This window comes from Corvus kubaryi, unplaced genomic scaffold, assembly GCF_017639235.1.
Source record: "Corvus kubaryi isolate FWS band 111438036 unplaced genomic scaffold, C.kubaryi_AGA036_p1.0 37341, whole genome shotgun sequence".
In the NCBI taxonomy this organism is placed as follows: Eukaryota; Metazoa; Chordata; class Aves; order Passeriformes; family Corvidae; genus Corvus; species Corvus kubaryi.
In genome coordinates this window covers 12,448,127-12,549,576 of record NW_024581112.1, presented here as the reverse complement: position 1 = coordinate 12,549,576, position 101,450 = coordinate 12,448,127, and the positions used below count along the sequence as shown (strand labels likewise).

The 101,450-nt window shown below is 42.3% G+C and overlaps 3 protein-coding genes across 28 annotated transcripts; 2 read left to right on the top strand and 1 right to left on the bottom strand.

Annotated features, from left to right (window-relative positions):
* The first annotated feature begins 13,138 nt into the window (after window positions 1-13,138).
* On the top strand, window positions 13,139-29,398 carry LOC121666194 (antigen WC1.1-like). Its single transcript, XM_042031403.1, has 16 exons — window positions 13,139-13,208; window positions 17,436-17,750; window positions 19,241-19,549; window positions 21,130-21,444; window positions 22,281-22,592; window positions 22,889-23,206; window positions 23,908-24,222; window positions 24,893-25,207; window positions 25,944-26,006; window positions 26,093-26,407; window positions 26,598-26,633; window positions 26,933-27,070; window positions 27,371-27,472; window positions 27,764-27,776; window positions 28,041-28,099; window positions 29,172-29,398. The coding sequence occupies exons 1-16, from the start codon at window positions 13,139-13,141 to the stop codon at window positions 29,396-29,398; spliced, it is 3,222 nt and encodes a 1,073-aa protein (XP_041887337.1).
* Window positions 28,497-85,884, bottom strand: LOC121666172 (rap1 GTPase-activating protein 1-like). Of its 26 annotated transcripts, none has more exons than XM_042031375.1 (24): window positions 85,586-85,716; window positions 77,406-77,499; window positions 76,916-76,951; window positions 71,695-71,742; window positions 70,982-71,131; window positions 70,547-70,585; window positions 70,236-70,427; window positions 65,178-65,281; window positions 63,017-63,095; window positions 62,675-62,728; window positions 62,501-62,584; window positions 61,853-61,953; window positions 61,060-61,189; window positions 60,649-60,804; window positions 58,355-58,426; window positions 58,079-58,165; window positions 57,290-57,424; window positions 55,764-55,910; window positions 54,445-54,548; window positions 52,047-52,163; window positions 47,224-47,350; window positions 47,033-47,135; window positions 43,993-44,078; window positions 28,497-30,059 (listed from the first exon to the last, which is right to left on the bottom strand). In XM_042031375.1, exons 8-24 carry the CDS (start codon window positions 65,252-65,254, stop codon window positions 30,012-30,014), a joined length of 1,707 nt encoding a protein of 568 aa, XP_041887309.1. In that variant the 5' UTR covers window positions 65,255-65,281; window positions 70,236-70,427; window positions 70,547-70,585; window positions 70,982-71,131; window positions 71,695-71,742; window positions 76,916-76,951; window positions 77,406-77,499; window positions 85,586-85,716; the 3' UTR covers window positions 28,497-30,011. The 26 variants fall into 26 exon arrangements, 20 of the variants coding, with proteins under 20 accessions (XP_041887309.1, XP_041887293.1, XP_041887303.1 ...); XM_042031359.1 differs by lacking the exon at window positions 70,982-71,131 and adding an exon at window positions 79,655-79,764 and having other exon boundaries at window positions 85,586-85,682; XM_042031363.1 differs by lacking the exons at window positions 70,982-71,131; window positions 85,586-85,716 and adding exons at window positions 43,769-43,839; window positions 82,402-82,667 and having other exon boundaries at window positions 29,974-30,059.
* Window positions 33,443-41,009, top strand: GSTK1 (glutathione S-transferase kappa 1). Its single transcript, XM_042031378.1, has 8 exons — window positions 33,443-33,581; window positions 34,139-34,220; window positions 34,969-35,097; window positions 35,449-35,549; window positions 35,966-36,001; window positions 38,676-38,792; window positions 39,309-39,402; window positions 40,703-41,009. The coding sequence occupies exons 1-8, from the start codon at window positions 33,516-33,518 to the stop codon at window positions 40,741-40,743; spliced, it is 666 nt and encodes a 221-aa protein (XP_041887312.1). The 5' UTR covers window positions 33,443-33,515; the 3' UTR covers window positions 40,744-41,009.
* Window positions 85,885-101,450: the final 15,566 nt, after the last annotated feature.

Sequence of the window (101,450 nt, the reverse complement as noted above, 5' to 3'; positions counted from 1 at the left end):
CCCAGCTTAGAGGCCCATACCAGTGCCATCAAGTCAGTCTGTTCCTTACTTATCTTCTACATTACATATTTTGCTTGTTTGCTTCTTCTCTTAAGCAATACTTTTTCATTTTTAAGTGATGCGCAATCAGTGTGTGAAGCTGTAATGGCTGCCTGTCCCACAGGACACACATTGGTCTTAATTTGGAGCAATCCAAGATTTCGAGAGCTGACAGCTAGGATTTGGCACCACACTAAATGTCCACTCAGAACCACATCCACGTAAAAGACACGGGCTTAGCCTGGGCTTTCTAGTTTAGATCCAAATGAATTAAATTGAAGTCATCAAATAAATAAAGTAATAGACACTGGGATGAGTAGATTAGAGCCCTGATCTGGAATCATGAAGAAGGTGGAAATTTGCTTGACTTGGATGTGAGTCTTGTTACAAAGTGTGAGTTGTCTCCTATTTGTTGGGATCCCTCCCCTGCCATGGAGCCCTGGGAGAGGGGCCCTGAGGGCACAGACACGGGGTTTCCCTGCCCCTGCTCAGCCTCGTTCCCATTGGTTGGTTTGTGTTCCCTGCGCGGGCAGAAGGACCCTTGGTCCCGTGACTGGAACAGTTCCTGGGCAGAGCTCCGGCCATGCGGCTGGAGAAATAAACATCTCTGAAACAGCTAGCAAGAATCTGTCTGTCCATATATATTTCCTTTCCACGGGACTCCTGGTCTGGTATATGCATGTTGCAGGATCCCCACTGCAACATAATGGTTGAGAATTGTGAGCAGAACGATCCCCGATCCCTAAGCAACTGATTTGTGTGAGTAAACTCTGGAAACTTGGGATTCCTCTTCTTGGTTTTGCTTTGCTATTCTGTATCTAAACTATGGAGGAACAGTGGGAAGACTCTTGGCTCTCAGAGCCGCATATGGACATTTATCTTAAACTTAAAATGATTCTTGAACAACGATTTGTGAATTTTAGCTTGATTCAAGCTCAAAAAGAACTGAAACACTTCCTGGCATGGTTGTTCAAGAACTTTTTCTATGTTTCTTGGGATTTAATTCTTACCAAGGGCTTTTGGAAAACCGTTTGGACACAGTTAATACTGGAGTCAAAATATATGCCAATGGAAGAATATTTTCGTGAATATTATTTAGCTACCGAGACTGTTGAGCAATGTCAGCTGCGTCCTGGCGAAGGGAAGCCTGGCGCAGGGACCGTGCGGCCCAGGCCACGTGCACTGAGCACTCTGCGAGCAGCAGCGAGGCAGTTCCCGCGTGCGGGCAGAGCCACGCGAACCGCAGTGTTGGTGGCGGAGCGAGGCGCGGCGGGAGCGGCGGGACCCGGCGGTGCCCGCCCGGCCCCGCACAGCGCGTGGTGGAGCGAGCCCCGGGAACGCCCGACCGAGAGGGGCGGCGCACGGGCGGCGGCGGGCGGCAGTAGAACGGAGCCGCGCCCAGCCGAAACGCGTGCTGGAGCAGGGCGCGGGGGGGTCGTCGCTCGGGAGCCCGGCCGAGACGTGGGTGCAGCGCCCGGCAGCGGCAGTGAAACTGTGACCAGAGGAGGCGACGTGCGGAGAACTGAGTGGCGCGGCCCGGCCCGGCACACGCAGCCCCGAACGCGACCCCGGGAAGAGCGCGCAGGCACCGGCAGCCCCGACAATTCCAACACGGGAGCGACCAAAGGAGAGAGCAAAGACGCAGCGAGACAGAAAACAGCAGCCACTCGGAAAAAGGAAAAGATCATAGTAACTAAGATCTTAGGGATAGTAAAATGGTATAATGTTAAGCAAAATTATGGTTTTATAACAAGGTGTGACAACCAGCAAGACATATGCGTGCATAGAACTGCTATTAAAAAGAATAACCCTGAAAAATGCATCCCAAGCTTGGGAGATGGAGAAGTCGTGCAATTCAAAATTATACGAGGTAGAAAAGGGTTACAAGCATCGCAGGTCACTGGGCCTGATGGTGTTTCTGTAAAAGGCAGTATATATGCAAAAAATCGTAGTCATGTTAGACAGTATCTCCATTGTAAGCCCCCCCTACAGTCTCCCTTTCCTAATCCCACCTTTCCCTTTTACCCTATGTCCTATTACCCCCAGTGTATTCCCAATCAGTTTTTTCATCCATGGTTTCCCTCACAAAACCATGCTTTTGCCAACTGTTTCCCCAAAAATCCCTTTCCAATGCCGAGTGGGGGATGAAAAGGGGAAGGGAAGAAGTTAAACCCTCTCCTGCCTCAGTTTCCCCACAAAGCATGCTCAGAGAGTTCTGTCGCCCTTCTGTCAGCCCTAAGATGTTCCACAGAATCTGTTTGGACATTTATAGACTCAGGAGGGTGGCTTGTTTTGTTTTGAAACTGTTCTTGTTATGTTTATCCAGTTGTTTTCATTCTCCTTTTATTAAAATAAAACGGGTGAGGTGTTGGGGTCCCTCCCCTGCCATGGAGCCCTGGGAGAGGGGCCCTGAGGGCACAGACACGGGGTTTCCCTGCCCCTGCTCAGCCTCGTTCCCGTTGGTTGGTTTGTGTTCCCTGCGCGGGCAGAAGGACCCTTGGTCCCGTGACTGGAACAGTTCCTGGGCAGAGCTCCGGCCATGCGGCTGGAGAAATAAACATCTCTGAAACAGCTAGCAAGAATCTGTCTGTCCATATATATTTCCTTTCCACGGGACTCCTGGTTTGGTATATGCATGTTGCAGGATCCCCACTGCAACACCTATTTGCTGTTATTTCCTTGGAAATAATCATGGTTTCTCTAAGACAACAGGAAAACAAGGCCATGAATCAGATTCCAGCATTATTCAGGAAAGAACAAGAAGGCCTTTTGATCTTCCTGCTCTTGCTGAAATAGTGATCAGTGCCAGTGCATTATTGTTACATCAGGACTGGAGCTTTGGGACCCTTTCCAGCTGCAGTGGGAGTTTATTTACTTTTAAACTGACTGTCCCTGAAGCATACATCACTTGAGCCTTGTGTTCACTAAGCCCATCCTGATGTAAAACAGCTGGCTTGGATGTTGTCAATCTGTTTGAAGCAATTTGACCTGAGTTTGTGACAGAATTGCTTAACTTTAAAAATTAAAAAATACCAAGTCAAAGGATGTCTTGTGTTGGAGTCTTCCTTCCCCTCATGACAGAAATGTTTCACAGGTGACAGAAATGGCTTGCAGGAACGTTTTTTATGCCATTTAACAGACCTGCTGAAAATTCAGAACTTGGCAATGACACCCCAGCATGCCATTGTCAGCACCACTGAAACGTGCTGGCTCCCAGCTCAGCACCGTGCAACACCCATGTTGGGAGGGTTGGTCCATCCTCTGCCCTTCCCTGCTGTCCCCTCACCGGCCTTCAGGAACAACCCTCAGACCTCTCCAACCCCACCAACAGGTAAAACACGTGGGCTGTGCCCAGCCCACAAACCGTGTGTGCTGTCCTGCTCCTGGCTGAGCTCTGAGGCACACGGCTGCTCAGCAGGGACACCCTGAACAGCTGCTCTCACACAGTTTAGTTTACCTTCCATTATTCCACATTCCTCATGCCCATGAGAATTGAAAGCGCTCCCTGTGCTACTTTCCTGCCTCTTTCAGTACATCTTCCCTCCAAAGCTTTCTTTGCATAGAATTAAGTTAAACACTTACCAGTTCATTAACCTGCATTTGGGAATCTAGGAGGGAAAGCTGACCGAAATACTGGAAGGCACCTTATAGGGTCAATCTCCTGGTAGACCTTTCTGTCTGTACCTGACCAGCTAACTAACTATTGGCATATGAATAAAAATATCTTCAACGTGCATTTTATCGACTGTATACTAAATCCCTGTGTTCTGTTGGGTAAATTATAACTTTGGTCAGGATTTGTTCTGGGAAAGAAAATAACAACCCCTGTACTAGTAGGAAAATGACAGTTACGAGGATTATGATCCTTTGATGTCATGCATCTTGTCTCAGAGGAAGCATTCTTCTTTTTTCTCTCTTCTGTCTGGAAGCTGAAGGTTGGTTTGGTTCCCCCACCTTAAACCTACCAGTTTGCAACCTGAAGAAAGTTTCAAAGTCATGGACTCAGACCCTTCCAAAACATCCAAACTATGTCCACACACACCAGTGCCACATAACTGCAATGGCAGCTCGATTCAAGCCTGGAACAGGAAATCAAATCAGTAAACAAACAAAATTCAGAGCTCATCCTGCTCTAACACTGCAAGAAGGACATCAGGCAAATCATGTTCTCTTGTACCTCTTTCCAGTGAACATCCAGGAAAAAAAACCCACAAAATTTTCTAGGAAACTGCTCACATGTAACATAAAACAATGAGGTCAGCATTTGAAACAAATCTCTTTCCCATTAAAGATACTCTTCTGGATTTCTATAATTTAATGATAAAAATAATCATCAGTGAGTAATTCAAAGAAAGACAGCAGTCCCCATTTATTTTCTAAAGCACAGGCTTTTCCAAGCAGCGAAACAATAATTTGATTAGAGTCGTTAGCTCAAGGCAAGAAATGCAAATAACTATAGGAGAAGTCATTACAGGATCCTTCTCTGATTTGCATTCCCAGAAGCACAGCTGGAATTTTCATAATGGAAATTCTGGAAGACATCTGATGGACTCTGCTTTCAACACCCATCAGAACACGATTTAAGAATAGATAGCACATGTACATGTTGGCAACTGGGCACATTATATGATGGTCCTTTACCAGCTCTGCATGCACATATTGAAATGAAAGGCAGGAATGGAACATTTAACTGGATAGTGCCTTAAACCAAAATACACAGCTATTCAAGGGACACCGTTTCTTCATCAAAATTCCTTTTCTTCCATCTCAGTGGAGTTTAGTTTGTTGAGATATGGAAGTGCAAGAGTTACTTTTGCCTACAAGTTGCAAGAGTCTTACACAAATTTTGTTGTTTATTCAGGCAAATTTACTGAGCTCTTTTTGTACCTTTTACTTATGCAGTGAAATCTCTTAGAACAGCATCTTTTTTTTTATGAAGGGAAGTTAAATGATGCTACCTGCACTTAGCCTTTGAATTATTTTTATTTATGCTTTGAAATAGAATTACTTTCCTTTTTTTGACACCTGGAACACTGTAGTAGTGTTGAAAGTGCTCAGTAAATTGAATAAATTTCACATGTTAAGCTCAGAGTTGAAAAAATAAAATTCTATTATCTTCAAGCAATTGCACACATATGTAAATACGTGCGTATTGAATTAATTTAAAATGCAGGACTGGCAGAAATTTCAGTTCAGCTATGACAGCATATATGTGTTTGTGAAAGCCCAGGAGCAGTTAACATCAGTTGCTTGAAAAATGAAGGAAATTTCTGCTTAAGGTCGTTGTCAGCAAATCACTGTTTTTACCACAGTCACAGAAAGGGTGTATCTACAAGTACATCTTACACTCATGGATTCCCAGATCACTTATTTTACAGGGAAAAAAAGAGACCCGAATAGAAAACCTCATCATTCGGTGTTACGGAAGTTGAGCTCGCTAAAGAGTCACCAGCAAGAGTATCAGTAAAAATCAGATTTAATACTAAGCAACAGCATGACAAAGTTCATTGGCAAGGTTCACTCACTAGCCAGTTAAGGCACAACAAGGGTAAAAAAGCAATAAACGAAATGCACTCAAAACAGAAATGAACCAAGAACTATCTATGTGTGTGTGTATGTTTAAGTGTGTGTGACAAAAGGATAGAAAGGGCAAAAATAAAAAGGAATACAGTCTAAAAGCTTAACAGTACTCAATTTTAACAGTACTTAACTTGTACCTTAAATGTAACAATTTAGCAAAGGAAAAATACTTAACAGCATTTAACGTAATTTAGCTTATACCTTAAACTAAACAATTTTGCAAAGGAATAATGTGCAACAGCATTTAACTCAGCTTATAACTTAAATGAAACTTGCTTACAGGCCTAAATTACTTAGATATCTTAGATGCTTAAACACCTAAGAGAGCAGCATTTCTCCCCTTTTGCCATAGCATAAGCACACTTGTATGCACACAGACATAAAGAGTCAGTGCAAGGTACCTGTGAAAAAATTCCCCTTGAAGGTAGTGAAATACTCACTTCAGATGCCTTTGCATCTCCTCCATGGGCAAAGGGTTAAGCCTTGAGGAGTGGGGGTACCAGCCCAGGATCCATCGTTCTTTGGTGATCTCCGAGTGCAGCAAACGAGAGTTCGCTGGCTCTGAGAGGCCCCGCTCAGAGGGAGGTCGCTGCTCACAGCCACTGAGGTCCAGGAGAGCTCCAAGGGTCTCAATTTGGACTGCTGTTTATAGGCCACAAGCGAGTGGGCCTCAGTCATAACAATGTTCCATCCTGGCCGCACTTGCAGTTGGCAACTTTCTTTCAAAGTGTGGGAACAAGGATGTTATGCCATTAAGGCAAAAAAAATAGTTTCCAGGGCTGTTCATAAAAAAGCCAGGAGCTCGTTAGGCAGTACAAGCTCCTGGGAGCACTCAGTGCTTCTGATAAGCTCAAGAGAAGCGGGGCCCAAGTGCTGCTCATCAAGGCAGAGGCCTAACGAGCATTTCTCACATCACAGTGCAGCCTGAAAAGGCAGGGGGCTGGGGAGATGAACCACCACACCCAATAAAAAGCTGAAGGGACAGACATCAGCCTAAACAATCTAAGAGGAAAGAGCTACCAAATCCTTTTCCCACATTGTCTGAACAAAAGCTAAGAAGATCCCATTGCATAAGAATAAGGCATGAAATAACTTGCACTCTCAAAAGTGGGAAGAGAGTTGCAAGGGAAGATAAACATGACACACAGTCTTGGTACAGGACCAAGAGAACAAAAGGGTCAGAGAAAAGCTGAAGGGAACTAGGTAGACTATTGTATAACAGGGTGCAAGAGACCAGTAGTACAAAGGGAATTAATTAATTAATTAATTGGTGGAGCTTTCCTTAATTATCTGTTGCTTTACCTCAGCATCCAATTACATGTTTCTTCATCATTTATGTTGGACACCACCACAGTTTTCAACTCCTGGACAGGCAGGATCATCAGTCTTCAGTGTTTGACACACTCCTTCCGACCAGAGGCAGAAGCAGAAGGACACATTATGTATCCCTAAGGGGATCCAATCACTTTGCTTTACCGAATCAATTTTATACAACCTTCAGAGCCTTGGTTATTAATACTACTCAGGTTGACTCTATTCTATGTGTATGATGCTCAATTTTTCTTTTGTAGTCTCTTCAGACAGCAGTCACAAAGCAGATGCAGTTTAATTAATACAGCTTGCACTGAATTCATGGGGTTTTTATTGCCTGTTCTTTCTGGGCACAGTATGGAATTTTAAAGGAAGATGATCCACAGGTTAAACATAGAAAGAGTTAAATGAATATGCAGGCAACCAACAGAATATACAAAGAACTGTTTACTGTAGTTTGCATCCTTGTGATTACTGGTTGGGCTTTTACAATCAAAGCATTCTATCCTCAGCTAAGTGAAATGGAAAAAGCTATTGGATTTTTGAGGCTTTCCTGGACATCCACAACTTTGTCTTTTTCTGAGTATATACCTTAAGAGCAATGCTATTATCCTGATTTTAGTTTGATGACTGCCTATACACAGATGATACATGTGAAATGTGACAAATAACACAGCATCTTGAAAATATGCCTGATACATTTGTATATAATAAAAAAATTATAAAACCCTCCAAATATTAGTAAAAAGTGACTAATCATATGTGATGCCTAAATTTTCAGTGCTGAAATTATTGCCTTCTAAAGATATAGTCATTCTTCTATTTTTCAAATATGAAAATTTAAGGATTCAATCAGCCATACGTAATAGCAGAATTTGCAAATCTTGAACGGATTTTCTCTTTCTATATATCAAGATATGTGACGTAAGGTTTACTGCAAATTCCATTTTCCTTGACAGAAGATTATGCCATGGGGAAAGAGCACAAAAAATATTGACTTCAACATCTTTTATTACTTAAGAGGCTATTTTATTACAATACATTTTTAATTAATAAATAGCTATTCACAAAGCAAATACACTTAGCTTGCATAGTTCCCTCTCTCTTTCTTTCTGTCTCACATGCACATGCACACACACTCATAGCAACCTGTAATGGAATTCCAAAAGGAAAACAGATTTAAATTATTAGCAATAATCTCTCACCAGTGCTGAAGGAAGAAAACATGCAAAGATTGCAAGCAGCAGTAGAATGTTGATTAATGAGCGATTTGCATCCCTCAGAGCACATCTGAAATCCCTTTATTAAGCTAGAACTGCGGTGTTGTGATGGTTTAGGCTGGAGAAACTGTGGGTCTGGAGACCTGCTCCCAGAGAGACCTGGTCCACTGTTTTTAATTTGTGCCTTCATATTCAGGGATGAAAGATTTAAATATTCAGAGGAAAAGTTTAGAAACCTTATCTTACAAAAAGGGATAAATACAGACATAGATGTCACCTGGTTCCTATTGAAACTTGATTTTGCTCTTGAGAACTGAGATGCTGGCATTTAATTAAAAACTAGATGCGACCTCACTATTCTTTAAAGCAAAGGTCAGAGCATAATCTGCCATAATTTATGCAAATTTTCAGTGGCCATTGGATCAGTTGTTCCATTGTCAGCTGACTGCATACTTACCATGAAATCCTAGACAGTTACCTCAAGTTAATTTTAATACACATGGTTTGAATAAATATTGATCTCATGAGTACTTAGAATTAACAAAACTTGAGGGGGAAAAAAAAGTAACAGAGAATACAAAAAGATTTTTTTAATTATTGTTTTAAGAAAAATAATACAGAAAGCAACAACAGTCACAAAAAACCCCTATGTATAAATTAAAATGTTTCAGGAAGTGTGCTGAAAACACCTGCCTTAGACCACAATTCAAAGAAGTCATTAAAACTTTGCTTTCAAATTGTTTAACTCTTCATTCAAGGGATCGTAAGATCAAAATACAGTTTATTCTGAAACTGAATAACATGTTATCTTTTTTTACAATAAAAATCGTATTGGCTTGCACTTGAAGTCTCCCTGAAATCAAATTTTGTCAAATATTAATATTTCTTCAGAGTATACTTTCTTCAAGTCATACTTTCACTGAAAAACTGACTGACACTTGTCCAAAAGCATTTGGGCTCACAAGACAGTAAATATACAACTAGCTTTTGGAAGGTTTTGACAAATACCTTCGTAAAGATAACACAAAGGTAAATACCACTCCAGATAACTTCATTTCAGATGTCTGTGTAAACCATTGTCAGTTTGAGATACAGAGATTAATCCTTCTTGAAGCTCAGGTTTATCTTAACCACAGGATGCATCTCATTTCTCTGAAACCCAAAATCCCTCCACACAGCCTGAGTAAGGAAGAAAGTGGTTTCCTTCCTAACTGCTTGTTTTCCTTCAGACAGCCCCATCTTTGCCTTAGTACTTAGTGTATTACCTTCATCTCTTAGCTCCATCTGTGTTTTGTTTAAAGATAATGGCTGTTCAAAGGCACATGTACTTACACAGCCCCAAAACAAGTTTTGAAGCAGCCTGTACTGACTCTGGACCACAAGACATGCATTTGGATGTGCTTATCTTTCTCACTTTCGCAGGCGTATGGGACTGACAGTCATAGAGACCTGGAGGAAGCCTTCAGAGATGTGTACAGCCTTCTGTACAAAAGGGTTCATACTCTGAACAGAAACAATCAGGCAAGAGTGGTTTGCCTCTTAGTTATCTTGCAGTGAGTGATGTCTTTTGAAATTCTATGTTATAATGTAACAATAAAGGTATAAATTTCACATAGATACAAGAGAACTACGTTCAGAGGGATTGAAGGTAAAGATTATTGCTGCAAGCTGAAATCATGGGACAGGACAGTGTTCTGTGGGAAACATGATGGCTTTTGGATCAACTCTGGCTCTGCATTTCTGTCATAAAAGCCCACATGGGGTGAATTTGCATGAATGAGCAGGGCCTGTGTGTGTGTGTGATACCAGAAACCAGATCAAAGAAAGAATAGGTAGGTGCTGAGAGGCAGCAAGTAAAACTCTCCTAAGAATACATAAGGTCTGGAGACTCAGTCCTGTGGATTCACAAGAACAGAAAAACTCAGAACATCAAGATTCTCAAGTCTCTCAAGGCCACAAGCACGTCATGACACCAGGTAATTGTCAGTGAGTGTCTGAGTGTGAGGCAATAACTGAGCATAATGTGTGAATTGTTATCTGCTATTAATAGTAACAGCTTGATTCTACTAACAGTCTAACTAGTAAGAAGTGATCTAATAGACATTGATTGTGATCTTTTTCTCTCCTGACTTGAACACCCACCAGGAAAATTCGCAAATTTACTCATGAAATCACCCTATCCTTTCTTGACTCCCTAGGACTAGCACAGGCTAATTAGTGGTTGCCTGCCTGAGCCCCATCTGTACCTCACTTGACCAGTAAATATTCCACTAATCCTGCTCATTGTCCCTTCACTGACCTGCCTACTTTGCATCATGTGCATCAGGAAAGTCTGAGATTTTGCATATCCTCAGGGCAGAGTTGGTTGTCAAGTACCAGATAAAAATCCTATATGGTCACTATGGAGGAGGCATTTTTTGTGTGCTCTATGGCAATCTTCTCTTGTATCTGCAGCAGAAGTAAGATTTATTCTGAAGGTCTGTTGTGGTAATTCCTGAACAATGGAGAAGGGGTTTAATGGGACTGTTGCAGTCATCAAATCTACATTTGTGTTAATCGAATGAAATGTGCTTTCAGTGATTATGACCTTGGTCATTACTGCAAAAGCTCTTTCTGTCACAATTTTGACTGGGAACTTATTCCGGGGCCTTATTTTTCTGATTGTTAGAAACCTCCTTGTGACATCCAGTCTTACATGTCTTCATAGCAACTTTATCCTTTTCTTTACATTACATAGTCCTTGTTCCAGTTAGTGTTAACCTGTCTCAAAATACTTAGAAGCAAAAGTTTGTTTTGTTAGGCTGACAACTTTTTGAAATCTCTTCATTACCCTTTGACTGTAAGATGGATTTTGTATTCATCTGATCATCCCTGAAGACCCTGTTCGTATTGTTCCAACTCTAGCACATCATTTTGCTGAGCAAAGTATTGTGTTCAGTTTCTAAACAAAATATCTCAGAGTAGTTCTGCTATTTTCTGCTTGATTTTCCCAGAATCATAGAACCATTTTAGTTGGAAAAGATATTTAATATCATCAAGTCCAACCATTAACCTAGCACTAAACCTAATGGCCTGTGGCCCTAAGTGCCTCATCTACATATCCTGGAAATAAATCAAAGGATGGCGACTCAACCACTTCCCTGGGGAGCCTGTCCCAGTGCTTGACAACCCTTTCAGGGAAGAAAATTTTCCCAGTATCTCACCTGGGCCTTCTCCAGCACAATGTGAGGTAATTTCCTTTCATGCTGTCTCTTCTAATATCCACGGGCACTGGCACGTACCTGGTTACATGGACATAGGGCCCATAAAAGAGGCTCTGGTCATCAAGGGCCTGTATGCTGAGACACAGATCTTACTCTTAGGCTTCCTGGGTTGGGTTTAAAATGTCAGTGAGAATTCAGTTGGTGGACATCAATCAGCAAAGATTAGTGCTAAGTGAAATCACTGAACCTCAGTACAGGAACAGACATAATAATGGATACCTTACCTGTCTCTCATTAGCACGATCTGTAGTGGGGTTTTCCCTACCCTGACCACATTTCCAATGGAGTGGCAGTGACTTTCTGTTTTTCAGAGGTCTGTATCAGCTGGCAGAAGCAGGATGCTCTGCAAGGGAAGGCCAGCCAGGAACTGAATCTGATAGCAAACCAGGCATGAAGCAAGATCCTCACAAGAGGTGCAGTCCCATAGTACCTGAACTAAAACAACCCTCCAGAATAGGTCAGCAACTGCAGCAAGGTTAAGCCAGTAGTCCAGACAATCCAGACAAAACTGTAGTAAAATGGTAGTCCAAGATCAAGCCAGAAAGTCAAGTCAGCAGATTAGGGTCAGTAGCAGCAAAGTTCATGGCCAGACCCCAGCCTGGCTGCCCTGTAGCTCTACCAGAGACCATAGGCAGATATCTGACCTCCTGAGCAAAGAACAGGCAGCCCCTGGCCAGATTCTCTGTTCTTGCTCATGCAGCTCTTTCTGCAGCACTCTGACCCAAGGCTACCCTGCTGCAAGGTTACAAAGACCTTGAACAAGCAAAGCCCAGTGAGAAGGGGAAGAGGTTGCAGAACTTGGTGTTCTAAGGACCTAATAGCATGGATGTTACTGAACTTGGGATTCTGGATAAGGAACAGATAGATGCCATCAGACAAAAGGGGGATCCTGTCAGTGTCATAAAAAGGAACATGTGTTTAGACTGGTGTAAACAGCACTCTTGTTCCAGTTGTCAGAATGAGTCAAGCAGCCACTGTTTAATTAACAGCAGCTTTTATTTCCCTAAAGTTGCCATTCTAGAGTGAATGAGAGAGGGGGTAGAACTACCAGCAGTGGTCACCTGAAACAAAAAGAAATTCAGCAGAAGAAACAGGAAGGCCTGTAATTCAAATCCTAAGGAAGATGGTCTTTTAAGAGCTTCTGCCCACAAAGCTTTGACAAAATAAGGAAGCCCTGAGCCTGCCCCAAAGACAGAGAGGGTATCGTTTTCTACTCACCGAACCACCTCTAGTGATAAACACCATTTCTGTTGATTGGAGTACAATTTCTCCCAATAAGATGGACAACCTTCAAATTTAGGGGTAATCTTTGCCTGTTTCTCTTCTGAAGTGATTCATAAATGACCAGTGTTCTGCACTTTCAAATTCCTTTGTCTGGTGAGAAATAACCACATTGCGAGCTGCTCTGCCTGTGCCACCAATGTTGGTCCCATAGTAAAACAATTCTGATGAAGACATCAGATACGCAATCATCCTTCATATAAGGTCACAAGCACACTTTTTGAATTTTATTGGAGGCTTTGGCTCCTTCAGATTGGAGATTAATCTGCTGATAACGTCTAAAAAGGTGAACAATATTTCTATTGGTTCCTTCACGTAGTTCGTGCTAGCACGTGAATCTATATATTTCCTCCTTTGTAGTCGTTTGCGAAATACAGGAATGCCCTTGCAGAGTTTGATCTAGGGAATACCTGGAGAGTGAAGTTTCATCTGTCTGTGGTTAGGATGGCAATAAAAGAACATCTTTCTACTCCAGTGTTGTGGTTGCTTCTCCTCTCCATTCAAGTCTCTCTGGGTAAGTACATACTTTATTTCACTTAAGGCAGTGAGATAAGAAAAGTATGCAAATTTAATATAAATAGGTTGTTATTCTATGAACCTGTAAAGCAAAGTGACAAAAAGGTGTTCAAGTATGTTTCTGTCTTTGATTTAATCTCCTTGGTAATCCTGAGATAAAGAAGGGTAAGCCATTTGTAAAAATTTTGTATTTTACTCAGATATCAGTGACTGGCTATTCTCATAAGAATTCAAGTCCAAATTTTGTAAACTGTTGAGTTGTACTAAAACATGGTTGGGTATTCTTATTACTGTCTTATCTCTCCTGCTGAGCTCTTTGTAGACAGAATTAATAATTCCAGGTCTTTGTTCAACACCAGTTAAAATGATGTGTCTCTGCCCTGTGTGTCCAGTGGAGTTTGGATAACACAACATCCCCTCAGTTGTGCCTGCATATCTGAAGCTTATCACTATTTGCCTCTCTGCTCTTCTAGACCTATGTGTACATGCTTGATGTTGGTGATGAGAGACAGATTTTGTAAACCTCATTTTTTTCTCTCTATACATGGAGGTGACATTATGGCATTGTGGTGGTGGTTCATCCCCATATGAGGAGAAAAAGACTTCACAGTTGATGCTTTGCTATGGCATGGCCCTAGTCTTGAAGGTTCTCTCCAGTTGTGTGGATGCAGTCAGAGTTCACATGGCAGAGAACAGAAAGCATTCTTGACATACATTTTCATAATACGAAACATTTTTATCTGGACACCTTTGTAGTGATGTTTTCATGTCACCTGAGCTGTACTGTAGAAATGAGAGTGAGTTTTCTGCCAACTCCTTGCTAACATCAGGGAACAGTAACAGATGACTGGAAGATGCAGACAAGAGTAGCTTTACCTTGACAACATCATCAGCACCTACAACCCTCATCTCTGCTCCAGTAGCACTTGCACTCTCCATGCTACTACAGGAGTTCTGATGTTCCCCAGGCATGGAGCACTGTGCAGAGCAGTGCAGGAGCCACTACCCTCAGGGAGTGAGCTGGCAATCTGCCCCTGAGGCAGCAGGCCTTGGCTGAAAACCTCCTCTTAGGGCTTGGGGACAGGAATGCATGCTGCATTCTCATCCTTTGCCTACAAGAAGAACTGGGTCTTCAGCTGGAGCAAGCAGAAATCTCATGCCTTCTCAGCCAAGCCAAACACCCAGCCACTGAATTCAATGAAGGTATTTGTGGGACATGCTGTGGTGTGTGAGGAAATACAAAATTGTCCCTGTATGTATTATAAAAAATTCAGAGAAGACTGATTACAGCAAATATTTGCTTTTTTAAGGAAATATTTAAATCTGTCAGTTGGGTTATGCCTACCTCTGCATGCAGTCTTGCATGCTGTTACATGTTGAAAATGACAGATATACAATTACTTAAAAATTCAAGTGCAGAGAGGTTATATGGTTGAGTGAAGAGCTGTTGGTTTTGCTCCTGGATATGGCTAATAGAAATAGGTTATCTGGTTCCTTTAAAAATGTATGATGAATTCAACTTTTCTTAGAATTCATTTCTCTTTTAAATGTATAAATGTTTTAACTGAGAAAACTCTTTTTTTGGACTATGTTCTTCAAATAGCCTGGGGGTTGTTCTCCAGAATGTCTTTCAAGAAACTTACAAGACTTATTACAGAAAGATTACGCTCCCTCTGAGACAACATGTTGCAGGCAAAAAGTGGTTTCATAGTTATCTGAGGGTTGTGCTATGTATGTGACTTTCTAACTCAGGAAACTTGAGGAGAGAGAATACTTTACAGAAAAAAAAAGGGGTTGGAAGTTACCAATTGTCACTTGAATAACCACCTTTCTTCTTTTTCGTTTCCAAATCTAAATGATAGGCCGGAAATTGCAAGGAAATTCAGCAGTGTTAGGAAAGAGGTAAAGCCTTTGCTGTGTATAAGAGGCTATCCTGTGTCAAAGCCACATTGTCTGTGTCTGATGAAGCAGTTAAAAACCACATGAAGATGGAGGCAAAACTGCCTTCCAATTGACTACTGCTAGCAGTTTACTCTGCAATAAGAAATGAAACAATGGTTAGTTTTGGAAAGAAGTGGCTGCATTACCACCAGCTCATGGGCTGACTAACACACTTGCACTGAGCAGAGAGAGGAATTAGATTTGTTTCCAAATGCAAAGAAAAATTATATATTGTCATTTCACAATGTCAGACCACAGCAAGATGTGTGATACGTAGAAACACCTCTCTCTTTGGAGGAAGAGAGGGAAGGTGATATTTTACATAACGGATTGTCTTGAAAAAATCTTACAGGAAAACCCAAGGCTCTTAGTGCAAATTATCTTTTGTCACTTATCAAATGCCATCATTGATAGATGATCTTCCCAGACCATTTTCAGGATTTGCACAGCTGCATTGCTTTCCATTCACATCAGTGACCAGTGCTGGGTCTGCAGGAGTACTGCAGGTTTCTCTTGGCACCTGGTCACTGTGGTTGTGAGTGCAGATCAACAGGGCCCATAGCCAGGCATGGCTGTGCCAGAGTGGACCACAGATGCACCTGCCACATGGCACAGGCAATGGGAGAAGGTCCATATCTGTGCTTAAATGGGCCCACGGGCAGAGGATGTGGGTGGAAAACCCAGGTAAATGTTTGCTTTAATATTCCATTGTGTGTCAGGTGTTGAAACAGTGAAAATTTGTGCCCAAAGTTATTAGGCTTCTTATGTGACTGTCCTGTAAACCTCCTTTAGCGATGTGGTGAATCTGAGTAATCCTCCAGGCCCAAAAGAAGTTGCCAGGCCTCTTCAGGGATTTACCTGTTTCATAACATGCTGAAATGCAAATCTGACCAAACTGAGGACAAAACTCAGATGTAGTGGCCAACTTCTTCCTGTTTCCTTTGCACATTTAGCTTGTAGTTTGTCCTTAACCTGGGAATACAGCAGACCTGCATGTGATTTTCTACCATTTGATTTTCCACCTATTTCATGGGTATCCCCTTTCATGCTCTAAACACCACCGACTTTGACTCCAACTGGTAGTGAGGCTAACTTTTAGTCCAAACAGCCACACGTATGTAATACTCATATACAAATGTATACCCACACACACCACAGCTGTACATGGCTGCCCACACAGACAGAAACATGCGACATGTGACACATGTGACACAAACATACACAGAGCCAGTGGCCTTATAATGATCTATCAGCTTCTGTAAAGGCTTAGACATGGTCCCACACAACAGTCTTGTCATTAAATTGGACATATGTGAGTTTGATGGATGGACTATTCAATGGATAAGAAATTGGCTGGATGGATGCGTCCAAAGAGTTGCAGTCAATGGCTCAATGTCCAAATGGAGATCAGTGACAAGTGGTGTCCCTCAGGGGATGGGAACTGCTCAAAATCCTTATTACTGACATTAGTAGTGGGATTGAGTTCACCCTTGGCAAGTTTCCAGAGGACACCAATCTCAGTGGTGCAGCCACTGAGGGAAGGAATGCTATCCAGAGGAATCTTGACAGGTTTGAAAAATGAGCCTCACCCCATGAAGTTCAACAAGGCCAAGTGCAAGGTCCTGTACCTGGCTCAGGATGCATGGCTTGAGAGCAGCCCCGTGGAGAAGAACTTGGGGATACTGGTGGGGACAAATTGGACATGAGCCGGCAGTGTGCCCTTGAAGCCCAGAAAGCCAACTTTGAGTTGGGTCTTTCAGCTGACCCCCTCACCTTACCACCTCTGCAGTAGCTGGCCTGGCCCCTCTGGTCCCTGTAGTAGCCAGCTCCTCCAGTTATCCCACTCCCAAAGACACACACACAGACTTGGCTTCCAGGCCAATTAACTCACAGGAAAATGAAGCTTCATCTACCGTAGCAACCACACACTGACGTGTGGTCCCCTCACCCACTCCAGTTGGCAGTGTCTATTGTGGCAGGCTTTGTGAATCACAAAGCAGGGACATTACTTGGCATTTCACAGCCCTGATAAGTCAGTATAAGAGAAAGGTTGCCTGTCATTAGAAATAACTTACATTTTAGCAGTGCAGTTAGCTCATGCTTGTAAATACACACATAATTCCTTGCAAAAAGCCCCCAAACCTTTAACGTTGGACTATTTAGAAAAGTGAACCAAATAAATCCGATGTAAGAGTAAATTAAGAGTAATAATAATCTCATTAACATCTGCAATAGATAATCATGATTGGGCTCTGTCCTTTCTATAACCTTGTTCTATCTAAAGGTGCTGATGAACTGAGGCTGTCAAACGGAACGGGCCCCTGCTCTGGGAGAGTGGAAGTAAAACATGAGGAGCAGTGGGGAACCGTGTGTGATGGTGACTGGACCATAAAAGATGCTGAGGTTGTTTGTAAGCAACTACGTTGTGGATATGCTGTTAAGGCCCTTAATCGAGCTCCTTTTGGAGAAGGAACTGGACCGACGTGGTTGTACCGAGTTGATTGCCGTGGTGATGAATCTGCTCTCTGGAACTGCACACATACAGGATGGGGTTCTTTTACCTGCCCCCATTACTTTGATATTGGAGTGATCTGCTCAGGTAAGAAGTGATCCAAATTTGTATAACGGAAGAAAGATACGAGCCTGGGATCAAACTTTGTCCAGGTTGGATAAAGCCAAGTACTCCCTCTAGTCATCCAAAGCAAGTTGCTTCAGCATTGAGTCTTCTGCTGACTGCAAGTACAAGTCTACTTTGCCTGGACACAGCAATGACATAGAATGGGCATATTAAGTGACATAGAACAGGGAAAAAATAAAGCATTATTTGTTTCTACCACAGCTCTCCCAGGCAACAGGAGAGCAGTACTGAACTTGTCTATGACCAGGAATGGGGGCTAAAAAAGCAGTCGTAGGTGGAGAAGCAAGCAAATGCAGTGTTATGTCCTACAACTGCCCTTCTTCGCCAGATCTTCACGTTAGCTAAGACAGGACAGTCTGCAATGGCAAAAAAAGTCCAATATCTGTCTGGCTGCTCCCTATGCAAGATTTTACTCTTTGGAGAAAAACCATTGTAAGAGGTTTTTCCTTCCCAGCTTCAGGACTTTACATTTGTCCTGTTTTGATTTTTGAAAGGTTCCCGTCAGCCCATTAGTCTAGCCTGTCTAGATCTCCCTGAATGGCAGCTCTGCCCTTGTGGTTATCTCCCTCCCCCCCCAAAATCATAAGAGTGTACTCCATCACCTTGTCCATGAAGAGAACACACTGAGGAGAACAGGCCCCTGGAAAGACACAACAAGTGATATTCCACTTGCTGACCATCTTCAGGTAGAGATTAATTCACTAATGACTGAGCCTGACTGTTCAATTAGCTTAACCATGTTGTCCTTCCACCCAGACTGTAACATCCTACTTTTTGGACATAAGAATATTGTGCAAGACAATGTTAATGGCAGTGCTAAATGTGAGGTAAATGACATGTGCTGCTGTCCCCTCATCCATAAATCCATTATTATCAGAGAAGGCAATACAGTCTAACAGGCATAATACACACTTGATAAAATCATGCTGACTCTTCCCATTCATCTCCTTGTGCCCACAAATGTGTTCCCGGAAGATTCACTCCATATTTTTCCCAAGTACCAAAGTGAGGCTGGTCAGCCTGTAGATCTCCAGACTGTCTTCTTAGCCTTTTCTGAAAATGGGTAGAACATTTCCTGTTTCCTCTTCCTAGGGTGCTTTAGCTTCCTACTCACTGAAATAATGAAGTCTCAAGGACACACACTAGTAAATGACTATTTGTCTATTTATCTACTTGGGGATTGCTACTTCTCAGTCATTGGCAGATGTTCAAAGCTTCCCTCCTTCTTTCCCAAAGATTTAGTGTTTTCACATACTGAGAAATGAGCAATCTCATACACCATTTTCTTTCTTATCAGTGGTATACAGGAATTGCCCCAGTCACAATTTAAAAGTATCAGTGATCCTCAGAGAAGTGACATGTGTCTTGCCCACTGAGGTACAGGAGTTATGAAAATAGGTTAGTACAACCAACCCTTGATGCTGGATTTCTTGGTTTTTGGTTTTTTCCAGGCTTCTCTGATCTGCGTCTGACTGGAGGGGACACTGCCTGCTCAGGACATTTGGAAGTAAAGCAAGAAGAATCTTGGGTGACTGTCTGTTTTTCACACATTGATTTCAAAACTGCCTCAGTTGTATGTAATGAGTTAGAGTGTGGCCACGCTGTGGATACCTTGAGAGGAACTCACTTTGGAGACAGACATGAACTGATCTGGCAAGAAGAGTTTCACTGTGTAGGGAATGAGATTCACCTTGCAGACTGTCCCAGGAACATACACCACACTAACATGTGCTCTCATGATGCCACTGTTGTGTGTTCAGGTGAGACTTTGGGCTGATGGATGTAATTCACCGGTGTCCTCTATGCCTTCTTCCTGTTAAACCACAGTTCAGAGCCTTTGCACACTTCTTTGGTCCTCAGGATCCCTGGATGCTTCCCCCATCATGCCTTGAGCCATTCAAGGGGGACCAGGAAATAACAGAGAGTAGTCCCACTCACTCATTCACTCTACTCAGAGTCTGCATCTAACATGGGTTGTTCTAACCACTTCACTACTGCACCAGAGGCAGACTCCAAAAGGGCTGTCATTTCTTTTATGCTATTAGAGATAAGCACTCAACAGTGCTAAGAATGCTTTACATGTCTTTCTCTTATGAATAAAAGGAAAAAGGGCCAGAGCAGACAAGCAGGAATATTCAGACATTAATTTCTTTCCTGTGGTGCCAGTGTGTATGTTAATCCCTGGCTCTTCAGTTAATTATAAAACTGGGAGAGGTACCCTATCGCCAAAAGGTTGAAGGAGGCACAAGCTACAACTGTAAGTTATTAAAAAAATAAATAAAAAGGTTTCCAGAGGCCTAGATGACTTTCATTGTGACTGGCAGGTAACATTACTTAAAAACTCCACACAGTCACAGCTGCTGGGGGCTCTGAATATGGCTCTGTATTGCAACCCGCTGCAAAAGCGAAGATTAGACCTAGCAAACACAACTTTTTTCCTGAGGCCACAGTTCTAAAGGGTAAAGTAAACCTGGGGCAGAACTGCTGGCAACTTTCTCACAAAACAAGCCCGGAAAATGATTGCACTTCATGTCCATTGTCCAATCAAAGGTCTCCATTCTATTTCAAGATTGCCTTGGACACTGTACCCCTAACCACAGTGACCTGGACCACTGGCTGGAGAGCTGTGGCAGCCAAATAGCTCAGTTAAGGCATCTAACAGGCCTTGGCTCCTGCTTCTGTCTTGCAAGAGTCTTAGTCAGAGTCTTTCAGTCAGAGCTGAAATCCTGGTCTCATTAGGGGTACAATGCAAGGACAAGGTAAGGGTAGAAAGTAACAGTGTGAGAAGACAGAGGGACTGCATGGGGCTGGCAGTAGGACACCACAGTGCCACCCATGCTGCCCTTAATTTATTGTGAATATGCTGATGGATATGGCCTGTGGTGTTCAGAGCCTTTCTGTGGGGCATGGAGGAAAGCTGAGAATTCCCCACTGCAGCTTCTACTTACCAGGAAATGTGACATGACCAACTACTGGGAAAGAGAGTGACAACAGTTGCTCCTACTCTACCATGCGTGAGGTAGTACTGAAACTGCCTCTGAAAGAGAAGATGTTGTAAGGTAGAAGCAGTATTGAGGGGGGAGGAGAGAGCAGAGCAAGGAAGAGACACTGAACTTAAAGAAACGAAAGATTTTTAGTCATACAGTGCAGGCTACCTCACAAAAAATATAGAGAGGTTTTTTGGAGCTGGCTTATCAGCATCCCATTCCAGCATGCTTTCCAGTAACCTGACACATAAATAAGTGCTAGTTCCTTGCACTTATCGAGGTCTCTTACAGCTTTTAGTGCAACAGCACAGAAAACCAAAAGTAACTGCTAAGCTCCTTTGTTCTTTCTGCAGGCTACGGTGGGTACAGGCTGGCAAATGGCAGTACTGCATGCTCAGGGAGAGTAGAGCTTCTTCACGGAGGGACATGGGGAACCCTGTGTGACTACCTGTGGGATCTACCAGCTGCCAATATCATCTGCCAGCAGCTAGACTGTGGAGTTGCACTACAGATACCAAGTGAACAGTCCTTTGGGGAAGGAAATGGGACTGTCTGGAATGGCACATTCAGCTGCAAGAAGAATGGCTCACGCCTGAGAGACTGTCCTGTGCGTGCTCTAAGTCATGATGAATGCCCTGCTGGAAAAGAGGCTCGTGTGGTGTGTTCAGGTGAGCAGTGGAAAGGTCTAAGGAGAAAATTGAAAAACTCCTTCCTTGAGGAAAAATATGGACTCAAAATTCAGAGGGTGTATGTGGAGTCAGGGTGTATGTGGAGGGCGTATGTGGAGTCCATCTTTTGTCTGTTGCAACAGGAGTCAAGGCTGCACTTCGCCTGTACCACAAGGTTGCTCTCTCTGAAATGCTCCTTGTGTCAGGCAGCAGCAAGAGCAGGGCAGCTCCACAGCTCAGGATGAGGGCACAGAGGCTGAGCACAGCACAGACAGAGCCCTTGTCACCAAGGCACAATCCAAAGCACCTGCACATAGGAAGGTACTGGTAATAAGGTCTATGTGCAGCCCCAGAGAAGTCAAAGCAATCAGTGAGATGTAGGGTCCAGCTGGAGAGGACAGCCAGGCATAGCATGAGACAAGACTGGAGACAGTTACACCTGTCAGGTACTTGAGGCAAGGACTGAATTCCTGGTCCAGGTTTAAGTGAGGACTTGGACCAGCAGTTGAAGGATGCAGAACTGTAGGCCCTTGGTGATACCGGTCTGAACATTTAAGGTCTATTGGTTGACCCAGAGCCCCAAAACCTGGTGCCCTGATTTTAAAATTTGCAAATGGGACCTGATCCTGATTTCTAGTCATTCTTCTCAGTAAAATAGGATGGACTGAAGTCTTGTTATGGGTATGGAAGTTTCTAGTTACAAGTCTGGCCCAGTTAAGTCATTTTTACTACTGAATGATAAGGAAAACTCATTCCCATTTCCCAGTCACTTCCAGGTCATGCCCATGAGCAATTGCAAATGTAACACTCCAGTACTCCCTTTCTCTTACATTCAGGGTGTCCAGGGGGCAGGCTGGTGAATGGCACCACATGCTCTGGCATAGTGGAGATCCGCCATGGAGACACGTGGGGAAGACTCTGCCGCTCCCACTGGAATTTGCAAGCTGCCAGTGTTCTCTGCCATCAGCTGAACTGTGGCTATGCAAAGTCAATCCAGATGGAAGATGGTTTTGTGGATGGGAATGGGCCTATATGGAGAGATGCTTTTCACTGTGAAGGCACAGAGTCCTGCCTGTGGGATTGTGCTCAAGTGACTTTGGGCAATCCAACATGTTCAGCCAAAGAAGCAGCCACTGTAACTTGCTCAGGTAAGTCAGCAGTGGCCTTTTATGGGTGGTGCAACTTCAGACCAAAGCAGTGCTGGTGATCTCACTGACAGGATCTAGACTATGAGCTGGGGAAGCCTTTCTCACTTCCCATCACAGGCCTTTGTGTGCATGAAAGCAAACAAAGCCTTAACAGGGACAGTCTCCTTAATCAGTGGTGAGAATTAATATTTTACCAGCACAGAAATTTGTCTTCCATAGCTCTCCTGCAAGTTATTCCTACTGCAGTAAGAGCAGTAGATGTTACTCAATATGTTTTCCAGCTCTCTTGAGCCCAGGTCTTCCTGAATCACTCAGACTCTCAGGGGGCAAGAGCCGCTGTGATGGGCGAGTTGAGATCTTCCTCCATGGCGTGTGGAGCAGAGTCCTGGATGATGACTGGGACATCAAGGATGCTCATGTGGTGTGCAGACAGCTCCAGTGTGGAACTGCCGAGAAAGCCTATTACCTTCCAAAGTCTGAGCGAGGGATGGGTCTTGTTGGCCTAAGGAGTGTCCAGTGTACTGGAAATGAGACTCAGCTGATGCTCTGCAACACCTCCCATCATCAGACAGTGCCAACAGGAGTTTCTGAAGATGTTGGTGTGATTTGTTTGGGTGAGTCACTGTGTGAAAGGTACAGAATGTTTCCTAGGGTTTCTTCAGCCCACCTTGTGGTGTCACCAGATCTTAAGTAAGCATGAGTCTGAGCTTGATGATAGTTAAGGAAGCAAGTGTAATTTACATAATACTTTCGTCATCTGAATTTCTTACAGAATTATCTTCCAGAATCAAAAAGAACTCTTAGAACACAGAAGCCATAAGAACACTAATTTGGCTATGATTGCCAAGCATTCTTACTGCCACCTGAGAAGTAAATATCTTTTATTTTGTGACATCTCCATATGTATAGATACCTGCAGCCTTTCTACAGAATATTACAACTGTTTCTACTCTTCTCTGATTTTGTAATCCATCTGCAACAGGAACAGTCTCTGTCTCTAACTAAATGAGTATAGATAGAAAACAGGTTGTCTGGCTTTCTAAGACAAGGTGGCCTCTATGTATACTTAGTATGATTAGACACTCCTTGTTGCAACATCTCACAAAACTTATTCAAACATCTACCTGATGCACGAGTAGGCCTTTCCCTTTATGCAGTTTTAGCCTCACAGGACTTCTGCCGAAGCAACCATAGCAGAAGAATTGGGATATAACAAGAACATGATGTCTTAAAAGTGCTTCAGAAACATTGCCATTATGCTGACCTGTGCATTATAGTTGTGTTGCATGTTGGCAGCTGGATTTTCTTCCTACAGGCAGCAGGCAGATGAAGCTGGTGAATGGAACAAACCGCTGCGCTGGGAGAGTAGAGCTTTATCATCATGGCATCTGGGGCACCATCTGCGATGATAACTGGGATCTATCAGATGCCAATGTTGTTTGCAAACAGCTTGGATGTGGACATGCCATCGAGGCATTCGTCTCTGCTCACTATGGAGCAGGGTCAGGGCAGATCTGGCTGGATGACGTGAATTGTACTGGGGCTGAATCTGATCTCTGGGCATGTCCCTCTAGGGCATGGGGCCAGCACAACTGCCAACACAAAGAGGATGCTGGAGTCCTGTGCTCAGGTGTGTTTGGAAAACCCTCTTTTGAGCCTGTGGGTTCAAACAGGAGGGCTGCATGAACAGGAAGTAGAGAACAGTGGAGACTTGCTAGGACAGCCTCTTGCTGTCTTGATTACTTGAGGCATAGCTGGTCAGCACATCTTCTTGGTCCTACCAGGGTGCAAAGGATCTACAGAAGCCCATATTAAGCACCAACACACACATACATACAAAAAAGACTGTGGTGTGGTAGGATATTTGGGGGATAAATTGGACAGGTTTGTAAAGATTTCCACTGCAAGGAGCAGTGTGCTCATTAGTCAGTTACAGCTGCCTCTGAAACCAATGGAAACAACCCACTGTGCACCAAAGCATCAGACAATCCAAGCAGTTTATGGTGGCTCTGCTCACACATATTTAAGACAGAATGGCAACAGCAAGAGAGAGGAGAAATAGAAGAGATGTGGAAAAAAATACTGATGACCCCTGAAGGGAGTGCAGACTGTTAGGGCCCACTATGGAGCCAGTACCAATCCTAAAAGGACTGCAGCCTCTGAAGCATCCATGCTCCACAATACAGGAGAACCAATACAGGCAGTCAGCACTGTAAATGAAGTGTTATTACACAGGCAGGGAAGAAACAAATCACAAGAAGTTTGTGGCACTAATTCCATTTTTATGTCTTCACTTCCAGATTTCCTGGCTCTGAGGCTGGTGAATGGCAATGACTGTGCTGGGCGTGTAGAAGTTTTCTACAACGGGACGTGGGGGAGCATTTGTTCCAATCGCATGTCCCAGCTCACCGCAGCAACTGTGTGCAAACACCTGGGCTGTGGAGAGGGAGGAAGAATAGCAACAGACTTCAAATATGGCAGAGGGTCTGGGCCCACGTGGCTGGACCACATTGAGTGCACTGAGCAGCACAGCTCTCTCTGGCAGTGTCAGTCAGACCCCTGGAATCCTCAGTCGTGTGATAACCGAGCAGAAGAGACCCATATTACTTGCACTGGTGATTAGAAATGCATTTGTATATGGCCAGACATATACATTAACATATGCATGCACATGTGGACATTGCAGTAACTACCTTATGTTCACTTGTTATCTGGTATATATTATTTCTAGTTTCATGCAAATGGCAGCAACATTGTTCTTTGTCTATATCCTTGACTCAAAGGAGTGAATTAAAATCACAGAGTGCTGTCACCCAGTGAAATCCCAAGGAATTCCCTAACAGGATGGTGCCATTGCATATTTTTTAATGCAAAAATCTATGATACATAGTCAGTCTGTGAGATCTGAGTTGGGATGAGACTTCCCAAGAGGTGTAGAGGCAAGTCTATGTTTCTACATGTATGGAGGCATATCAGTGTATACACATAGCCATGGCCAAGTGTACAGATCAGTTTGGTTCTAAAGGTCCCTTTCTAATGCCTGCTCTTATGACAGCATTTCACACCTGTGGGCATCAATATCTGTATTCATATACATTCACTATAATACAAATGAATTCTGGATGACATTCAGATATCCTGAAAGAGATTGCAGCTGCCCCATGAGAAGGACAGCATAACCAATAGGAAAATTATTACTCACAGCAACAGCCAAAGAGCCATCCACCAAGAACTAAACAGGCCATACATATTTCAGGAAACAATTAACTTGATGGTTAATCTTCAGGTATTTTATACTTCCTTGATTTTTTTCAGAGAAAAATTATTTACTTAATTATTTAAATTCTGCAGGAAGAAGGGAGGCAACATCTCCAGCTGCACTTGCTGAGTGTCCAAACTCTACAAGTTGTTCAGGTACCTCCACCTCTTTGTCTTTCTTCATTGGTCCCTGTGGACCTTCCTGCTGTTTCAGTAAAACAGAAGATTTCTGTGTTTTGCAGACCGGGAGAAGTTGCGAGTCATGGGAGGAGAGGATGAATGTTCAGGCAGAGTGGAGATTTGGCACCAGGGTTCCTGGGGAACAATCTGTGATGACACCTGGGACATGGCAGATGCCAACGTTGTATGCAGGCAGCTGGGCTGTGGATCTGCTGTATCTGCTCTCAGCGAAGCTGCCTTTGGGGAAGGAACTGGTCCCATCTGGTTGGAGAAGGTGCACTGTAAAGGAACAGAGCTGTCTCTTTGGGACTGTCCTACCAAGCCTTTGTTTGGCAAAAACTGTGATCATAAGGAAGATGCTGCTGTGAATTGCTCTGGTTAGTGACTGGTCCTTTATTACACAGGTCTGGGAAGGAGGTGGGTAGGGGAGAATTATGCCAGCTGTATTTCCCAGTGACTAGCCCTTTCATATTTTTGACTGCAAGAACCACACAAATTATACGAAGCTGATCTTCCTATTTTTCACACTTGCCTCTTCCCTAATCTGGACTCACCTTCCTTTTGCAGGTGTGACAGAAACAACAGCATCACCCACGAGAGCAGGTAAATTCCTTCCCCCTCCTTTCTTTCTCTCATCAAATGACAATTTAATGTCCCTGATACTTAGCAGATAAAACAGCAGTTTATTTCAGCTCATCAGAAAGCACTTCCCACAGCCTTTCATAAAGGAAAACTGAATGGCACCATCTCCAGATGCTGAATTCTATCTGCTTGAGCAGGACCCATAACAGAGCAGCAGGTGCCCTGCTCACCCTACTAGCATGGGCACAGCAAGAGGCTGCAGAGGAGCAGCCCTTTGGGACATCTGATTCTCTACCTGTTTACCCTTCATTTCCATTCAGATCGTCCCCGCCGCCCTGCCACAGGCAGCACGAGACTTTCAGTGCCTGTCATCCTCTCCATTATCCTAGGGACTCTTCTCTGCCTGGTCCTTGCCATTCTTGCTGGGCAGATCCGACGTGCCAGGGCACAGCAGAGAGGTGGGTCTCTCAGGACTGGTAAGAAATACCTCCTTTACATGGCCCCAAATGTTTACCTTGATGGGGAGGCAGTGGGGGTGGGTGACTGAGATGAGCAGCATCTGTTGCCACACTAAGATTTTTTCACTACTTTCTGGCAGTGAAAGAGCCCAGAGGTGCTTATCCTCAGTCAGCAGCTCTTGGTGCCTTTCTAGGTGCCAACCAGGCCACATAGACCCCTTTAAGGCACTTCTCCTTTTCATGACCCCAGCCTGAGTATGAGCAGAGACTGTGTAAGTGATCATTACCTTTTACTTTCAGGCTCCGGACTATCCTACGATCCCTTCTCTGAGGCTGTCTATGAAGAGATTGATTACAGCCTGATGAGGAAAAAGCAGGGCGTGACTTTCCTCTCAGGTCTGTGTGTGTGTCATGCTCTTCCCAAGGGAAAGCTCCTCCTTTCTGATCCCAGTTTGATACTTTGCAGGTCCCAAATCTACTGGGAAATTAAAAATTCCTGGATTTGAGGAAAGGAGTTTCCTGCCCAGTGGACTCTGTCAATTCCTCTCCTAGGGACAATTTGGTTTTTGCAGTCCTCACTGCAGTCATAGACCATAGATCATCATACGTCAAGCAAATTTAAAAAAAAAACCCTTTTGCTGCAATTATTTAAAGCAGGGACAAAGAAAGGAATAATTTGCATCTCCCTCACAGCAACTGGGTCCCTGTAGGTTTCCTCCTGTGGATTGCTTTTCTCCCTTTGTGGCTTACCTCCCTCATGATCCAGTAGAGATGTTATGGGGCCCCTGAGGGATTCTTGGTTATTCCATTGTAAGCCTTGCAGAAGTAATACTGACTGCCAAAGAATCTGTTGGACTTGGGTGGTATTAGTGGAGCCTGCTCTTTTTCTCATGGTGCAGTCTTAGCACTTCAGGAGAGTTTAATCTGATATCACGCTCTTTCTCATTTGTCTAGATTCTTATTCAGAGAGCTCAAAACAGGTCTATAGGGGGGTCAGTGATGAAGAAAATGGTCCTGAAGCAACCCAAGGTGATGAAAGAAAGGGTTTGTACAAAGAAAGAGATCCCAAATCAGGGTAACTTTTAATATCCAAAGCATTACGAATGATTCAACTTTCACTTCATGTGCTAGTGATGTTTTGATGTGAGCCAAAATTTTCTGTGTAACTCTTGTGGTGGAAGAGTGTCATACAATCTAATATAAAAGTGCTAGTTTTCCTCTTCTATATTAGAAATTCAAAATAAATGTTTGTTGGTAGTTTTGCACACACTTTACAGGATCCAGTCACATGAGTAAAACAGTTTGACAACTGTTTCTCTGAGACATTGCAACTGTAATAGCTTATAAGCTGTTGCTTTATTTCTGAGAAAAAGGAGGAGAATTAAAACAGAGGAAAGACATAAGAAGAAATAGGAACACTGGCATATAATTTGAGCTAATTTGGGAATTTTAATCCGAGTGATCTAAAAAAAATACAAGCACTCTGAAGAAAATCCAGATTCCTAGCTGTGGGAGTTTTGGGGTGGTTTGGGTTGGTTGTTGGTGTTTTTTTTAATTTGAAATAACTGAGGGAGAGCAAGTGTTTGGAGAAGAACTGCATTTTCCTAGAGCTGATCAAAAAGCTCTCTTAACTATTGTCTGGTGTCCAAGAGATCAACTACTAAAAGCACAAGCAGTTTTGGACCTCAGCTGCCCATATCCCGGATTCTGCTGCATCATGTCTTCATTTTCTATTGCTTTCTTATATTAAAGACTTTTTCTAGTTAAAAATAAACGAAAAGCTTTTCCTTAGTTGCTTTGAAGTGCTTATAGAGAAGATAATTATTCCAAATACAGTCTCTTTTTCTTATTCAGATTGAATATTTTTTGCTAGGCAAAAAGTGAAACAGGAGTGCTTTGAGTTACTCTTATATTTACACATATATTATTTGTAAGCATACGTACATACAATAAAACTGTGCACACTAACGTTCTCTGAGGGATGGATTCCAGTTAAGCACAGACATGCCAGTATTACAGCCCTGTGTTGCTGGATCATCAGCTACTGCTTTCCCCAGTGGAAGATCTCTCCCTGCTATAGTTAATAGCCGTACTGTTCCAGAGACCTCTCCACTGCCTGAAAATGCCCTGGAAGATGGTTATGATGATGCAACAGAAGCTCATAGACCTGGAGATGCTTCTCTTTCTGGGCAGAATGAACAGGATATTATTGGGATCCCTGGAGAAAGTGACAGAAACAAGGATTCACAGACAGGTGAGGCTAGAAGAGCAGTGCAGTTCTGTTCTTACAGCCAGCTAATATATACCCATGCTCTGCTTTCCTTATAGCCATAAAATTCTTGCCTGTGGCCAACCCAAGCTAAGTTTTCACTGCTGCAAGTTAAAATTGTTACTTCTTATTAGAATGACCATGGGGACCGAGGGTGGCAGCCGTCTTTGTAACAGCCTTTTAAGTGCTTGAAGACTGATAACAGTTTGTTCACAAACCTGTCCTCAGTTCTGTTTTGTATTTTGTTTCTATAGACAACCACAACCTAAATTAGTCAACTTTCTACTTAGGCCTTGTTGACAACACTCTGCTCATTATGTGTCTCCATTCAGTCCGTGTTAGACAGTCCATATCTTTCAAAAATTGTTTCAAAACCAAAATTTTACAGTATTTCTTTACAGCATGGTGCTGAGATCTTACTAGTGTCAAGTAGAGCAGAAGGACCAGCTCTTATTTCTTACAGCATATCCTTCTGTTTATGGATGCCAGTGTGATACTTCCTTCCAACAAGAAGACACTCTTGAGAATGCTCAATGTCTGATGCAGCTTCAAATCCTGCTCTGTAGAATACTACCTATCACTAGACATGGATCTTTCAAACGACGCAGTTGAGTGTTTCTCCCTTCATCTGTAGCCTTCTATGTGTCCTTATTAGATCTCGTTCTATGTTCATCAAAACTTCGCCAGGACGACTTGAATTATAGTATAGTAGGTTATCATCTGGAAAACATAACAAGAATATGTGTCTTTTATCTTAGGATTTAATAAAAGTACTTTGTTGTATTTAGGGGTATCCAACAATCTTACCAGCTGCAGTGAGCTACACCAGGTATACCACTTTTGACTGAATTTGTACCCAGTCTACAGAGGTTTGGGTTAGACTATATTTCTCTAGAGTATGTACAAAAATTTCATGTGTGTGAGTTAAATGACAATTTGTTCTACTCCCTTATAAAAGGACTCTTAGACAATCAGAAAGAAAAATCAGACTCAGCTGCTGGGGATTATTTTTGATAAACCCATGTAATCTGTTATCTGCCTGTTTGTTCTTTTGCTCCTGTCTCCTTACAAGTAGTTCATTTGTTCTCATATCTTTCTGAACTTGAACTTTCTGTAACTCCTAATCCTCTTTCTTCTCCCACACATGCCACCTTAAAAATTAGCATGTGTTGCTCAAGTTTTCCCAGTCTTTCAGAGCCTGTTCTCTGTGAGTTCTTAAAGACAGTGGATAGTGCCTGGAGGATGGATTCAGATAGGTTTTTAACCTAGCACTAAATTGTCAGGTCAGTCCATCAAATCCAGAAAGAATTACCAAAAAATATTTAAGATAGAATTTTCTTTATCTGTGCATTTAATATAACTGCAGAACACCTTCTGATCTGAACTCTACTTTTTGGGGTAGGGATAAATATTTCTGGCCTATTGAGGACATGGAAAAATAATAAAAATATAGGACTCCAAGTAACTAGAGAGACATTAGAGATTTTTTTTTAACAGGCCATGAATATATTCATTTTAACATTGTGTACAAAGCTTGATCCTTGGATATGCATATACGTAGTGGAAGGCAGAGTGACATAAGCATTTCTCAAGTCTTTCACAGTCACTCATAAAATAGAACTTAGGTTCTAATTTCTGGAGGAGACAACTGACAGCTACACAACCACAGAGGTAATACATACAGGATGTGCATTTATATCTCTCAGTCTTATTCCCTTCATGTTTTCAGACTGGACTCCTAGGAACAGGACCTCTGAGGCTGAGACACCTTCATCCCCTGCTCCTGAAGATACAGGCTATGACGACATTGAAGAGCTGGGACACTGATAGAGACTGCTGAGCTGTACTGACTTCTTCTGGAAATACACCACTGTTTATAAAATGCTAATCCTGCACTAGTAGAACCAGAACAACCTGCTTTTAGGATTAGTTTGCATAAGTTTATAAAGAAGTGATTACATGCTTAGAAGATAAACAAGCATGGCAGTTAAGAAAATCTTTCAAATTTCTCTTATAATTTCTTGTTGCTAAGATTTACTGGACACTTTTTGCTTTTATTTTTAAATACTTTCATTTAAATTATTTTTTTACTGAGTTAATTTTTAGAATTATGATGTTTTATTATTAGAAGCTGTCTGAAGATCTCAAATTTATGCTCTTCCTCCCAGATACATGGGACAGCTTTCTGGGGATTATTAGGAATGGAGCCTGAACTGCAAGAAAATCATCAAAATTCTGTTTCAGCCAAGTCTTTGAGAAAGAAATTCTTGATGATTGCTTCTGCAGCAACATCAACAAGACCTAACAGGTGTGCTGCAGGCATGCTGTGAGGCACAGAAGGTGGGAAACTCATACACCCATGGGATTTAATTGCATCATGCAATCTACTTTTCCTGGTTCACTAACAGGAAAACTGGGAAAGTAGAAGGTGTTTGCAAGGAACAGGAAAAGGCAGCAGAAACTGACAGGGGCAACGGATTCTATGCCAGAAAAAGGTGTAGCAGGCTATTTGCCCCTGTCAGAACTATCTACACAGGACAGAAGTTCTCTCCAGGTACACCAGGCAGTGACAACAAAGAAGGGATCCTTGGGGACTCAGAGATGGCAACATCTGATGTCATTGGAATGATCCAGTTGAGCTGAGTGCTTCCCAGGTAACTGGGGTATATAATCCTCAATGCGACAAGTGGACTGATATTGGAAATGTGTTAAAATTTGTAGCCAAAGTCTTACAGCATTCTGTCTGCCCCTGAATGGGATCTGCACAAGGAAATATTTAGGATAATTGGAGGAATTGGATTGAAAGCATATTAACAGCACAAGATTAATAAAAGGTGTAAAATGGCTTAACTGTGGGATCTATCAGGCAAAATTTCTGTCAGACAGGATGAAAACAGATGCTTACAGGATGAAACCCAAGAGAATCCGGCTACAGCTGAGCTCATCACAAATCCATCTTTCAAACTTTTGAAAAAAACAGCTAGGAAAGGAAATTGTGTGTGAGTGGGGTTACAGGCAGCAGTGCTTGTTGCAGTCTGTGTAGCCGGCTGTGTTGGAGTCATCTCTGTGTGTACATATTTATCCCTCTGGGACACACACTCAGCCTCACTACTATCTGAACCAGCACTTGGGAAAGCAGCAGTCACATCCATAGGCTCCAGTGGCCTGAAGAGAGGAGCCCACAGACCTCAGAGGATGCCTGAGGCAGTGACTTATACCAGCTCTTTAAAGTCACACTCTGCAGTATTTCTGACCACTTGAGAAAAATGTAAGGCAGGATTTCCCTTTGGAGAAGCCCTACCAATTATCCTAAATAGAATTTTTATTCAGTCACTTATTCCTTTTTTTTTTTTTTTTTTTTTGGCCACCAATATGCCTGGTAAAGACTTCACACTTCCCGGCTCTCTCCAAAATCTTTTCTTAACGATTGGCTCACTGCCCGGTACTCAGGTGTTAATAAAGACTTCAGTGAGGGGCCACAAACTGTTGTTGGCAGTTCATATTTTTCATTCTTGAGTTGAAGTTACTCATAATTCAAAAAGCTGCTTTGTTAAAAAAACAAGATTACAGCCGGAGGAAGGATCCAGGAGTACGTTCCAGATCGCATCCAGAACTTACAGGGGCTGCTGCGCGGCGCTGGGAACCCTGGCAGAACGAGAGCGGCTCGGCATCGCACAGGACTTCCTGTGGGATGGGCAAGGGAGGGACCAAAGGCGAGGAAAGGGAAGGGCTTAGGTGAATGGAGGAGGAACAAGTGTGGGAACATGGAGGGTAGCGGGATAAAAGGACCGGGGCACGTAAATCGCTTGCTGATCCGTCAGGGAAGCCGTGCTCCCGGGAAAACATGCTGGACTGCTCCGCTGAGTCAGCTCCCGGGTTCCCTCCTCGGGAGCCTGCTCTCCCCAGGCCTCGCCATGGACAAGGGCACAGGCTGCCTCCGGTCCCCCTGCGATCCTAGCCCTCCTCGCCCTCCCGGGCCGGGATTCGCCGGAGACACAGCGAAGTGAGCCGCACGGCCGGGCCGAGCGAGCAGCAGCTGCGGGGAGGCGGAGCCGGAGGGGCGGCGGGGGAGGATCCATCCCACGGGCCGGAAGGGCCGCCCCGCTCCCTGCCCGGGGCGGTGCCGCTGGGTGCTGGGTGCTGGGGAGCTGAGGCGCGGCACGGGACGGGGCCAGGATGGGCCGGACGCTCGTGGAGCTGTTTTACGATGTGATCTCCCCGTACTCCTGGCTGGGGTTTGAGGTGAGGGGGCGGCAGAGGGCGAGAGGCCTCTCCCGGGTCTCCGCGGTGCCTGAGCGGCTCTGGCGCCCGGCCGGTCCCGTCGCCGCCTCCCCTTCGGCAGGGCCATTCAAGGGCAGCTCGCCCGGCCGGCTGCAGGCAGTGCCCTTCCCGGCCCGCAGTTACTTTTTCTCTCACCTCTGAGGGTTGCCTGGGCTTCTCCCTCGCGTGTTGAAGTCCAGGGACACCAGGGAAGCGTGTCCGAGCCAAACGGCAGTGTAGGAGTTAGTGCTGAACATTCTGCTTCGGGGATAGTTTTCATGTTTAACAAGTGCGAGCCTCCATTCATGAGCTTGATCTTGCCCTTACTTAACCCTAGTTAGACTTATATAGTCGTGGCACGAATAGAGACTCATCAGTTCTTCTGAGATCAGAGTTCTCTGGCAGCATCCAGAAAAGGCTTTAGGACTAGCCCTAATACAATGGGAAAGGATTTATCTGCAGTGTTTACTGCCGTAGCTGCACACAGCTCTATCGACGTCTCTTGACTGTGAATCCATCGCTTCTCTTTCACGTTGCAGGTTCTCTGCCGGTACCAGCACATCTGGAATATTGACTTGCGCTTCCGTCCAGCTTTCCTTGGTGGCATAATGCAACAAACCGGTATGGAGTATAGGGAGGTTAGCACTGCAGGGAGATACCTTTTTCACTAGCACAGCACTAGTGTGCAAGCCCTTGGTGTGTGCAGAGCCCACATAGAGCCAGCTCTGAACTACCTTTCGGCACCAGTAACTAATTAACTATAGGACTGTGGAGCTCCAGAGGGATTGAGAAATAAAGTCACAAGGAATTTCACACTGTTGCAACTACACTGACAGTCTGTGCCAAAGTTCGTCAGTTCTAAAATACAATAATAATAATAGTAATAATAATATATGGAGTGTTTTCCTACAGTTAGATTTTTAAACCAGAACTAATTTGTAGAACACTTGCACTTTGTAATATGCAGGAAGGATACAAGGATGTCCTGAAACAGTACTCCTGGCCTTAATTAGATCACCAAGAGTTACAAATCATGAATCAACAAGTCTTTGCATCAGTTTACCCATGCATTAGGAGTTCTCAAGCGTAAAAGTAATCTGTCTGAAGCAACATAAATCCCTGCTAGGACATTTGTACCTTGGTTTAAAACTGATTCAGCTATCTTAAAGGTTTGATCAGTGCAAAACTAAAATAAACCATGTTTAAATCATAGCATTATATTTGGAAAAGCTGAGTATGTTCCAGTAAGCCAATATGAAATTTGACTATGAACTTAGATTCTTCCTTAGGCACATATATGCATGAGGCATAATTTGTTCAGTGTTATTATAATACAGTTGGAAATCTCAACAGAACTTTTTCCTAAAAGGTAACAAGCCACCAGCAATGTTACCAAAGCGTGCTGAATACATGCTGAAGGATCTAAAAAGGATGGGAAAATACTACCAGGTGCCTGTACACATGTCCAGAGATGACTTCCAGCGTATCCTTGTTACAAGTAAGAAAGAGTTTTAGCTTAGCTGGTATTTCTCATCCCTAGCACTTCTGGTTTGAGTTCTCCCTACCAGTAAAGGTGGAGATGAATTCCCTGTGTGCAGCCCTTTCCTGAACCTGTGAGCAGTATGAAGTCTGTGCATTCTAAGCCATGAAAGAAATCTCTGGAGAAATATGGCTGTGAATGATACTAGCGTGGGAGATAACTGGGGATCAACATGAGCTACTACAGACTGTGGGTTTCTCAGGACTGTTAACAGGGGAGATCATGCTGTTTTTAGGTGGCACTTGTGCAGACCACCCCTGCTCCTGATCCTGTGCCTTGTCTCTGTTCTCTGTCTCCCCACGAATCCAGGCAGTCTGGCGGCCATGCGCTTTGTCACAGCCATTGACATGACAAACCCACAGTACCTAGAACCCTTATCTAGGGAGTTCTGGATGCGGTTTTGGTCACAGGTCAGTATTTTATGTGGCCAACTTCTTGACCTTTTCTTGTCACCTTTCCTGTCCCACATCATTCAAATGTGGAATTTCAGCAAGAGGAAGAAAATGTCTTTTAATGAAAAGTCATAGCAGGAACTTAACGTCACAATGGTTCAGGAGCCACTATGAAAAGAACAAGCTTATAGTCAGCTTAATGTGCCTTCTTTTAGGTCTATATGGTCAGTCCAATGGGCTGTGTGGATCAGTGGTTCATATCAGAAAACACTTTAATACATTCCTAGATTAGCTGACTTAAGACCTTTTCTGAGGTCATTTCTCCAGCAACTAGTATTGGGTTTGTTTCTGTTTTCTTAGAAAATTTGCTTTTAAGTCCAGAGCTGAGCTTTTGTTTCTTAAATGCTGATTTACTTATTTTATTCTTTCACCAGCATGAAGATATCAGTCAGCCAGAGAACATCTTGGCTGTAAGTGTCTCCTTTTTCTTGGTGCTTCTGCATTTTTGATAGAGACTCTTATTGACGACTTGGATCAGTAATAGACATAAACACAGCTTAGTCAAATGAACACTTGGAGTATTGGAAAATTTCAGGTAGAAAAAAAATTAATTTAATTTCCCTAGCAGCTCTGTTTGGAATGTTTTGGGGTTTTTTTTTTCCTGTCATGCTTTGTATAACACTCAGAACCAGAAGCCACTTTTTTTTATTAATTCATGTGGCAAGATACCCAGGCGGGACAATGAGTTATCTGTTGATATTATTTCATTAACAGTCATGAAAGTATGAAAAGTTTCTGTAGAATGCATTGAGGTATTGCTGCTATATGAAATTTCCAGGTGAAATGGAACACTTGGGGAAGTTGACTTTCCTTGGAGTGATGGAGTCAGGTTTTCTATTAAGCTCAGTGCTGTATTTCCCTCTTATATGCCTGGAAATTATACTCTTGATGTACTTTCTTTTGCTGTTTCGATTTTGTTTATTACAGTAAAAGCTGTGATGGCAGGTAAGTTAGTATACCAGGAGATCCTCTTGAAGGGCTCTCCCTTCTACATTTTAAGTTCTTGGAATATGAAGAAAAGAGAGGAATTGTCCATGACTAATCTCTCCTACCCAAGGTCTCTAGCTGAAATCTGAAACTTGCAGTCTTGCTGTTCCCCCCAAGTCTAGTCCTTGCACTTCAGCTTCATCTTAATGTAGCTTTTTTTACCAACATTTCAGCAAATGTTTGCATTTTGCTTTTTTAAGAAGCATGATTTGAAGGATAAAATTAAAGTGTGGCACTTTCACTGTGGTAGGCAGCCAAGCACCACACAGGTGCTCACTTGCTTCCTCCCACTGCCCAGGAGGACAGGGGAAGAGGAAAAGAAGAATAGAAGACAGAAAACTTGTGGGTTGAGATAAAATTGCTTAATAAGCAAAAGAGAAGTGGAAGCAGAGTGAAAGAAAACAAAGAACCACCTCCTACATGCAGACTGATGCTCAGCCAGTTCCCAAGAAAAAGGTTAACCTCCCTAAACCACCTCCTCACCAATTACTGTTGAGTATGGTATATCTCTGGTTAGTTCAGGTCATCTCCCAGCCTCTGGTGAAGCCCCAGTTTATTCACTGTGGGGGAAAAGTGAGAACCAGAGACTTCCTCAACACTGTGCAAACACCATTCATCAATAGCTAAAATAATTAGGATGTTATCAGCATTGTTTTGGTCACAGATCTGAAACACAAAACCATAGCAGCTGCTGTGAAGAAAAGCAGCTCCATCCCAGCTAGACTCAGCACAAAATTATATACAGAACATTGTCACATAGCCTCTGAATCCATCATTATTTAAATAAAGCAAGGACATGCAGAACGTCAGTGCCACAAACTCCATACTCAGAAAGATCTCTAATTTAGTCACAGTTTGGCAGCCAGTGAGTATCCCCCCCGTTCATCAAGGCAGAGGGAGGTGTCCCCTTGTCTGCTTGTGTCTGTCTTCATTCACTCCTGCAGCAAGTACTAAACTTTCCTCTCTTCTGGAAATTTGTCATCCAAAGGTGGATAAGAGGGCCCAACCCAATCATCTGAGTCTTTATAGGTGAATTTATTTTACACATCCGTCAAGAAAATGGAACATATTTTACTTGGTAATAATTCCTCAGTATTTTTTTTACTTCTTTATTCAGTCAGCAGTAGCTTCACATAAATTGCTATAGCAGCAATGTACAGTCTGAATTCTGCCCCAGCCCACTTACACACTCTTTCTGCCCTGAAATGGTGAGGACCAGATACTACATCACTGTATAAATACTGCAGTCTAAACACTGTGGCTACCAAGCATTTTGTTCTAGTCCAGGGCTACACTTGTTTAACCTCCTGTTCAAGCACAGTCAAAAAGCCCTCCTCATTTCCCTGATGTGTAAGTGGGAGAAGGTACAAGAAAATGTGGGTGCTAAACAGAAAAAGTGATTGAAAGAAAGAACTAGTCATTAACACCTGCATGTGCAGGCTTACTTGTCCATGTGCAATATTGTATTTCTTTTTTTTCTTTTTACCTTTTTTTTTTTTGTGTGTGTGTGAAACACTTTATTAACAGGGGTACTTATAGTTGTGTTACCAGATAAACATTGTACCTTTGAATTTGGCTACTTAGTCTCATTCCTGTGTGGCAGAGGCACAGGGGAGGTGAAAAAGATACAGCAGTAACACCGGCAACTGTTTAACCTCTGGGATTTACAGTGTCCTTCATGTAGTATCACTTACAGATCCCACATTTGTCACACGAACTGTTTGCTTGGTAAGCTTGTACAGTGAGATTTTATTTTTCATAACACCAGCTTGAGTTTTTTTGTAAGTTATCTGATGAGTCATTGTATCAAAGGTTTTTTTTTTTTTTTTCTTCAATTTCAGAACTACTGGGGAAAAAAGTGCCGATTTGGGACTTGGAAGTTTAAAATGTCTCTTCTGCTTTGTATCTGAGAGTTGTTAAATGATGAATAGGTTGGGAGTACAGCAAGACAATTATGCAAGAAGTGCTTCAAGAGTATTTTGAATTTTTTTGGCAGTAGACCTTAGGTGATAATACTGAAGATTAAATTAATTAGACCAGGGTAGGAATTAGAGTATTTACTATTAGAGCATTCTTAATTATATAATCTTTTCTCAGGTTGCCCGACAGGCTGGGCTCTCAGCAGAGCTCTCCCAGAAGGCACTTGAAATGATTTCATCCCCTGCAGTGAAGGACCGACTGAAAGAGACAACAGCTGAAGCCATTAAATATGGGGTGAGATGCTTCCAATGGCATTGGGCTTCACAGCTATGCATTCCTTCCCTATTAAGAATACAGGGAAGCAAGGAACAATGAGGGTGATGATTAGAAAGCACTATATAGACAATCCCTTCAGGGTGCTCCTTGTATTTCAGTGTGTGAAAGCCACCTCACTGTTGTTGGTAGTTAATCTCGCTGTCATCTGGGAAAACAAGGTTGACCCACTCAGCTCATTCCAGCTGGACAGCAAGGACAGGACCAGTACTAAGAGATACCATTTACTGCTATTTGAAACAGAACTGTGGATTAATCAGGTTGTTTTTTATGCTCCTTCAAAAGGGGCACACAGGCTCTGGAGAGACATCTACTTCCAAATGGCTTCATTAGACTTATCTTTAAGAATGAGAAGGTGAAAAGAAGGGGAGGAGAAAAAGTAGAAGTTATTGGGATTTATTCCTGGAGATTGATGATGTGTCTGCAAGAAATTCTCTCATTATAACATTCTCTGTTTCATCTCCATGGTGTCAATAGGCATTTGGGATGCCTGCTGTTGTGGCACATTATGATGGGGAACCTCATCTCTTTTTTGGCTCCGATCGTTTAGAGCTGCTAGGCAGTGTTATAGGTGAGTCTACCTCATAACATCACTTTGGTTTTATGCTTTCACCCTCTTGTAATGAAATATGTAATGCAGCTGAGTAAAACACTCTTAAGGGCTTTCAAATGTTAAATATGGTTATTCTTCTCATGGAATGAAAATGCTGACTGAAATCTGTCTCAGTACACTTAGAGTGACCAAATTTTCCAGACCAGAAGTAACTTGAGTTCTCCATCCTCTCTTGGTATGTTTCAATGCTTTGTGCTCCATGTGCCATTCTCAAACTACTACTGAAACTCTTCAGTTCTCAAAATATTTGTACTTAACCTTTTGGTACTGGACAATAGGCCTTGGCTAAGATTAAGACTATGGCTGGTGCTACTTTTTCTTTTTTTTTTTTTTTTGTAGTTTTAACATTTTCACATTACAGCTGTTCCTTCTTAGTAAAAGTACATTATTACAGCTCCCCAATCCATAACTTGTGTCTACCTACACAACTTCTTAAAAGCTATTCAAATACTGGCCATCCTTCTTTTCATTTTTCTATTAACAGAATACACACTAAATTCTTTAAGGGATTGAAGTAGGTTGTGATAAATAATAAAACTAAAGTCACCTGTTTTTATGAGTTAGGGGACATTTGACTATTGAGCTCAAGATCTGGCACTTGAGAGAGTACGTCTCTAGAAAGAATTACGCACATAATTAGCTCTGATGCATTTGTGGAAAACATTCAGTAGAAAGTATTAATTCATGCAAATTAGTATTAGTCATAGGCTTAAACAGAAGGGAAATTTTTTGAGGGTTTTTTTTTTTTTAGTCTTCTGGATGAGTTTCTGATTCTATAAAATATTCTTGATGAACATGAGAGTGAGGAAGAAGAGTACCCAGCACCCACTACAGTAGTCACTAATACTGACTGGAATGTTGTGGCCTGGTTTCTCGTCTCAACTCCAAGGACTTAACCAGATTTTCCTTTCGATTCTCTGACTCCCCAGCCTTGCACCCTTTTTTTGTAACTCCCAGCCCCCCAAAAACGAGTCCTAAAAAGAACTGATTTGACCCTCATGGAATACTCCAGACCTGCAGAATGTCTCATCTGTCATAGAGGAAAAGAATTCTTCTGTACAGTTTCAATTGTGACTAGACAGTTAAAGATTTATGGAGCTGGCTGAAGCATGCCAAACAAGATATAAATCTGTATCCCATCACCAGTAGTTACTCTTCAAAAGAGTAGGAACAGCAATCCTGCTGCAGAAAAATGACTGGCCAATCACTTCTATGGATTACATTTTAACTGTCTCTTTTGTGCTGGTTTGTCTTGCAGGTGAAAAATGGCTGGGACCAGTTCCAAGCTCCAAGCTGTGAAAAGTCCTGGAGAAATATATAGGAAGGAAAATATATATGACAATCCTCAGCAATTATCTGAATGTATTCAATTTTATGGAGAGATGGCTTTCTCATCCTTAAGAGTTAACTTTACAGCTTGGTTGCATGTCTAATTTCGAAGAGTTTCAAGGCTTGCCAGTATTACCAGCCAGGTGACGTGTTTGCCAATACAAATGTGCTTCCTTTCCTTCAACAGATCGAAGATTAACATTAGAGATTAAAGATTTAACTTCTTGCAGAGTGAACATTCTTCTTTCCTGGTTGATTTCTTTCCCTTACCCTAAAAACATGAGGATTACATAGTTACTGGACGGCAATCTCTGGATTTCTCATGTCTTCCTGCTTGTCCTTTATAAACACACACACACAACCTAAGAGAAGCTGGCCACATTCCGCTTTTATTTTAAGTCCAGTGTACTACATAGACAGAAGAAGCACAGGCTAAGGTATTAATGCTTCCTTTTACTTTGCATCATGGCAGCTGGAAAGGACACAATTCAAGCCCAAACAAGAGTCTAGGGAACCAATCAAGTATTTCAAAAGGAACTGTCCCCATCCTGGAGAATACTTGATACACCTTGCTCTGCAGTGACTGACATTTGAGGAAACCATCACACACGTGCATTCTTGGGCACCAACCCTAAACCTTGCAGGGGTTTTTAATTAATCCAAGTTTTACAGTAATGTCTTTGGAGGACGATGGTGAGCACCATTGTAGGTTCAGCTGGTAACTGAACTAGACTCTGTTTTGCTTCCTCAAGGATGCCCTTATGTAGTCTGCAGAGGGAAAGGTATGCAAACAGTAAAATTAAGAAATTTCACACGGAAACAGTTTGAGCCTGGCCCTGTATTGGCTGAATTGGAATAAGACACAGAAATTTGGTTCATATGAAGTTTGATTTCTCAGTGATTCCACACTGTCTCTGATGCATCACTGAATGAAACAGCAGCAGCTGGAATTCCCTTTTTTGTCTTTTTCTGAACTTCAAGGTAAAGCATATTCACGTGTTTTCACTTTAACAGCAAATCCTGGAACAAAGCATTAGAAAAAAAAATCTGTATCCTTCATGTTCTTAGAGCTGTAAGTGTCGTGGGAGTATCATTTGTTTCCCCATCCACAATTTTTACTTCTTTCAGCTCTTCAGGAAATACTCTAGGATTGGAGGAGTCCTTCCTCCTTTCTACCAGTGTACCCGTTAGTCTTTGGGCAAATCCAGCCTGAACTTAAGGAAATCTTTGTGAGAGATAAGAGGAGTTAGAATGATGGGAAAGTTACCATGTATGTGGGTGCCATGTATGTAAAGTTTCTTTGAGTCCCTTGTAGCCATGTTAAAGAAATTTTTTACCATTTCTCCCCTGAAATTTGCTAGCCTCCAATCTGTGCTATCAAACTGATTCAGAGGTTGTGATAAAATGGAATGATGAAAACATCACTTTAAGCCAGTAGTGCTGTCTCAGACATGGGTAAAATGCCCTTTTATGAAAATAATGAACTCTGTTAAGGAGCTGGGGAGAATTCAAAGAACATCTGGAAATAATCTCACAGTGAAAACCAGGGTCTCATGAAACTCTTCTGTTCTTTGAACCAGATCGATTGAAAAATAAACAGCCTTGGTGGCAGAACGTTGTTGATCTGGCAGAAGGACCAAAAGAGATGGATCCTACAGACTGAAATATATTTCACAAAATGATCTTAAATGCTCTTCAACCTACTTCAAATCTGGAAATTAAATGCTCAAAACCCTTAAGCATTTAAGGCATTTAAGCACTACTGAGATACATTGCTTATTGCCTGTAATAGCCACCAGTAAATGCAAAACCACAGTCTTTGTATCAGTGAGTTTGCATGTTGTTGCAATTCTGACTCCGTACCTATTTTGAGCAAAATTTGCCTGTGTGGGAGCAGAACTTTGAGGGAGTTCTGCCCCTTGTTTAGACAACCCTGCTCCTGTGTTACAGACATGATGTGAGCACAAGCTCTTGGCAGACACTCTGGGGGTGACCCCAGTAAACTCTGGCTGGCAGCTGCACTGTCATGCTCAGTTCTGATCTTTGTCGTAGCACACACTGAAGCAGTCTCAGTGGTGAGTACCAGCTCCCCTCTCTGAACTGCTGTGGCACCAGTGGCCACCACCACATGGAGCTGAACTGTTCACCTGACTGCTCTGAATGCCACAAGGTGGCAGGGCAGCTAAAACTTGAGCACTGAGGATCTAAACAGCAATAATAAAAATTACAAGCTATTTAGGAATATTTAGGAATAGCTGGAAGAATTTTCTTCCATAAAGATAGTATCTCTTCTACTCAGCTATATACCAAACTAGTTCCTGAGAGGCTCACATCACCACTTTCAAGGCAGCTGTTTAGCTGTCAGGCCAGAGAAGATACTGGGCAAGGAAAGGGACACTGAGCAAAAGGAGACTCTCAGCAACACAGGAAAAACTGGACTATGAATTCTAGGGAACAAACTGCAGTTGAGTTCCCCTTTGCTCTGTTACAGACCTCACCAGGAAATCAAGTCCCACTTCCCATGTCTGGAAAAGCTGTGAAACTGGCATGAACAAGTACGTCCCACCAATGCTAGGCTGAAGGCAAATAAGCAAGTGTACAGATAGGCACATCATCAGAAAATGAGCAACAGAAAGGGGGTCTGTAAGGTAATGAAACTATAAAAAGCAGAGGTTAGGCACAGAGAAAGGTAGGCTGCATCTGAGCAAAGAAAACTGAACGATCAAAGACAAAGAAGAGAAAAAACCTGTGCCTAGATTAGGGCAAAGAGAAGAATCTCAATGGGAAATGCTGTTCCCTGAGAGGGATGAGGCAACCAAGGAAGGGAGAGCTTAGGTAAATCAGACAGGCCAGAGTGGCTGGCCAAGGAAGATCACTTGGGGAAGAAGGTAAAGGACTAACTCTGTTTCCTGAGCAGCTGTACAGCATTTGCTGCACTGTTTCAGTGAGGCAGGGATGGCCAGGGGCCCGTGGCTCTCCACCCCGTGTCCATTACCTGTGCTCCTCACCCCGTGTGCAGCAGACAGTCCTCCAGCGCTGACATCACACACAGCACAAAATGGAGGCCTGCAGAACAAGGCACTGCTTTAGCCTCCCCCTGAAAGCGCCTTCCTACTGCTCTTTCAACCCCCAGCGTGCAACTCCTAAAAAAGTCTCTCTCTTTTCTCCCATCCTTATCTCTGTGCAAGTGAGAAGGAAACATTTTATTAAAGCACTTACTGGATTATGGTGCTGAGCATCTGCTTTGCTGCCTTTTCCTTTTCCAGTGGAGCCAGCAACACTGCTGGAAGGAAGCAACCTGCTTCCTAGAAGGGAACCAAGCACAGAACAATACAGAAATAATCAAGAGGGTATCCCAGGAGCTGCACACATAGCTGGTTTTACCCCAAAGTTTTCACAGATCTGTGGCTCATCCACAGGTAAGAGTGAAAGGAATGTATCTGTGCCCAAACTGACTAGTGTTACCTTGACCTATTTATCATTCCAGCTTGAAACATGAGGAAAGTGACTGCTTTCATTTCATTTAAAAAAAAAACATCAGCCACTGGTTCCAGACAATCTGAATGCCTTATTCCCAGGGAGACACATTTGTGAAGCAGACTCTAATCTTATGCTCTCACGATATTTGTCTTCCTTTTCCCTCTGACCCCTCCCTTGAGATTCCCACATCTGACCTCAGGGTTTAAGGAATTTGCCTCTCATCACATATCAACACCATGGCAAAACCAGGGATTAAATACTCCACAAAACTCACAAATTACAAGCATTCTTTTGTTTTCTGTAATCAGTTTATATTCACCGTAACACAACAGACTTCTTAAACCATTCTAAATTTATTCTTAGGTGATTCTCCATTCTATTCATTCTATGGTTAAAACTACTAAATATGGTAATTTCATAACCAGTAACATTTGTGGGAGTTTATGCATAAATGTGTCACAACAGTAAATCTGTATCATAACTCTTTTCTTTAAATCAGAGGAAAATGGGAAGAGTTTGAATTAAAGAATTCATATCAGTGTGGAATGTGCTAAGGGGTAGAATGAGCAGGTGAATACCTCTGATGGCATATCTAGCTGTCTTTCAATTAGGAAAGTGAAGAAAGCAAATGAGGGATTCCTGCAGCAAGATGGTAAGCTAAAATGCTTTTCCCAGGAACACTTTTTTCTTTTTGACTTATATGTCACACCAGTATTTTCTAGGAAACAGATGAGATGCAACTATTTTTTCAGCATTTTTTCCAAGGCAGACTATCCCCTTTCCCAGTTTCATTATGTAATTTAAAACTGAGATTTAAAAACTAAACTGGTAAATCACTGCCAAATGTTGCTAAACTCTGGTTTTAAACAACATGAATTTACAGTATGAGGGTTCTTCTCTATTTTGTGTATGTCCCAGGTCCACTATGCTGAAATTTAATTATGATACATGCTTTTTGTAGGAAGTGACTAATAGGCCAAGTAACTGAATAAAAACACACCTAACACTACTGGAAGTATCTAAGGGTTTAAGGAGAGTTATAGCTGAATTTTTATCCTGCCCTTGAGGCTAGGGGGAAAGTCACCTCTGCCTCATGTGATATGCACTGGCACATGAGACATGTTCGTGCTTCAAAGCCAACTCAGAAAATATTTTGGCAATGGCAGTTCTCTATGTCTTGATCTGGGAGCATGATGACCACAGACTGCTGACATTTTCTTTTCCTTTTCCTGTAACTTTGCCCTCTCAATCTGAAAGCAAATTGGAGAACCCAAGAATGTGTGCATGGGTTAGGAATGCTTGAATAATTCAGTGTAGGATCTGGACTCACAGTGGGCTTCCATTAAAAAAAAAGTCAGTTCAGACTGATTTAACCCAGTGCATTAACTGTGGCTGAATAGTTCCTGGATAGCTCAATAAAGGGCAAAACTAAAACACCAGGATACTGCTCTCTGTCCCCAGGCTTGTAAAACCTAAAAATTATGTTGAACTTTACATTGCATTCTCTGTAATGATTATTCTCAGTGATGCCTAATAATGATTTATATACTGAGAGACAGTAAGGAGTGAGCAAACAGGCAAACTATCTGTGAAGAGTAGCAGAGGCCACTGGAAAGCATCCCTGCCTCCAGCGTCCACAACAAAAGAGGAACAGAAGTTTCTGCAAAATATCTGACAGTATCACATCTTCAGTGGTGTTGCTAAGATACAGACAATTTTAAGCAGGGATCTATCTCATGGCCACTCTTGATATCTCATATGCGGCAGCTGTGGAGCCTGAGACCTAACTCTTTCTTCAAAGTAAATTGGCTCCACTGTCTGACCCTTGTAATCTTTACAAACAATACTTTTTCACACAATTCCTATAAAGATCTCACAGTTCCTTCCAACCAACTCTCTTCCTTGCCATACACATAATCCCTAGTATCTCTTACCACCTCAACATGCTCCTATTCCAGTCTTTCAGCAACAGATGTTAAATTTTGCCTTTCACAGTTTCTAATGACTCTCCAAACTCAAAAGATTAGTCTTTTCAATCATACTTTCCCAAAATCTTACACAGCCTCATTCTCAGAAACAGACTGAAACTCATTTAAACCTTCCCTAATTTTAGTTTAAGGCTGATGCTCAACAAGAAGTGCTTCAACTCAAACCAGTTCATTTTAACAAAGGGAAACACAACTGCAAACAGAATCTGAGATCAGGGCAGGTGATCCAGCTCCACAGCAGGAAATGCAACAGCTGTCCCTGTTACGGGACTGAAGAGAACTGCTAAGGACTATAACCATCCCTGCACTGTGAATGGATTCAAGCTGACTTTAATCAACTACATCAGCTTTAATCAAGTATTAGACTAAGAACCTAGCCTTGGCAAAAAACTCACAGTGCAGGTTAGCTCCCCAATTACCCACCTTCTCAGGAGCATACTGCTTTGTTCAGGAAGCAGTTCCTATAATCCCATATCCAAACTATCTAGTTTATATGGGAACTGCATTCAGAAGTGCAACCACAGCTCTCTACAGAAAACACATAAACACTTTAATTCTTTGCAGTCTACTGCAACTCCTTTTGCAGTACGTACAGCGCTATTTATTCATGCCCCTGAAACATTCTTTCCCCATTAAACTTCGCATGGCAGCTTCTCTCCCCATTTTCCTGGACTATCATCTACCTGTGCTTCTAAAATATTAAGTACAGCATACAAAAGATTTGGCTCAACCTCTCATATGCTTCTAGAAGTGTAAGTAGAGGGTTTTTTCTATTTTTCTTTCTTTTTTACCTGGTGAGCTAGAAGTACTGGGTGTGCAGTCACTGTCATCCAGCCACATACTCTGAACCATTGAATCCTGTTTTGGAGGGCCCTTAAGTGAGCACATCAGCTCCTGGAGAGGGCAAAGAAGACGTGTTTTAATAATGCACCTGGTAAAATCAGGGAGGGTAGCCTCTGTTTCTTAGAGATCATACACCCACCCTGTCATTCTCCTCTTCCTCAGATGTTCCATTTTCCCTCAATCCACTACAACAACTGCTTACACTGGATGATGAACGTGAGAGTGGCTGCATCACACAGTATCCTGAAGTCTGACTCCTGAGCATTCTGTGAAATGCAAGCATTCAACATCATCATGCTTATTGTTACACACCGGCTTAACTTTTTGAGGCATAGCTTTATTATACAGCAGTCAGAAACAGTAAGAATGAAGTATTCATCCACAGCTTGTTTTTCCACCTAGGAACAGAATTCAGGTGAACTGGCAGGCATACCTTAATTTCTAATTGTTACATCACTTAGGAGAAACACCAGTTCTCTGTCTCCATTCTAGATAACTGTATGAAAGGACAAGTCTAAATGAATTTTTAAGGCACAGACCTAAGTGTAATAAAGAAGAGTGAGTCAAACCACCTGCATTTAAGTACTAAATACATCTAGACATTCATTAAAATCAACCGATGCCTTATTTTGGAGATCAGAGATTTTAAGACCCTTAAATAAAGTATGAAGAGGTTTTAAACTGAGTATAAAGGGCAAGTGCAACCTAGTCTGGGCCACCCATTCCCACAGCCACTCTCAGGCTGTCCTGTTTGGTCTTATGTGAAATTCCAGACAGAACAAAGGGCCCATAAAAAGCATACTTTTCATGTCATAAAGCTTATAAACTGTTACTGCTGTTTTCTGTACAGGTGTTAACAGGAGGAGGCAAGAAAGCATACAGACATTAGCAGTGTAATAGAACAGTTAAATAAGAAAGTTTAAGGAAGCAATGGGGAGGTAGAAACACATTACTGAGATCTGCACTATTGCAGGATGTCTCAGTGTCAAACTATTTAGGATCAAGTGCCAAGCTCTTGCACAGACAAGTCAGAGCCTTCCTCCTGCTTACAGAAAGGAACACACCTAGGACAGTGTTCCCATCCCAGTGATTTTCCATGTGCCCAGCTGCTGGTAGACTGACTCCTGTAGGCTCATCCCACTAAAATTTAGCTCCCACAAGGCCATTTAAAGGGGACATTCAAAGCAAACTGTATTGGATCACTTTACCACCACTCTCTCAAATAGAACAGACATTGAGGTAGCCTAGTGCATGTTTCAGATCTATCAGAAAAGACCCTTTAAGGTCAGCTCTTCCCAGCTGAATTTGGGATCCATTGCTTACAGTCATCCAGGAGATAGAGCAGTCCATGAGGCTGACATGCTTGTATAGTAAAAGGTGCACTGTGCATGTGAGCCTCAAATTTACGGTGAAATACTCACTGTCTGCGTAAGAGACCAGCTAGTAAGAGAGAGATGAAGTGCTTAAAAATGTTAAGGAACAAAAAAACCAGAGAGGCAAGAAAGATAAGACACCTTTAACATACTAAATATATTTATTCCTTCAGAAACACTGCAAAATGTGGCCAGTCTTGACCTACAAGCAGTAATGAAACCTAAAGTCCCAGGCATATTACATGCCAGCATGCAACAGGGAGAACAGTAAAGACAGGGCCAATATAGGCCAAAGATATTTCCTCAAGAGATTAGGAAATATATTTCGGAGGAAATGAAGGCCAACATGCTTCTCCCTCAGCAGAGCAAATCAATAACATGAACCTAAGTGAACTGGGATCTAGATTTCCACAAAGTATCTCCTCCTCAGCACCCTTCCTCAGCAGGTTTCTCCATCCTCCTTCTCTGCACTGCATTTCTTGACCTGTGTCAAGGCACTAGAGACAGAGGTGGAATTGTGTTCTTCTGCTCTTGCCTTCTGCAGGCCAAACTATTCTCACTCATCTGAGGGGAGAGAAGGGAAGAGAAGGGGTCGCACTCAAGGTGGCCTCCATTCCCCATCATTAGTAGAGGTTGGTTCAGTGGCTGCTGATTGGGCAATGGGAAGGGCATAGAGCCAAAATGCTCCAACAGGAGCTATCTGTCCATCTCCCTCTCACAGAATTCCTGCTCCAGGAACTGCCAGTGGAGCGTTACTTGGTGCCACCCGGTCTCTCCACAGTCCTTGAGGTCCTCTAAGTACATTCATGCTCCTCTTAGCCAGGACTCTGATTTCACCCCAAAAGTCTTGCCAGTGTCTTCAGTGAGGTACCCAATGACTGAGTAGCATCCGGTCCACTCCTGATTGGCTTGATGTCCCCACTCAGATGTGTCTGAGGAGGGAAAACACACATACAAAAAACCCATGTACTCTTCCTAGGATATGGACATACACAGTACAGTGCTTGATTTATCAGATGCAACCCAGAAAGTCGTCTGATCCTCAAGAGTTCTACTACTTGGTTACATAGGCTGGGTTCATTCTTTTGAGTCTGTCCTTTGGGAAGAAGGATTATTTGGAAGGCTACCTGGGCAGTAAAGCAGAAAAACTAAGGGCAATTGTCCCTGTATGTGGGAGAGAAGACACCGTTAGCTCAAGTGAACAATGCAGTTTAATGAATTGCTGGCTGATCACTGCATAAACGTGTGTTAAACTCAGCATGCGAGAAAGTAAGTGCTGCTTTGCCTCTACTGTAAAATAATTAATCTATTACTAATGTGTTCCCTTTGCATTTATTTCCAGGTTGGTTTTAGCAGAACACAGGTGAAGAGGTTGATCATTCCAAGCTTGAATCTGAAATGATTACTTAAGACCAGTAGCAACATGCTGGACATTTCTGTGGTAACAGAAATTTCTTGTGACTCTATGGAGAAAACCAGGAGTGGATTGATGACACACTACCAGGGATAGCCCATTCTGTTATCTAACAGGGACTACATAAATTATTCTAGAACCAGGCAGAACTCTTTTGCATTGGAAATATGCCTACATCTTGATCCTGGTTTCATAACTGATGAACAACAGGTAGGCTATTTCAGCAGAATGCCAGTAAACTGTCTCCAAGACAGATTTTACACTCCCAGCCTTTTCCTGCAATATTGTGCTAATACTGTCTTGCTGAAAATGGTGGGCTTTACATGGTGGAATTACATGTTCTTAATTCCCTGTCCCAGATGTCATGCAAAAAGTATGGCTGCACATGGGCTAGTCCCTAACTCTGAGATCACAACTCTGACTAATCACTAATTGTACAAAATTCCATGCTGCATCCCACCTTGTAAATGAACTTGACAGGAATGGGCTAAACCACCACAGCTATGAAAATACTTCTTTTTTTTCTGGTGATCCTAAGTGGTTTTGAGTCCATGACTGGGAAAAGAATCCTGGGGACAGAACTAGACAGACTGGCAAATCATACAGGTCATGCCTCATGTGCATAAACAATATTCATGCAAGTATTGTTAGTAAAATCCCATGCTGTGTTTGCTCTCTGAAAGCATGTGGATACCAAATTGAAACAGCCACTGCAGCAGCTCACCTCCTCAGCTGATGGAGAATGGGGGCTGGCAAGTGGGGGAAGCAGAGTTCTTGGTGATTATACAAGGTAATCAGCTATCTAATCAGAGCAAGAGTCCCTCGCACATGCCTGTCAGGAACTTCTAGTTCACTAACAAGGTCCCAGGCAGGATGAGGAAGGGAAGGTGGAATGATGTGGTAATGCTGGAAGATGGGGGGTGCTGACCAATCAGCAGTTCCAAGTCCTGCATTCCCTCTAGTCCTTAGCTGCCAGAGCTAGCACCATAAATGGTCTGTATCTCCTAGATGTGCTCCCATCCTCCTCCACACCAAAATTCTGGGCACGTATCCAACCCAAAAATTAGTACACACACAAAAACATACCAGAACTCTGCACCTCAGCTGTGACAAAATTCAGGACAGCATACAACCGGGTACCTGAACTGCTGCAGATGGTCACCAGCTTGTAATTCCTAGGGAGCATTGGGTCTAGTTGGAAGGGAGGCCCTTCCTTGTCAAATTTGGCACCTGTAGCAACTATAACCATAGACACGTGGTTCTAGGGCACCTCCTGAAATTTTATTAGGAGTCTCCACAGTCATGAGAAAGAGAAATGCCCTAATACAAAGAACTTGGTATCTTTTTTGCCACAGGTCTCATCCAAATTGTCTTGAAAAAAATAAGGTGTGGCAAACTGTTCCAGAAAGTCAGCTGCAGCCTTCAATTTAGACAGGGTGTTCTGGAGTCATGTAAATGTAAATGGGTGGTTTCCCTGAAGTATTCTAGGTATGATCACATCCCAGTATAATATGGCTTAGCAGCAGCAAAGCTCCACTACCGGGAAATTGCATTTTTCACGTTTTTGACAACCAGAAACTGGAGAATTAACTTGCAGACTACTGCATGAAGTGTTTTGCACATACCACTGGGTGTGGTATGGCGTGCTTTAGCAATGAAACATAGGTGCAATACATGGGACCGTGCTGGAATCCTGCTGTAACACTTTGGGAAGACTGGAGACAGGTTAGTTCACGCTGGTTGGGAGCAGCGGCATGAATCCTGCTTAAAGGGGCAGAACTTGAATACAACCCAACATCCCAACATACCCTTGTCCAAGCTTCTCCATGAAGCTCCAAAATCACTCCACAGCAAACTATAGAGGAAACATACACATGAGTAAACATGGATAATTGGACAGCTAGGACTTTGTGTACCCTGTTGGATGCAAGCTAACATTACAGTAAAGATAAATCAAGTGGTCCAATCTTTTATCACAGTCTTTTTAAGAAAGCTGAGTTCCTGACAGGCTCTGAATTACTGTGCCACAGCCAGACATCCAACTTTTGAGATGCTACAATGCCTGATGTGGACAATTTCAGTACAGCCTCCAACAGAGCGAGACATGCACCACACTTAAGCCAATACCAGAGACAGTGAGCATCTTTCAAATACTGACATTTATTTTCAACTCACTTGCTCTTCCTGCTGGGGAACTCTGGAGAGCTGGGACTGGATGATCCATCAGACTTCAAGTCAAAGAAAGTTCCTGGACTGTCCAACACCCTCTGTATCCTCTCTGCGGTGTCTCTGCTGGGAGAAAAGAGAAAGCAGCTATACTCCAGGGCCAGAGTTAACTACCATCTATTCTAACACTCCCTTACAGTAAGACACAGTACAAAGCTGTATCTCCTACATACATGTAAAAGGGAAGCAAACACAGTTGTGCTGAAAAGGGCAGACTCCTTAGATTGTGACATGTGACATCTAGAAATGGCCAACTTTAAGCTCCTTTTGAATTTATATAAAAGCCTAAATTGGTTTTAGTATTCACCTTTAGTTTTTTAACTTTTTTTTCTATCCTCCCCATTTCACTGGCCTTAAGAAGCTATAGGATTTACTAGAGAGTTTATATATGATGGTTACAAAAGTGTTACTGCTACTAGGACTTGTCAAGATACCTCTGAAGAAAGCTGTGTGAGTAACTGAAATGAAAGGTACATTTAATTAAGGAAAGGAAAACTAAGGGATTTTGGGGTATTTTTTAGGGCTTCAGTGATGGAGTTTGTCACAAAGTTCTTCCTCTGCTCTCTTGGTCAGTTGATCCTATCTGTGCCCCTCAAATCAGAGTTTCTGATACCCTCACTTATGCTAATACAATTGTTTGTGAGATTGGAAAGTACCCTGACAAAAAGTAATTCTAAAATTAAAACAACCCTGAAACTCCTATGACACACTAACAAGTGGGATGGACTGGGTCAGCTCTGTCAGCAAAGCCTGCATATTATTAAGTTACAGCTCCAGGGTGAAGTCACAGGTGACACTTGGAGCTCACTGCTCCCAGAAAGGGAGCATGCTCCAGCCTCTTTCATTCTTGCTGAGTGCACTTTCCACCAGTCCTAGTACCTACCAAACTTCTCCACAAGCCAGTTCATGGCAGAACCTGGCAGACAATTAATCAGGGAAAGAAAGTTGATACTTTTTCTATTTGATTAATGGGCTGACGCTGTTCCATGAAAGACCCACTAGGGATCTGAGCAATCATCACAAGGAATAGTCAGGACTGGGTAGTTGAAAGGGACAGAGGGGAACATCTGCTTTCAGTAACAATGAACTGTTAAAGCAGTCACTACTGAAACTGCACTTTCAAGAATGACCCAAGAAGTCTTTCAGAAAATAAAAGCTAAGGCTCCCTGTTCCTCACATCTAAGTTTACAAGTAAGCAAAAGGAAAGCTAAATAAGCCAATTAGTTCATCAGATCCCTCCAAGCAAAGAGCAGGGGAAAAAAAAAAAAAGAAAAGAAATCCAGGGGTTTTCCTTGCAGTAGGAAAGTTTTACAGATCCTTCAAGGGGATAGAGAAGATTGTTGTACACAAAGTAATGGAGTGAGGGACACAGCTGCCTAAGGTACAAAAGTATTTAAAGTAGTGAGGAACTGTGGCTACTATGTTGGCTTAGACTGTTACAGGCCAGTTGTCTCTGAAGATTTAATTTTTCTGAAAAAAAGTTCTATTTTTATTCAGATTAGGTCATAGGCACCTCATTAAGAAAGAAGGGAAAATACAGTAATTTTCTCCTAAAATAACTAGTTTCCACATTAGAGATGACTTTCCCCCTTTTGCCCCCAGTCTTTAAGCTGTTTCCTGGAATTCTTGCAACTGGGAAAACTGCATATTAGATGCAGAGCATTCATGTGACTTTTGAGACTCGTATAATCTTCAAAAGGTGTCTCAGCTAGAACTGAGAGAAATTTATAATTTAACTAAATAATCTTTTGTGACCAGTAGACAACTTTTGAATGGTTATAATTCTGTCAAATATGCCAAATCACTCCTTGAAGCTGTATAGTATCCATTAGTTATAATTATTTCTCAGATGATCTAACTTAAACACTAGTCATTTTGACTTAAAGCTTTTTTTAAAAAATCCTTTAAGTTACCAGAATTTTTGCCTATTTGAATACTTTAACATGAAAACAAACAAACTATCAAGCATCCCCTTCCCAAATACCAGCCTTTCATCTGACTCTCTTCTAAAGTGGTGAGTAAAGAACAGGAAACTCAAGAGTCCTGGATCGTACTGCATAATATTTAGGAGTGTCTTACAATGTTCCTCCACCCATTTCCTCCATTCTTCCTCCAGTACTGATTCTCTCCAATTCCAAACATCCTCTTTTAATTTTGTCTGCTTCTGCTACTTGTCCATTTTTCCATCAGTCGGTAATCGGTCCCTTTTCTTCCTATTCCAACCATTTCCATTTCAGTTCTCTTTCCTGATGGCTCCCCTTCTGCCTATATGTGCCTTTCTATGTTCCTTTTCTCATCTGCTCTTGGATTTTTTACCCTCTTTGTCTCATCTTCCCACAGCTCATACCTCTTTTCCTCCTGTATGTTTTCAATGCCAATGGCACTACTCCGTCGCCCATGGAAGCGGCTGGCTCGAGTACGTGATGGGCTCCTACCAGGCAAGGCAAAAGACTAGAAAAAAGGAAAGCGTGACAGAAAGGAGAGGAACAAGGCAGGAAAAACTGTGGAGAACTGAAAGCACAGGAGAAGAGTTTGCAACCTGGATCCAGATCTTCTCCTTTACTCTGCAATACAAGAGCTCAGCTCCACCTGTGCAAGGAGTACTTTCTATCAGCAAGCAAGAGCAGCCAGGGCTTACAAAGGTGGTGTGAGAACGGTACAGAGATATAAAGAAACAAAGGCAGAACACAGCCAGTATGCAGAGAAATGGGCTTGGGAAGGGAGGTATCCCCATATGGTGAGAGGAGAGGCAGAACCAGAAAGGTAATGAAAACCAGAAGTTAAAGGAGCAAAGTAGGCAGCAAACCCAAGTCATTAGTACTCTGTGACTTTGTTGTATTGACATAAACATGCAACCAAGTAAACTGTCACCAAGAAACCTTCACACTGAAGGGCACCTTCTTGGCTTACTCAGAGATGGTTTTTTTGTAGTTTGCCTGTATTGACATCACTAGTGCAGAGATCACAACCAGCTAGATGCATTTTGGTGAAGGTAACCATATTTTCAATATCAGAAATATGGATCCTCTTCTGGAAAGATCTGTTATAGATTTTTAATTCATTGGTCACATATGTTTAGTATCCCTATCAAATAAAAAAGGCTTTGATAGTGACTAGAAATATTCATTCTTTTTCTCACCCTAAACTTTATTAATTCTGCTGTTTGTCCTCAACATGCAAATTCTATTTACAGCAAAACAGCACCTTGCATATCTTATGCACCTGTTTATATTACAGAAAATAGTCTGATTGGTGAAATCGAAGAAAATGAAACAGTTCTAGTGTCCTTACGTCCTCAGCTCTTGCCATATGGCAATACAGTACCATTCCAGCCAAACCACAGTGCATGCACTTTTTAACACATGGCACCATACAGGATCTAATCCAGGATAGCAGAGATAGATGTCTGATGTAGAACCATGTTTGGCTTTCTTCTCCCAGTCTGCATCAATCTCAGCTCTAGTTTACACATGAACTCGGGCTAGAGAAGGGCACAGACAAAACAGACTGCAACACATGCTGTCACCACTTGTGAAATGGGATGATACAGCAAAAAGATTCACAGTGGGACAAGAGGACAAACTAATAGGGAAAGAGAAATAAAATGTATGAGTGGTTACAAAGGTATGCCGGGTTCTCTTCTTACAGCCCACCCGAATACCTTACCGCAGCAATGGCCTTAGGGCCCTCGGCGACACTCTGGCTGAGGGCAAGGCCAGCTGTAGCTGGGCGGCTGGGCAGGGTGGCTGGCTGCTGCTTTCTCATGGATATCCCCATGGTATCCAGGCTCTGGCTGCGGCCTCTGATCACCCGCTGAACAGGAGGGAGGCAGGGAAACAGACAAACACAGATATACACATAGAGACAAGCACATGGTAGGGTAGTATGAGAAGCACCACAGATTGAGTGGGAAGTTGTGACAGACCGACACCAGAACCACACAGATCCTACCTCCTAGAAGGCAGCACCTTAGGTACTGCCCAGTTTTGGTCCTAGCTGATTCATGGAGCTCTGGGAAGAGCTCCTCCTCAAGTATATTCTCTAGTTTCGCTTCCCTTCTCCTATTGCAATGAATAGAGAATTCCTCCCAGTATCCCTGCATACTGGATAAACCAGTGTCACCTAGAGCACTCCTATCCAGTACAGGCTATAAAACACAAAATCAAACTCCTGTTCAAGGCTGTTAAGGTTCAGTCTCATATGAACTTGAGTTTTGATTTCAAGGAGAAAACAGCCATATCAAAATCTGCAGCATTTGAAAAAGCCATTTTCTGACTTAACTCAGCCTCTTCCAGCCTTTTACAAATGTCATCTGTGTACATGACATGCAAATCACAGCATCTGCTAGAAGTCAGAAAAGGACATTTTGGGGGAGTTAGTGTAAGACATGGATGGGTTAAAATTCATGGTTAGCAGCAAAGGCAGTTTGTGTGTAAAAATACCCCTCACCAAAGCAACCCAGACCTGACCAAAGCTACGCACACAGCTACCAAAACCTATACGCAAACAGGTTAGTTTTACAGACCTTAACCATTATGGTGGTCTAATTAGCCCACCATATAAAGCCATAAAGTCATCTGAAGAAATGCTATTTATAACACATCTCTCTTTCCAGACAGATAACTCATGATATAAAACAAGTGGCAAGGCACTTGCCACAGAAGTGGAAAAGGGCAAGTAGGTAAGATAGGAAAGAGGATATAGGATTCTCTCTACATAACCAGTTCAAAACTCAGTTTCCCAATTCATACAAAAGCTTTGCTTTCTCATTTCAATCATCTTGATCACATTTAAAAGAAAGTTGTCACCTAGTTAATCAAAAAATCAACAAAAAAAAACCCCAAACATGTCATTTACACTGAAAAAGGGAAATTAACTCTGGCTTTTAGAGGGTAATTAAAGCATCAGTTTTTCTAGACAGTACGCTCACAGATAGCTTGGAAACTCCTTCAGTGGCTCCTGCAATTCTTTCAGTTACAATGAAAATGAATTGAAAGAGATCTGCTGTAGGAACTGAAAGCCCCTTGCTCCTAGTTATTACAGTTCCTCTTGAAAACACTGATTCCTTTTTCTGTAAGTCATGGAATAAAACCACATCTGACACTTGACACCAGCACAAAGCATAAAGTGTTTGACTTCTAAGGGCCAGTATGGAATTCTGGACCACACTGTAGGTCTGTAGAAAGGCTCACCTTGAAGTTCTCGAGGAAGCCCCCGCTGCCATTCTCTATCTTGTCATCCTCCCCTACAGGTAATCCCATCATGCTGCGGCTGCGAAGCTGCAGCTCCTCAAAAAGGCTCTCCAAGAGGGCACTCCGTGTTCTTTCCTGCATCAACATTGGGAATGAGAACAGCCTTTATTGGGAGCAGAGATATTTTTTTCCCTGTTTTTTAAAAAAACCCCAACAAACAAACAAAAAACCAAAGGACTAACCATGACAACAACAAAACCCCATGAAAATTACTTTAAACAATATGAAGTGGTTTTAACTGCATAGTTACAGAATATATTGCAGTAACACCCAGCCCTTTTAAACTCATTCTGAAGCAAGGCATAAAGGACAGTTCTTCAGAGCTGATGAAACAGGGACATGTTTTTTTCTAGATCAGGCAACAGCAGAGTCTGGAACAGAATTTTGGTACCTTCAACCAAAAAATCAGTGATACCAGCATGCATCCTGTAGCATAATAGTGAATTTCAGCTAATACAGAATCTCCTCCAGCAAAATGTATGTTTCATATTCCCATCCTTACCTGAGGATTAGATCTTTATATTAAAATCTACCTGTTCATATTCTATCACACCTGCTAAGAAATATGAAGGAAGTATCCCATAACATATATAATCACATTTCATCAAAACAAAACACAAAATTAGAAGTCAGAAATTTTACTGTGTTTTCTTTATCTGATAATAATATATTTACTATATATGTATATAATTATAATTTTTAATGGAAGCAGCCAGGAATTAGACCCACCTCTAATTTAGCAAATTTCTCAGCTCGATAGCAGCTGTACTCGGCATTGATGAGCTTGACCAGAAGGAATTCACGAAACTCTGTACTCTACAAGACAAGATGAAGACTAGACTAAACTGGAGATGAAAACACTAATAAAAATATCACATTATAAAAGCTCTGTTTACTACTGTTTGGACCTCCAAAGCCCTCTATAGCAGACTGACAATAGCAACTAAGAACACAAGCACGTGCACCACATCCCTTGCCATCTAACACTCGACCAGAGACACAAACCTTTTTAAATATGGCTGGATTTGGCAGAGGGGGTCCAAAGAAGGGGACATCATCTCGGGCGGTGACTGAAACCTGAAATAATATAAGGGGAAAAAAATGAGTATCAGAACACAAGTGAGACCATCAAACTACTATGATATATATGATTCCTCTTAAATAATTTACATATAAAAGAGATGTTATACAGTGTCCTGTGCATCCCCCCTCTGTTCCTGAACTCAGTGGATTTGCTCATTTATCTCCCAGAAATTTAGTCAGCTAGATGTGCACACGGTAAGAGCAATAAAAAAAACCTGAACTGACTGCTTTTTAAAAAATTATTTTTAATAATAACTAGTATAAGCAGTACATTTAGGAACAGAAAAATGGTCCTATTCAGCCTGCAAGATTAACCTCCACTAGAAGAATCTGTCAATTTGCTTGTACTGACCTATTTTTTTACAGAGAATCCTTGGTGGAGATACACTGCACTTTGAGGGGAGTATCTCAGTGCCACTGCCTCTCTGAGTCACAGGTGGTAAACATGCAAAAGCATTTTCCCAGGAAGAGGTAAGTTTCATTTGTTTCATTTTTAGCATGCTCCTACCTGACATACCAATGTCTAAAGCCATAACTGAAAAGCAGTCCAGCCACTTGTTTCTTCACAGCACCTACCTATAATTGTTTGTAGCTATCTTACCAAATACATCCAGTACTTCACAATATTTCACTGTTATTTTTTTTGTCATGTTTGAGATGAAACAAGACCATTATTTGTTGTTTCCTACAAGGGGGAACTATGTCATAACAACCACAACTGCCTCAAAATAACAAATAAATGTCACAGAGCCACTGAGAAGTGTGAGTTTAATGAGAAGAAGGAGGAAATAGCCTCTTGATTTAATTCAGATTTCTCATATTTTAGGCCACCTCCCCTAATTACAAAGCCTCCATCTCTCTCCTAATAGATATCTGCCAGTTAAAATCCTGCTTTGCATTTTTAATTTTCTGATTGCAAAAATAAATTCTGTGAAATAAATTCCATTAATATGCCAATTTAACAGTAGGCACTAAAGCTTAAGTAAATGGAAGTAAGGGATGGCAAAGAAATCTTCCAGATGGCAATCTTTTCTGTACTACAATGCTCTCAAGGCAGCATCAGTCAAAGCCCCTTTAGAAAAGCCTTTACAGAAAACTCTGCATTGACTCTAGGGTGACTACTAGGATGATTTCTTCTTCATGGAATGAAGCAGTTCTATTACACTAACAAAAAAAAAGTACTGCAGACAGGCAAAGATGAAAACAATGGCAGGAAGACACATGACAAATAGCAAGCTTTCCCAGCTATTTTCCTGTCATTAAAAAGTCCACTGAATTTTTGTGCCCTATAAAACAGAGAGCATGAGGAGAAATGGAACCCCATGGCCTGATCAACACAAGGCTTTCACTACAAACCAGCTGCCCAAAGCATAGGGAACAAGGGAAGGTGGCTGCTCCACCACCAACACCCTCTGGTGGAAGAGGAGATGGGGATCCTGTCCTAATTTTGATATTCTTGGTGTTCCTGTAGACCTCCAAGGCATAAGGATTCACCATCACCAAATCAAATCCCTACATAATACAACACATAGCGCTTGGCTTAAAATGTTTCTACAATGGAAAATTCATGACAAATCCAAGTTTCTTTACATTTTCTGCTCTCTCAGCATGACTGAAAGTTGAACATAAAGTTATACAGATATCCATACAGAGTCATGTCAGACAGAGAACGAGTTGTGTCCAAAGGCTGCAGATGATTAATTTGGGCTGTAGCAGGGCTCCTTTCAGCTGGAGGGCCCTAACAGGTAACACTTCCTTGTCAGATGGGCATCAGTTCTGGAATGCTCAGAAGCAGGTGTAGCTGGCTTGGATTCCATAGTTAGGCCAACCAGCTGTATCTGACCTGCAGCCTCAGGCAGTGCAAGCTGCAACCACTGTGCTGCGCAGCACGAGAAATGCAGACATGAATTTTACCTGACTAATATATATATAATGTAAGCAAGACAACCCCCAAAATGGGATCAATTGTGCCTTGTGCTCTTTGATGTAAACAAAATTTTTTATCTCAATTCTTTCTGCTTCAATTCCAAAGCCTTAAGCTTCAGAAATTCATCAGCTGCTTTGTAAAGCGTACAACTACACTCTGCTTTCAGGTGTAGATACTCAAGAAATCAGGAAGAGATCTGGCTGAACCTGCACCTCTCCCAAAGGCCCAAGAACCAGTTTCCACTTCAAGGATCAAAATCAGTACAGGTTAATCTATTGATCCTGGTTACCTTGTAGAGAGTGTCCCCAGTAGTGCTATGAGTGAGCTGAACTACCACATAAGCATGTAGGAAATTAGAAGCAATCATATCAGGGACAAAAGGTGTACTTTCATCCTGGAAAATGATGGCTACAATGTCATTCCCAATGTGACGCTTCCGCTGAAGCTGGAGAGGAAAGAAATAATGAAGAGAGAAGGCAGGTGAAAAAGAGCAGAACAGTGAGCTGGGACCTCAAGCACCAGTCTGCCTAACATCTCAAACCCATTTTTCCACCAAACCCCTCGTCACTACTTTTGCCATTACTCCAGCCATAATTCCCAACATTATACAGTTAGTCATTCTCCCCTCTATGCAGTCCTTCTTCAAACACCTCTCCTCTCCCAGCCATGCTGTTGTAATCCTTACTCCTCCTTCTGATACCTGCTGGGAATCTCCCTCTGTGAAGGGCAGCTTTGTGGACACATGAAACATGATCTCCTTCCCCCGGAAATTTGTATAGACTGACTCGGTGCCTGTTTGACCTCTGGTAACATCCAAGCCTCCCCGGAACCTGAGCAAATCCACACCATAGGTCAGGCAGTAGAGAAATGAGAGAGCAGAGAGAAGACAGACAGTATCAGTAACTAGTACATCAGGACTAGACAGACAGTATCAGTAACTAGTACAACAGGACTATCAAAGGTACTTTTTAGGAAATCAGTGATAGAGAGGCACAAATCTTCCCCAAACCAATGCACTGACTGAAGCCGCACCATGTTTGTGCTGGTGAACATACCAGCTTGCTAAAAGCTATGAAGCTAAACCAGGGATCCTCAAGGTAGCTACTTTCTCTGGCATTCTTCTGAGAAACACACTCCGTATCTTAGAACTACAGAAGGCATGGGCTGCCCCACAGAAAGAGCCTGAAACAATACTGCCCCATACCACCGTGAAACCATCTTGTATTTGCACTGCCAAATAAAATTATTCTTGGCTGATACTGTGGGTCAGATTGAGATACCAGGAGACCTTTAAATCAAAATACCAGCAGAGACCTAAGCTCCAACTAGTTCCCAGACATGATGGCTGACAAAAGCATCCGGGGCTTCTTCACCTGCACTGGGATTTAGAAGACAGCACTTTTCTAGAAGCTGGGCTGTAACAAGAGTCCCAGCCTCAGAACACATGATGTTCCCTAACTTAATCTGGCTTTCCAGCTGCACTGGGTACGCACCCACGGAAATCCTGCAGCTGAATCTTGTCACCAAGGAAATCCAGGAACTCCAGGAAACCCTGACTCTCTACTGTGTTACTGAAGACTTCTTCTTCAGTTGTCTACAGAAGGAAAGCAGAAGTAGTAAGAAACACAAGGAGTACAAAGAACAGGCAGTAATTTCTATAGGCAGTTCAACCAACAAACATCTCTGCTTGAATACATTTGCAATCTGGGCCACCCGTGGTCCTGGAGTCCTCTGCCTCAGCCCCAAGCTGCTATGAGGGTTAGAGTTAGGGCTCAGAGATCCACAAAGCCTACAGCTCCAGGGACCTGGGGGTGGAAGAGGCATGCCAAGGGCAGCACAGCACTGGACCAACATCACTGCCTCCACAACCTTCACCTGGCCCACCTATGATGCTGGGGACTTCCACCTCAGCCCCAAGCTGTCATTAGGGTTAGACTTAGGGTTTAGAGATCCACAAAGCCTACACTGCCACAGACATTGCAAGTGGAAGAGGCATGCCAAAGGAACCACAGCACTGCACAAACACTGCTGCCTCCAGGCCACTGCTTCTGGGCAGTGCAGACCTTGCCATTACATTCTTTAAGCTAAGAAAACTGACTCTGCATTTTTCCTCAAGTAACATGGGATCTGATGGATCTTACCTGTCCAGGTTTCTGGTAGATGACCCCAAATTTGAAGTTATTGCTTATGACATGTTCATCAAATGCAACAATAAGCTGAGAAGCCTGAGGTAATGAAAACAGAAATTATCAACTGGATGCCATTAGCCAGAGCTTGATGGAAAAGTGATATACAGACATATCAGAACACTGTACCTTGGGATAGAGGACAGGGAAGAAGCGTTCAACATTCACATCCTCACACAGTAGCTGTTGAGTGAGAGAGACAGGGAAACAGAAGTGTGATTATCATGTGCCCTGGCTTGCTGCAGGCATGAGAGTGTAGGCACTGTTTATAATTATCTGACAGGAGCCCCTCCAGGCAAAAATTCTGAGGTAAAATTAGAAGAGAAAGAAGAGAAGGTAAATGGAAGGATAAAAGGGAACTATATGATAGTTCTACTGGGGAGTAGTAGAAGAAGAGGGAAATGGGAAGACAAGGGTGAAAGTAACTTGAAGAATGAGGCCTTAAGACAAACAGGCAAGCATGAATCTCACCTTTGCCATCTGAACAGCATTGGGAAACTCATTCAGACAGGAAATGGGAATTAGGTCATGTTTGGTGCCAGTACGAGTCCTGACACAAAACAAAAAAGGCATTAGAGACATGGCTGAAGGGAGACACAAGCAACACTGGCTCTTTAAAGAAAGAGTAGCCATTTCTTCAGAGTATCATTAAAGCAGTTAATTCCAGAGAGTTAATTTCAACCCTGGTGCATAAAATCACTGGAAAAGCAAAGTATTTTCAGTTCTTACTGCCCAGCACTTGTTGTGGTGAGCAGAGGAAGACAAAACAGGAGCCCTTAGCCTCTTTGCTCCTTTGCACTCCTGTCTACCTTGAAGAAATATTTTGCTTTCCCACACACACCATTTTCACTCACAGAAATCTAAATATCAAAATACAATTCATGGTCATAGAATAATAAGGGATTCCCACGATCAATGAAGGCTTGAAAGATTGTTAAAAGGTCTGTTAGAAACAGCCTAGGAAAGCAGAGTAAAGGAGGTAGAAACTGGTGTAGCATTGTTCCAGAAAGCTGACAGAGGAAAGCTGCCTTCCTCTTTATATGTGTATTTAAGGAGAGATATCTTTCTAAGGAAGAAGAAATACTGGGTTATCAAAAGCCTCTTCAGACCATTCTAAACAAGCTATTGAGCAAAAAGTACTGCATATAATAAAATATCTTAAGAGAGCAATAACTACCCTTTTGTTCCTTCCTGGTGTCTTCCACATAGGAAGATAAACATTCCCAGGCACAGCTCACAAACAGGCTCTCTCTTTATTCCCAGATTATTGCTGGCAGTCTGGAGCATTCTCTGCAGACACTCAAGGAAACCCACCAGTGATTGTCTTATAGCCAATTCCTATGCTGTAGGAACCCAGAGTGCTGAGAATATTTCTCTGCCTGTTTTTAAGGGTTCTTACCCCCCTGAACAACACTGTTTTAACCTCCAACCTTGGAAAAAATTACCAACAGTCAGACAAGAACTAGAAAATACAGTGGTGTGAATTAGGTGATAGACTACTATGTAAGATTGTCACAGGGTGAAAAATTTAGAGCTTTTGGGCTTCTCTTTGTAGTAAATAGATAAGAGTAAAAAATATCAACATGGAGGATTGTTGTTGTTCTCTAAACCTTCTTCTCCTTCTTCTACTACTCCATGTTGTGCAGTAAAAGTAGTTTGGAATGACTGGATAGAGAATTCTGCAGTTCCTGCCCGTGTTACTGAATAATTGGTAGGAAAGTGAAAATAATATACGTTTTTAGTAAGTATTGGTTAAATTATCTTTAAAAGGCCATGTAAATCTTGATAATTGGACTTCTCTCCTGCTTTCTGTGCTCTGTGTTATGCCTGGGCCACGCTAGTGGCTCTGTTCCTCAGATAAGACTTAATAAACAACTATCCAGCAGCATTGAAACTCCAGGAAAAGTCTCGGTTTATTCTTTGAAACTCCTTGCAAGGACTTTTAGAAAATTCTCTCCCATCAGGAGGGATTTGATTTACGGCATGGTTCAGTGTCACTATTGCAACCATTTTTTTCCCTCAGTCCTGAACAAATCCTTGTCAGTGGCAACTGTACATCACTTGGTTCCAGTAGCATATTGCCTACTGGGAGCGCATCCAGACTGTAGTGTGGTAAAAAGCTTCTCTGCAGCAGCCTCTCACCTATGCAAGATCCTTCTCTGTTCTCCTTCTAGTTCATTCAGCAGCTCTCTGTAGGTAGTATCTCTCTTCAAAACCCTCTCTAAGGGTTATGGCTTCACAGACTGCCCTGGGAATCTAGGGAATGTTCTAGATCACCTTCAAGGTGATCTCAAGTACAAAGCCTGGGCTAGGCTGTCCTCCATTAGGCAATCCATATTCTCCTAGAGAGTACTCACATGTCTCTTAAGTACACAGAATAAACACAAAAACTTTCCATTTGAGGGAAGAACAGGTATTTTTCACACAGGTACTACAAAGATGCACCTGTAAGCACCACACCAGCTTCCTTAAGGAAACTGCTGAGAGCAACTCAAGAGCAGGAGGCAAGGAAAAAGGGCTCAAAGGTTTCTTTGCAGTTTCTTTTCTCTCCAGAAGAAAGACATGAAACTCACACCCACATCTATGCAGAGGAAGCGCAAGTTATGTGCACGTCAATAACAGGCACTGTTACCTCAGCAACAGGCGTAGATTTTCCTGCTTCTCGATCTGTTCATACTTCACAGAAAGTACTAGGTACCCCAAGGACATGTCACTGGAGTAAAAGTTCTGGTGCTCCTGCAAACAGGAAACCAAAATGTATTATTCCCAACACACTTCCTGGAGAAATTCACCAGGTTATTTTTTTTGCGTACAACCTGTCACTCAAGATTAGCTAATTTTTAATTTAATTAGCAATAGCATGCTTCAAAATGTGCATATGCTGTCTTCCAGACCACTTGACCATCAGTGCATGAGCATATCAGTCAAAGTGCATCCAGTCAGTTCAGTTCCTCCCCACCTGTCCAACATCAGAAGAGCTTCTGAGAAGGAAGAGTATTAGAACATTCAGTAACACATTTTGAAGAAACTGAGTTTCTTGTAAATAAAATCGTATCTTTTGTGGACTTTCCCTGTATCCATTCAGATTCTGCATGACTAAGAAGTGTCTCTCACACATTCAGCTGGATGTGGCTGTGGGAATTTTCTGTCTAAAGAGTAATGATTGCAGGATCAATATGGTATATGGTTGACCTCCAAGAGTGCTCACATCTCAGGAAGGATACAGTCAGTAAGCAAAGAGGTTTTGCAGATGAAGACTGTTCTCCACAGTGCCACTAACACTGCCCGAGCTTTAGCGGAGTGTGCCTGGAACACTGTCACTCAGTCAAACAATGAAACATACTGCAAACATTTTCACAGTCTCTATACATAAGTGGCTGTGGCCATACATTTCTCCTGGGTATACAGCCATGTTCCAGTGTATTTTGTATATTGCTATATCATATATATTGCTATATCATCTCTAACCTCAAAAGGCTAAAGCCTTTTGACACAGGATATGAATGGAAACCTCCAGCACAACAAAAATACTATTTAGGTGAAATCGTGCAGAAATGCCTTGATCGCTCCCACCATCCTAACGGAAAAGCATCCTCATGCATGACACGGAAGTGGGACAGTAAGTTGTATTCAGTTGTACAGTCAAAACTTGCACGATTTGGAATATGTTCTGTGAAAGGAATACTCCAGGCACAATAAATTAGTGAAGAACTCACTGGGAGCAAAGTGTAATTTGGTAAAAAATGTCAGCTCCTTCCTCAGTCTTTTGCCTAGAATACATAGAATATACATATATATATATATGCCTAGAAGGTCTGCTCTGGCTCTGATAGATCACAACCTCTCTCAACACACTGGTAAGATTGTCTTTTGCTGTCTAAATTTTTTGTATTAGTCATAGTTCTGACTCACTGTCAGAAATAAAGACACATCTAGTGAAATACTGTGATATCTATGTGGACACAGCCAACTTGAAGTTAACAGACATAAACCAATCCTCTCCTTGAAACAAAAAATAGGAATAAGTAAGACTATAGTCACTATCCGAAACCAAAATGTGAAGATGTTGCTATCTAACTTTTTTAAGTATTAAAGATGCCATTGTCCTCGCCTCCTCTTTGAGACAGAAAAAAACCAACACCAGAACTGCCCTGTTACTGACTTATGGACAAGAGGTTCCATGGCTGATCAAACGAGACAGTCTGGAAAAGGTAAGGTCTAAGAGCAGCCAAGATGCACACAGAATAATATGGCCTCTAGCTGCAGTGTTCAAATCACAGAAGTCCAGTGTGATCTGTCACACTGGTCAATAATAGTACATGGGAAGAAAAGCTGAAATCAAAGGAAGCCACAAAGAACAGTTTATTTCTCCTGACCATGACTTTCAGGATACTAACAGATTTTTGGGATGTGAACAAGAATCAGGTGCAGTAACCAAGGGCAGAAAGACAGAGCAGCTGAGGAATAGAGACAGATTCAAGGAGCAAAGCAAGACCATGTCCCACAGTGAGTTGAAATCTAGAATCAAAATTCATAAACCAAAGAAGTCAAATGCCAGGCTGGATGCCCAAGACAGGCTGTAAAGGAAAAAGATGGCACAATGCCAACAAAAAACCAGAACTAGACGGCAAAGCAAAAGAAGAGGAACCAAAGCCTGAGGTTAGCTGCAGCTAAAAGTAACACTGAGTTGCAAAGACCAGAAATCAAGATGCCTTTTGATGAGATTTCTAAGCCAGACCCCAGCAGATTTGATAGAGAGAGATCTCCGTTGCTTTGGAGACTGGGCTATCAGCTCTGCAGCTGACATAGCCAGGCAGAGCTGCACAAATGGGTGCAATCCTCACTGTGGAATGGGCACCAGAATTAGTGGAAGTCTTAAAATAACTGAATTTTTGTCAAAGCCACTCTGGCTATGTAGCTTGATCCTGAATGTAAGCCTGGGGTTTAAACTGAGATCTGAGCAATTGTATGGATGAATAAACCTATAATGTACTCCTTATGACTTTCTTTCTCTGTAAAAACACACAGGCAACAGAAGACAGACTCAGATTCCTTCAGTGGACAGCAGCCTTTATTGTTAGCTGTCCTGGAGTTAGAGAGGAACCATCAAAAGGCTTTACAGTTGATACTGAACATTGCAAGTCAGTGATGACAAGATACCCTGGAGCTGAGATGACCTATGTATTAAGTACAAATTTGTTCAGCCCCAGAAGCAGTTTCTGTAACATTTAATATAGTCTGAAAGCCAGATCTAGATTTCAAATAGATCTCTGTTAAAACAATTAAGTATCTTCCATGGGCCAAGGGAAAAGACTAACAGAACACGCAAGGAATGCTGACAGTTTGCCCAAGAAGTTTTAAAGCCAGTAAGACATCTGCCATCTGCAGCAGCTTTAACCAGCACAAAGAGAGGACAGCATAAAGGAGAAATACATGATCACATATGAATGCATAGCAGAAAGCTTCTCTCATCAGCACTGAGAGCTGCAAGTGCTTGTGAAACTGCACCCTAAGTTTATTTGACTGGCAGTTCTACGGTGTACCTTTACTAAATCCTTCACGGCTTCAGGCTACTTCTCTTCATTGCAGCCTTCAAAAACAACATAGACATTGAATAATTTTCACAGTATAAGACATAAGGTTTTATAGCCTTCTTCCTTAAAGGCTAAATTACTGTGTAATTACTGTGTAATCATCATATAAAATACATGAGGTAAAGAAAAGGAACTGAGCTATGGCTTGAATGTTCCAGCACTTTTTTTGGTGCTTGTTTTACAGGGTCTGCTGTAAGATGTTCTGCAAAAAGTATCACAGAATTGTCCAAGTCTGAGCGATCTACACATGCACACCCACAACAGAGACATGCATATTAAGTCTGTAGTACCACACAATACTTTGATCTCCCATCTTGCTTAAAGGATATTCCCTAAACCATTGTCTATGCCTCCCCCACCACATGATGCTTTCAGACTCTTCTTCAGCTAAGAACTGTTTGCCATTATTCAAAGCATGAGACCTTTCCTGACATTGCTGAAATAATCTTCCCATGTTATCAGCAAAAAAAGGACCCAACACAGCATCAAAATCACTGCTATCACTAACTCTCTGCACTGAAGAAATACTCTTCTAGTGGAAAAGCACTGAGCTCTCACCTTAACTAAGCTTTTAAACCATGGGCAAGGTTTTCTCATCATGGGTAGAGTTTTTTGTGACAAGAGTCCTGTTCACCTTGTTCTTTTCTGACAGTAGCTTGCTCAAAAACTTGCATGTTTAATTGAATATGGACACACATTCATGTCAGTTAAGGCAAAGAATAAAACACTGGACACCAGAAAAGGAAGAACATAGAAAGAGTTTTTCTGTAGTACTGAGGCACCGATGGTTGGGCACTTCGCAAATGTGAAGCCCGATGACAGAGGAAGTCCTGGATCTAACTCAGAAGGAACAGTGATGATATGACCTTCCTTGAGCAGGACTATGGACAAGATGAGCCCCAGAGGTCCCACCCAACCTCAACTGTTTTGTGATACCAGGTCAGCAGTGAATCCTACAATCAGACTGAAAAAATCATATCCAAATTTGGCTATCATCCTATCTGGCTCTGGAAGCCTTCAAGTACAACCCTAAATTTACCATGACAGAAAAATAATTACAGGTGGCATACTGAAAGCTTCCAGAAGGTTACAGGATAAATGTCCATGAACAAATTACACAGCAGATCTGTCAGTCTTGAGGGGAAACCTCCAGGAAGGCTTATTTTTTTCCCCTAATTATTTATAGATCATATTAATATCATTTTCCACTGCTGCGGAACAAGATCTGCTACAGAAGATCACTCTGACAAAAGCCCAAATACTGTAGAACAGGTCTCCAGCACTGTGCAAAGCACCACCTATTCCTGGTTTTGAACTTACTGAGCAGTCACTGAGGGAGATCACCGAATAAGATGCAGCGTGAGCATCCTTGTCAGGCTTTCTTACCTCCTTATGCCATGAACCAAATCTCAGAAAAGATCATGGGTTCTTCTCACTTGTTCTTTATGGCTAATATCATCCTGAGATTCAATCTGGTAATCAACCGAATCCCTAAACAGGCCTGCCCAGATGGACCTTAATGGCTGGCCACTTAACATTCACTTTATGAAGTGTAGCTCTGTTTCCCTATGTGTCAAATTGGAATTTTTAAAGTCATGGAACATTTAGCACCAAACTTACTTAAATCAACAGCTATAAAACACATGGTCCAGTTTCATCATATACATTCCGTAATGAAGATACACGAAGGGAAATGGACTGTTCTGCTTCCTAGTGAGGAGCTTGCACTGTCAGTGCTGAAGTCCCCTCTAAAAACAACGCCATTTCCAATACTATTACACTTTTTTCCACTTGTTATCCCAAGGTTGGTATCTGTATAGGAGCCTCAAAAGACCTTCTTAACTAAATAAAAGCATTTCCTGTGCAAATCTTTCTATTAATGCACAGGATGATGCACATTTCACAATGGGACATGACCAATTTAAAACACCACAGACCATATTGTAGCGTGCACCTCATTTACATCAGTTCAAGGCATCATAAGGAACTGAAATGTAGCAGCAGTGCAGACATTTTTAAGTCCACCAGAGAAAGTCTGAGAAACATTTCAGCCTTGTGGCTGGGTGGGCAAAGAAGGCTCTGAAGGTCACCCTTACCTTTCCCAGAAAATGTTTGCGGTACAGCTTGGCTGTAGGGTCACTTTCCAGTTTCACTTTACCACTCCAGGAAAAGGGTACCTCAGACAGAGCTGGACTCAAGCTGGAGAGGTTGTGGCTGGTCCCTTCAATCCAGTAGCCCCCAAACTGGGGAAGGATAATGAGAGGATATGGCCACCCTTTCTGTAATACCTATTCAGAAGGACAGAGAACAAACATTAAAACTGACAAGTCTGTAAGCTGGAAAGCCAATAAGCTGAAAAACCAATGAAGTCAAAGGACAGAGAGAGAAGAGAGCAGTACTAACCTACCTCATGGATGCTGGGGTAAGGAATATACTCCTCTTCTGTCTGAAATCAGAACAGGCCATTAGCAAAAAACATGTGACATCTTTTAAAGTATTATGCTCTCATGATTGTGCAAGCTGTGCCCTCAGCTTCCATTCTGCCCTAGGTCAACCTTAGAGTTTTACTTTAGGACTTAAGGTCAGACTACATTTCCAAGGTCTCAGCATTATCATATAAAACTTTGAGAACAATAAATTTAGGATTCAGATTTTACCCACCCTCCTCCTTGAAACTACAGAGAATATAGGCATGCAAAAGAAGGAAGCAGGCAAACCATAGACAAATTGGATGTGGTTAGGAGTGACAACCTCTCTCCTTTCCTTCCACACAGTGTCAGACAGCTGCTGTCCTGCAGACAGGGATGACAGTAGGAATGGTAGAAAAAGTGCTGTTATTTACAGTGAGATTGAGGCTATGTCATCTCCATGGCTGATCTGTGGTATGCATCCGAGCAATGCTGAGGTGTGACTCAGAGAACAGAAGCAGTATCTGAGCCCATTTCTGCCAGTTGGATGCTCCCTCCATCACCACAAAGAGCACTGACTATCTCTGTCAGAATAAAGCTATGTCAGTTCTCTCTGTGACTTTTTTATACGTCATCCCAAGATCAAAGTCAAGTTTGATTTTAAGGTTAGCGGGCCTGAGCTGAGACTGAAGAAATGGAGAGGAAGCATTGAGGATTTAAGATGGGAATCTGTCCTTATTGCCTTAATATTGGGCAAAACAGGTCAACTTTCTAGTAGCATCTCTATGAGTCATCCAGCGGACTACTGAAATAAGTACTATGTGTTTTTATAAATATTATTACAGCTCTTAAATTGAATAAATTTAAGAAACTACTTAATCAAAACTAACACTTTTAATAATAACAAACTCTTACTGGAACCACTTAAATTAGAAAAAGGGAAGTGTTAATTCTACTTCATCTACATAGTTTCACCCTCCTGTGCTGCAACTAGGAAAAAAAAAGAAAATAAAAACGGCAAGCGTAGAAGTGCTCTTGGGATGTTTGTAGACTCCCTGTTCATTCCAGTATGAAATATACTGCAAGCCAGGTCAGTAATTATCTGCCATTCTCAGCAATTTAAGAGGCAATAACGACTTGGCCTGACCTTGAGAGGAGCTGGAAGGGAACACCTTTGTTCATCCAGACGACTCCCCTGGAAACATAAAGTCACAGACAGTGAATCCTGTATTTTAGCAAGTTTGTTTCACTTACCCTCTGTGTCCTTCTTCATATCCTCAATACACATATTTTGTCCCTCTATAAAATCTTCCATTTTAAGTGAAGTTGGAAGATCGGTATAAAAATGAAAAGTGAAGCTAGAACTTGGCCAGTCCCCTAATCTGGCATTAAAACTGAAAAGCTACCCCCAAGCTTACACCTCTTAAAAAGCAGACAACTGGCAGATACTAAAAACAATCTCCCAAACTGATTCTCTAATCTCTTCTAGCTACCTTCCTTCCTATCCCAAGGGGGGAAAAAAAAAAAAATTGAATGACTACGAGGTGGGTTGGTACAACAGGGCAAAAGGCTGCCCTAGTTTCTTCCTGAATCAGGAGTTGGCATCCAGACTTGATTTTCCTTCTTAAGGCTATTCCATCCTCTGCCTTCTCACCACGGCAAAGTAGTTCACTTCCACCACACCTCTGCAGCGGAATCACACAAGAATAGGACAATTTTAGTGAAGAGAGCCCCAACACAGACTGAGCAGAGGCCCAGACCAAAATATATGAGGGTCAACAGGCCATAGTCCAAGTGAGCCTCACAGACAGAAGAGTAAGAAGCAGACTTTGCATCATCAGGTAGGAAGGTGAGGACCAGGATTTAAAATGTAGGTTCCTCTTACACACAGTACATGAGTATTCAACTACTGTCACCTAAATCTTGGAACTCTCATACTGGAACATGATGCTGAGACTACATTTCTATATACCATCAGTGACTGCTTAATGGAGTGGCTAACCAGGGATTCCAGACAGGATAAGCAGCTCTTGACTTTGTTGTGAAAATAAGCAGGATTGGATTGATAACAGCCATGCCTGTGCACATATTCTACAGTGGAACTAGCTTGTCAACTAGATTCTGGTAAAAATAGGTAAATCTCAGAGGAGCTCTACAGTGGAGACTTAGGAGGCTCAGGAATAAAAAAATAAAACTGCTAGCATAGCACCACTAACACTGAGCAAAAGCAACCTTACTATTGAGGGTTCATAATAATCAGGATGCTCTTTGCAGGAGCAACAAAGAAAAAAAAAAAAAAAAAGAAAGAAACCCAACATCTACTTCACATAAAAACAAGGTTTTAGGAAAATGAGAAAGTTTATTAAAAAAACCTAAGAAGAAGCCATAAGAAAACCTAAACTTTCATGAAATCATGAAGAGCAAGACCTTGAGTACACAACAAATGCTTAACACCTTTAAAAAACTCTTAAAAACATCAGAATAAACCAGTATGGCTAAACTCCAGGGTAAGGGAGACTAGTTGTGGATGCATGAGGTTATTCTTCAGAAGTCTGAGGTTGAGTTCAATCACAAAAAATAGCAGTAACAACAAATTTCAATTGGTTAAATATAGAAACACAGTAAAGCAAGGAAGGAACAATGAGCAGATAACAAAAAACCAAATTATTTTCCTTAGCTATAATAGGAGAAAGAGGCTTCACATGTTATCTACAGGGTGTCACAAGATCAAACCACAAAAGCTGAGCTTTGAGACAGTTACACTCCCTCCCCAGAAAAATTGTTTTTCTTTTGTGTTTTCAGCAGTGGAGACTAAACAAATACCAGGCTGGAAATACTCTTCATAGCAAAACTTTAGAATGTATGTTTTGAACTGTGATGTCAGTACACAGCACTGACAAAATGAACAACCAACTATTAGGACGTGGTGAGTTGTGAAATTAAGATGGAAAACAGGGTGACAAGAGATCTTTATATTTTGCAGAGGTAGTAACCATTTTGCATTTAGGGAAGTTGTGAAGGTGGAAAAAGTCGAGTGCATGGAATGTACGTGCTAAAGAGTGTTCTGTTGATGTGGTCTCGAGTTTCAGTTGTCAACCTTCTGAGTTGAGGTTCACAAGGAAGACCAGGTTCTGAAACAGGGATGTGGAAAACAGACAGAAAGTCCTGTGCACTGTCAAAACAGGACTGAGACAGGAGGGACACATAGGTACAAAGCAGCAACAAACTGTGGGAAGTACAGGGACACACTGGCTGTGCACAATGAGCTTTCTGCACTTGAAAATGGAGATTGGGAAATTGCAATTTTCTAATATTTCTCTCTCCTTCCTTGGCATTTTTGGCAGATCTGATAATGGCAAGAATTTTCCAGTTTCAAAGGAGGTCCTGGTAGGAGACCAGTATCTCAGCAAGGCCTGAGGGAAAACTTTCTGGGCTGCTGTAAAGGAGCTCTGTATCAGAGCCTCTATAGAGAGTACAGGAATGTACCAGCACATTCCATGACTCTGCACTGTTAAGGAAGCTCCTGGTAGCCTGGAAGCAGGAGATATAAGTTCAAATCTACCAACCTCTCCTCTGGAGTGAAGCTTAAGGTAAGAATAATGCAGCCCTGGGCTGTACAGTCCAAAGCTTTATTTTAAAGGCTAACCAGGACCACAGGAAACTTACAGCACAAGTTGTTGCAAGAGTCAAAGCATGGGGAGAACAACTGCTTGATGAACACTGTCATTCCTCAAAACGGAGAGGAATAAACTGCAGCAGTCTCAGCCACTCCTTGAGACATCCTTCTGGTTGGATTTGGTTTGGCTTGCAGCACTGCCTTTAAGGAAAGGCTTTCCCTCACTGTTTCCCTGGGTAGCTTACTGGAGACAGCACCAGTCTGGGAATCTCATATTCCCAAGGTCTTGTACAGGGGAAACACCTGGCCTGAGCAGGATGGAAGAACGGATGACAGAGAAAAAAGCGTCCAGACCCAGAGTCAGGGTACAACGTGGCGTAACAATACATGATAATGCACATATTTTATGGGGAAAGACCAGTGCCTTGAGGGAGCCTAGTTCAAAATAGGCAACTTGGATACAAAAGGGGATACAGGAAAAAGAACAATGAAAGTAGTTGTGAGAAAACAAGACTAAAGAATATGAAGAAACCATAAGAATGCAGAACAGAGGTAGTGAACAAAAGCAGTCAAGTGAAGAGGCATTGGCTATGCAAACATACGAAGATCTGAAATATCTGAGCTTATTGGATGAAATAAAATTTCCTTGTTTTCCAATTGCCTGCACTGCAAAGCAATCCAGGAACAACATATTACTAAGTGTCCTTAACACAGTATTTGTTGTGACTGTACTATGTCTGTAAGCACAGAACAAAGTGACCAGTAGCTCATTCATTTCCAAGAAATGTATAATAAAATTGAAGAGAAGGAAAAAAGAGAAAGAAAAAAAAAAAAGGCAAACTTCTTCCCCAGATCTCGGGGTTGGTTTCAGTGCAAAAAATTAAATTACCTGTTAATTCATCACACCAAATGTGAAATGGCTATCCTAGTTTTCAGTTGAACAATTATACTCCAATCCAATTGTTAAAGTACTCAAAAATCAATTCTATCCTGAGGCTTTTTTGTTATTATTTTATAGGAGAAATGTTCAAGTCTCCTGCTTTGGCTTTTACTCACTTTGATTGCTTATGAAAATCCCATATTTCGTTTTCAAGAATGGTTCAACAAATCTAAAGGATAGTCACAGTCATATGGAAGGAAAGGGAAAGCAAAAACAAAAGAGAAAAAATAACTAGTAAAAATCTTGAAAAAGAAAAATATTAGGAAGAAATATTAGGATAATTTTTTCTTTTGGAAAACATTTAACTTTCAAAAAGTCTGTTAGACAGCAGTTACTGATTCTCCTAGTGCAAGTCAGGTGACAAAACAAGCTTAACTAGAAAAAAACAAATGCTATAAAGGCTTAACAATGGACAGCTAAGAAAACATCATAGATGCAAAATTAGGCAGTCTGCATGCCTTGGAAATTCTCATCACCGCCCTGTTATCTCTCTAACTAAAGAGGTGCAAGTCCAGTCAGATTTTCCATATGGTAAACTGGGAGCTGAGAAACACTGACAATCTTAAGCAACAGTCTTCCACTGTGGGACACACGGTAGTGACTCTCTCTTATCCATATTTCAAAAGGCCTGGGAAGGACCGTCATAACCTTTCAATATGTGCTTGAACTGAAGCAGATCTACATGCTCAAGCTTACTTTCCTGCACAGAGTTAAATGAGCCAGGCACACTTGCAGAGCTTGCTACTCTAAAGCAGCAAGAATACATCCCAAATATAGTCTGGATGTCAGTAAATTGGTTGCAAGGTCTGTGTCTGTCTACACATGAATACATGGCAGATACACCTTCAGCCCCTCCCTCCCACACTCCTCCTTGCCCAGTCTGCCAAATGGGACTTCAGCCTCATAACTCTATACTCAGCATTTTGCTGCTACCTTCTACCTCCTCACCTTTATAGTCTCACTAAAGTCTGGCATTTTCCTCATATTCATAATCTGATTACCCAAATTCCAGAAAAGAAGTTAAATGGTTTTGGTAAGTTTAATTTCTGCACATAATAAACGGCAGGAGTTATGTGTCACGCTATGTGTTATGTTAGGTCAAGGTTAAGCACAGCACTTTAAAGAAGGTGCACCACTCAGGGAAACTATTGGTAACCTGGCAAGGATGCTCTGAGAACACATAATCTGAAAAATTTGAAGACTTTATTGTTGGATATTTAACGTATATAACAAACCTATTATTATATTACTATTTCTTTATCTGATACAGAAAAGTGGAAAAAACCAACTCGGCCCTATTTTAAGTTTATAACATTATATATGCAGCTAAATGCATGTACTTCTGTGTAAGAATTAAGCCAGAGTCCTTCTTTCTTGCACAAGTTAAAGACAGGACCTATAGTAGTTATTTATTAAACTGTCTGACCTTGCTAAATGCAGTTAGGTTAACATCCCATTAATCACCTGTCATTATACCTGCTACCCAGCAGAACAGAGTTTCCTGAAGAAGATGCCAGAGATACCTTATTGCGACTTTGACTTTCTCTCAGAATCACACTTCTGCAAAGAACAGACAGAATTATAATAACCTGTGTCTATTGCTTCCATCATGCTGACTGGAAAAATGAACACAGAAAAATGCTTTTGAAATCCCATTGAAGAGTAAGAGATTGAGCCTAGAAGACCTAAAAATTCTGCAAGCCCGCATCAACGGGTATTCTGAGTGAAGTGAAAGGACAAATAGTAGCTGATTATTTGTTTGCTACAAAAAATTAAGAGATCCCAAAGTTTGACAGAATTACTTCTCCTTACCTGCATTTTTTCAATCATCTCAAACAAGTCCGCAGTCTGTGAAAAGGGAAAGACAACAGGGAAAAGTAATTTGACATTTGCAGAAGCTAACATTATCTTCTGGTGACTCAGATACTGAAGAAGCCAACAGTTCCTTCCATATAACAAAGGAACTACTTGTTTGCTGAAGACATGATGGAATTGTTCTTCCGTAATTGGCAGCATGGACAAAACAAGTGGCCAAATTGTCTTCAGTCTGTGTTGCAAAAGCTTGACCTGAAGCCCGGTCAGTTAGGTATCAGGAATTTCTCTATTTCAATAGGTCAGATTGACTTGACACAGTATGGCATAAGAACTGATCAAATTAGCAAGTTTAGGATTCTCACAAAAGGAGGCAACTATAGCTGTAAGACATGCATGCACACGAGCTTGATTTCAGTCATTTCTTCAGCACACGTAACTTCTGCTCAAAGCACACACCAACCCTGGGCCAAACATGGTCTGCTTTTACCTTGTTGGGGACAGCAGGAGTGAGGACACATGGAAAGCCTTCAGTGGGAGAGTCTATAACATCACTGAAACCCTGCACTGCCTCCTCAGACCTCCTGCAAGAGACAGAGGCAGAAAAGGAAAAAAAAGAAAGAAAAAGTTAACTCTTAAGAGAATTCAACATGTCAGTGCTTGCCTGCAGTGTCTCCTTTGCCTTCTGCTTACCATTCCTCTCCCCAGGCCATTTCTTGCCTGTAAGGAAGCTGTCATTCCCTGTGAGAATCCCAGAGGCGGCTGAACTTGCAAACATCCTGGATGTAGCAGCAAAAATTTTCTGGCTTCTGACTGCTCTGTCTCTGCTCACATACAATATTTTCCTCACAACTGTCATGTAAGTGCTGAATGATCTTTCTCTGCCAAGTTCCTCTTCCATCATGGATTTGGAGCACAATAAAGACATGTCTCACGAGAAGCTTTGTAATCAGATCTCACAACAGAACCATATCAAAAAGGATGAAAGTAGTTCTGAACCACCACTGAAATCAACTCCTAAAGGACAGCCCCAGCTGCCACAGCCTGGGTATTAGTCTCAAAGACAGGAGCATAACAGAGATGGCACTAGAACAGAACTGGTAACACCCTACAGAGATGCAGACACAGTTTTGTGTTACCACTGCTGGTACAGCCAGCATGGAGATTAGGTGAGCTTTTGTTTGCACATCTGCTATGGAAAATATGTTATTACTATGGTCCCTGCTGGAGCAGCAGTGTGTACAAACAGAGAAGTGTGTACATTCATAGAAAAGAAAATAAAAAGCCATACAAACAATATGCTGTAGTTTAGAAGACATACATAGCATTGCCCACGGCACTACAGACAGTCTCACTGCCAGCTGCACCTCTCCTACTGTTACTTAATAAACATTCCATGCCACTCACAGTTTTTACTAGCAGTCACAAACTGAGGTTAAGCCATGGTGAAGGCCACATAGGTGAGGCTGGGAACTAAGCACAGGTTTACAAGAGACAGGACTCATTTACTTTGTAATGCAATCATGAATGTGATTTTTATGTGGTCATAGAATCACAGAAGGGTTTGGGTTGGAAGCAACCTTAAAGATCATCTAGTTCCAACCCCTCTGCCAGATGTCACCTACTACATCAGATCGCTCAGGGCCCCATCCAACCTGGTCTTGAACACTTCCAGAGATGGGCCATCCACAGCTTCTCTGGGCAACTTGTTCCAACGCGTCGCTATCCTCTGAGTAAAGAATTTCTTCCTAACATGTAATATAAATCTCTTTTCTTTTAGTTTAAAACTGTTCCCCCTTGTCCTGTCACTACCTGCCCGGGAAAAAGTCGCTCTTCCTTTTTAATAAGCCCTTCTTAAGTACTAGAAGGAAGGTCTGCCCTGGTCCTTCTTTTCTCCATGCTGAACAACCCCAGCTCTCTCAGCCTGTATTTGTAGGAGAGGAGCTCCAGCCCTCAGATCATATTTGTGGCCTCCTCTAGACCTACTCTAACAGGTCCACATCTCTCTTGTGCTGGGGATCCCAGAGCTGGGTGAAGTATTCCACGTGGGGTCTCACAATAGCAGAGTAGAGAGGGAAAATCACCTCTCTCAACCTGCTGGCCACTCCTCTCCTGATGCAGCCCAGGCTATGTTTGGCTTTCTGGGCTGTAAGCACACTCTGCAGGCTCAGGTCTAGCTTTTCCTCTACCAGAACCCCCAAGTCCTTCTCCACAGGGCTGCTCTCAATGAGTGAATCTCCCAGTCTGTGCCCATGTCTGGGATTGCTCTGAACCAGGTGCAGCACACTGCACTTGGACTTGTTGAACTTCACGAGATTCTCACAGGACCACTCGTCAAGCTTGTCCAGGTCCCTCTGGATGGTCCCTTCTTCTGTTGTGTCAACCACACCCCTCAGCTCTGTGTCATCTGCAGACTTGCTGAGGGTGCACTCAGTCCCACTGTCTATGCCATTGATAAGAGATATTAAAGATCACCAGTCCCAAGACAGAGCTCGAGAGACACCATTCATCACTGGCCATACAACCATCACACAATACATATAATAATCCTATAATGCAATCAAGAATTGCTGTCCTGTAGCTATCAGATGCACGACTGCTACTGCTTCCACGCTGAGACTGGTCATGCAGACCCTTGCTTTGAAAGCAGTGGCTACACTCCCTCTTGTACGGAGGTACAACATATTTCTGTAATCTTGAAACTACTCTATCACAAACTCTTAGAATCATAACGCTCACCAGTTCTCTGACAATTCACAGTTCATTCTAGTGGCCCAATGGCATCATGTAACTTGCATATAGGCTCCTCCACACAAAGTAACACAATGCTTCCATCCCACAGTTTTCTCCTGAAATTTGAATGAGAGAGATCTGTGTAATGCACCTAGAAATTAATGCCATAAAATACCTGGGAGGGAAGATGTAGGAGTTAGTCTTGAAAACCTAAAATAAATATTTAAATAGTTTGATGGCAAATGTAATTTAAATTAATATTAATACTATACTAATACATGCTTTATTTATCATCTTATTCATTTACTTGAAGAATGTTTGGGATGAGCAAAATTTATGTCCAAGGCAGTAGATGAAACATTTTCACTGTCTCTTAACTTTCTGTTCTGTGAGCCCTAAAAAGGTAAGAGTTTAATTTGATAAATTCTTGTTTTCAGAAAGAAGTGTAACAATAGAACCTTTTGTGCAACTGGATGTCCTGGGGCCTTGTTGCATGCTAGTGTTTTCTTTGGCATGTCGCTGAGTTGAATGCTGAATCATTCAGAGGAGTTAAATACACACCTGCATCACGGAAATCTGGCGGTTCCTACCTGAGGTCAGTGTGGCCAGTCCTGCCCCTGTCCTCTCACCATGAATTCATCTCAACACTTTGGACTGACTGGAAAACTTTGGGCAGAAACTGTTCCTTACCACTGAATCCTAGTACAGTTCTATTGTCCAGCTGAGTCCAGAAGATGCCAAATTCATCAGTCTTACCATACATTTAGAGATGTTCACAATTCTGTAATTATCCCAAATTAGGAATATGCCTCGGGCCTTTAAAAATCCTAGAGAATACCTTAGATTTCACATTATCTTTAATAAAATATCACAAAAAATTGGGGCTATTATAATTATTGCTTTAAAGTCCACATTCAGTTTCTGGAATTTTTAATTTCTGGAACGAAATGCACTAGACTGTATTACAGAAAGGGAACATACTTCTTTTAAAATTGGAACTTCAAACTCTTTGATCACAGAAAAGAACATCATCCTTCTGAAAAAGGAAAGAAATTCTGCAGATTGGGAGAGGAATATTTATGTGCAAATGTATACTTGCTGAAGCTTTATTCTTAGGACACGGCAACAAGGGGAAGCATAAGGCCTAGAAAATGCAGAAGGCTAAATTGGGATTTTACTATTGACAGTAGCCAGTGCATTAATTTCAATCAGGCAGTCAAACTAAATGTAGGCAATGCTGATCCACTGATAAATTCCACTCTCAATTCTGAAATGGAACAAGAAGAACCTGTGCAGATCTCTAAGCCACTACAACTCTTCTCACGCCTTCTATTCCTGTCTTGCAGCATCGTCTGCTATTTCAGTCACGGGATCTCTCTACCCAGCTTCCAAAATCATTGCTATCTGCTGTAGCTGAGCCAGTTCAATAACATAGTCAATGCAAATATTTGCTCTAAGAAAAACACAAATTGGACAGAATTTCATACATTCTTTCATAAATATTCCAGAGCACACGGGGTTTTGCTGAACTCTAAAAGACAAGTGCCCCAAATCCTCAGGTAAGTGTTTTCCTGAAAGTTCACAGGGAAGCAGGTGTATAGCTGTTGTAAATACTTTTGCTAATCTGGAAGCCTTCCAATAGGAGAAACACCACAGCATGATTTGCAGCTATCTATGGAACAACAATCAGTATAATAACTGGTGTCCCAGCCTGATAAGAGTTTCTTGCAGGGAGACACTAATACATTTTTTAAATCCTTCACTAGAAGGGACAGGCAATTCTAAAGAACTGAAGGTAATGTGAGAGAAGAACAGGCCTGAAATGCTCGTAATGAAAATTCTGGACAACCACTTCTCTTGAGCAACACCTTCTGTTGTTTCACTCCCTTGTTCCTGCCTTAGAGAGATGCGTTTGCTTTACCAAATACAATTGTTAGGTATTTGGTGGAGACAGCTGAAAACATGACACGAATAGCCCTACTCTCAGAACACCTGTACAGCTTTGAAATTTGCTTACACATAGATTCCTCGAACTCAAGAGAATTAATTACTGAAGCAGAGCTAGGAAAAGGAAGCAACCACTACAGATGAAAGGCGTTTTGCTCTCAGCTGGTCACAAACTTTTTGCCCACAGACTTTGACTTCCAGTAAGGAACCTCTCTTCCACCCGAACTCCTCTCTGGCTCTCTCCCGTGGAGGCCGCCGCTCCCATTCGTGGGCAGCCTGTGCTAAGGACTTCGTGCACCCACAAAGAGGTGGGCAGAGTACCGGGAGGGCCTGGAGAACCCCGCCAGCTCTTCCTGCCTGCCAGGTACTGCCCTACGGGGCAAGAGAAAGGAGAACTCCAGAGAGAAACTAATCTTAATTGAGAAGTCCCAGTCGGAGAGATGCCCCACTCCCACGACGGCAGAAGAAAGCCCGCCGAGCCTCCCTCATTCCCTCCCGGGAGAGGAGCACCCGATGCCGCCCCATGGCCCGCCTCCCCCGGCCGGAGCGGGGCCGGGAGGGACGGAGGGAGGGAGCGAGGGCCGGGCCCACAGCCAGAGCCGGACCTGCTGGCTGGGTACGGCCATCGCCTTCTCCCCTCCCCGGCTCTCCGCCCTTCCAGCCAACCCGCGAGGACTCTTCCTGCTGCTCCAGCACTGCGCTCCAAACGCCGGCAGCCGCTGCCCTCCCCCGTCCCCGGGCTGCCCGGGAAAGGCAGGGCCCCAGGCCCCGCGGCCGCCGGCACCGGCACCGGTCCCGGTACCTACCCTCCGCTGGCTCCGGCAGGGAAGCCGTGCTCCCGGGAAAACATGCTGGACTGCTCCGCTGAGTCAGCTCCCGGGTTCCCTCCTCGGGAGCCTGCTCTCCCCTGGCCTCGCCATGAAGAAGGGCACAGGCTGCCTGCCGGCCCCCTGCGAAGCCGCGGCTCCCGCCCCCACCCCTCCTCTTCCTCCCGGGCCGGGATTCACCGGATAGACAGGAAAGGGACCCGCACGGCCGGGACCGGGCCCGGCGGGCAGCGGCTCTGGAGAGGACGGAGGGGGGGAGGAGGAGGAGGAGGAGGAGGAGGGATGGAAGAAGAGGAGACAAGGGGGGATGGGGTGATGACTTCTGCCCCTCCTCCGCTGTGGCAGAGCGGTTCCCCCTGGAGCCCCCCGTTTTGGGAGCCCATGGATGGCGCACAGCATGCAGGAGCAGCTGGTGGGACAGCCGGGCCAGGGACGCTGCTCTCCGGGCTGTCCGTGACTGTAGCACAGCCACAGCCTAGACAGGGACAGCAGAGCCGTCCCTTGTTCAACTCTGCTGTAGAACAAGATCGTATCTCCAGGCTCTCAGTGTCCAGTGAGGAAAGTGAGCATCAAAGCAGTTCTCCAGAAATCCCCATTCTCTTCAAGGGAAGGCTAGGAAGATACTAAACCCACTAAATCCAAATCCTTGGCATTTGGAGCTGACCTACATCAAGTACCACAGAGATTTGGCTCTGCACCCCTTATGAAATAGCTCCCTGATCCAACGTGAAAACTAGGGAAGCTCAAATTTTCAGGGGTCACAAACCCCTTGACCACATGTATTTGCATTGACTCATCAACAGATCATCATTCCTGACAAAAAAACTGAGCATGAGAAGATGGTCTGTCATAGCAAGAATATGCATGTACCTGTGTTTAAATGAGAACACGGAGTTCTTCTGGACACGTATTTTTTCCTGTGCTTGTCAGTTTCATTCCACAGGATGATGTCATGTTTTCTCTTTGCATCAAGACCTAAAAAAGCAGCAGCTACAACCTTACGCCAAATGTCAGCCTCGCACCGGGTTTGTTCTGACTCATGAAGGGGTCATAAGGAAACACAGAACAGGAGACAGAATTTGCCAGAAAGCTAGAAAGATGCAAAAGAAGAGTGCAAACAGTATGCAGACAGACCAGACAGAAAATATGAGATAGCAGATAGAGATGGGGAAGAAAATGAAAATGCAGAGAGCAAGGAGTTATATCAAAGTTTTAGGGATGAATGCAGCATTTTTATCATAATGCTTCCTATAAACTGTACTCATGAAAGACCTGCATAGAAATGATTATGAGGACTCCAAGGGTCTGTGGGTGGGCAAAGAGACTGTAAGGAGCAAGGAATCAAAATAGGTCACAACTTTGAATGGACAAAGAAAGGGCCCGCTTGCTGTTTTTAGTAACTTGCATGAAGTCCAGGTGACTCAATTTCCTCTTGTCTACCTCTTTTAATTCCCCAGAAGATCTGATGCTGGAGCATGGGCCAATTAATACATCCTCACTCCAACCCAAATGCCTCACAGATGGGCCCAGGGCACTGAATACAGCAGCTGCCCTCTGAGCAAGCAGGTCTTACTCATTCACCTGAATCTCTGAGCAGAGATGTGACTGGACCAAGGCAAAGAGCCAAGCTTGCCATTTCTGCTGCATCTAGGAAGGAGGAAGAGACATTATTTTTTGCTGTTAGAGAGAGCTGCCAGCAGTAACTACTGCCCTCCCCCATCTCAGGGTCATTATCAGCAGCACTATCAAGCCTGGCCATGGTGAAATCAAAGCATACAGAGAGGCTCAGGTCTTTCTGCCATTCTTATTCTTCGGCAGCTTGCCACGACAGACAAGAGCCAACTTTGTTCACATACAAAACCACACTGAGCTCAGCTTTCATTTAACTGTCTCACAGCTTTACCTAACCTTCTGTCTAACTCCAGTTGTGTACAAAGCCCTCAACATGCATAAGCAAAACAGCAAACAATTATTAAATACCCTAATTGCTGCTCTAATTAGCCTCCTTTAGCAATAACAATATGAATAAATCATATATAGGCAAATCACAGGACCCCTTTCTGTTCCTCAACTTACAATCAAGGTAACGACTGTTACTATTTACCCTGCTGATGCAAAAATATCACCTAATGTAAGCCTGGAGTTGTACTAAGTAGAATCAGCTCCTATTGATACTTGCATTCTTATATGACTAATCCAGTGTACTCACAGTCTCAGATTTTAATCCCTATACGTGTCCATACTTGCATAGATCGTGATGCATTTTATAGTTATTGCATGTTTCAGGGACTGGCATATAAGTTTTTGTTCTTTCAGGTATCCTTGTAGGCACGTTAATATACGTATCACAGTAATTGGTGTCTATACCTTTTGCTATGTATTTTCCCAAATTTTGTTAGCAGATTTTTTCCATGCGTTTAATTTTATTAGCATTTTATCTTGCTCTCATAGGAAAAGTCTGTGTTAGCTGTAACACAGAAACTGGTCCCTGCAATTCTGTTAATTGAGTCATTGTAAGAACATCAGCAGCTCCATGGAAGCTGCGCAGTACCACATAAACACAGCAGTATATCCTTCAAGGGTAAACTCTTCAGGGCAAAACCTGTAATTTTTTAAGTTTTATTTCAATATTACACAAACTCATAGCTGCATCCACAGACAGAAACATACATGTTTTCACATCAGCTGTTTCCACAGATCTGTGCACACAGCTTCTAAATATAGCACCGGGTGTGCACAGACAGCACCTCCCGCAGTGCACTTGGACTCCTCATTTTATGTCCAGGACTGACATAATCAGGGTGGGATTCCTTTGAGTCTGGGCAGACCCTGTTTCATGCCCCTCTATCCCTTTAGTTTGTTTCATTTCCTACACAGACATCCGCTCTCCCCACCTCCACTCTCCCTTTCTCTCTCTGCAACTGCTTCTCTACACAATGCAGAATAGCACAATGTCTTTTAAAAAGCACACAGACACTTTCCCTGATGAGGCTGAAACTGCCCCAAACTCTATCCATTACACAACGCCACGTAAGCAGCAGAGAAGATCTGGATCAACCCTCCCCCACCTATCTTTGCTCCCATTCCTTCTAGATGCAAAATATTTTTAATTGGCATTGCAAGCAAGATGAGAATAAAAGCAGCTAAGATGTTCATCCCCTACCTGAGCAAGGATCTCTCATCCCCAGCTGGTGAGCAGATGGAGACAGGGAACCCAGCTGCTCTCCTTTCCTTGCACTATCAATTATTCACGTAGGTTGCAGTGTCCTCCCTCTCCCTCCCTCCCTCCCTTTCTCTTCCGCTGCCCCCACCTGCAGCTGAATGGAGATCGAGCAGGTCGGTGCTGTCACACTTGAAACTAGAGATCATTTTCGACTGAACAGCCAGCCTGTGGAGCAGCTGTGCTCTTAAGCAGAGAAGATTTGCCCTGGCAGAAGGGGACAGACTGGCAGCTCCAGAGGTGGAAGACAGGCAGCTCTGTACATCCACATCCTGCTCCCTGTGCTTCTAATCCCAGACCTGCAGGGATGACCTTTACAAATGAGAGAGGGTTTTTGCTTTTTTTTACCATAGAAAAGCACATTTTTCTAGTCCTCTCAAGTATAATGACAGTTATTTGGTGACATTGAACTGGGTTATGCGAATTCATGTGTATAAGATCAGAGTAGGAAGGGAAAGTAGAAGACTGGAAAAATCTGAAACATGGTTACGTAGTACTGATGTAGTCCCATAGCAAAGGCACTGGGAGAGGATAATTTAAGGGGACAGGATGACATGGTACTTTCTGTAAATGCTTTTGGAAATCATGAGTCATGAGACGGACCTGTGGGTTGGAATGATTGTTCAGTCACAATTGTTGTTGATAATTAAAGGATTCTTATGTGGTACCAGTCTTCGGCAAAGGTAAAATGAGTTCTGGCAGACCTAGGTCAAGGTGTTTAAAGCATTTTGCCTTTGTAGAGGGCTACTACCCACAACTGGGTGAATGTTCTAGATCTGCCTCACAGCAAAATTAGGTTCAAGTCCCAGGACAAATTAACCACTCCATTTTGCACAGGAGTAGCTCACCCTGAATCATCCTGGTCCCATCAGTCTGCTGGGGCACCCTCCTGCTGTGTCATCTCAAACATCACAGTAATTTGTTCTGTCAATTCTACCCACGACCATAGCTGTGGCAGAATCACCACAAATAAAAACCCCACCACACTAGGATGCTCAAATAGTAGGTCATCAAGGCTTTTCTGCCCTATTTAACTTTTCCCATCTTTTGAAAAAAAATGTCTGCAGGAATTTTACCAGAAGTAGTAAAGAGTTTCCTGAAATTGCATTAAAAATAAAATGCCTAATAGAAAATGTTGGTATTGCAACCACAATTGTGAGTAAAACTCCTGAAAACCAGCAACTCTTTTTAAGAGGGCACTGGGATTGTGTTTAATTATCTTCTTGTTTTCGAAACTCTACAGATCAAGCTTTGTCAAGCATTTCTCCACAATTCTGCAGGCTGGAAATATTTAATTTTAGATAAAGTCATCACCTTTTTGTTTTCATGTGAGCATTGGAACCACCAAGTTCTACAGATGGAACAACAACAAATTTTCCGAAGATTTGTTTTGTGCAGTTGTTCCAGGTCCAAGAACTCTAATTCAGTCTGCTGGAGCACTTACAAGACCCTTCTCTTGTGCTGAATCTTTGATGAGGTTCACTTTGATACCTTTACCTCCTTTGGATCTTTTTTCCCAGTTGACTATTTTAATTAAATTTATAGGAACCTTTTATCCGAAGTAACAGGAAAAAAATTCTCTTTGATATAATTATCAAAGAGATAATTATCAAATTATCAGAACATAATTTTAAGAAAAATCAAATCAACAGATTATCTTTGAGACCTTGATACCCTCATTTTGGTAGAAGGTAACTATTCTGGAAGTTACAAAGGGATAATGTTATACATGCACAGACAGACTGTCTAAAGTGTGCTTTATTTCCAGAAAAGTAGATTAAGAACAAGACATGGTAAAACTCAATAAAAGAAAATCAGCATTGTAAATATTAGAAAAGCAGTCATTTTTGGCTTTTCAGTAAGCAGCAAATATCAATACCTGTGCATCTACCTACAGATATAGGAACATAGATTTACACACTTTTTTCTGAATATTAGACTCATATTTGGACTAATTGTATGACTATTTTGGTATCTTACAATTTAGTATTATTTGTATTATATACAATATACAATTTATATACTATATATATACAATTTATATACTATATATGATTTAGTATTATTAGTATTATATACTCAAAATTAGTATTATTCATAACCTAATCAATACAATTATAACATCCTGCCATTTATACAAATCTTTAAGTCACCCTTAGATTATAAACTGACTGGGTCTTCCCATATGTCTGTAAAGACTGTAGAATAAATTGTTTCCATATAAATACTAACACTTCACATTTCCTTGCCACCTTTATTTGAGTATCTCACAATACATTACTGATACTGGTTCCTGTTATTACCAGTGTTCCCCATAAGAATAAACTGGCACAGAGATACTGACCCTCACTATCGCCCAGGATCAGAAAAAAGAAACAGAGCTCTGAGTCCATCAGTACAGTTGTATAAACAGCTTGAGCTGCCTGCATGCCATGCTGACAGAGGAGAGGCCCACTCTGATCAGCCAGTGGATCCAGATGACATCCTGAATGCCAGTGCTGGTGCAATTAAGGGGACTGGAATAAGTGGCCAGTGATGGAAACGGGATATGGCAGGACTCCTTTGCAAGCAACTGAATTTTAAACAGGCCCATGACAGTGCAGTATCAATCTCTCAGCAGAGCCCTTAGATAACAACTCAGTTTATTTTCAAGCTTTGAGCAAAGTTGCCTGCTAGTAAAACTTAATTATATGAGAAATATTTATCAGTTTATCTGTCTGTCAGTACTGTATGAATTGGGGGGATTTTGACAGTATAACTTTGGATATTTATCAACAGGGAAAATTCATTAGGAAGGAAATTATGGGATTACTTGCTGATTTCAGAGATGACTGGAATGGCCACAATTCAGAAAAGATGAAACAGCTCCTCCACAGAAGTGACATCTACGTTCATCACTGTAGGCACAGCAGAAAGACAAGTGACAACATTCAGGTTGCACCAAGGAAAATTTCAGCTGTATTCAAGGAAACTTTTGTTCTTCCTATGAGGTTGATTCAGTACTGAGAAGTGCTGAGAGAGACTGAGTAATATCATTCTTGGAGATCTTCAGAAAATGTATATACAAGGCCCTTCTAGCTTTGAAGCTGACCATTTTGTGCACAGTAATTGACCTAAATGAGACCTTTTCATACTAATTTATTCTATGGTTTTATTCACTGCATGATAGAAAATCCATGGCATAAAGTGTTCAAAAGCTCAAAGTTCATCATTTCAGCGCAATATGTAAGAGCTTCAAGTTCTTCAGTGTATCAGATCGTAACCAAGTCAAAATTCTTCACCAATGTCTTCCACCCAGAAATCAAGTTCTCTAATCATTCAGCAGGTAAAAATTTTCTTGGCATATGTGAAAGTACTTGGATAATCAGAGTTTGTATCATCCAGCAAGTCTTGCCCTGGACATACATCACAGGGACGCAACAAGAGGATAACTCAGGGAGATGGAAAACACAAGATGTGAGGACAGCTCTAGCAGAGGAACGCACTCTAATTAAAGACCATATTTTGCAAACAGTACTGCAGTATCTATATAGTAATCATGGTTAAGAGAAAGGACTCACTTCTAGGCTTTACTGCACCATTAACTTCATAATTGGCTTTAACTAATACATTTAACAAAGGAAAACTCTCAACACTCTCAGTAAGCCCAGTCCTTCAAAAGCAGTGATATCTGAATATACAAAGACAGTTCACATCCGTGAATTACATGTGAAATCAAGGCAGAGAAGTGAAAGAATTGCCAAGGTCATGTTAAAACCGATTGATGGACAGCAGAGAAGCAAGTCATTAGACCGAGGAAAGGCTGGAAAGCACAAGGGTGAAGATACGGGCCTTGCCTGGGTTGGATCAACAAGTTTAACAATTTGCAGTGATGAAATGGTATTCAAACATGGGGAATAAGAGCTGCTTAATCCAAACAAAAGGACAGGAAGCACAGACAAAGATTTTTTTGTGGCACTGACTTCTAGAAAGATACATAGGATGAGAAGGAAGGGAGGTCAGAACGGGATGCAGTGCAGATGAGGACAACAGAGGAATGCCTGCATGAAAAGGCAATCAGACAAATATGCTTCTTTTGCAGAATTAGGGATAAAGGTGCAATTTCCCTCTGTCCAGATAATCTGGACCAGCTGGGATTATTTCCCACAAACATCTCCTGCAACTCTGAAGGGCGCAGAAGGGGTTAAAGCTGCCTGCAGCACAACGGGTGGCGGGAGCAGCCCCGTCAGACCAAGTCGAGCTGCGGAATCCCCGGGGACAGAACACCCGGGGCCCCTCCTCTGGGAAATGAGAACGGTGCGGCGGCCCCTTTAATAACGGGAGCCGGTGCTGATTAGTGTGGACGGCACGATCCACTGCGGAGCGGGAGCGGGAGCGGGAGCGGGAGCGGGAGCGGGAGCGGGAGCAGCAGCAGCCAACAGGCTGCTGTGCCCTAAGAGGGACGCTCAACAGGACTTACACCCCCGGCGCATTTATACAGGCGGGGGTCGTGCTGACAATTTCTCAGACATGATCAACACCTGAAATACCGAGAAATTATCTATTTCAGTGAAACATTTGTACTTCAGTGAAACATTTCTATTCTCTTTTTTTTTTTTTTTTTTCATTGAAGGAGGATGCGAGCTAGCTCAGGAAAATCTTGGCCCTATTTCCAAGGCACAAAATAAGAGTCAGTCCCCATTTTAAAAGAGTACATTCTCCGAGAGACCTGCAATGAATGAAAGGATTTGCATAAAGTCACGGCTGAAGGCTTTGTAGCAACTGGAAATTGATCTGAGGTTACCCAAATCAGAAGTCAGTGCCAGTTACAGGAACAATCTCCTTGTTTCCCTCTTCCTTCCCACTATTCGACAATCAAAGAAAAGCCTTCGATACAGTGCCTTTCTCCAGTCAGGGCAAGGGAAGGACATCGTTACTTACAGGAATCAGGACAGTAAACAAACAAAGTGCAGACTGTTCACAATTAATTACTAACTAGAATTTCACTGGAAAGCACCTAGCAATTATTCCACATCAACAAGCCACCTGGAAAGCAGTGAGGGTGGTTTATGAAGAGCATTAGGACACAAAATAATGGATCATTTATTTCTTAATCAATAAGGACACACAGAGAATAAGGAGGGTCCAGTAGTGTAAGCATGTACAACAGCAGAGAACAGGTGATACTTGCTTTGACAAATACTTGGAATACGTAACAACTTAAAAAGAATCACTTCATGAGATGCAGTAAGAAAGTGTCTACATTTAGGAACCATACACTAACCCTAAATACTTAGAAAATCTATTAATTAGGAATGTGGGGGACATTTTGCTTCTATGAATGGTTAAATATGTGTCCTAATGTGTTTGCACAGTACATATCACACTAGGATACAGTTCTGTGTGGCATGTGTGGGCTGTGCATTATAGGTACACATACATTTATCAAATACATATATTCTGTGTGTCAGCTAAGCAGTAAAAATGGAATCTGTGGCTTCAAGTTTACTTGTTACAGACAAGTGCCCCCTAAACATTTAGGAGTACTATCAAACAACATGTCTCACAAAACAGTGTTTCCACATCAAACTTAAATGACCAAAAAAAAAAAAAAATTCTATGGCCAGTTTGTTAAGCACGTCAGTGGCCTGGATAGCACTAAGAGGACAAGCACCACTGGAAAATCAGCCTGCATAGAGCACCTTGGTTAGTAAGAATCCAGTAGAATTCCCAGACTGCGGGGAGCTGAACTGCTACAGTAAAAATAATCCTAGTAGATTGCAGTGAAATCAGCTCACTTACTTCCCTGTGGCAGGATGGGGGAGAGAATCAAAAGGGTAAGAGTGAGAAAACACATGGGTTGAGATAAAGACAGTTAATAGGTAAAGAGTCTGCACACACAAGCAAAGCAAAACAAGGAATTAATTCACTGCTTTCCATGGGCAAGCAGGTGTTCAACCATTCCCAGGACAGCAGGCTCCATCATGTGTCATGGTTACTTTGAAGAAAATTAACTCTACCACAGCCCAAACCAGCAGAGCATGGGATAAAAGGCATTCAGGCATTCTCAGCAAGCAAGTGGTCTTCAATAAATTGTAGACCTGAAATAAAGAATGCCAGCAATGCTTTGGTGACAGAAAACTGGGAACAGGGAAAATACAGCAATCTTTTAACAGCAAGTAGATCTGCACAAACTAAAATGTAATGAAAGGAGGGAAAGATGTTTCCTTCCTTCTCAAAGAATATTAAGAATTGATAAATATATTTATATATACTGATCTAAATATATTTGTGGAATGAAATGCAGAGCTATAATCAATTGTGGGACTCTACCAAAAAGAGAGAAGTTAGATTTGTTAGGCAGTAAATATTTACACTTTGTGAGTGCTCAACTAACCAGCCCAGCTGGCTTGGTGTGAATGCTATGGAGATAACTCGGAAGGGTCAACAGCCAGACCAGAGAGTTTAGGATCAGCAACAACAACTCTCTCATCCTGAAGAGTTTTGCATAGGCATGTCAAATGTGGGAGATCACCTAACCACAGCCTTGTTGTTTTTAATACCAGTCTCTCATCTATCACCCCAAAATAGTAATTTCTTTTCCCTTTGGCTCATTCAAGAGCATACATCCAGTATTAATCTGGAGAATGTCAGGTTTGATTTTTCAGCATTTTGTATATGTTCTTCAAGCTGTTCCATTTCCACTGTTTCTTGCTGACCTACCACAAAAACCTCTTACTATGGCAATTTCTAGCCAAAACTTCTCCATTTAGAGAGCCACAATTCACAAGAAGCCTTGATTTTGTCTTTGTTTTGTTTTGAAACATGTTTACAGCCAAATTCCACACTGCTTGTTTGTCCTATTAATTTCAGCACAACTTGTAAGAAAAAATATTCACCCTCCAAATTAACGAAATATAAAATAGGAGCATAAACATAATCTCTGTACCAAGCCTTTCTTTGGAAATGAACATATCTCTGCCTTCTCCAGCCCCATAATGGAAGTGTGTTGACATGGCAGATACTGATGGTGCCAGTTTCATGTACTTGAGGTTCAGAATTTTAGAAATTGTGAGGCAGGCTTAATGAAGTTCACTGTAGCTGGGCTGCCATGGAACGACACTTCAGGGTAGGATTGCAAGAGGAAAGCAGCAAGCAGAAGCAAGACATGCAGTCCTCAATACAAGCAAACAATTGTCAGGGATTTTGCATAAATAAAAATCATCTGGCCTTTACAGTGCTCATAGGAAATTGAAAATCAGTTCATCTCCATACAATCCTCATTCTGCCCTGTCCCCTAATTTGCAAATATCATTTAAAAACAGCAGGTGAACATAATATTGCCAAGGAAGCAGAGGAGTCAGCTCTCATCATGGAGGCCCTTTATCTTTTCTTCAGATGGCCAAATGTCCATGCCGTAACAGTGCCTGAAGTACAAATTTAGGAAGTCTTGGTGATGGTGAAAGTTGTTGCTGAGTAGCTTCATCAGGAGGAGAATCTGAGTAAAAGGAGCACCACCATGTATCAGAAACTTGGAAACTTCATCAATATTAATGGGAACCTGGAGATTTTGTCAATATCAATGGATCTCAAGCAGGTGTAGGCTGGAAACTTGTGAGAGCTCTGGGTGTCACATACTGGCACACATTCAAATGTGAGAAGTAAAGGGTCATATAATGGTGATACTGATAAAAGACTATTATCCTTTTATTTTTAATCAAAGAAGACATTTGGAGATATATTTGGAGGAAGCAGGGAGGAACAGAGCAGGCAGTGAAGGAGAATATATACCTCATCAGTACTGCCAATATAGTCAAAGAAATCTCTTCAGCCAAGACTATGATCTCTCATACACCAAGTGTCAATGAGAGCTTTTCAAATAGTTAACACCTTCTCATGACTCACTCTGACATCTTTCATCTGCAAGGGATTTCACAGAATAGTTCTATGAATCAAAGGTTGCCAATAGCCACTAAACTAGCAACTCTTCTCAAGAAACAGAGGCACCATCACAAGGATCATCTTCAGCATCAAATATGACTTCACTTCAACACAAATGTCCACAAACTATGACCACTCCACCCTGAAATTCTCCCTTCCATGGCAATCTTCTCATTTTCACAGAAAGACCCTTTGCAACCAGTCAATGCTTTCTCATGAAACCGGTACAGTGTGGAACAAGCAGACTTACACACTCATCACCATTAATAAATTCTCAAAGCCGTCACTTCAACCAGATATGCAGCTGATTCTGCATATTGAGTGTCCTGGTTTTTTGTTGCCTACAGTGAACTAGAAAGCTATCTCTCAGCAACAGAAGCCTTGATAATGCAGAGTTCCCCTTCACAAAGAATAGGAGTTGCAGGATCACTACTGCTGCCGCCTCAGGAGAAAGCAAAAGGTGGTGTCTTGCTTTCACAGTGCTAATTTACAAGGAGCAGGCTGGACTGGCAGTGATGTGGTGTGCTGCTTTTATGACGCTGTTCCTGCAGCTGATGGTTGACCTTGGAAACAGTCGTTTGCCCCCACAGGAACAAACATCTGAAACATTGTCACAATGACATTCTAGAATGTACCAGAGTGACAATGCAGATGCCATACAAACTGCAACACTACAAGGCATGACAATGGCACATACCAGAAATGCATTATCATGTGCTCTTGCTAATTTGGCAGTGTCCATTAGGAATGCAAATCCATGCCAGAACTGGACAAAACCTGGCTGTATCACTAAATAAACTGACAGCTCAGAATGAGGAACCATGCCAAGATAAAAACTATGTTCCTTTCAGCTCATGTGACTATTTGCTTTCATAAAATTACATATTTGCTCTTTCACTGACTCCTGTGAATGCCTATTTGCAGGGATGTAACTGAAATATAATACCCATTTTTCCTGAGGCAGAAAAAGGAACCAGATTGAGTTTCCTCTCTCTGAGGTGTGCTGCCTTTATGGTATGTGGCTGGAGCGAAGTGCAGTGAAAGCTAGTGGTAAAACTAGGCTGAAACAGTGTTGCCTTTGAGTGGAGAATATCTAATGAAGAAAAAAAAAAAGGATTCCAGTTATAGATCTAGTTTTCAGGCAAAACCTATCTTTACTAAAATAGATTTTATTAATTTTTCTTTTCTTTGTTAGAGTTTCTTTTCATACTAAGTAATCTTTGTCTGGTCTTCCATAGGTAAATTATTCTGTGGCTTTGTCACACTTGCTTTAGACTATGAGCACCTTAGGCTGAGAACAGGCATCAAGGAGCACGTGGGATTCTGTGCTATATTTGCTACAAAGCACAGCACTCAGAGAGGGACCAGTACCAATAACAGCAGTGTACTCTTCTTCTCCTAAGCACAACTCATCAATAAAATAGTTAAGTGATTTCTCTGTCTGGCAACACTTTCCCCATTCTCCCACCCCACTATTCACTGAAAAAATCTGAAGAAAGTGCAACATTATAGAATAGGAATGTAGGAGCACCTTATGGAGAGACACTGTGGGCCCCACTAGTGACAGGAAACGATGCCAAATTCCTGTTCAGGAATCTACATTCTGCAACAGGCACTTCAACCTCTTTCTCATCTTCTCATGTCTATTATGTTTTAGTCCACAGTGAGTTGCATAGTCGCTGAATTCCAACCCAAGTATACTGTATTTTACTGTTGGGTGGTAATTCCCAAATATTTTGTGTGTGATTCCCTAGCAAAAACCATCTAATGCTGTTGAAAGGAAAAGGGCATCCCCCTTTCTTCAACACAGAAATAGGCTATGAGGTCCTTTCTCCTCTCCTGTGGCCATACTGGTGCTTCCTGCATGTTTTTGTGACTGTCAGTGTATTGACACAAGAGAAAATAGCATTTTTTCCCTTTTTACTTGTTTATGCCCTGTTAACAATTCCGAACATGTCAGGGAGGGCTCCAGCATATAACAGGTTTGGCAACATAAGCAGCAAGAACATGTCGCTAGGACCAGGGAGGAAGATAAGGAACAGAAACTCTGCAGCAATTACGCATTAACTTTTCTCACTGCATCTCATGTCCTTTGGCTGAAAACTTTCCTATTTTAGAATGGTGAAATTACGTCTGGAGAAAAGGAATGTTCCACAGTAAAGCTGCTCAGCACACACAGGTTTTATTTTCTCTTCTTTCCAGAGACACCTAGTACAGTCTAGAATGACAGCAAATTATCTTCCTGTGTTCTTTTAACTATTCTCAATTGAGTCATTAGTTTCATCTTACAACTATTTCTTTCTGCTCACTTGCTCTTTCCACACTATGGAAATTTCCACAGTATTCCACGTGATTCGTTCACCATATTGTGGCAGTAGGATTTTAAATGCCCTCCTTCTTGACATTTAGTCACAGCCATTTTGTCCTCTGTCTGATCCACATTAGGATCTCTAAATTAGCAAGAGAGGAGAGGTCACTGTAGTGTTCCATTTAGTAGCATTTCAGTCACCAGGGTGGAATTCTTAAGAGAAGTGCGTACTGCTAATTTAAATCCCACATACAGTAACATCTCAGTAGAAGTACTGCAGTGTGCAGATTCTACACAAGTGTAGAAAGTCTTCCAGCAAAAAGTAAATAATTTAGACCAGGCTGGGCTCTATTATTAAACTAAACCAGCTGCAGAAAGTTTTACCAGTGCTAATGAAACCTCACAATTTTAAAGTGCTTGCCCTAAGGAGAACTCAGAACAAAAAGATGAGGAAGTTTCTAGACTTCACTTTTTTTTTTTCTTCCCAGAGAAAAAGCAAAACCTGATGTGAGTGAGTTTAAAAGTCTGTAAGAGGATATAAAACCCCTCATATCATCTTGGTAAATGCTTGTTTCTTTTCTGTTCCTCTCCCGGCAGGAAAAGGAGGTGCTGCTTTATTAATTTTAAATACTTAGGAATGTAAGGTGTGCAGACAGCCCTGAAAACACTTCACATCTTAAATGCGACTCCCCACTTTCAGAAAAGAGAAATCCTTTAGTTCTGCACAACATAACAATTGTCTCTGACTCAATCTCTGTGGATACAAGAATTCTGCTAGCAAGGATTTTCTTGCTATTTTCTAAGCCCGTGAGAGACTTTTCTCTCACACAGAAGAGGAGCAGAGTTATGTAAACAACCAAACACCTGCAGCCTTGAAAAGTCTTGTTTATAGTACAGTAGGAAAATATTTTGACAATGGATGTTTTAGGATTTTAGCCAATCACCCAAGGGGTGGATGATCCTTTGTCCAATTAGACTATGAAGAAAAAAGTCTATAAAAGAGTTTGTAAAATAATTAAATAAATCAATCTTGCTGCACAATTCCTGCCTGCTGGATCTTCTCTCCTCCTCCTCCCCATGGCTGCGGGATACGGTGATATACCCTAGGGCCTAGGACGGTGGTAATAAATCTCTGTACATTTATGCTTTTCAGGCATCCTTAAGACAGCTGAGGAATTAATAGTAGCAGTAGAAGCTCTTTGTGTAATATCAGTCCTTCTGTGACCACATCTCATCCCTGATCTACAGAGAAAAGCCACTGCAGGTAGAAGACAGCCATGCCAAAAAAACCCCACCACACAGTGACTACGCATATAACTTCCAATCACTGTCCTGTAAGAACTGGAATAAACTGGAAGGAAACAGAGATTGTCAGTTCCCAAGAAGTGTATGACCATTACGCTCTGGCAGGTCAAACACAAACAGTTTTTCCAAAGTTACATACATATTTTGAATATCCAAGCATAAGCATTTCGCTTTCCTTGGGATTTTGCTTTCTCCTGCCTAAAACATTAAACTGACCAGAAACATCAACCAGAGTTTATGACTGCCCCATGATCTCTCTAGATAAAATGCAGTGATGCAATTTGCTTAGTCACAAAAGTGACTATGTAAAACCTGGGGGACAAAAGAATAGACAGACAAGACTGGAAAAGGTGGCTCAGTAACACTTTGTCCCCAGTACTTGCTCAGGTTCTCAGAAATTGCTCAGGACAAGGTTATGGGGAAGAACAGACTTAGCGATTACAGTCAGAATAATCGTGCACGTCACAAGCCCTTGGGAATAAAGCAAGCTTCTCTGCATACCAAGCTGATAACTGAGCTTACTGTAGGTACGAAGTTAATTAGTAGCAGTTGGGGCAGGAGGTTGAGTAGATAGTGAGATGAAACAGGGGAAAGGTGAAATGCTTCCTAGAGGCTGACAACAAGATACTGGAAGAAACAAAGAAAGAATAAAAAAAATAAATTCACGATCCTAACTGAAGAAATATGCTGTTAAATGAAGGTTCCCACAGTATGACCAAACAACAAAGAACAGAAAGCTTTCTGAAAAAAAAAAAATCTCTACTGCACATGAAAGGGAGACAGTTTAGGATGGCAGGATAAATGTCCTTGTTTACTCTCCCAGGCTTCAACACCTTGTTTAACAAACCCTGCAGAGTGATATCTCTCAGGCCTTACCCAAGCCCCACTACATTTTCTGTGCCTTTTAATCACCAGAGACTTCTTGATGCAGCTGTGTGATCAATTTTTCTTTGTTAGGGATCCCAGTGACAGTCTGAACCAGACTATGGAGAGAACCATAACAGCAGACAGATAAAAATTTCCGAAGTCCTTCAGAAATGCTAAAAGGCCTCATGTAGAAGCACTTTTCTGCTAGAAAACATATTGCAAAGGTTAGTTCACAGGAATTTATCCTGCTTTGTATCCTCAGACCAATAAAGCAGTATGTGTCACATTATAAACATGTTTAACTAATGCACACACAGCTGCATCATAAAGTACTGTTGTTTTATGCGTGCTTGTAAATAAATGGAAATAATTCCTAAAGATTCAGCACAGTCATCCATGAACTGCATGGGTAAACTCTACAGGAGTTACTGAACTCTGAACTTCAACAGAAATAAACTGATGCAATCAATACAAACAACAACCAATTCAACAAAGACCTACCATTTCTAGCCTTTTTCATCCTGATATTTCATAACTAAGAGTATTTTTAAAAATTGTGCACTTATCAAAACTACTATACAGATTGTCAGCAAAACCAACATCTTTCTATCTATCCACAAATCAAATACAGCCTTTCCAATCACAGAAGTAGTTTTCCACCAAATAATGAAGCATTTATTCACCTTTCTGACTTTCTATTAACTTAGCAAAAAGATCCAGCCCCAAAGCAGTGGCTACTCCCCACAGGAGAATGTGCAGACAAGCAAAGTGCCTCAGCTCCCTCCACACAGCTGAAGTGCCTTCTATAGGAACTAACAAGGGGGATTCAACAATGGTCAGATTGTTGGGGCCTTTGGACAGTAGTCAGTGTACATACCAGAGCTAGGAGTTGTCTAAAGTCATCAGGCTGAGCTGGTAATCCACGATACATCTAACAGGCTTTGCTGAGTAAAAAATGAGTCTTAGATTCTACACCTTTCTGTGGGCTTACTCCATCCAAAAAGGAGGAATTTCCTTCTACTCCAATGGTTTGGGTCAAGTCAATCAAATGACAGCCACTACAGCCCTGGAAATTATTCCCACTCTTCCTCCCTTCTCCTCCACCACTCTGGCTATGCATTCCTATTGCTTCCCTTTAATGGGGAACAAATGGTTAGATGATACAACGAGTAGATTAAGTCAAGTAAATTCACTTTGGAAAAATGTAAGTACTTTCCCACTAGCTGAGATGGCTGGGCTGGTTCAGCAAGAGATCACCTGAGCACTGAATCACTGAAAGGAGGACAGGAGGAAATACAGAACAGGCAGGAGGAATAACTTCAATTACCTCCTCAAATCAGTAGGATATAAATCTTTTCTCTCTGAGGAATGTTTCTAACAACCACCAGCTACACTGAGTAGAAGGTAGTTGCTGTTTGTACCGACATGTGCAGATTCCACCATGGGTCAGTCATGATGCCTGTGTAAAGAGGCTGTCAAAACAGTTTTCTCAAATCTTCCTTAGCAGTTAAGGTGTTCTCAACACCAGCCAACCCAAAACGGAAATCATATTTTCCATCTAAATAATAGCCTTGCAAAATGACATGCTACACACCAGACTCCTGACTTTCTCCCCTTTATGTGGGTGTTAAGTCTGCCCTCTTCAAAAGAATTCTCTTGAAAGCAAAGAATGGACAACAATCAAAGCTAAAGGTCCTTTATCTGTCAGCAGCCAAAAAGGCAATTATAAGGAGAAAATATTCAAAACATAGAAACACTGACAAGTCTAGGCTGGAAAGGCAGATGATCTGATCCAACCTCTTACTGAAAGCTGGGCCCTGGACTCAGCTCTGTCTTGAGTATTTCCAGTCAAGAGGATTCCTCCATTTCTCTGGGCAAGTAATGGCATTTTGCTGTCTTCACAGTAAAGACTGTTTTTATTATATCTAGAGGCACTTACCCTTTTTCCTGTTGCCTCTTATGCTGTCACCATGTACTCTCATGAAGACTCCCTCCCTCCTCTCTGCAACTACCTACTACTCTTAGAAAACTCTGAGTAGACACTCACCACCTGCCCAAGCCTTCTCTCCTCTTGGCTGTACAAATCCAACCTCTTTAAGTTGTCGAAGTTCTCCAACCCTCAAAGCATTCACCAGATCATATCCAGTTTTTCAGATCACATCCAAACTGGGGGGACCAAAACTGTACACAATATTTCAGGTATGTCCTAACAAGTGCTGCGCAGAATAATCCCACCCCTTGATCTGTTCATTACCCTCGTACTGATGCAGCCCAGGACACAAGTTTACCTTCATTGCTTCAAGGGCACACTGCTGACTCCTGTTGAGCTTCCCTTTCATCATGTCCACCAAGTTTATTCCAGCAGAGCTGCATCCCAGTCAGTCTGGCCCCAGCCTGTACTGCTGCTTGGGATTATTCTGTCCCTGCATGACTTTACATTTATCTTTGTTAAACCTCATGTGATTCTTGTTGGTCTAAACTTCCAAACTAAATACTATTAATAAACATTTAGCAGTTGTGCATCTTCCTGTTACAGACACCCAACCATGAGCTCCAGCCTGCTCCTGGAGATAATTCATCCTGTAGTGTTCAAGAACTTACAGTGAGGTAAGCACTGATGAGTTCTAAGGACATTTAAGAGAAATCTCTTGATCAGCAGCCCTTACCCCTATGGAAGATTCCAACTTCCCAGACATCAGCTGGGAATAACAAATTGCTTAGATGAGCACATCTAGGAAATTCCTGAAGTTTGCAGGAAATAACTTCTTGTCACAGATACTCAGTGAGACAACTAATAAAGATGCCCTCCTAGACTTGCTATTTGTGAATAGGGAAGGACTCATGGGAGCATTGGCGCAGCCTCACCCGGAGTGCTGGCAACAGTTCTGGACGCCGCCACTTCAGAGGGGTGTGAAAGTCTTTGAATGTGTGCAGAGGAGGGCAACAAAGCTGGTGAAAGGGCTGGAAGGTGTGTCCTGTGAGGAGCGGCTAAGGGCTCTGGGTTTGTCCAGTTTGGAGAAAAGAGAGGATGAGGGGCGGCCCCCTTGCTCTCTGCAGCTCCCTGAGGAAGGGAAAGGGAGAGGGAGGTGCTGATTCCTTCTCCCAGGGATCCAGTGACAGGACAAGTAGAGATGGCTTAAAGCTGTGTCAGGAAGCATTTCTTTACCTAGAGTGTGGTCAGACACTGGAACAGGCTTCCTAGAGAGATGGTCAATACTTCAAGCCTGGCAGTGTTTAAGAGGCATTTGGACAATGCCCTTAATAACATGCTTTAGCTTCTGGTTAGCCCTGAAGCAGGTGGGGAATTGGGGTAGATGTAGGTCCCTTCCAACTGAAATTATTCTATTCTATTCTATTCTATTCTATTCTAATTTTCAGACACACACGAAAGGTTCAGATAACAGAAGT

Bases quoted from the DNA above. Each gene is read 5' to 3' on its own strand.
- LOC121666194 (XM_042031403.1), top strand. From the start codon at position 13,139: ATGGCAATAAAAGAACATCTTTCTACTCCAGTGTTGTGGTTGCTTCTC. The intron at 23,207-23,907 runs GTGAGTCACTGT...TTCTTCCTACAG, and splicing joins TGTTGGTGTGATTTGTTTGG to GCAGCAGGCAGATGAAGCTG. The intron at 26,408-26,597 runs GTTAGTGACTGG...TTCCTTTTGCAG, and splicing joins TGCTGCTGTGAATTGCTCTG to GTGTGACAGAAACAACAGCA.
- GSTK1 (XM_042031378.1), top strand. From the start codon at position 33,516: ATGGGCCGGACGCTCGTGGAGCTGTTTTACGATGTGATCTCCCCGTAC. The intron at 35,098-35,448 runs GTAAGAAAGAGT...CCACGAATCCAG, and splicing joins CCAGCGTATCCTTGTTACAA to GCAGTCTGGCGGCCATGCGC. The intron at 36,002-38,675 runs GTAAGTGTCTCC...ATCTTTTCTCAG, and splicing joins AGCCAGAGAACATCTTGGCT to GTTGCCCGACAGGCTGGGCT.
- LOC121666172 (XM_042031356.1), bottom strand. From the start codon at position 82,445: ATGTTTTCCCGGGAGCACGGCTTCCCTGCCGGAGCCAGCGGAGG. The intron at 76,952-77,405 runs GTAAAAGCAGAC...CCCTTTTCACAG, and splicing joins CTCCTGCTGTCCCCAACAAG to ACTGCGGACTTGTTTGAGAT. The intron at 47,136-47,223 runs GTGGGTGTATGA...TGCCCTCTCCAG, and splicing joins AGGAAGAGGAGAATGACAGG to GAGCTGATGTGCTCACTTAA.